This window comes from Salvelinus alpinus, chromosome 7 (genome assembly GCF_045679555.1).
Source record: "Salvelinus alpinus chromosome 7, SLU_Salpinus.1, whole genome shotgun sequence".
NCBI lineage: Eukaryota > Metazoa > Chordata > Actinopteri > Salmoniformes > Salmonidae > Salvelinus > Salvelinus alpinus.
In genome coordinates, this window is record NC_092092.1 from 37,779,437 (window position 1) to 37,887,426 (window position 107,990).

Sequence of the window (107,990 nt, forward strand, 5' to 3'; positions counted from 1 at the left end):
GACATCATCCTCTATGAGGAAATAGCAAGCATTTTTTTTAACGTTCTGTTTGAGCTAAAAGTTCGAGGTAGGGTTTTTAAAGTGTTTTTTTCCTTCAATTTATGCTTTGGCCACAAAAACAAGAATAGGATGAGTCAACATTATTTGGGTGTGAGTTAACGGAATATTAACTTTAAAAGTGAAATTTTCACTGCACAGTTACTTTAAAAACTCAGGTCTGCAACTTTAGCCTGGATAGAACTCCTGAACCACCACGGGAAACAGACCGAGTAGGAGATTTTGATTTCCATGATCTTGGTGAGAGTCACGTTCAGAACCCTGTCCCAAATGACTTTACCACTTCAATTCACCAAACCCCCTTGGAATCCTATAGCTTTTTTATGACCATGCAACACTCATTATTAAATTGCCTTTCACTGGCAGTGGCTGTGGATGATGAGGCCTGAATGGAGGACAGTGCAGAGGATTCATCTAACCACAGAGAACACCCAAAAACTCACTGATTGCCTTCTCCTCTGCTCTGGCTCAATGTCAGTGAAAATGGAGGAGAACATCAGTGTCCCAGGTTACCTCTGCTTGAGAGACAGTGAGAAACAGAGTGTGAAAGAGAGATGTAGAGAAAGAGGGGGATATGGGAGAAACGAGTGTCCACTCCACTGACAGTCAGACATCACGGAGAACCAGTGACCTGATCGAGGAGTGTAACACGACTACACTGGGACAGTTATATTGTTCAGGAGAGAGAACAGCGGGCACTCTGTCGAGCAGGCCTGCGTGCCGCCATTGGACGGCTGTAATTAGAAACATTTGGGATCATTTGCAAGGGAACACGAGTCCAAATGGGAACCAGATGGATCAACCGATGGCGGGTTTCACCTGAAATACAGGAACCCTTATTTAGGAGGGGAGGTGAAGGGTTCCTGGTCGGGGGGAGAGGAGTTCATCTCCACCCCCACCCCTATCCAGACCCCCAAAAGTGTATGGCCCTTTGGCTTGTATCGACTCGGCTCTAAGGGGGGTACACACCGTTCAGTCTACTCTGGAGGTCAAAGCCAGTCTGAAGACTGACTGGTGGTGAAGAACATCATACATCATCTTGAAGACACTGTATTTCCAAACACACCTTTGTAGATGTTAAACACATTCATGTACAGTGCCTTGCAAAAGTATTCATCCCCCTTGGCGTTTTTCCTATTTTGTTGCATTACAACCTGTAATTTAAATAGATTTTTATTTGGATTTCATGTAATGGACATACACAAAATAGTCCAAATTGGTGAAGAGAAATTTTAAAAATAACTTGTTTGAAAAACGTCCCAAAAATTCAAATAGGTAAAGTGGTGCGTGCATATGTATCCTTTTGCTATGAAGACCCTAAATAAGATCTGGTGCAACCAATTACCTTCAGAAGTCACATAATTAGTTAAATAAAGTCCACCTGTGTGCAATCTAAGTGTCACATGATATGTCACATGATCTCAGTATATACACACACCTGTTTTGAAAGGCCCCAGAGTCTGCAACACCACAAAGCAAGGGGTACCACCAAGCAAGTAGCATCATGAAGACCAAGGAGCTCTCCAAACAAGTTGTGAAGAAGTACAGATCAGGGTTGGGTTATAAAAAAATATCAGAAACTTTTAACATCCCGCGGAGCACCATTAAATCCATTATTCAAAAATGGAAAGAATATGGCACCACAACAAACCTGCCAAGAGAGGTCCGCCCACCAAAACTCACGAACCAGCCAAGGAGGGCATTAATCAGAGAGGCAACACAGAGACCAAAGATAAGCCTGAAGGAGCTGAAAAGCTCCACAGCGGAGATTGGAGTATCTGTCTACAGGACCACTTAAGCCATATACTCCACAGACCTGGGCTTTACGGAAGAGTGGCCAGAAAATAGCCATTGCTTAAAGAAAAAAATTAGCAAACGCGTTTGGTGTTCGCCAAAAGGCATGTGGGAGACTCCCCAAACATATGGAAGAAGGTTCTCTGGTCAGATGAGACTAAAATTGAGCTTTTTGGCCATCAAGGAAAACGTTATGTCTGGCGCAAACCCACCACCTCTCAGAACCCCGAGAACACCATCCCCACAGTGAAGCATGGTGGTGGCAGCATCATGCTGTGAGGATGTTTTTCGTCGGCAGGGACTGAAAACTGGTCAGAATTGAAGGAATGATGGATGGCGTTAAATCCAGGGAAATTCTTGAGGGAAACCTGTTTCAGTCTTCCAGAGATTTGAGACTGGGACGGAGGTTCACCTTCCAGCAGGACAATGACCCTTAGCATACTGTTAAAGCAACAATCGAGTGGTTTAAGGGGAAACATTTAAATGTCTTGGAATGGCCTAGTTAAAGCCCAGATCTCAATCCAATTGAGAATCTGTGGTATGACTTAAAGAATGCTGTACACCAGCGGAACCCATCCGACTTGAAGGAGCTGGAGTAGTATTGCCTTGAAGAATGGGCAAAAATCCCAGTGGCTAGATATGCCAAGCTTATAGAGATATACCCCAAGAGACTTGCAGCTGTAATTGCTGCAAAAGGTGGCTCTACAAACTATTGACTTTGGGGGGGGTGAATAGTTATGCACGCTCAAGTTCAGTTTTTTTGTCTTATTTCTTTGTTTGTTTCACAAGAAAAAATATTTTGCATCTTCAAAGTGGTAGGCATAGTGTAAATCAAATGATACAAACCCTCCAAAAATCAACTTTAATTCCAGGTTGTAAGGCAACAAAATAGGAAAAATGCCAAGGGGGTTAATACTTTTGCAAGCCACTGTATCTCCTGGTGGGTTAACTTGGGGGTTCTCCAGTTACGAAAACACACTCACAAAGGCAAGACCACTGATGATATTTAGAAGAGTTTAAGACTGTAGAATTCAGAAACAAGAACAGAATCGAATGTCACTATTTCTTGCCCCATTGACAGGTGTGTTCATTCCGCTTGTGTCACAGCAAAACCTCCACATGGTTGAGTTGCTACTAATTTAGGGGGATGTCACTGAGTAGCCTTCACATCATGTAGTGTGGCTATAAGGCCCCATGTCAGAATCAGTGTGATCCTACAGTAGGTTTATGACTAAACAGAGGTAGGAGTTCATTAAAACGACGAATGTATCATCAGTCAGATGTAAAGTTTATTACAGATGTTTTCATGTGCTTTCCGGGGGTGTCGTCACTTTGCACCAGATTACATTCGGTAGCTCCGTCTGTAAAGAGAGAGGCAAAGATCAATCACAAACCAAAACTCTATATTTGATATCAAGTATCCCCTAACCATCACGTATAGGCAAAACTACTTCTTAGTGAGAAATATTTGGAAGACTTTCTCCAACCAACCTGGCTTTGAGGCACAGGAGGGATGATATAGGGACAGCGACTGTGGAAGGGGATTCTTTTTAGCCCTATGCTGCCTCCCAGTGGACAATACCTTCATGGGTTAAATAATAAGTACATTTCTTACCTTTTTCTTTGATTATGCACTGCATTTGTGGCGCCTTCTGTATGAGATCATCCTACAGGCTATATTCTATACTGTTAATATATAATGTTAAATTGTCCAGAAGGATAAGAGGGCAACAGTATAGGTCCTGCAGCCCTGTGCATATGTTAAAATCTCAGATCCATTTAACGAGTACGCTTTAACTGCACGTGTGAATTGGTAGTTGTACTACCAGGCAGAGAAAGACTGAGATCACTCTGTAAGAGCTCGGTTCTGTTTGACCTGAAATGAATGTGATGCATTGCCCTAAGTACAGGACTTCACCTGATCTCCACTCACAAACACTATTAGGGGATATACTGAACTGTACAGGACAGAACATTGAGGTGTTATTTAAAGCAGGACTGTGGTTAAGTACTGTTTCTTTAATCAGGTCTCCCTATGTGACCATAGCGCTTCAACCGTGTACCCTTTCTATCTTTGTACGCGTTACATCCTGTCTGTCTTTCTGTGCCACTGACACAGAAGTGAAACCAAATCCGCATCAGGCAAAAACATACAGTTCACAAAACTGTGGTTAATAAATTCCCTTGAGCTTGTGTAATAGTGCTCTCCTTGTTGTCAGTGGTTAACACTGTAGAACTCCACTGCCCCAGTGCAACCACATCTTCCCTTACGGAAAAACCACATTCATTTAACGTGAACACAAAGTGTTCCAAAAACACATTTTCATCTTTTGGGAAGCTAATGTGATAACATGTGACAACAAGTAAAGCAACATATGATATCATGAAACTACACGTGGGTTTTCTGTAAGGGTTTCGCCTCTCCTGGTACTCAAAATAATCGAGGAAAAGAGAAAAGGCCATTGACTTGATTTGAATATACAGTACCAGTCAAAAGTTTGGACACACCTACTCATTCAAGGTTTTTTCTTTATTTTTTAAACTATTTTCTACATTGTAGAATAATAGTGAAGACATCAAAACTATGAAATAACATATGGAATCATGTAGTAACCAAAAAAAGTGCTAAACAAAAAAATGTTTTTTATATTTGAGAATCCTCAAAGTAGCCACCCTTTGCCTTGATGACAAGCTTTGCACACTCTTGGCGTTCTCTCAACCAGCTTCATGAACAAATGTAAAAGAATAGGTGTGCCTTTTTAAAAGTTAATTTAAATGCATTTGAGCCAATCAGTTGTGTTGTGACAAGGTAGGGGTGGTATACAGAAGACAGCCCTATTTGGTAAAAGACCAAGTCCATATTATGGCAAGAGCAGCTTAAATAAGCAAAGAGAAATGACAGTCCATTGTTACTTTAAGATATGAAGGTCAGTCAATGCGGAATATTTCAAGAACTTTGAACGTTTCTTCAAGTGCAGTCGCAAAAACCATCAGGCGCTATGATGAAACTGGCTGTCATGAGGACCGCCACAGGAAAGGAAGACCCAGAGTTACCTCTGCTGCAGAGGATAAGTTCATTAGAGTTAACTGCACCTCAGATTGCAGCCCAAATAAATGCTTCACAGAGTTCAAGTAACAGGCACATCTCAACATCAACTGTCCAGAGGAGACTGCGTGAATCAGGCCTTCGTGGTTGAATTGCTACAAAGAAACCACTACTAAATGACACCAATAATAACAAGAAACTTGCTTGGGCCAAGAAACACAAGCAATGGACATTAGACCGATGGAAATCTGCCCTTTGGTCTGATGAGTCCAAATTTTAAATGTTTGGTTCCAACCGCCGTGTCTTTGTGAGACACAGAGTAAGTGAATGGATTATCTCTGCATGTGTAGTTGCCACATGGAGGAGGAGGTGTGATGGTGTGGGGGTGTTTTGCTGGTGACACTGTCAGTGATTTATTTAGAGTTCAAGGCACACTTAACCAGCATGGCTACCACAGCATTCTGTAGCGATACACCATCTGGTTTGCGCTAAGTGGGACGATCATTTGTTTTTCAACAGGACAATGACCCAACACACCCCCAGGCTGTGTAAGGCCTATTGACCAAGAAGGAGAGTGATGGAGTGACCTCAACCCAATTGAGATGGTTTGGGATGAGTTGGACAGCAGAGTGAAGGAAAAGCAGCCAACAAGTGCTCAGCATATGTGGGAACTCCTTCAAGACTGTTGGAAAAGCATTCTAGGTAAAACTGCTTGAGAGAATGCCAAGAGTGTGCAAAGCTGTCATCAACGGGTGGCTACTTCACAGAATCAAAAAAATGTAATCTATTTTGATTTTTTAAACACTTTTTTGGTTACTACATGATTCCATATGTGTTATTTCATAGTTGTGATGTCTTCACTATTATTCTACAATGTAAAACATAGTAAAAATAAAGAAAAACCCTTGAATGAATAGGTGTCCCCAAACTTTTGACTGGTACTGTATATATACACAGGTACCCCCTGTATATAGCCTCACTACTGTTGTTTTACTGTTGCTCTTTAACTACTTGTTATTTTTCTATTTTCTTAAAACTGCATTGTTGATTAAGGGCTTGTAAGTAAGCATTTCACTGTAAGGTCTACACATGTTGTATTCGGCGCATGTGACAAATAAAATTTGATTTTGATAGGAACTAACTACTACTTACCTAAATAAAAAGAGATTTCCATCATTATCATTTTCATCACTTCACGAGTTGCCCTAAGCAGCGCCTCCTGCTTAACACAGTTGGTTCTTGTCTGCCGGGGGACTCACGCAACACCTCTGACTCATAGAATGCAGTGATGCTGAAAATGCAAATTTCACAATTATTCAGGTCATATTTTTGCAGTCTTTAAACGGACTCTGACATTATGAGGTATCTTGAGATATGTCTTGCAGTGCTGGTACTGACCGTCTCCACCTGTCCTGCTCTTTTCTCTGGACAGATCTCCACGTGTCCTGCTGATCTCCTGTCTGTCTCTCAAGAAGTATAACCCTTGTATAACTTCCTTTGGTGCTCACGTACTGTGATGTTACATCACTCAGGTGCTAAGCAATGTTTCAATGGGAGGCAGAATTCCTTGGAAGAGATACAAATGGAAGGAAAAGGAAGAAAAAATACATGCAGTTTGATATTATAGCCAAGGAATAAAAAGGCAACTTTATTAAAGAGGCAGCGCAGTCAAAAACAGGGGTTTCCAGTGTTTTCCTGTATACAATGCCTTCGGAAAGTATTCAGACCCCTTGACTTTTTCCACATTTTGTTACCTTACAGCCTTATTCCAAATTTGATTAAATTGTTGTTTCCCCCCTCATCAATCTTCACCCAAAACCCCATAATGAAAAAGCAAAAACAGGTTTAGAATTCTTTGCTAATTTATAAAAAACATAAATATCACATTTACATAAGTATTCAGACCCTTTACTCAGTACTTTGTTGAAGCACCTTTGGCAGCGATTACAGCATCGAGTCTTCTTGGGTATGACACTACAAGCTTGGCACATCTGTATTTGGGGAGTTTCTCCCATTTTTCTCTGCAGATCCTCTCAAGCTCTATCGGGTTGGATGGGGAGCGTTGTTGCACAGCTATTTTCAGGTCTCTCCTGAGATGTTCGATCGGGTTCAAGTCCCGGTTTTGGCTGGGACACTCAAGGACATTCAGAGACTTATCCAGAAGCCACTCCTGCATTGTCTTGACTGTGTGCTTAGGGTCGTTGATGGAAGGTGAACCTTCACCCCAGTCTGAGGTCCAGAGCGCTCTGGAGCAGGTTTTCATCAAGGATCTCTCTGTACTTTGCACCGTTCATCTTTGCCTCGATCCTGACTAGTCTCCCAGTCCCCGCTGCTGAAAAACATTCCCACAGCATGATGCTGCAACCACCATGCTTCACCGTAGTGATAGTGCCAGGTTTCCTGCAGACGTGACGCTTGACATTCAGGCCAAAGAGTTCTATCTTGGTTTCATCAGACCAGAGAATCTTGTTTCTCATGGTTTGAGAGTCCTTTAGGTGCCTTTTGGCAAACTCCAAGCGGGCTGTCATGTGCCTTTTACTGAGGAGTGGCTTCCGTCTGGCCACTCTACCATAAAGGCGTGATTGGTGGATTGCTGCAGAGATGGTTGTCCTTCCGGAAGGTTCTCCCATTTCCACAGAGGAAGTCTAGAGCTCTGTCAGAGTGACCATCAGTTCTTGGTCATCTCCCTGACCAAGGCCCTTCTCCCCCGTTTGCTCAGTTTGGCAGGGCGGCCAGCTCTAGGAAGTCTTGGTGGTTCCAAACTTCTTCCATTTAAGAATGATGGAGGCCACTGTGTTCTTGGATATTCAATGCTGTAGATATTTTTGGGTACCCTTCCCCAGATCTGTGCCTCGACACAATCCTGTATCGGAGCTCTACGGAAAATTCCTTCGACCTCATGGCTTGGTTCTTGCTCTGACATGCACTGTCAACTATGGGACCTTATATAGACAGGTGTGTGCCTTTCAGAATAATGTCCAATATATTGAATTTACCACAGGTGGACTCCAATCAAGTTGTAGAAATGTCTTAAGCATAATCAATGGAAACAGGATACACCTGAGCTCAATTTCGAGTCTCATAGAAAATGGTTTGAATACTTATGTGAAAAAGTATAATATTGTCGTTATGGGGGTATTGTGGGTAGATTGCAGAGGATTTGTTTTTGTTTAATCCATTTTAGAATAAGGCTGTAACTGAATAAAATGTGTAAAAAGTCAACGGGTCTGAATATTTTCTGAAGGCACTGTATACAGGTAACTGGCAACATAATGGAAACAATTACTTTTTGTAATACAAAGTTTATTGAAAGCAGGTGCTTCCACACAGGTGTGGTTCCTGAGTTAATTAAGCAATTAACATCCCATCATGCTTAGGGTCATGTATACTGAACAGAAATATAAACACAACATGCAAAGTGCTACTCCCATTTTTCATGAGCTGAAATAAAAGATCCCAGAAATGTTCCCTAAACACAAAAAGCTTATTTCTCTCAAATTGTAGGCACAAATGTATGCATATCCCTGTTAGTGAGCATTTTTTCCAAGATCCTCTTTTCACCTGACAGGTGTGGCATATCAAGAAGCTGATTAAACAGCATGATCATTACACAGGTGCAACTTGTGCTGGGGGAAACAAAATGCCACTAAAATGTGCAGTTTTGTCACACAACACAATGCCACAGATGTCTCAAGTTTTGAGGGAGCGTGCAATTGGCATGCTGACTGCAGGAATGCACAACAGAGCTGTTGCCAGATAATTGAATGTTCATTTATCTACCATAAGCCACCTCCAACGTCGTTTTTAGAGAATTTGGCAGTACGCCCAACCAGCCTCACAACCGCAGACCCCGTGCTACCACGCCAGCCCAGGACCTCCACATCCAGATTTTTCACTTGTAGGATCGTCTGAGGAGAGGGGGGGGGGGGGGGGGGGGCTGGGAAGTATTTCTGTCTGTAATAAGCCCTTTTGTGGGAAAAAAAACGTATTCTGATTGGCTCTGGGTGGACCTGGCTCCCAAGTGGGTGGGCCTATGCTCTCCATAGCCCACCCATGGCTGTGCCGATACCCAGTCATGTGAAATCCATAGGTTAGGGCTTAATGAATTTACTTCAATTGACTGATTTCCTTCTATGAACTGTAACTCAGTAAAATCCTTGAAATTGTTGCATGTTGCGTTTATATTTTTGTTCAGTATATAAAAATGCTGGTGCGGCCATTATTTTGGCTACCATGGCTAAGCCCCCATAGGATGACAATGCCCCCATCCACACGGCACAAGTGGTCCCTGAATGGTTTGATGAGCATGAAAACGATGTAAACCATATGCTATGGCCGTCTTAATCACCAGATCTAAACCCAATTGAACACTTATGGGAGATTCTGGAGCAGTGCCCGAGACAGCGTTTTCCAACACCATCAACAAAACACCAAACTATGGAATGTTGTCACGTCCTTCCAGTAGAGTTCCCTACACTTTTAGATTCTATGCCAAGGTGCATTGACGCTGTGTTGGCTCATGGTGGCCTAACGCCCTATTAAGACACTTCATGTTGGTGTTTCCTTTATTTTGGCAGTTACCTGTATATTCCCACACTATGAGTTTGGAATAATACTGTGAAATTGTGAAAATGATGACAATACCCATTTTAGGTAAGAGCTGTTTGCAAAGACTGCCTGACATTTCAGCTTTTTTTGCATGGGTGGCGTTTTGTAAAAGTTAGACCAATCACAAAGAATTCTTGCTTGAGAACGAGCTTTTTGCAACAAAAATCAATTTCTGTTTGTTATTGACCATTTTAATTAAAAACAGTCACAGTAAGCTAAATTGTTACCCAGAAATGATTTGATAATGCGATAAAAACTGCATTGAAAGATAAAAATGTTCTTATGAACGCAAAAAATTGCAGAAACATATTAATTGGATTATGTTGTCTGCCCTGTCCGGATGTGTATTTACCTGGAGCAGGACGGCACAGAGACAACCGGACTTCAGGAGGAGAGCCTCTCAGCAGCATTACCACCCTCTACAGGCCATAGAGAGAACAGTCACTCACTGTCATCTACAGCCAGGCAATTAAGTCATTATGGGAAAGATAGACCAGAGATGGACTAAAGAGCTGGCCACTGTACACTGCACGTTCTTAGATCTTCACTTATTAATCCCATCCGTGTGTTAATGAGGTACACTGAATCTAAGTACTCTTGGATTCACCACAATACGATTGAATGTTATTAACCAAGTTATTGTCTCCCAATTGGCTTGATGTAACACATATATATTTTCATCAGAAGATAAATGGTCATAATGCAAGATAATGATCAGAGATAATGGTGATAAAGAGCTATTGAATAAACCAATCACATTGAGTGAAACAAAACCCCTCTATCTCACACTAAATTGTCACAATTATCAGTCTTCCTATGCTCAGATTAATACAAACCCACCCACAGTATTCTAACTCACAGTTGTAGCTACAATTGTAATGTCGTATTATGACACACCGGTCTACGTCAATATTTACCTGGTAGGACAATCCCTTCAGCGGTTCTCCATTGACTGCCAGGATGACGTCTCCCTCCTGGATCCGCCCACTCTCCTCCGCTGGCTGGCCAAGGAAAAGCTTCTTGATCCGGACAAGACTACTGCTTGAGTCTCCTTTTGAGGGGTTGAGCTCAGGGACCAGGAAGCTGAAGCCCAAGCCATTCTGGCTCTTCTTCAAGGTCACCTCCAGAGTGTTATCTGTAGGGTGGAGGGGTTAGGGCATTGAAGTGTGTCAGAGTTCACCTTGGAGGCTTGGACGGTGGATCCAGGACTGAGTTTGGGAAACCCTGCTCTAAAGGACGGATTAGAAATCATGCAACGTCACCCAGTGTAAACTCATGGACAATGATAACCTTGCTTCAGAGGTCAATCCCTCGAAGCACCAGTGTTATCCTTACACTAAAGCTTCCTCGTCAATGATATTTCCCTTACTGTCAGACACAAAACTGTAGTCCTTGGGCCTGACGAAGAAGGGGGTGATGATGGCGGGGCAGCTGTTGTTCCTCATCTGGGTGATGTCCAAGTGGGCACTCCGAGGGGACAGGCTGCGCCCCAGGAGACTGCGCCCTGTGTCTGGGCTCGGAGACACCCTGGGCAGGGCCATGTTCTCCCTCTCCAAGACCATGGTCACCACCTAGGACAGGAAAGGGTTAAATGAAGACAAACAATGTGACACGCCAGCCCAACGGGGGCTGATGAACTTTCATGTGCCTTCATTTCAAACGTATATGTGGTAAGTAAATATGAATACAAATGTTAAATTATGAGCCTAGTTAAGCCAAGGAGAAAGCACTGAGCTATACAGGGATAAAGACAGGATCCTTCCTGGCTAGCCATGATTGACCATGCTAACTGCTTGCTATGCATTTAAATGTGAATTCTTAAAGAGATGGGTGGGTCTATGGCTTAAGAGGGTGTGAACGATGCTGAATGGGTGTAAACAAAGAATAGCTCTCTCGCACTCAACAAAATTTTTCAAAGTCATTCTCTCCTACTTGTCTCCTAACTGGGAAAACAAGTTTATAAATGTTTAAAGCAGCATAATTTCCCCATGCTTCTTCCAATCACAGATATACCATTTGAGTCCGATTTTTCCGACATAAGCCCCCGTTGGGATGGGCTGTCACAAATGCTTCTTATTCGTCTTGACCTTGTAGAGACCTTAACTAGGGTAGGGGGCAGCATTCGGAATTTTGGATGAAAAGCGTGCCCAAATTAAACTGCCTGCTACTCAGGCCCAGAAGCTAGGATATGCATATAATTAGTAGATTTGGATAGAAAACACTAAAGTTTCCAAAACCGTTAAAATTATGTATGTGAGTATAACAGAACTGATATGGCAGGCGAAAACCTGAGGAAAATCCAACCAGGAAGTACAATTATTTGAAAGGCCGTTTTCCCATTGAAAGCCTATCCACCATACAAAGACTTAGGACCCAGTTCACAATCTCTATGGCTTCCTCTACATATGGCCAGTCTTTAGGCATTGTTTCAGGCTTTTACTCTGAAAAATTTGGGAGATACAGCACTTTCAATGAGTGGACAGTGTGAAATTTCCAGACAAGAGTCATGCGCGTGATCTTGTTTCTCCTTTTCTATTGACGAAGCTTTTGTCCGGTTGAAATATTATTGATTATTAATGACAGAAACAACCTGAGAATTGATTTTAAACATCGTTTGACATGTTTCTACTAACTTTTATTGTACTTTTTTGACTTTTCGTCTTGATGTTGAGAGCGCGCATTGTGCCTTTGGATTTCTGAACTAAACGCACCAACAAAACGGAGGTTTTTGGACATAAAGAGGGACATTATCAAACAAAACAAACATTTATTGTCTAACATGGAGACCTGGGAGTGCCACCAGATGAAGATCATCAAAGGTAAGTGATTCATTTTAAAGCTATTTCTGACTTTTGTGACACCTCTCCTTGGTTGGAAAATGGCTGTATGGTTTTTGTGGCTAGGCGCTGACCTAACATAATCGCGTGCTGTGCTTTCGCCGAAAAGCCTTTTTGAAATCTGACACAGCGGTTGCATTAAGGAGAAGTTTATCTTTAATCGTATGTTAAACACTTGTATCTTTCATCAATGTTTATGATGAGTATTTCTGTAATTTGATGTGGCTCTCTGCATTTTCACCGGATGTTTGTTTGAGACAATGATTACTGTACATAACGCGCCAATTTCAACTGAGGTTTTTGGACATAAAGATTAACTTTATCGAACAAAACACACATTTATTGTGTAACATGAAGTCCAGTGAGTGCCATCTGATAAAGATCATCAAAGGTTAGTGATTCATTTAATTGCTATTTCTGACTTTTGTGAGCCCTCTCCTTGGCTGGAAAATGGCTGTATGGTTTTCTGTGACTAGGCGCTGACCTAACATAATCGCATGGTGTGCTTTCTCCGTAAAGCCTTTTTGAAATCGGACACTGTGGTTGGATTTACAAGAGGTTTATCTTTAAAATGGTGTACGAAACTTGTATGTTTGAGGAATTTTAATTATGGGATTTCTGTTGTTTTGAATTTGGCGCCCTGCAATTTCACTGGCTGTTGTCGAGGTGGGATGCTACCGTCCCACTTATACCAGAGAGGTTAACACCTAGCGACCTCGTCAGGAGGTTCGAACCTCTTGGCGTAACAGTTAAGATGTTGGCTTGACAGCTGCTGTACCTGGGTTCGAGTACCGGTCGGGGCTACTGCATTTGTTACATTGGTGTCAGAAGTGGGATTGCTATACACCCAAGCCTTGACAAGATGGATGACACAGTGAAGCAGCTGGCGAAGACGACTGGGCAAGAAGAAGAGGAGAAGCTGAGCACTCTGCTCAAGGAGCTGAGCCTCAGCGGGAAGTGTCCCCCCCGCACCCCACCCACATGGAAGGAGGATGAGCGGAGCCTGGGAGGAACAGACAAGTTGCCCACGGATCCTACACCGGAGGGCTCATACCTGGACAGCCTGCTCCAAGCCAGTGGAGGTTTTCTGCTTCACCACACCCCATAGTGCCACCTGGAGGAAGGTGCGGTGTCTCGTTGTCCTGCACAGTGACATGGAGACAGACGTGGACCAGATGGTGGTGGTCCAAGGAATGGAGATGCCCACCCGGACACTGAAGGTGGCCCGCTACAGGGGAGTGGAGTTTTGGGAACCCTAACTAGCCCAGTTTCAGCTAGCTGCGTGGCAAAATGGTTGGGCTGAAGAGGAAATGGCTGTGCAGCTTTTCCCAGGCCTTACAGGCCCTACTAGACCTCAGCTCTACAGATATTCGTTATTACGCCAGACAAGGCTACCCCCAGTTTGCCACTGCTGATCAGAAGAAACAGGCCTTACATGCCTTCCTCTGGAAGGCTCCAACAGCATGTTCGCCTGGCTCCCCCTGCCACACTGTCTAAGGCCACAGGAAGAAGCAGAAAGAGTGGAAAACATCTTGAGCACAAAGAGTTGGGTTATCCCAAGGACACTGTGGGTAGAAACTGAGGTGGAGACCAAGAGTGACTCAGATGAGGTGGTCTGCAAAGCCAATGAGGCGCACCGGCAGTGGACTCTACGACGGTCCACTTAGAGAGGTCAACGCCAGCCTGAGATGATCTGTTTCCGCTGTGGACAGAAAGGCCACATCGCTCGCCACCCCACCTCATCCCTTGCCCGCCCCTGAGTCGACGGAAAACGCCAGGGGGGGTGATGAAATGAGGGGAGCATCATCCCAGTCCCCTGACCCCTTGTTGAGCGGAACATCAAGTTGGTTGTTTGGGTCAGACGCAGGGCCTCTACTTTCCATGCAGCATCAGCAGTGAGGCCTGCCAGGTGTTGATTGACACCGGTTCCACTATATACCTTATTCCGCCTGTTGTTCTTCCAGACACAGTGGCCCCTTCATCAAGCTATCCAACAGCCCCTGTAGTCCTTGTCAAGAAGGATGGCTCATAGCGCTTTGGTGCAGACTACAGGCAGCTGAACTATGTGACCAGGAAGGATTCCTATCCCCTCCCCATCACAGGGTCACTGTGGTTCAGTTCCCTTGATCTCCGCAGCAGTTATTGGCAAGTGGAGCTTGTCCTTGAAGCCAGGCCAAAGACCGCCTTCTCGATTGGACAAGGACTGTGGCAGTTTACCGTGATACCCTTTGGGCTCTGCAATGCTCCGCCAACCTTCAAGCGTCTTATGGAGCAAATGCTGGCCACAATCCCCCGCAACAAGTGTGTGGTCTACCAGACTCTGGCGAATCTGCGTGAGGTTCCACTTGCCATCCGGCAGGCAGGATTCGAGCTCCACCCCAAGAAGTGTCACCTTCAGCGGTAGGTCAAGTTCCTAAGCCAAGTCATTGGGGCAGACTGAGTCGCAACTGACCCAGCCAAGGTGGTGTCGGTTCAGCACTGGAGTTGAGAAGCTTTGTTGGCCTAGCTTATTACTACCAGAGGTTCATCAATGACTTTACAACAGTAGCCAGCCCTCTACACCGCCTTACAAACAAGGACCAGCGGTTCAACTGGGATGAGAACTGCGCTGCTGCATTCGCTGAACTGCGGGAGGCCCTTACCAAGGCTCCAGTCCTGGGATACCCCAACGTCCAGCACCCATTCATCATGGACAAAGATGCAAGGTATGTGGGCATTGAGGCTGTTCTTTTGTAGGAGGGGCTGGATGGGTAACAGGTGGTGGCCTTCTACAGTCGGAACCTCAACCGTGCCGAGCTTAACTACTGTGTCACCCGGTGAGAGTTGTTGGCTGTGGTCAACTCTACCTCTACGGGACCCAGTTCCTCCTTTGTACTGACCAAGCCTCAATCACCGGGCTCATCAACTTCCAAGAGCCACAGGTCTAGGTGACTCATTGGACCGAAGAGCTACAGGAGTGAGAATACCAGATGCAGCACCGGGCTGGTCGTCTCCACACAAACGCTGATGCATTGTCTTTCCGGCCGTGTGAAGAGGAAGACTGCATGCACTGCCCACACTTGAAACAAAAAGATGGTCTCCTGCCCACAGTGGTGGAAATTCAGGCAGCAGACAGGATCCCAGTACCCTGGAGACCTGGAATGACCAAGACCTGAAGAGGGAGCAGGAAGGTGACCCGATATTGGCAACTGTTCAGGGCTGGTTGGAGACAGAGTCTCACCTCTGTGCTCCAAAGCCAAGGCCTACTATTCACAGTCAGACAACCTTGCCATTCATATGGGTTGCTGTTTCGAAGATGGAGGGAACCAACACACAACTCTGTGGTGTGGCAGCGGCTGAAGCCTTGTTCTATGCGTGCCCATGCCCTCAGAGCTGTCCATGGGTTGGTGGGGGACGTCCACTTCAGGCTTACAAAGACCTTCCAACGCCTCCGAGGGAAACTCTACTGAGCTGGCTGCCGTCAAGACACGGAACAGTATGTGCATGCCTGGACCAACTGGACAGTCACCATTTTGTTACAATATACATACACATTGCGTAAGACAAAATGGCACATAATCAGAACACATGTTAAAATGTTAGTGTTTACAGTTCAGTTGAAGGCCAATGCAGAAGCAAAGCTTTGATGGTGTTGCCCTGTCTTGGTTGCAGCTGAGATATTGATGTTCCTTTACCTCTCCTGTTTTCGCCAGACATTCCACAGCCTGCTGATGTGTGAACCCTTGAAACCTGATGCCATCCACTTCCAGCAGTCTGTCACCTGTTAGATGTGCACAAACACATGCACACACACTTGTGATTCATCCTCTTGCTCTAATCTATACTGAACAAAAATATAAACGCAACATGCAACAATTTCAAAGATTTTACTGAGTTACAGTTAATTTGAGGAAATCAGTCAATTGAAATAAATTAACTAGGCCATAATCTATGGATTTCACATGACTGGGAATACAGATATGTTACTGTTGGTCAATGATACCTTACAAAAAATGGGCCTCTGGATCTTGTCACGGTATCTCTGTGCATTCAAATTGCCATCGATAAAATGCAATTGTGTTCTTTGTCCGTAGCTTATGCCTGCCCATACCATAACCCCACCGCCACCATAGGGAACTCTGTTCACAACATTGACATCAGCAAACCACTCGCCCACTCGATGCCATACATGTGGTCTGCAGTTGTGAGGCCGGTTGGACGCACTGCCAAATTCTCTAAAACGACGTTGGAGGTGGCTTATGGTAGAGAAATTAACATTAAATTCTCTGGCAACAGCTCTGGTGGACATTCCTGCAGTCAGCATACCAATTGCACTCTCCCTCAATACTTGAGACATCTGTGGCATTGTGTTGTGAGAAAAACTTGCACATTTTAGAGTGTCTTTTTAGTGTCCCCAGCACAAGGTGCACCTGTGTAATGATCGTGATGTTTAATCAACTTCTTGATATGCCACACCTGTCAGGTGGATAGATTATTTTGGCAAAGGAGAAATGCTCACGAACAGGGATGTAAACAAATTGGTGCACAAAATTGGAGAGAAATACCCTTTTTGTGCGTATGTATTTAAAAAAAAAGATCAGCTCATGAAACAGGTGACCAACACTTTACATTTTGTGTTTATATTTTTGTTCAGTGTAAATTCAATTTGTGCAGCAATAATCCAGTGTAATGCTCTCCTAGTGTCATTATTATTCCAGGTGCTTCACTGTAACATAATATAGCTTGTTCAGGATTATACTGCACCTGACTGGATGCGGCCATCTTGCTCAGCAGCCCCTCCACAGACTAGGCTTTTGATGAAGACACCGCCATGACGCAGGCCTGTGGTCACACCACCCTGACAAACCAGAAACACAAGGTTATTTTCCAACAACATAACAGTCTCGGTGGAAATGTAAGTTTATCAATATATGCCATCCATAACATTTGCATGTCTGACTAATTGCTGAAGCAGTAATGTAATTTTTGTATTATATTTTTGTATTTTATTTTCCTACTTTGGTGATAACTACTTTATTGAGGAAAATGTACTTACTATGCCTGTGATATGTAGTTGTCCCACCTAGCTATCTTAAGATAAATGCACTAACTGTAAGTCGCTCTGGATAAGAGTGTCTGCTAAATGACTAAAATGTAATGACAATGTACCATAAAGGGTTAACTCCTCATATTTTTTTCATATCAATAGTCCCCACACTCAGGCTGCTACTGTAAGTGAGAGGGATGATTAAAAGGAATAATGTATGTTTATCAAGTTACAAGATCTTACACTCTGTTTCTCACACCAAGGAGGTAAAAAAAACAGAATGTCTGCCAACAGACACACCAGGCGTGTGGTGTGGTGTGCTCTCATCCCTGGTCCACCTTCACATCATCCGAATTCCGGCCAGGCATAATGAGAAGACACCAACAAAAAGTCAGTATCCTTGTTCACATAGCACAGATCAACCGCCAATCAGCGTCATTAAAATACTCCAGACCACAAATTGGCAGTTGATTTCTTAAGCTATGTTTGGCTTGTGCCTGCTGTAGATAGCTAATGTTAGCTTACCAGCAAGCTGCACTAATGTTGTTGCTAACTAGCCACAATTTGTAGTAAGCCCAGTAGCCATATGGCCACAACTAGATAACTAGCAACATTATGATTACATCACAATGCATTATGCAGCTTGGTGGATTACACCGGGAAAAGTGCCCTCTTATCCTTTTTCTTGTCACTCTTGTCGGCTCCCCCACGTGGAGGTTCGGGCTCTCTGACTGGCTCAAAGTCAAGTGTCTGCCACTGACCAACAGGGCGATTCCACTAGTAGAAACAGCAGGTTCGTCGGTACCAGGTCGGTAGGCAGTAGGTACATGTGCATCTTTTGTTCTAGCAAGAGAAAGAACGACCTCCTAAGCCTCTCTCTCAACAGCTTGCACCTGCCTTGTGAGTGGTGAGTAACTCACGTAGCCTGTTGAGGTTGACCTGTCACAGGCTGTTAGGTAACGGGTCGGGGTCTTACACACACACACACACCTGGGCTTTACTGTAGGCTACTGTAATGTCCAGTAGGCAGGCAGGTTCCAAGCTGCAGGCCCTCCCTCTCCAGGGTGATTAGCCCCAGGGGTCTGAAGGATTACCCAGAGACATAGAGGACAGCTAACTTCCTGTCCAGAGAGGTGTGGTCAACTCATCTGTACACCCCATAGACTTAAATACAGTAGGTCCATCCCTTTCCCGCCTACCAGGAAATACACCCTTTGCCTATAACTCTGGCGTTGTCCTAGGGAGTTAGGTGTGAAACAGCAGGGTTGGTGAGTTAACTCACAGCGATACTGATCCCTAACCCTCCTCCAGCATTCTTCTTTAGCTCCACAGAGATCTCATCACCCCTGAAGCAGTTCATGGAAGGAGCCCTGATGCAGCCATCCTGAAAAATGTATAGGGGATAAGAGTTAATGATTAATGGTGCAATTCACGAGAACGGCTGTATTGTATTGTATTTTTGTATTCTTTCATCAGATTTAAATGGACATTATGTAGAGTTGATTGCTAAATGTTCGTTGTCTTGTTTGTGTACAAAATCTAAAACGATCGTCGATCACACAAAAGGCTTCACTGTTCCTGAATCTAAGCACATGCGGTATGTACAGTATTGTCTGTAACATGGAGGAGATGATGGTCAGTAGCCATGGGTTACCTGAGCATTGAGGATGCGTACGTCAGGGAGTTGCAGCCTACTGCCAGTCTTTGGCGTCAACATGACAGACACGATCTCATCCAGGTCGTCCTCCCCAGAGTGTACATCAGTCATCAAAGTGGTCTGGGACTCGTAGTTCTTCAATAGCGGAGATCTCACGTTGTTGGGTGTCAAGGAAACTGTAAAGAAAAACGGAAGAAAAAAAAACGATTGAATTATCAACTAATATCGAAAGTCATTGAAACCTCTGGCCACGTACAGTATGTATCAGAGGAAGCTGGTGGGAAGAGCTGTAGGAGGATGGGCTAATTTTAATGGCTGGAATGGAATAAATGGAACGGAGTCAAACATGTGACGTGTTTGATACCGTTTCAGTTACTTCATTCCAGCCCGTCCTTCTATAGCTCCTTCCACCAGCATCCTCTGGTGGTATGTACTGTAGTGAAGTTCTACAGAGGACAAACAATTCAAATTCCAGTAGCTTAAGCATTTTGGGGGTCTAACTAGTGTCTAGCTGAAAAGCCAACAAGTTTCACATCTACTTCAAAAACACAGTTTATTACTAAACCAGCTGTGAACAGAGCAGAGACACACACACACACACAGTACCTTTGGGCTGGGACACAATGAGTGCGACCTCCCGTGGGCTGTTCTGCATGACCTCTGCAGCCTCACTGAAGGTCATGCCCTCCAGACTGGTGTGGTTCAGAGAGATCAGACGCCCACCTGAGGGAGAACATCACCGTAACATTTCATATATCAGGTTCCACTTATGGAACAAGATATGACTTATCTTGTTGTTGGTGTCCACTTAGTCCTGGCCCAGAATCAACCGTTAGCTCCTATCTAATTCATTCAGATTTGTAAACATCATTAAAGCAGGGGATAAGACAAGGGACTGGGGGTTGTCTCTAGACAAGGCCCCTAGTCTTTGTTAATTAACCAGCAGAGTGTCAACAGACAAAGCTCACATAAGAGCTTAGAAAGCCTATAAACCCGGCATTCAAGGCTATTATCCACAAGTTTTGTGTAGCCAGACCAGACGTCATAATCCGGTGTGAGTTTTGTGAGGAGAAGCCTGGGGGGAAAAAGCCTGATCACCGACCTGGTCTGATGCGGCCATCTTTATCCGCTGGTCCTCCCGGCACGATGGATGCTATGAAGATACCCAGGTCGTACTTCCCCACCGTGTCTTCTCCAACTATCACAATACCTGAACAAATAAAAAGGATTTCCTTTTAACGATGACTTTTCATTGTAGTGCTAATCTAAAACATGTCCTTTAATGTATATATATACACACACGACTCAATGCTGTTAACGGTGTACTCACCTACGCCGAGCTTTGGGTCTCTCTTTAAGGACACACAAATGACTTCTCTCTCTGGTATGACACTCTTTGTTGGGGTATCTATTGAACACAACAAAGAACATCTATTGACTGAAGTACCACAGCTACCTGCTATCAAAATACATCGACCACAGCGCCTCATTAGAAACCTGTACGCCATCTCTTTGGTTGATAATGATAGGCTACTATGGCGGTTGCTAGGATGTCTTCCTCGCGGTGCACGGCTTTGGAAGGCTTCCGGGAACGTCGACTCTTGATCCTGTCCCTGATTCAACAGTGTTATGAGGTTTTAATTTTCTTGGGAGCTGATAATCGAGCCATACCTCTGGCTGCTGAAGACATGGAGGGTGCCTCAGACCCACACTTCCCAGACCCACGAGACAGGGCTGGTGACAGGTTCCCAGACAATGGTCTCCCTATGCTGGAAATGATACAGGGAGAAATGACTTACAAACATTCGACGAAAGACATACAGTGGCAAGAAAAAGTATGTGAACCCTTTGGAATTACCTGGATTTCTGCATAAATTGGTCATAAAATTTGATCTGACCTTCATCTAAGTCACAACAATAGACAAACACAATGTGCTTAAACACACAAATTATTGTATTTTCTTCTCTATATTGAATACACGATTTAAACATTCACAGTGTAGGTTGGAAAATATGTGAACCCCTAGGCTAATGACTTCTCCAAAAGCTAATTGGAGTCAGGAGTCAGCTAACCTAGAGTCCAATCAATGAGACAAGATTGGAGATGTTGGATCAGAGCTGCCCTGCCCCAAAAAAAACCTCACAAAATTTGAGTTTGCTATTCACAAGAAGCATTGAACAATGCCTCAAACAAAAGAGATCTCAGAAGAACTAAGATTTCGAATTGTTGACTTGCATAAAGCTGGAAAGGGTTACAAAGGTATCTCTAAAAGCCTTGATGTTCATCAGTCCACGGTAAGACAAATTGTTTATAAATGGAGAAAGTTCAGCACTGTTGCTACTCTACCTAGGAGTGGCCGTTCTGCAATGATGACTGCAAGAGCACAGCGCAGAATGCTCATTGAGGTTAAGAAGAATCCCAGTGTCAGCTTGTGTGTTAAGACTTACAGAAATCTCTGGAACATGCTAACATCTCTGTTGACGAGTCTACGATACGTAAACCCTAAACAAGAAGCCCATGCTGTCCAAAAAAAACATTGCTGCACGTCCGAAGTTCGCAAAAGTGCACCTGAATGTTCCACAGTGCTACTGGCAAAAAATTCTGTGGACAGATTAAACTACAGTTGAGTTGTTTGGAAGGAACAGGCCTCAGGCCCTGGACAGCTTGCTATCAGATAGATATCCCAAGTTTATCAAGACATTTTGCAGGAGAATGTACGGCTATCTGTCCGCCAATTGAAGCTCAACAGGACATCACCCAGAAGTTGGGTGACGCAACAGGACAACAGCCTTCTGGAGTGGCCCAGTCAGAGTCCTGACCTCAACCCGATTGAGATGCTGTTGCATGACCTCAAGAGAGTAGTTCACACCAGACATCGCAAGAATATTGCTGAATTGAAACCGTTTTGTAAAGAGGAATGGTCCAAAAGTCCTCTTGACCATTGCGCAGGTCTGATCCGCAACTACAGAAAACATTTGGTTGAGGTTATTGCTGCCAAAGGAGGGTCAACCAGTTATTAAATCCAAGGGTTCACTTTTTCCACCCTGCACTGTGAATGTTTACACGGTGTGTTCAAAAAAGACATGAAAACGTATAATTGTTTGTGTGTTATTAGTTTAAAGCAGACAGTGTTTGTCTATTGTTATGATTTAAACGAAGATCAGATCAAATTTTATGACCAATTTATGCAGAAATCCAGCTAATTCCAAAGGGTTCACATACTTTTTCTTGCCACTGTATAAAGGTACTTAAAAGACGCAAGAAATTAAAGAAAAAGGTATGTACAGTATATAGAAAGAAATAATACAGGGAAGGGAACTTCATGCTCTCCATCACTCCTACCCCTGCTCGTGGAGGACACGCTGCTGTTTGATCCGCGCCTCGATCTTGGCGGCAATGTCATCACACAGTTTGGTCATGGAGTCGTCCTGCGGAGTGGTGGGACCGCTGTCTGTCCGTATGGTCTCAGAGACAGAGCGCCGGCTCATCTGGCTGTTCATCTGGCTATGGCTGTTCTGAGCCCGACACACTGCCGCATACTGCACTATGCTGTCCTCTGGAAAGAGAAAGGGCTCTTCAGTTCAAATCATGGGTGGTCAAAAGTGGCTACAGTGAAATCAAGATGGGTGTAAATGTAGATCTAATAAGTGTGCAAATTACTCTAATAACTGTACTATAATCACAAGATGTCCCTGTTTGGCCTATCAATGAGCCCACATGGTACAATAGCAGGATATACACTGAGTGGACAAAACATTAGGAACAGCTTACTAATATTGAGTTGCGCCCCTCTTTTTCCCTCAGAACAGCCTCAATTCGTCGGGGCATGCACTCTACGAGGTGTCGAAAGCGTTCCACAGGGATGCTGGCCCATGTTGACTCCAATGCTTCCCACAGTTGTGTCAAGTTGGCTGGATGTCCTTTGGGTGGTGGACCATTCTTGATACACACGGGAAACTGTTAAGCGTGTAAAACCCAGCAGCGCTGCGGTTCTAGATGACTCAAACTGTTGCGCATGGCGCCAACTACCATACATACTCCGTTCAAAAGGCACATAAATCTTTTGTCTTGCCAATTCACCCTCTGAATGGCACACTTACACAATCCATCTCTCAATTGTCTCAAGGCTTAAAAATCCTTCTTTAACCTGCCCCCTCCCCTTCATCTACACTGATTGAAGTGGATTTAACAAGTGAATCAATAATGGATCATAGTTTTTACCTGGATTCACCTGGTCAGTCTATGTCATGGAAAGAGTAGATGTCCCTAATGTTTTGTACACTCAGTGTATAGCTTGCTAGCTGTATGGCTGAAGAGTCTGGCAAAAAGTCAGGCTAAGATTCACCAAGAGCAGGACGCAAACTGTATAAAATCAGAACAAGCTGTCTCTGGCATAGTATTAACAGGAATGTAGTAGTAGTAGTGGTTATGGATGGGGCCAGGAGTTTTTCTTGACTGTTACCAAACCAGGAAAAACTTTTGACCCCAAGCCAGTTAGGATGGCATGAAAGGTTCTGACCTGAGGCCAGACTGTGACTGAGCTGGCGAGAGTTCATCTCATTGTGAAACTTGTGCTGGGCAGAGCAAAGGTTGCAGAGGTACGTGGCCGTCTTGGTTCTCTCTGTGACTAAGGTGTGCTTTTTCTTGCTCCCTCTGCTCTCGATGACAAATTTACGGTGCTGTGGTAGAACATAGAGGACGGGTTAAGGCATTTACAGACATAAGGCAACAAAACAACAGCGACAAAATCTTTATATTCAACTACACTGAACAAAAATAAACGCAAAGTGTTTCCTCTAAACTCCGCACCCGGCGTGCAGTAGCCCCTATACTGCCTCCCGGAAGAACTATCAGCCCAGGGAGAGAAGCATGAGATTGAACTCAACTTTCTAGAGTTTTCCCTGTTAACACTAGCAATTGCCACAGTAAAGAGAAACGTTGATATCGAATTAACGCAATATTAGCCACTTTCAATGCAACATACTGAAACAAAACCAACTATGCACGAGATTTTGTTGTTGGCAGAACGCATTGGAGTAGGATTCTATTGAGAACAACCCAGCCCTTACTCTACAAAGACCGGCAGCATAACCAATCAGAGTTGCTATATGTAAATAGACCATTACCATATATGGATCTGTGCCATTTACATTGAACTGGACTGTGTTTACAGCTGTGGTCGTGAGTAGATGCGCTTGTTTTGAGATCAAAGCAAGAGCTGCATGAAGCCACTTGTGCACATTTTCTTCATACAATCCATCCGGAAAGTATTCAGACCTCTTCCCTTTTTACACATTTTGTTACGTTACAGCCTTATTCTCAAATGGATTAAATAAAACAATTACTCATCAATCTACAGACAATACCCCACACTGACAAGTGAAGTACAGCTGAAGTCGAAAGTTTACATAGTGTCTCCTGACCCCTCCTGTCTCAGCCTCCAGTATTTATGCTACAGTAGTTTATGTCGGGGGGCTAGGGTCAGTCTGTTATATCTGGAGTATTTCTCCTGTCTTATCCGGTGTCCTGTGCGAATTTAAGTATGCTCTCTCTAATTCTCTCTTTCTTTTTTTTTTCTCTCTCGGAGCACCTGAGCCCTAGGGCCGTGCCTCAGGACTACCTGGCATGATGACTCCTTGTTGTCCCCAGTCCACCTGGCCGTGCTGCTGCTCCAGTTTCAACTGTTCTGCCTGCGGCTATGGAACCCTGACCTGTTCACTGTCATTACTATTATTTGACCATGCTGGTCATTCATGAACATTTGAACATCTTGGCCATGTTCTGTTATAATCTCCACCCGGCACAGCCAGAAGAGGACTGGTTCCTCTCTAGATTTCTTCCTAGGTTTTGGGCTTTCTAGGGAGTTTTTCCTAGCCACCGTGCTTCTACACCTGCATTGCTTGCTGTTTGGGGTTTAAGACTGGGTTTCTGTACAGCACTTTGATATATCAGCTGATGTAAGAAGGGCTATATAAATAAATTTGATTTGACATACACTTAGGTTGGAGTCATTAAAACTCGTTTTTCAACCACTCCACACATTTCTTGTTAACAAACTATAGTTTTGGCAAGTCGGTTAGTCATTTTTCCAACAATTGTTTACAGACAGATTATTTCACTTATAATTCACTGAATCACAATTCCAGTGGGTCAGAAGTGTACATACACTAAGTTGACTGTGCCTTTAAACAGCTTGGAAAATTCCAGAAAATTATGTCATGGCGTTAGAAGCTTTTGATAGGCTAATTGACATCATTTGAGTCAATTGGAGGTGTACCTGTGGATGTATTTCAAGGCCTACTTTCAAACTCTTTGCTTGACATCTTTGCTTGACATCATGGGAAAACCAAAAGAAATCAGCCAAGACCTCAGAAAAAAAATTGTAGACCTCCACAAGTCTGGTTCATCCTTGGGAGCAATTTCCAAATGCCTGAAGGTACCACGTTCATCTGTACAAACAATAGTACGCAAGTATAAACACCATGGGGACCACGCAGCCGTCATATCGCTCAGGAAGGAGACGAGTTCTGTCTCCTAGGGATGAACGTACTTTGGTGCGAAAAGTGCAAATCAATCCCAGAACAACAGCAAAAGACCGTGTGAAGATGCTGGAGGAAACAGGTACAAAAGTATCTATATCCACAGTAAAACGAGTCCTATATCGACATAGCCTGAAAGGCTGCTCAGCAAGGAAGAAGCCACTGCTCCAAAACCACCATAAAAAAGCCAGACTACAGTTTGCAACTGCACATGGGGACAAAGATCATACTTTTTGGAGAAATGTCCTCTTGTCTGATGAAACCAAAATAGAACTGTTTGGCCATAATGACCATCATTATATTTGGAGGAAAAGGGGGGAGGCTTGTAAGCCAAAGAATACCATCCCAACCGTAAAGCACGGGGGTGGCAGCATTATGTTGTGGGGGTGCTTTGCTGCAGGAGGGACTGGTGCACTTCACAAAATAAATGGCATCATGAGGGAGGAAAATTATGTGGATATATTGAAGCAACATCTCAAGACATCAGTCAGTAAGTTAAAGCTTGGTCGCAAATGGGTCTTCCAAATGAACAATGACCCCAAACATACTTCTGAAGTTGTGGCAAAATGGCTTAAGGACAACAAAGTCAAGGTATTGGAGTGGCCATCACAAAGCCCTGACCTCAATCCTACAGAAAATGTATGGGCAGACCTGAAAAAGCGTGTGCGAGCAAGGAGGCCGACAAACCTGACTCAGTTACACCAGCTCTGTCAGGAGGAATCGGCCAAAATTCACCCAACTTATTGTGGGAAGCTTGTGGAAGGCTACCTGAAATGTTTGACCCAAGTTAAACAACTTAAAAGCAATGCTACCAAATACTAATTGAGTGTATGTAAACTTCTGACCCACTGGGAAATAAATCATTCTCTCCTATTATTCTGACATTTCACATTCTTAAAATAAAGTGGTGATCCTAACTGACCTAAGACAGGGAATTTTTACCAGGATTAAATGTCAGGAATGGTGAAAAACTGAGTTTAAATGTATTTGGCTAAGGTGTATGTAAACTTCTGACTTCAACTATATTCAGACCCTTTGCTATGAGACTCGAAATTGAGGTACATCCTGTTTCCATTGATCATCCTTGAGATGTTTACACAACTTGATTGGCGTCCACCTGTAGTAAATTCAATTAATTTGACAGGCACACCCCTGTCTATATAAGGTGCCACTGTTGACAGTGCATGTCAGAGCCAAAACCAAGCCATGAGGTCGAAGGAATTGTCCGTAGAGAGCCGAGACAGTAGTGTTGAGGCACAGATCTGGGGAAGTGTACCAAAACATTTCTGCAGCATTGAAGGTCCACAAGAACACAGTGGCCTCCATCATTCTTAAATGGAAGAACTTTGGAACAACCAAGACTCTATCTAGAGCTGGCCGCCCTGCCAAACTGAGCAATCGGGAGAGAAGGGCCTTGGTCAGGGAGGTGACCAAGAACCCGATAGTCACTCTGACAGAGCTCCAGAGTTCCTCTGTGGAGGTGGGAGAAACTTCCATAAGGATAACCATCTCTACAGCGCTCCACCAATCAGGCCTTTCTGGTAGAGTGGCCAGACGAAAGCCACTCCTCAGTAAAAGGCACACGACAGCCCGCTTGGAGTTGAAAAGTGAGTCAGGTAAAGAGGAATTTTTTCTTAAAGGGGTATTGTTGTATTTTGAGACAGGCTTGAATTAGCTAAGTAGCTAATAGGCAGAGGGTAGCATCATTTGTCTGATTCACTGTAATAATGGTATGGGAATAATAATGCATTTGATTTTGTAAAGTGGTTTCTTGCATCAAACAACACAAAAACATTTTAGGTAACCTCCTTGTCTGAAGGACAAGTGGATACACAGGTTAATGTCAAGTCATGCATGTCTCATGGAATGTTGGCCTACATTGAACACCACACATTGGCTGCTACTGTTGGCTGAATGATAGAACAGCTATTTTCTACATTGTTTTTGATGGCAGGCCACTCTGGTAGACCTACATTATGATCAAATAGCCACAGTAGGCTACTTTGCCACTGTTAAAAGTGTAACTTAAAGCGGGTACAGCATCAGCGTTCACAGTAAACTTTCTCTGGAAGTTGCACAGAATTTTCACAATGTTAAAATTTCAGCAGACCTGAAATATGCTCAATCCGGAAAAAAAATGTGTTTATATCCCTGTTAGTGAGCATTTCTCCTTTGCCAAGATAATCCATCCACCTGACAGGTGTGGCATATCAAGAAGCTAAACAGCAGGATCATTACACAGGTGCACCTTGTGCTGGGGACAATAAAAGGCCACTAAAATGTGCAGTTTTGTCACACAACACAATGCCACAGATTTTAATATATATATATTTTTTCATTTCACCTTTATTTAACCAGGTAGGCCAGTTGAGAACAAGTTCTCATTTACAACCTGGCCAAGATAAAGCAAAGTAGTGCGACACAAACACAGAGTTATACATGGGATAAACAAACATACAGTCAATAACACAATAGAAAGTCTATATACAGTGTGTGCAAATGTAGTAAGATTAGGGAGGTAAGGCAATAAATAGACCATAGTGACGAAATAATTACAATTTCGCAATTAAACACGAGTGATAGATGTGCAGAAGATGAATGTGCAAGTAGAGATACTGGGGTGCAAAGGAGTAAAAAATAAATAACAATATGGGGATGAGGTAGTTGAGTGGGCTATTTACAGATGGGCTGTGTACAGGTGCAATGACGGGTAAGCTGCTCTGACAGCTGATGCTTAAAGTTATTGAGGGAGATATAAGACTCCAGCTTCAGTGTTTTTTGCAATTCGTTCCAGTCATTGGCAGCAGAGAACTGGAAGGAAAGGCGGCCAAAGGGGGAGTTGACTTTGGGGATGAACAGTGAAATATACCTGCTGGAGCGCGTGCTACGGGTGGGTGCTGCTATGGTGACCAGTGAGCTGAGATAAGGCGAGGATTTACCTAGCAAAGACTTATAGATGACCTGGAGCCAGTGGGTTTGGCGACGAATATGAAGCGAGGGCTAGCCAACAAGAGCATACATGTCACAGTGGTGGGTAGTATATGTGGCTTTGATGACAAAACGGATGGCACTGTGATAGACTAGACTACATCCAAATTGCTGAGTAGAGTGTTAGAGGCTATTTTGTAAATGACATCAGTTTTAGTCAGTTTTACTAGGGTATGTTTGGCAGCATGAGTGAAGGATGATTTGTTGCGAAATAGGAAGCCAATTCTAGATTTAATTTTGGATTGGAGATGCTTAATGTGAGTCTGGAAGGAGAGTTTACAGTCTAACCAGACACCTAGGTATTTGTAGTTGTCCACATATTCTAAGTCAGAACCGTCCAGAGTAGTGATGCTAGACGGGCGGGCGGGTGCGGGCAGCGAACGGCTGAAGAGAATGCATTTAGTTTTACTAGCATTTAAGAGCAGTTGGAAGTCACGGAAGGAGTGTTGTATGGAATTGAAGCTCGTCTGGAGGTTTGTTAACAGTGTCCAAAGAAGGGCTAGAAGTATACAGAATGGTATCATCTGCATAGAGGTGGATCAGAGAATCACCAGCAGCAAGAGCGACATCATTGATATATACAGAGAAAAGAGTCGGCCCGAGAATTGAACCCTGTGGCACCCCCATGGAGACTGCCAGAGGTCCGGACAACAGGCCCTCCGATTTGACACACTGAACTCTATCAGAGAAGTAGTTGGTGAACCAGGCGAGGCAGTCATTTGAGAAACCAAGGCTGTTGAGTCTGCCGATAAGAGTGCGGTGATTGACAGAGTCAAAAGCCTTGGCCAGGTCGATGAAAATGGCTGCACAGTATTGTCTTTTATCGATGGCGGTTATGACATCGTTTAGGACCTTGAGAGTAGCTGAGGTGCACCCTTTACCAGCTCAGAAACCAGATTTCATAGCGGAGAAGGTACGTTGGGATTCGAAATGGTCGGTGATCTGTATGTATGTTGGGATTCGAAATGGTCGGTGATCTGCTTGTTAACTTGGCTTTCGAAAACTTTAGAAAGGCAGGGTAGGATAGATATAGGTCTGTAACAGTTTTGGGCTCCCCCTTTGAAGAGGGGGATGACTGCGGCAGCTTTCCAATCTTTAGGGATCTCAGACGATACGATTATGGTATGGGCAGGCAGGCATAAGCTACGGACAACGAACACAATTGCATTTTATTGACGGCAATTTGAATGCACAGAGATACCGTGAGGCCTATTGTCGTGCCATTCATCCACCGCTATCACCTAATGTTTCAGCATGATAATGCACAGCCCCGTATCGCAAGGATCTGTACACAATTCCTGGAAGTTGAAAATGTCCCAGTTCTTCCATGTCTTGCATACTCACCAGATATGTCAACCATTGAGCATGTTTGGGATGCTCTGGATCGACGTGTATGAAATTGTGTTCCAGTTCCCGCTAATATACAGCAACTTCGCACAGCCATTGAAGAGGAGTAGGACAACATTCCATAGACCACAATCAACAGCCTGATCAACCTTACGAAGGAGATGTGTTTTCTGATCCACGCCCCTACCTTTTTTTAAGTATATGTGATCAACAGATGCATATCTTTATTCCCAGTCATGTGAAATCTATAGATTAGGGCCTAATTAATTAATTTAAATTGACTGATTTCCTTATGTGAACTGTAGCTCAGTAAAACGTTTCAAATTGCTGCGTTTATATTTTTGCTCAGTATATTCAGTAAACGTTCACTTTCAACATTCCTCATTTCCCTTCAATAAAGTGCAACACCAACGGGAAAAAAAACTGTGTTTGCTATATTTTTGCTCAGTATATTCAGTAAACATTCACTTTCAACATTCCTCTATTCCCTTCAATAAAGTGCAACATCTACGGGAAAAAAAACTGTGTTTGCATTAATTTAAAAATGCATGATACTCACAGAGGAGGAAATACTGGCCGTTTCCCGCCAGTGGAATGTCTGACTCGTGGAGCGGGAGCCATCTTTAACCTCATACACTATGACTCCTTTGGCACACACTCCTAAGATCAGCTCTCCTATGACTGGCTTCTTCTCGCGACCCACGCGGTAGAACAGAACGCCATACTCAGGAAGCTGCTGGGTGGCCTGGGAGGAAGTAAGATGTTAGACGTGCAAGCTTCCCGCACGGGCTAAGAATACGAGCCAGATGTGTATGTAATATACAGTATTACCATATCTTTGCCTTTAATGCACTGTGCAGGTGCCAGAGTCTTTTAGTGTAATGATTCAAATATTAGTCCACATATTAGTAGTATGGAATTAATGAGACTGACATAACTGTTTTATATATAGATATATATGCACACGACCGTTCAAAAGGTTTGGGGTCACCTAGAAATGTCCTTTTTGAATGAAAAGCACATTTTGTCCATTAAAATAACATCAAATTGATCAGAAATACAGTGTAGACATTGTTAATGTTGTAAATGACTATTGTAGCTGGAAACGGCTGATTTTTTAAATGGAATATCTACATAGGCGTACAGAGGCCCATTATCAGCAACCATCACTCCTGTGTTCCAATGGCACGTTGTGTTAGCTAATCCAAGTTTATCATTTTAAAAGGCTAAATGATCATTAGAAAACCCCTTTGAAATTATGTTAGCACAGCTGAAAACGGTTGTTCTGATTAAAGAAGCAATAAAGCTGGCCTTTTTTAGACTATTTGAGTATCTGGAGCATCGGCATTTGTGGGTTCGATTACAGGCTCAAAATGACCAGAAACAAAGACCTTTCTTCTGGAACTCGTCAGTCTATTCTTGTTCTGAGAAATGACAGCTATTCCATGTGAGAAATTGCCAGGAAACTGAAGATCTCGTACAACGCTGTGTACTACTCCCTTAATAGAACAGCGCAAACTACCTCTAACCAGAATAGAAAGAGGAGTGGGAGGCCCCGGTGCACAACTGAGCAAGAGGACAAGTACATTAGTGTCTAGTTTGAGAAACAGATGGCTCACAAGTCCTTAACTGGCAGCTTCATTAAATAGTACCCATTGGACACTGCTCCAGAGTCGAATGGCGGTGAGCTTTACACCACTCCAGCCTACGCTTGGTATTGTGCATGGTGATCTTAGGCTTGTGCGCAGCTGCTCAGCCATGGAAACCCATTTCACGGAGCTCCTTAACAGTTATTGTGCTGACGTTGCTTCCAGAGGCAGTTTGGAACTAGGTAGTGAGTGTAGTGAGTGTTGCAACTGAGGACAGGCGATATTCATGCGATATTCATGTGCAACACACATCAGCGGTTTGACCGCTGGCTACGTCCCTTCCGTCTTCAAGAGAGCGAGAGTTGCACCCCTTCTGAAAAAACCTACACTCGATCCCTCCGATGTCAACAACTACAGACCAGTATCCCTTCTTTCTTTTCTCTCCAAAACTCTTGAACGTGCCGTCCTTGGCCAGCTCTCCTGCTATCTCTCTCAGAATGACCTTCTTGATCCAAATCAGTCAGGTTTCAAGACTAGTCATTCAACTGAGACTGCTCTTCTCTGTGTCACGGAGGCGCTCCGCACTGCTAAAGCTAACGCTCTCTCCTCTGCTCTCATCCTTCTAGACCTATCGGCTGCCTTTGATACTGTGAACCATCAGATCCTCCTCTCCACCCTCTCCGAGCTGGGCATCTCCGGCGCGGCCCACGCTTGGATTGCGTCCTACCTGACAGGTCGCTCCTACCAGGTGGCGTGGCGAGAATCTGTCTCCGCACCACGTGCTCTCACCACTGGTGTCCCCCAGGGCTCTGTTCTAGGCCCTCTCCTATTCTCGCTATACACCAAGTCACTTGGCTCTGTCATATCCTCACATGGTCTCTCCTATCATTGCTATGCAGACGACACACAATTAATCTTCTCCTTTCCCCCCTCTGATAACCAGGTGGTGAATCGCATCTCTGCATGTCTGGCAGACATATCAGTGTGGATGACGGATCACCACCTCAAGCTGAACCTCGGCAAGACGGAGCTGCTCTTCCTCCCGGGGAAGGACTGCCCGTTCCATGATCTCGCCATCACGGTTGACAACTCCATTGTGTCCTCCTCCCAGAGTGCTAAGAACCTTGGCGTGATCCTGGACAACACCCTGTCGTTCTCAACTAACATCAAGGCGGTGACCCGTTCCTGTAGGTTCATGCTCTACAACATTCGCAGAGTACGACCCTGCCTCACGCAGGAAGCGGCGCAGGTCCTAATCCAGGCACTTGTCATCTCCCGTCTGGATTACTGCAACTCGCTGTTGGCTGGGCTCCCTGCCTGTGCCATTAAACCCCTACAACTCATCCAGAACGCCGCAGCCCGTCTGGTGTTCAACTTTCCCAAGTTCTCTCACGTCACCCCGCTCCTCCGCTCTCTCCACTGGCTTCCAGTTGAAGCTCGCATCCGCTACAAGACCATGGTGCTTGCCTACGGAGCTGTGAGGGGAACGGCACCTCCGTACCTTCAGGCTCTGATCAGGCCCTACACCCAAACAAGGGCACTGCGTTCATCCACCTCTGGCCTGCTCGCCTCCCTACCTCTGAGGAAGTACAGTTCCCGCTCAGCCCAGTCAAAACTGTTCGCTGCTCTGGCACCCCAATGGTGGAACAAACTCCCTCACGACGCCAGGTCAGCGGAGTCAATCACCACCTTCCGGAGACACCTGAAACCCCACCTCTTTAAGGAATACCTAGGATAGGATAAAGTAATCCTTCTAACCCCCCCCCCCCCCTTAAAAGAGTTAGATGCACTATTGTAAAGTGGTTGTTCCACTGGATATCATAAGGTGAATGCACCAATTTGTAAGTCGCTCTGGATAAGAGCGTCTGCTAAATGACTTAAATGTAAAATGTAATGTAAATGTCTGGTTCTGAGAGCTTGTGTGGCCTACCACTTTGTGGCTGAGCCATTGTTGCTTCGAGATGTTTCCACTTCATAATAACAGCACTTACAATTTACTGGAGCATCGCTAGCAGGGTATATATTTGACGAACTGACATGTTGGAAAGGTGGCATCCTTTGACGGTGCCACGCTGAAAGTCACTGAGCTATTAAGTAAGGCCATTCTCCTGCCTGTTTTTGTCTATGGAGATTGCAAGGCCGTGTGCTCGATTTTATACAATTGTCAGCAACGGGTGTGCCTGAAATAGCAGAATCCACTAATTTGAAGGTGTGTCAACGTTCTTTTGTATATATAGTGTATGTATACAGTGCATTCAGAAAGTATTCAGTCCCCTTGACCTTTTCCACATTTTAAGTTACAGCCTTATTCTAAAATTGATTCAATTGTTTTTTTCTATCAATCTACACACAATACCCCATAATGACAAAGCAATTTTTTTTTTTGAAATATCACATTTACATAAGTATTCAGACCCTTAACTCAGTACTTTGTTGAAGCACCTTTGGCAGCAATTACAGCCTCTAGTCTTCTTGGGTATGACGCTACAAGCTTGACACACATGTATTTGAGTTTCTCCCATTCTTCTCTTCTCTCTCAAGCTCTGTCAGGTTGGATGGGGAGCGTCACTGCACAGCTCTTTTCAGGTCTCTCCAGATATGTTAGATCGGATTCAAGTCCGGGCTCTGGCTGGGCCACTCAAGGACATTCAGAGACTTGTCCTGAAGCCACTCCTGCATTGTCTTGGCTGAGTGCTTAGGGTCGTTGTCCTTTTGGAAGGTGAACCAGTTTGAGGCCCTGAGTGCTTTGGAGCAAGTTTTCATCAACAATCTCTCTGTACTTTGCTACGTTCATCTTTCCATTGATCCTGACTAGTCTCCCAGTCCTTGCCACAGAAAAACATCTCCACAGCATAATGCTGCCACCACCATGCTTCACCATAGGGATGGTGCCAGGTTTCCTCCAGACGAGACGTTTGGCATTCAGGCCAAAGAGTTCAATCTTGGTTGTAACATAACAAAATGTGGAAAAAGTCAAAGGGTCTGAATACTTGCCGAATGCACTGTATATACTTGTTATATATATACACTCTTAAGGATTAAGGATTAAAATAGGGCAAAAAAAATGTGGCTCCATAACTCTATGGAGTGTTTTCATTGGCTCATGTTACCTTTAGGAACTCAAGTTCGGACTCGTCGGTACTCATCGTAGAGTTATTGGCATGTAACCGTAGCAACTCCTCCTTTAGGTAAGGCAAGGCTCTTTTTTCCATGACGCTCTTGGCAACGTACTGGTCTGGTCGATAGTAGTTCCTCCCATAAACCTTTTGGAAATATCAGATAAAAGTTAGTCATCACTCAACTATAACATTTCTAGAGCTAATATTACAAAATATTTGCCATGGATGGGCATTTAAAATTATTTTACAATTCAAATAATATGACATTTTTATGACAGTCAAAATTTGTAATAATAATATGGTTTTTTTTTGCTCTCGACTCTCGACCAATCAGAATGACGCAAATGCACATGGCAGAGGTAAACAGCGAACATTCTGCTTTTCTCCGGTAGTTTGACTAAAAGCAACAGCGAAAGAGAAGTCCGATTTCCCATGATTCGCTTACAAAAGGGTTTTCTGGAGTGTTTTGCATTGATCCGTGTCATACCGATCATGTCAGGGCAGCCTGGAGGTGTAAATGTGCAGAAGTAGCATAGGAGTAGCTCAAAACACCCTTACAAAAAGCATTCAAAAGTTTGTTTTATTAAATTCAGAATTTTAAATATCATGGTATATCCTTTAGGTAAAAATGGCACAAATAAATGTTTTTATTTTTATTTAGACAGCTTTTTCATTGCTAACCTCTGAAAGTCTAAGTATTTGGGGGGGGGGGGGGGTTCTCCTAAGCTAACATATGGAATTGTTTTAGGTTGGTCATATTATGGATTTTAATTGTTTGATAAAATATTGAATTAGGCCTTTATTACTATAGCCCATATAAACAAATTGAATAACACATTCATAAATGGCAAAAGAAAACAGTAAAAAAAATAATACATTATAAGGAGAAAAAAAAACAAGGTTTTGAAGTGTCATTCTTTTATCTAGGAAATATAAGAAAGCTCAGGGACAAAAATTGCGGGGACACCTCTTTTTTTAATTGGCACAAAACTACCTCCATTCATTTGTATGGGTTAATAACAGACGAGTCCCATGATACTTGTGGGGGTCGTAGAGCAGAACAGAGAACACCATCATGCCTGCAAGAGTCTCCCCTTTCCACAATGGGGTCATATTAGTTTGTAGCCCAAACGGTTTGGACGGTACGGACAAAAGTTGGCACATCGGTGATACCGAATACAGACACTTGTGCGGGTCGTAGAGCAAAACGGGGAACACCATTGTGATCGTGAAAGTCTACTCTTTCCATATAGTGGTTATTAGGCACATTCTGATGCTACAGACGTTTTCCTGAGAAGACAGATTGTCTGGATGTGTCCTGGGCTGATAAACAGCACTGTAGCCTGCCACTTTCCACCGCAGATGCGGAAGGCCGAAATAGGCGGATGTGGTGAATTGAGACGGGGCCCATCCTGCAGCTATCGCTAGCTTAAACTGAAGGATTTTGATGGGGATTTTTTTTATTATACTCATTAATTTGACACCCGGGTGCGTCAATAAACTCTTAAGGATTAAAATAGGGCAAAATAAATGTGGCTCCAAAAATGAAAACTCATTCAAGTAATTTAATACTAAAATCCGTTTGGATATCCGGATATTCAGTTAACTGTGCACAATTCTGCCCATCCGTAATATTTACAAGGTAATATCTATTTACAGTACCAGTCAAAAGTTTGGACACACCTACTCATTCAAGGGTTTTTCTTTATTTTTACTATTTTCGACATTGTAGCATAATAGTGAAGACATCAAAACGATGAAAAAAAATGTATGGAATTATGTAGTAACCAAAAAAAAGTGTTTAACAAATCAAAATATATTTTACATTTGAGATTCTTCAAAGTAGCCACCATTTGCCTTGACAGCTTTGCATACTCTTGGCATTCTCTCAACCAGCTTCATGAGGAATGCTTTTCCAACAGTTTTGAAGGAGTTCTCACATATGCTGAGCACTTGTTGGCTGCTTTTCCTTCACTCTGCAGTCCAACTCATCCCAAACCATCTCAATTGGGTTGAGGTCGGTTGATTGTGGAGGCCAGGTCATCTGAGGCAGCACTCCATCACTCTCCTTGGTAAAATAGCCCTTACACAGTCTGGAGGTGTGTTTTTGGTCATTGTCCTGTTGAAAAACAAATTACAGTCCCACTAAGCGCAAACCAGATGGGATGGCGTATCACTGCAGAATGCTGTGGCAGCCATGCTGGTTAAGTGTACCTTGAATTCTGAATAAATCACTGACAGTGTCACAAGCAAAGCACCCCCACACATCACACCTCCTCCTCCATGCTTCACGGTGGGAACCACACAGTATCTGTTCACCTACTCCACGTCTCACAAAGACACGGCAGTTGGAACCAAAAATCTCAAACTTGGACTCATCAGACCAAAGGACATATCCACCAGTCTAATGTCCATTGCTCGTGTTTCTTGGCCCAAGCAAGTCTCTTCTTCTTATTGCTGTCCTTTAGTAGTGGTTTCTTTGCAGCAATTCAACCACGAAGGCCTGATTCACACAGTCTCCTCTGAACAGTTGATGTTGATGTGTCTGTTACGTGAACTCTGTGAAGCATTTATTTGGGCTGCAATCTGAGGTGCAGTTAACTCTACTGAACTTAGCTTCTGCAGCAGAGGTAACTCTGGGTCTTCCTTTCGTGTGGCGGTCCTCATGAGAGCCAGTTCCATCATAGCGCTTGATGGTTTTGCGACAGCACTTCAAGAAACTTTAAAAGTTCTTGACATAATATGGACTCTTTTACCAAATAGGGCTGTCTTCTGTATACCACCCCTACCTTGTCACAACACAACTGATTGGCTCAAACGCAAAAAGGATAGAAATTCCACAAATTAACAAGACACACCTGTTAATTGAAATTCATTCCAGGTGACTACCTCATGAAGCTGGTTGAGAAGATGCCAAGAGTGTGCAAAGCTGTCATCAAAGCAAAGGGTGGCTACTTTGAAGAATCTCAAATATAAAATATATTTTGATTTAACACTTTGTTTACTGCATGATTCCATATGTGTTATTTCATAGTCTTGATGTCTTCACTATTATTCTACAATGTAGAAAATAGTAAAAATAAAGAAAAACCCTTGAATGAGTAGGTGTGTCCAAACTTTTGACTGGTACTGTAAGTATGCAGTAAAATCCACCTAGACCTTGACAATCAGGTGACTATACAGGATATATAACTCAAATAAAATGTATAAAATACCTCAGGCATGCAGTCTCCATACTCTGCTTGGAGAGCCAAGGCACCCAGATATAGGCCTGTCTCTTCATGGCAGGCCAACCTGTCCTCCAGTATATCCTTCCTCAGCTGTAGGTAGTACTGGTGACGAGTCAGTTTGTGCCTGCCAAAAAACGCCAGTCACACACAATATGCTTCCATAGAGAAAGCAGTGGGCAATCTGCATTATTGCCTGACCTCTATGAATCCCATAGGTCGACCTTGAATACAATACACTGTAAGCATGAGCGGATGTGAGGTACTTACAAAAGGAGAGAGATGTCGTGGACAAAGAATTTCACCCTGAAGAAAAGGACAAACGTGGAGGTAGGCACTTTCTTCCAACTGTCGGGGGCGACCTTGGATATCTTTGTGTCATTTTCCAGGAAGAAAAACTCATGATCTAAAACCGAGAGATAAAAAGAAGAGTGACATTTTTAAACACGTGAACCATGTAAAGACAACTTTTAGCTTTTTCATTACTGTAGTTCGAGCACAGCCATACATGACCCAACAGAACACCTCAATGAACTGTTTCCAGTAAACGACATACAATATTTTTGCATTTACCATCAATGTAAGCAAGGCCAAAGTAGAAGTGTTCCACCAGATTGGAGTGGGCGACAATCATATCAAAGACATCCCCTCCTCCTGACTTGACGTCACACTTGACCAGGATGCTCTGTCCGTTTGGCATGACCACACTCAGTTCCCTCATAGTGGAGGGAGACTTCCCTTTCTTTGACTGGATTAAGAGACAGAAAGATAGTGATTCATGTAAAGACCGACTGATGACAGTTGGGGTGATGATAAAAGGCATTTAATGAAGCTCTTGATTTTTATTTTGTTTAACCTTTATTTAACTAGGTAAGTCAGTTAAGTACAAAATTCTTATTTACAATGACGGCCCACCCCGGCCAAACCCGGACGATGCTGGGCCAATTGTGCACCGCCCTATGGGACTCCAGATCACAGCCGGATGTGATGCAGCCTGGATAAGAAGAGGTGGTGAGGCCTGACCTGAGCAGGCCAGACTACTGGTCGATGATAAAGTCATAATTACCACAATGGATCCGGGCAGCTCCAAGACAACCAGAGGCGCGTCTAACTTCCTAATGAACTCAGGACCCATATCCTGCAGAAATAAAGAGGGAAACATTACGAACTACTAAAAATGTCAACCCAATATGTCACATGACTCACTATGATATCATACCTTGGCTTTCTTTTCATTAAGACTGACCGTGGACTCGTTTAGATATGTGTAAAGTACAGGTTTGACGCTGCCACGGCGAAAGCCATCCAGGTAAGTGCTACAGGGGCTACGTGACTGATAGCTGCAGTAACTCTCTCGGTGACGTGACCCTTGGGGAATTCTGGGAGAAAATAAAAAGACAAGATTACAGGGATGAAATTCTTTAACTTATTGTCCATAGACAGTTGGGTGAACTATCCCTTTAAAAAAAAAACTATACTTTTAAAGCTGATAATATGTGTATTCCCGGGTCAAAATGTGCCTTTTTGTTGTTTGAAAGGCGACAGCTAGGTTCTTACCCTCTGCTGAGCTCAGCTTGGAATGTTGGGGTGCTTCTGTTTCTCAGTGCCCAGGTGGAGTTGTGGTACGAGGCACTTCCTGAGAGACTGTGAAGCCTCTCTCTGACCATCTGACTCCGGTCAGTAAGTTGAGGACCAATCTCAGCCATGGACACATGATCAACCTAGAAAACACAATTGAATGACAGCTGCTGAATTAGATAAGTTGCACTGACCTATCCTTAAAAATAACCATTGTCTCAAATCAATATGATCTCAATTGAAACCCAGCTGTAGATTGTAGCCAAGATAGAGTTGCAACCAGCCAGTATTGTCACAATATGGAATAGAGGCCAATTTATTTCTAGGTAATTTGACCCTATAATGTCAGTGTGCTGGTCAGCACATGGAGTGTAGAGTGACAGCTATACTGACTACAGGTGCATTGCCTAAACCAAAAAGGGAATGTGGGTGACTCACAGAGTCCCTGAAGACATCTTGTACTAGCTGTCTGATGAGCTTCTCTGGTGGGGGCAGTTGAGCAGCCTTGATGTGCTGTTCACAGGTCTCCAGCACGGTCACAAGATCTGCTCGTCTGTGGACCGTGTCCTCACACATACTCAGCAAGAGGTTGTTCAGGTCGTCACTCAGCTGAATGGGCTGGTTTTGAGGTAGTTGATAATCAACGGACCAGAAGAGGGTCATTCCTAGGGAATATACAATCATCTGAAGAAAACAAAGAGAGAAACAAGGCAACAGTAAACATGTCGGTCATTCGGTGCTGGAGGAGTAGCGTTTTAAGTGTTTTTCACAAAATTCTAAATCCATCATGGCGGACCTCTTCGGTCCGTGAGGCAAATGTGTTCCTTGTAAGGAGAGGGACCTATGTACCGAATTGCATGATTTTAGGTCAAACGGGGTGTGGGCGTGACCTTTCAAAGTTTGCATTTTCAATCGCATGTTATCTGGTCAATCAGTGTAATTTTGTAAACCGTAAGACGCATCATTCACCCAAGGTTCGTCAAAATCGGGCTCGTGCTGTCTGAGACACTGCGTGTGACGAACGTACAAACTAACTGACAGAGACAGATCCACAGGACGAATGAGTAAAATCTTTCCTGAGGAATTCATGCAAAACCGAAACTCGAGAACCAAAACAGTGGTGAGATATCAAGCCAACGGAGACCATAGGAGTTGGCCGTATAGTACAGACGGATATGAAATCAGATTAGCAGTGTGATGCGATGACATTGAGATCAGGGGTTTATTGAGCACCTTCTCCGAGGCCGTCCTGTTGGAGGCAGCGTGCCCCTCCTGTACCTCTGGAGCAGTGAAGGAACCAAGGTTCTCTGACCGGGGACAGCTCTTAAAAGCTAGGTTCCCAGTGGCTGACAGCAGCATTGAGCCAGGGCTCAGTACACTGCACATGTTACCAGGACCTGTCGAGAGGACAAAATACAAACTATTAGAAGTAGAGCACGATATTGTGTTGCCTATCCTTCCCATTCATCTCGGGTTTGAGGCCTATTTCTTCTAATGCATAAAGATGCATATACAAAAACAAGTCATGGGGTATGAAGTCAGCTCAGCATAATACCACTTATGGAGGTCTGCAAACATCTGACACATGTTTTGACAGGGTGTGAGCAATCTCTTTTAAGGTCAAAAGATCCTGCCGGTGTGTATTATCATGGGTGAAAAAAAGCATATAAATATGTCCAGGTACCTTTGTGAGAGATTTCCATTAAGGCCTCGGCGGTGCCCAGTAGCAGACACCATACCTCATCCTCCTCCAGAGGTGACCCCCGGGCCTCCAGCACCTCCGCCAGGGTCACGAACGTGCCCATCCTGGGGGGGGACACAGCCATGTGTAGATACAGTCATATTATCTAAATCATTTTTGGAATATCTGCCTCAAAACGCTGTAATAGCGAAACATAAGCAATACATGTTGTTTTATCATAGACTCTGTGGCAAAAATATGCGAAGCCGTTATTTGGATTACAATGAAAACTGTTGAACCCAAGAAACTTGATTGTTTCCATAAATCATTGAAAAGTGTCCACACAACCATATTATCTAATTGCTTAAATCATTACCGCAAAGTGATATTTTTCTTTGACAAGATAGAGATATTAGGAGAACAGTAAATTTGGTCCATTTAGACAAGTAGCTATAGATGATTATCTACAATGAGTGAGGTGATTGATTGGACTAAAGGGCTCATGCAAAGAAATACAGACCCCCCCCGACCCCCCCCCCCCCTTCAATAGCCACCTGTCCATTTCCCCCTCTCCCTCTCTCACACATGCACACCGGGCTGTCACACGATGAGCTTCCAGTTTGCCATGTAATAGGCTTTCGCAGAGCCTGGAGGATTTGCTCTGATATGGCTACTCTCTGTGCCTTTCATTTTTCTGCCTCTCGTCACCAAGGTGACTGTGAAGCGTTACAATGAGACGTGACAGTGGTAGCATCCGGCTGAGGTTCTGTGACATATCAAATGACACTGAACAAAAATATAAAATGCAACAATGTCAACGATTCTTTCGACATGGGGCCGTGATTTATCACGCTGCCGCATATGATGGCTGCGGATGAATGGCACGACAATGGGCCTCAGGATCTTGTCACGGTATCTCTGTGCATTCAAATTGCCATCGATAAAATTAAGTTATGTTCGTTGTCCGTAGCTTATGCCTGCCCATACCATAACCCCACCGCCACCATGGGGCACTCTGTTCCCAACGTTGACATCAGCAAACCGCTCGCCCACATGACGCCAGACACGTAGTCTGCGGTTGTGAGGCCGGTTGGACGTACTGCCAAGTTCTCTAAAAAGGACGTTGGAAGCGGCCTATGGTAAAGAAATGAACATTAAATTAACTGGCAACTGCTCTGGTGGACATTCCTGCAGTCAGCATGCCAATTGCACGCTCCCTCAAAACTTGAGACATCTGTGGCATTGTGTTGTGTTACAAAACTGCACATTAAAAGAGTGGCCTTTTATTGTCCCCAGCACAAGATGCACCTGTGTAATGATCATGCTGTTTAATCAGCCTCTTGATATGCCACACCTGTCAGGTGGATAGATTATTTTAGAAAATGAGAAATGCTCACTAACGGATGTAAAGAAATTTGCGCACAGAATTTGAGAGAAATAAGCTTTTTGTGCGTATAGAACATTTCTGGAAACTTTTATTTCAGCTCATGAAACACGGGACCAACACTTTACATGTTGAGTTCATATTTTTGTTCAGTATAAAACCTAATGTTAGAGGGATACTGGTTCACTTTTCTTTCATTCAAAACCTCAAAGTTGTGAAGTTATACACTGACTGTGTGATGAGTGTAGCTACATGAATGTAGCTATATGTCATCTCTGAAAATCAAAGGATATATAGTACTATGATCAAATAAACGTCAGTGCTTTAATTGGTAGTGTAGCAACACTGGTTCCTGCAGGTGCAGACATGTCTACAAAATATGTAGGAAGTGATTTGTGGTGACGTCCTCATTACAGTTACACCATAAATTGTACAGCCTTGTTGGTGTTGTGAGTCAGGGATAACAAAATAGGTATTCATACTAAAATACTGAGCTGAAGCCTTCAGAAAGTATTCATACCCCTCGACTTATTCCACATCTTGTTGTACTACAGCCTAAATTCAAAATGCATCAAATACAAAACACTTACCCATCTACACACAATACTCCATCATGACAAAGTGAAAACATGTTTGCAGAAATGTTTGCAAATGTATTGAAAAAATAAAATAAATAAATACTAAATCTAATTGACATAACCCTTCACATCCCTGAGTCAATACTTTGTAGAAGCACCTTTGGCAGTGATGACAGCTGTGAGTCATTCTGGGTAAGTCTGGAAGAGCTTTCCACACCTGGATTGTGCAACATTTGCCCATTTATTCTTTTAAAAGAATTCTTCAAGCTCTGTCCAATTGGTGTTAATCATTGCTAGACAACCATTTTCAGGTCTTGCCATAGATTTTCAATTACATTTAAGTCAAAACTGTAACTCGGTCAGTCAGGAACATTCACGTTCTTCTTGGTAAGCAAATATAACACTTTGTAGTCCGGACAAAAAGTAAATTTCTTTGCCACATTTTTTTTCGCAGTACTACTTTAGTGCCTTGTTGCAAACAGGATGCATGTTTTGGAATATTTTTATTCTGTACAGGCTTCCTATTTTTACCTCTGTCAATTAGGTTAGTATTGTGGAGTAACAGTGTTGTTTTTCCATCCTCAGTTTCCTCCTATCACAGCCATTAATTGACTATCGCACCATAGCACTCAACTGTCATCGTGAAGTACTTTGAGAGACTAGTCAAGGATCATATCACCTCCACCTTACCTGCCATCCTAGACCCACTTCAATTTGCCCAATAGATCCACAGACGACGCAATCGCCACCACACTGCCCTGTCCAATCTGGACAAGAGGCATACCTATGTAAGAATGCTGTTCATTGACTATAGATCAACATTCAACACCATAGTACCCTCCAAGCTCATCATCAAGCTTGAGGCCTTGGGTCTGAACACCGCGCTGTGCAACTGGGTCCTGGACTTCCTGATGGGTCGCCCAAAGGTGGTGGGAGGAAACAAGACCTCCTCTTTGCTGATCCTCAACACTGGGGCCCCACAAGGGTGCGTGCTCAGCCCCCTCCTGTACTCCCTGTTCACCCATGACTGCGTGGCCAAGCACGCCTCCAACTCAATCATCAAGTTTGCAGACGACACAACAGTAGCAGGCTTGATTACCAACAACGAGACAGCCTACAGGGAGGAGGTGAGGGCTCTGGGAGTGTGTTGCCAAGACATTAACCTCTCACGCAACGTCTACAAAACTAAGGAGATGATTGTGGACTTCAGGAAACAGCAGAGGGACCACCCCCCTATCCACATTGATGGGACCGCAGTGGAGAAGGTGGAAATTGAGAAGCATCCTGTCGGGCTGCATCATCGCCTGGTACGGAAACTGCACCGCCCACAACCGCAATGCTCTCCAGCGGGAGGTGCGGTCTGCCCAACGCATTACTGGGGGCAATCTTCCTGCCCTCCTGGACACCTACAGCACTCGATGCCATAGGAAGGCCAAAAAGATCATAAAAGACATCAACCATCCCAGCCACTGCCTGTTCACCCCGCTATCATCCAGAAGGCCAAGTCAGTACAGGTGCATCAAAGCTGGGACCGAGAGACTGAAAAACCGCTTCCATCAAGGCCATCAGACTGCTAAACAGCCATCACTAGCACATCAGAGACGGCTACCTATAGACATAGATTAGGAATCACTGGCCACTAAGGAAATAGATCCCTAGCCACTTTAATAATGTCTCCATATCTTGCATTACTCATCTCATATGTATAAACTGCACTCTATACTATCTTAGTCACTTCAATTGTGTGTAAATATTGCATCCCCCATCTCATATGTACATACTGAATTCTATACTATGCCACTGTATCTTAGTCCAATGCCACTCTGACATATATGTATATATTCTTAATCCATTCCTTACTTAGATTTACGTGTATTTTGGGTAACTGATACCTATTACTTGTTAGATATTACTGCACTGTCGGAGCTTGAAGAACAAGCATTTCGCTACACCCGCAATAACATCTGATAATCACATATACAGTGGGGAGAACAAGTATTTGATACACTGCCGATTTTGCAGGTTTTCCTACTTACAAAGCATGTAGAGGTCTGTAATTTCTATCATAGGTACACTTCAACTGTGAGAGACGGAATCTAAAACAAAAATCGAGAAAATCACATTGTATGATTTTTAAGTAATTCATTTGCATTTTATTGCATGACATAAGTATTTGATCACCTACTAACCAGTAAGAATTCCGGGTCTCACAGACCTGTTAGTTTTTCTTTAAGAAGCCCTCCTGTTCGCACTCATTACCTGTATTAACTGCACCTGTTTGAACTCGTTACCTGTATAAAAGACACCTGTCCACACACTCAATCAAACAGACTCCAACCTCTCCACAATGGCCAAGACCAGAGAGCTGTGTAAGGACATCAGGGATAAAATTGTAGACCTGCACAAGGCTGGGATGGGCTACAGGACAATAGGCAAGCAGCTTGGTGAGAAGGCAACAACTGTTGGCGCAATTATTAGAAAATGGAAGAAGTTCAAGATGACGATCAATCACCCTCGGTCTGGGGCTCCATGCAAGATCTCACCTCGTGGGGCATCAATGATCATGAGGAAGGTGAGGGATCAGCCCAGAACTACACGGCAGGACCTGGTCAATGACCTGAAGAGAGCTGGGACCACAGTCTCAAAGAAAACCATTAGTAACACACTACGCCGTCATGGATTAAAATCCTGCAGCGCACGCAAGGTCCCCCTGCTCAAGCCAGCGCATGTCCAGGCCCGTTTGAAGTTTGCCAATGACCATCTGGATGATCCAGAGGAGGAATGGGAGGTCATGTGGTTTGATGAGACAAAAATAGAGCTTTTTGGTCTAAACTCCACTCGCCGTGTTTGGAAGAAGAAGAAGGATGAGTACAACCCCAAGAACACCATCCCAACCGTGAAGCATGGAGGTGGAAACATCATTCTTTGGGGATGCTTTTCTGCAAAGGGGACAGGACGACTGCACCGTATTGAGGGGAGGATGGATGGGGCCATGTATCGCGAGATCTTGGCCAACAACCTCCTTCCCTCAGTAAGAGCATTGAAGATGGGTCGTGGCTGGGTCTTCTAGCATGACAACGACCTGAAACACACAGCCAGGGCAACTAAGGAGTGGCTCCGTAACAAGCATCTCAAGGTCCTGGAGTGGCCTAGCCAGTCTCCAGACCTGAACCCAATAAAAAATCTTTGGAAGGAGCTAAAAGTCCGTATTGCCCAGCGACAGCCCCGAAACCTGAAGGATCTGGAGAAGGTCTGTATGGAGGAGTGGGCCAAAATCCCTGCTGCAGTGTGTGCAAACCTGGTCAAGAACTACAGGAAACGTATGATCTCTGTAATTGCAAACAAAGGTTTCTGTACCAAATATTAAGTTCTGCTTTTCTGATGTATCAAATACTTATGTCATGCAATAAAATGCTAATTAATTACTTAAAAATCATACAATGTGATTTTCTGGATTTTTGTTTTAGATTCCGTCTCTCACAGTTGAAGTGTACCTATGATAAAAATTACAGACCTCTACATGCTTTGTAAGTAGGAAAACCTGCAAAATTGGCAGTGTATCAAATACTTGTTCTCCCCACTGTATATGACCAATACATTTGATTTGATTTTGATTTGAACTCTAACTGTTTTAAAGTTGGCTTCATGGTGAAATCCCTGTGGTTTCCTTCCTCTCCGGCAACTGAGTTAAAATATGCCTGTATTTTTGTAGTGACTGGGTGTATTGATACACCATTCAAAGTGTAATTAATAACTTTACCATGCTCAAAGGGATATTCAATGCCTGAAGAAAAAAGAATATATAAACTTACCCATCAACCAATCAGTGCCCTTCTTTGAGAGGTATTGGAAAACCTCTCTAGTCTTTGTGGTTGAATCTGTGTTTGAAATTACCGAACAGATAATTGGATGTGTGGGGTACAGAGATGAGGAAGTCAGTAACAAATCATGTTAAACACGATTATTGAGCACAGAGTGAGTTCATGCAAATTATTATGTGACTTGTTAAGCTCATTTTCCCTCCTGAACTTATTTAGGCTTGACATAACAAAGGGATTGAATACTTATTGACTCAAAACATCCCCGCTTTTCATTTTTTTTTTTTTTGAAAAAAAATAATTCCACTTTGACATTACGGGATATTGTGTGGAGGCAAGTGACAAAAAAAATCTAAATTTAAATCAATTTTAAAGTCATACTTTAACACAACAAAATGTGGAAAAGTCAAGAGATGTGAATACTTTCTGAAGGCACTGTACCACCATTGGATCCAAGTCGTTAGAGTATTCACAGCAAATATCACACTGTGGAAGGTGCGAAGAAAATATTGTATGTTTACCACAGATTGTGTTACACAGCAAAATGAGACTTGAATGAATCATGAATTCCATCTCTATGTGAAGTATGTAGTTCAGAGAAAGGTTTTTGCATACAAAAACCCCCACATATGCTAAAAAATAGAGTAGCAGTACAAAAACATAGAACAGGAGGTTTAGAGAACATTTAATTGGATGCCAAATAAGGATTAGAACAAAGCAATCCCATATCTGAAGAGCACATACAGTGGCAAGAAAAAGTATGTGAACCCTTTGGAATTACTTGGATTTCTGCATAAATTAGTCATATAATTTGATCTTATCTTCATCTAAGTCACAACAATAGACAAACACAGTGTGCTTAAACTAATAACACACAAATAATTGCATTTTTCTTGTCTATATAGAATACATCATTTACACATTCACAGTGTAGGTTGGAAAATATGTGAACCCCTAGACTAATGACTTTTCCAAAAGCTAATTGGAGTCAGGAGTCAGCTAACCTAGAGTCCAATCAATGAGACGAGATTGAAGATGTTGGTTAGAGCTGCTCTGCCCCATAAAAAAACACTTACAAAATGTGAGAAGCAGTGCCTGATGTGAAACAAGCCTCGAACAAAAGAGATCTCAGAAGAACTAAGATTAAGAATTATTGACTTGCATAAAGCTGGAAAGGGTTACAAATGTATCTCTAAAAGCCTTGATGTTCATCAGTCCACGGTAAGACAAATTGAGAAGGTTCAGTGCTGTTGCTACTCTCCGCAGGAGTGGTCGTCCTGCAAAGATGACTGCAAGAGCACAGTGCAGAATGCTCAATGAGGTTAAGAAGAATCCTAGAATGTCAGCTAAAGCCTTACAAAAATCGCTGGAACATGCTAACATCTCTGTTGACGAGTCTACGATACGTGAAAAACACTAAACAAGAATGGTGTTCATGAGATGACACCACAGAAGAAGCCACTGCTGTCCAAAAAAAAACATTGCTGCACATCCGAAGTTCGCAAAAGTGCACCTGGATGTTCCACAGCACCACTGGCAAAACATTCTGTGGACAGATGAAACTACAGTTGAGTTGTTTGGAAGGAACACACAACTCTGTGTGGAGAAAAAATGTCACAGCACACCAACATCAAAACCTCCTCCCATCTGTAAAGTATGGTGGAGGGAGCATCATGGTTTGGGGCTGCTTTGCTGCCAACAGCAACAGGATAACAACCCAAAACACAGAAGTAAATCAACCACAGAATGGCTTCAACAGAAGAAAATATGCCTTCTGGAGTGGCCCAGTCAGAGTCCTGACCTCAACCTGATTTAAACTGCTGTGGCATGACCTTGAGAGCGGTTCACACCAGACATCCTAAGAATATTGCTGAACTGAAACAGTTTTGTAAAGATGAATGGTCCAAAATTCCTCCTGACCGTTGTGCAGGTCTGCTCCGCAACTACAGAAAACGTTTGGTTGAGTTTATTGCTGCCAAAGGAGGGTCAACCAGTTATTAAATGCAAGGGTTGACATACTTTTTTCACCCTACACTGTGAATGTTTACACAGTGTGTTCAATAAAGACATGAAAACGTATAACGGTTTGTGTGTTATTTGTTTAAGCAGACTGTGTTTGTCTATTGTTGTGATTTAGATAAAGATTAGATCTACTTCCTAATAATATGGTCTATTTCCACCAATGCGGTATTGTAAACACATCATTCGTGGCCGGTGTGTGCTTGTTTGCCCATAACCTGTTTTAGAGAAATGTAATCATTGAATATTGTAAGAGCTTTCATTGTCTGTTTACATGCCCCCTTTATTCATCCTATGGTTCTGACTTGTTGTACAGGGAGAACACTGTAAGAACGGCCCACGTTCTGAATTCTGTCGCTGTACATTTTATTATTTTATTATTGCCTACGTCCGTCGTTGCTCACTCATTAATGTCTTAATCGAAATTACGGATTGCCTCTTATCCGCTTGTTGTCCCCTTATGCCATAGTTTGTACATCTCAATTGTTAGTAGAAACCACAGTTGTTTAAGCAAGTCAGCCATATCAGCTATGTTCTTTAAAAGGCAGTAAATGAGGCTTAATGAACGGTGAATGAGTTTCTGTGCACCGTTTGTCACCGTTGTAGTGCAATTAAATGGATTGTTTAGTGTTGTTGCGTAGTGGCTTTGCTGGCATGCATCACACATTTATTTTATTTGCCCCACCAAGATTTACATGCTAAAAACGCCACTGCTAGCAAGCTAGCCAACATTAGCCAGTTAGCTAAGTCAGTTAACCCACTGTTCCCCGGACGCCGAAGACGTGGATGTCGATTATGGCAGCCCCCTGCACCTCTCTGGTTCAGAGGGGTTTGGTTAAATGCGGAAGATACATTTCAGTTGAATACATTCAGTTGGACAACTGACTAGGTATCCTCCTTTCCCCTAGCTTGGGTGCTTGACTGCTGTTAGATCAGAACACTCGGATCAACCCTACTCTTCCGCCAGAGCGTCCAGTGCGTTCTGAGCGCACACTGGATTTACGAACGGACAATCTGACAACGCTAGGAGTTTGCGAGCGCACTCTGAGCACACTCTGGCACTCCAGATTGAATTTACGAACACACCCGTAGTATAAACCAGCCTTTAGTCTTGAAATCTTTGGTTGTTTAGTACATGGCCTCACACCTGAATCCTTAATAAAGAGCTGGGTGGGACTAAAGCTTAAGAGGGTGTGAACGATGCTGAATGGGTGTAGACAAAAAAAGAGCTCTCCAGTAGGTGTACCAAAACATTCACTGGCCATTTTCTCAAAAGTGAGGTTACAAGTTTATCAACTTTCAAAGCAGAATTACTTTCCCATTGTTCCTCAACTGTAGTGTATGATATACCAATTTTTAGCTCTGAGTCTCTACTTTTATCCAATGTAAAAAACACAATTTTAAATGTTGTTATATAAGACCCGAATCGAGCCGGTCGGTCACATTTGTTAACTTGTCGACACGTTAATAGGTTATTTATTGTATTTCAAACGTGATATTGAATTCTGCTTGGTTATCAATGGAACCAAATATCAACATTATCTTACGCTTGGATATTTCCATCTGTGCCACTGACTTAGTCTGGCTTTAATTCCAGTTTGTTTTTCAAATTAATCAGTCATGTTGGATTCACATCTCCAACTCAACCAAAAATCTAAGTTAAAGAATAGGATTAGGCCTAAATCAAACTTAAGTTTAATTTGATTTAACTGAGATTTTGGTTGAGGTGGAAACGTGAATCGAACATATAAATTATTAATTTGTCGACAAACTGGAATTAAATAATTTTTTCAATTTGGACATAAAGGCATGATAACTGGCTATATTTATCCTGTCATTGCATTTAAAACACAAAATATATTGCCCAATAATTTAATTGATGGGCTAAAATGACACCGTAACATATCTGCTTCCCTAAAGATAACATATCTTTAGGTTGAGATCATGCCTACCAGGCTATTGTCAAGAAACTGTTGTAATTCAACCGTTAACTACCTAATGGAAAGCTAAACCCACAGTTAACTCCTAAGGACATATCGGGATTCACTCATTGGCTGTGGTACGCAACTTTTACGCATTCATAGAATACCACATTTGTGTAGAATAGATGTAGGTCTATATTTTTGCGGAATTATATCCAATTAAACCCAAAACTTTACCTTAATTAATTCGATATCGGAAGTCCCTCTTAATTTCTTCAGAATACCTGCAGCTCGAATGTAATCCTCTCAAGCATCACATGGCATTCCACCTGTGGCTGTGCTCTCCGTCGGCAAATTTGTCTAGCCTATCAGGGGACTTTCATCTATCCATCTATAATTCCATCACACGACAGCGCGGAAATAACACATTTCTCCATCGCATATAACGTTCTGGACTCACACGTAGTTACCTGTCTATACTGTGGTTCTGTTAATTTGGACTATTTTTAGACTCCAGCTATAAGAACTCAATTGGATTACGCAGGAGCAGTGTGACAAGTGGCGAGGCAGTGCGCAACCAATTGGTGTGGCCAAGTACTCTGAGCAGCATATACTGTAGCTAATGGTCGTGCTCCCTTGCGCAGACCTTGCATGCATCAACCAATGGTTGCGTGCGACGTCATCAACTGTGTAATCGACTGACAGATTGCTATAATATATGATGTGGTTAGCTGATACTTTACCTGATAAATACCTTTATAGGCGTTGTAAAATCTGGCAGGAGTCAGCAACGCCTGGGCAGAGGAACGCGCCCAATCTGTCAGTTGAACAGTGAGGTGAAAGGAGACAAGTATGTTCCGCTCAGTTCCACTAACCCAAAGTATGTTAAAAAATAGGCATATTTCTTTTTTAATGCGAACTTCAAAAATCACGTGTGATTGTTGTTTGGCTAAAGACGCCAACTCTCCCTCTCTCTTTTCTCTCTTTCTCGCTCTTCTGTCTCTCTCTCTCTTTTTTCTCTCCTTTTCTCTCTCTTTTTCTCCCCCCCCCCCCCTCTCTCTCTCTCTCTCTCTCTCTCTCTCTCTCTCTCTCTCTCTCTCACACACACACACACACAAAATCTCTCTCAATTACAATTTAAGGGGCTTTATTGGCATGATAAACATATGTTGACATTGTCAAAGCAAGTAAATTAGATAATAAACAAAAGTGAAATAAACAATACAAAATTTACAGTAAACATTACACTTACAAAAGTTCCAAAATAATAAAGACATTTCAAATGTCATATTATCAAATCAAATCAAATGTATTTATATAGCCCTTCTTACATCAGCTGATATCTCAAAGTGCTGTACAGAAACCCAGGCTAAAACCCCAAACAGCAAGCAATGCAGGTGTAGAAGCACATATTATGTCTATATGATGTGCAAATAGTTAAAATAAATAAACATAAATATAGGTTGTATTTACAATGGTGTTTGTTCTTCACTGGTCACCCTTTTCTTGTGGCAACAGGTCACAAATCTTGCTGCTGTGATTGCGCACTGTGGTATTTTACCCAATAGATATGCGAGTTTATCAAAATTGGATTTGTTCTCGAATTCTTTGTGGGTCTGTGTAATCTGAAGGAAATATGTGTCTATAATATGGTCATACATTTTGCAGGATGTTAGGAAGTGCAGCTAATTTTCCACCTCATTTTGTGGGCAGTGTGCATATAGCCTGTCTTCTCTTGAGAGCCAGTTCTGCCTTCGGCGGCCTTTCTCAATAGCAAGGCTGTGCTCACTGAGTCTGTACATAGACAAATATTTCCTTAATTTTGTGTCAGTCACGGTGGTCAGGTATTCTGCCACTGTGTACTCTCTGTTTATGGCCAAGTAGCATTCTAGTTTGCACTGTTTTTTTGTAAATTCTTTCCAATGTATAAAGCAATTATCTTTTTGTTTTCTCATGATTTGGTTGGGTCTTATTGTGTTGCTGTCCTGGGGCTCTGTGGGGTCTGTTTGTGTTTCTGAACAGAACCCCAGGAGCAGCTTGCTTAGGGGGCACTTCTCCAGGTTAATATTCTGTAGGTGATGGCTTTGATATGGAAGGTTTCTCCCTCTCTCTCTCAATTCAATGGCTTTATTGGCATGGGAAACATATTCCTCTATCTCTCTCTCACACACACACTATATCTCTCTCTCCTTTCTCTCTCTCTCTCGCTCTCAGTGGGTGTGTTTATTATGGCGAGATGAGAAGTAGAATGCCTAAATGCCTCTAATTTGTCATGCATAATGTTGCATACACTACAAACAGAGAATACCCGCGGGAGGTAGGCTATACAACACTGCAGGGCGTTGCGCTCTTGAATATCACCCAGTTCTCATCCGCAACCGGAAAACATCGCAAGGTTTCGACGACGTCGGTATGAAATAGCAGAAACTGTTTGTGTCACGGAAGCGCAAAGATTAGGCTACGTAGTACACATGTATTTTGCAGATCCAGGCCTGCCAGTGGAAGGAAACGCAGCGGATTCAGAGGTTGTCTTACTAACGAGAAAATATTATAAGATATTCAAACATTCTGCTGCATATTTAAACGGAAGACCAGAAACCGCGGTTTGACAGTTTTGGAATTACGAACGCGTTCTTTTGGAGTGAGGTGAGTTCCATATGAAACCTTTATAAGACATGTTATTGTTAGCAGTGGGGGAGGGGGAGGGTATTGTCACTGATGGGTCGCAAGGAACACAGAAATTACAATAAATAGCTGCAACCAGCTTGCTGGAACATATTGTCGAGTTTCGGCCTATAGGCCTATTGCAATTTTAAAGACGTGCACCGCCTTAAAAAATCTGTCTATTGGATACTTCTCAATGCGCGATGAATTTAAATGCACACGAGACTCTATAAAATACGCTACATTGTAACAAGACTGTAACTACCTGCTGTGTTACATTGTAACAACTACCTATCTTCCCAGCAGATACTGACAACATAAACGACTTGGTTACATTTGACGTGCTACATTTCTCAAATATGAAACACATGCCCGCCATTCGGTAAAGAAATGGGCAATTGACAATTTGCCTACCACCAATTGAGTAGTATAAACTTGTGTTCGCAGGCTTACCTATTCTGCTAGTGCGTCAAGTCGATGTCTATTTAGCAAGTGAGAGGAATAGCAGCAGCTTGTGCAAAATTGTAACTCTTTTGATGGATGAAGTCGTCAGCATATCTGGATCGAATACATTTCATCCAATATACCTAAAACATTGCAGAATAATTAATCGACGGTGTTATGTTCAGGCAGCTGTCACATCGACATAATACCCGTCTATCTACAATAAGAACGCTATTAATATAATTACAATGATGGTAAATATGGTTCAATCATATCTTCCTTTGACTGTCTATTCATTCGATTAACAACACTTGGCTAAAGATTACTGTCGCATTTCGTTTTGAAAGATGTCGGACACCTTCGTTGGCCATTCCAGCCTAAGGTGTGTCATAGAAGAATGACCTCCGTAACAGATGCAGCCAGAGGCATTTGACAAATTGCTTCTAATTCTGACGTTGCTCGTTCTTGCGGTCAGTGGTGATGGGCTACAGTGTCTTCATTAGCTGGAAAAGTAGGCTGGTGAAAACCACCGATCTTTTAAGAAGTCATATTAATTTAGGTTAGATGTAGACACCAGCTGGGCATTAATGGCATGGTCGAGAGACATGGATGATCATTTCCTTCACAGTTATTGCTGTGAATGAAATGGCCCCCATTTTTACTGAAATGTCCCAGACACCACGAACTTGTGATTTTAGAGCGAGAAACAGCAACAGAAACAGCAACAGACATGTAGCCTTCACCTGTGGGTGGGCGATGTTGTCCGCGACATGCTTCATGGCTACAATTCTCTGCCTCCCTCTAATCGCATATTCTCTCAGCTTCTCTCAGAGTCTCTGTGAGAGAAGCTCTCTCTCTCTCTACCACTCATCTATCCGAGTGCCACATCTAAAGACCAAATGTCGTTGTTACACCTTCTTCTGCTCCATGGCTCCTGCTGTTAGTAAACCTTGTTGCACACAGTAGGTGTTAGTGTTTTTATCCTGTCTGTTAGCTTTTCACAAACGAACTATGATGCAAAATGCTCACATTTCCATTGATCATGTGAATCAAAATAGTGTCATTTATGTTGTTTTAATACAATGACACGCATATCATTCAATTCAGTCCCTCTGTATAGGGCATAGTCATTCAGTTGTTTGCACCGCCATTCATCCTGCTCCAGAGTGCACAATTGCACGGAGCGATTGCACGGAGTGATTTCACTTCCCTTTTGTGTCGGTAAAGCATTTTGTTCAAGCTCCTCCAAACCTTTTTTTTTAGTCCCTCCATCTCATAGCACGGCTTCGGGCCGTTGACATGCCTTTCATCCGTGATGACCCCCCCCCCCCCCCCACACACTGAATGCCCCTTCGTGTGAAGAGGAGGGGAAGGTGGCTGTGTAGGCGTATGGAGGTCAAGTAATGGTCTGTCGACTGTGCAGCCATCAGCCAGTGGAAATGGGCCTACATTTGAGTAATGATTTATCAAATCCAGCGCTCCCTCCCTCTCGTTTTTTCTCTCTCTCTCTGCCTCACTCCTTCCTTCTATTTGCCTGAGCAATGAGTCTTAAATAAACATTTCTGCAGGCTCAAATGGGCATCAGACAGTGGTGCTAGTCACTCTCGATGTGATAGCTGTGCGATTTCTCTATTGGCTTGTGAGAAACGTTCCTAGCGCTGCCCCATATCTCAGCCAAGCAAGCAACTAAAGTGTTTGTTTTTAAGCTGCTATATTTGCTATAATGCTAGCAAAGAACTTCCACAAACCTCAGGAAAGGCCTTTTTTAAAGCTGTAGAGAAATGATGTACAGTGCCTTCGAACAGTATTCAGACCCCTTTACTTTTTCCACATTTTGTTAAGTTACAGTTGATTAAATGTTTTTTTTTCCTCATCAATTTACACACATGAACCATAATGATAAAGCAAAAACAGTTTAATTTTTTATTTTTCTTCTATATTACATTTAAATAAGTATTGAGACCCTTTACTCAGTACTTTGTTGAAGCACCTTTAGCAGCGATTACAGCATTGATTCTTCTTGGGAATGACACTACAAGCGTGGCACACCTGTATCTGGGGAGTTTCTACAGATCCTCTCAAGCTCTGTCGGGTTGGATGGGGAGCGTTGCCACACAGCTATTTTCAGGTCTCTCCAGAGATGTTCAATCGGGTTCAAGTCCGCTCTGGCTGGGACACTCAAGGACATTCAGAGACTTTTCCCAAAGCCTCTCCTGCGTTGTCTTGGCTGTGTGCTTAGTGTCATTATCCTGATGGATGGTGAACCTTCACCCCAGTCTGAGGACCTGAGCGCTCTGGAGGTAGGTTTTCATCATGTACTTTGCTCCGTTCATCTTTGCCTCGATCCTGACTAGTCTCCCAGTCCCTGCCGCTGAAAAACATCCCCACAGGATGTTGCTGCCACCACCAATCTTCACCATAGGGATGGTGTCAGGTTTACTCCAGACGTGATGCTTGGCATTCAGGCCAAAGAGTTCAATCTTGGTTTAAATCAGACCAGAGAATATTGATTCTCATGGTCTGAGAGTCTTTAGGTGCCTTTTGGCAAACTCCAAGCGGGCTGTCATGTGCCTTTTAGTGAGGAGTGGCTTCCGTCTGGCCACTCTACCATAAAAGCCTGATTGGTGGATTGCTGCAGAGATGGTTGTCCTTCTGGAAGGTTCTCCCATCTTCACAGAGGAACTCTGGAGCTCTGTCAGAGTGACCGTCGGGTTCTTGGTCAACTCCCTGACCAAGGCCCTTGTCCCCCGATTGCTCAGTTTGGCCAGCTCTAGGAAGAGTCTTGGTGGTTCCAAACTTCTCCCATTTAAGATTGATGGATGCCATTGTGTTCTTGGGGACCTTCAATGCTGCAAAAATGTTTTGGTACCCTTTCCCAGATCTGTGCCTCAACATAATCCTGTCTGGGAGCTCTACGGACAATTCCTTCGACCTCATGGCTTAATTTTTGCTCTGACATGCACTGTCAACTGTGGGACATTTATATAGTCAGGTGTGTGCCTTTCCAAATCATGTCCAATCAATTGCATTTACCACAGGTGGACTCCAATCAAGTTGTAGAAACATCTCAAGGATGATCAATGGAAACTGTCACGCCCTGACCTTAGCGAGCCGTTTTATTTCTCTATTTGGTTAGGTCAGGGTGTGATGTGGGGTGGGCATTCTATGTGTTGTATTTCTTTGTGTTTGGCCGAGTGTGGTTCCCAATCAGAGGCAGCTGTCGATCGTTGTCTCTGATTGGGAATCATACTTAGGCAGCCTGTTTTGCCACCTTAGTTGTGGGTAGTTGTCTTTGTTAGTTGCCTGTATAGCCCTAGTAAGCTTCACATTCGTTTTTGTTGTTTCTTGTTTTGTTGGCGACATTTAAAATAAAGAAAAATTAACGCTCACCACGCTGCACCTTGGTCCGGTCATTTCCCTGACGACGTTCGTGACAGAACTACCTACCACTACCAAAAGGAAAAAGAGGCGTGGCCGGGAGGAGCAGCGTTTTCTGGAGGAATGGACATGGGAGGAGATCTTGGAAGGCAAGGGACCCTGGGCAAAGGCTGGAGAGTATTGGCGTCCAAGGGAGGAGATAGAGGCGGCGAAAGCAGAGCGGCGACAGTACGAGGAGTTGGCACAGCGGAGCAGGCACGAGAGGCAGCCCCCCCCATTTTATTTGGGGGGGGGGGGGGGGGGCACATGAGGAGATTGGCTGAATCAGGTTGGAGACCTGAGCCAATTCCCCGTGCTTACCGTGGGGAGTGTGTGACTGGCACCATGTTATGCAGTGATGCGCACGGTGTCTCCAGTGCGCACTCATAGCCCGGTGCGCTATATTCCAGCTCCCCGCATGGTGCCGGCTCAGTGCATCTGGCCTCCAGTGCGTCTCTACGGCCCAGGATATCCTGCGCCGGCTCTGCGCACTGTGTCTCCGGTGTGCCTGCACAGCCCAGTGCGTCCTGTGCTAGCGCCCCGCATTTGCCGGGCGAAAGTAACCATCCAGCCAGGACGGGTTGTGCCAGCTCTACGCTTGAGACCTCCAGTGCGCCTCCACGGCCCAGCGTATCCGGTTCCTGCTCCAGTGCATCTCCCCAGTTCAGTAAGACCTGTTCTGATTCCACGTACCAGGCCCCCAGTAGGTCTCCCCAGCCTGGTGAGCCCTGTGGCAGCTCCACGCACCAGGCTTCCTGTACGCCTCCACAGTCCAGTACGTCCTGTGCCTCCTCTCCGCACTCGCCCTGAGGTGCGTGTCATCAGCCCGGTGCCACCGGTGCCGGTCCCACGCATCAAGCCTCCAGTGCACCTACACACACCAGAGCTTCCGGCAACAGTTCCCAGTCCAGAGCTTCCGGCGACAGTTCCCAGTCCAGAGCTTCCGGTGACAGTTCCCAGTCCAGAGCTTCCGGCGACAGTTCCCAGTCCAGAGCTTCCGGCGACGTTTCACAGTTCGGAACCTCCAGCGACGTTTCACAGTCCGGAACCTCCAACGACGGGCCACAGTCCGGAACCTCCAACGACGGTCTACAGTCCGGAACCTCCAACGACGGTCTACAGTCCGAAACCTCCAACGACGGTCTACAGTCCGGAGCCTCCAACGACAGTCCACAGTCCGGAGCCTCCAACGACGGTCCACAGTCCGGAACCTCCAACGACAGTCCACAGTCCGGAGCCTCCAACGACGGTCCACAGTCCGGAGCCTCCAGCGACGGTCCCCAGTCCGGGGCCTGCAGCGAGGGTCCCCAGTCCGGGGCCTGCAGCGAGGGTCCCCAGGCCGGGGCCTGCAACGAGGGTCCCCAGGCCGGGGCCTGCAACGAGGGTCCCCAGTCCGGGGCCTGCGGAGAAGGTCCCCAGTACGGAGTTGGCGGCGAGGGTCCCCAGTCCGGGGCCTGCGGAGAAGGTCCCCAGTCCGGGGTCGGCGACGAGGGTCCCCGCACCAGAGGCGCCACCTTTAGTGGGGTGAGCCAGAGGTGGAGCGGGGTCTGCGTCCAGCACCGGAGCCGCCACCGAAGTAGATGCCCACCCGGACCCTCCCCTATAGGTTCAGGTTTGCGGCCGGGAGTCCGCACCTTTGGGGGGGTACTGTCACGCCCTGACCTTAGAGAGCCGTTTTATTTCTCTATTTGGTTAGGTCAGGGTGTGATGTGGGGTGGGCATTCTATGTGTTGTATTTCTTTGTGTTTGGCCTGAGTGTGGACATTTAAAATAAAGAAAAATGTACGCTGCACCTTGGTCCGGTCATTTCCCTGACGACGTTCGTGACAGAAACGGGATGCACCTGAGCTCAATTTTGAGTCTTATAGCAAAGGGTCTGAATAATTATGTAAATAAGGTATTTTTTTAATGTATTTTTTAATGCATTTGCAAATATTTCTAAAAACCTGTTTTGGCTTTGTCATTATGGGGTATTGTGTGTAGATTTTTATTTTTTTATTTCACCTTTATTTAACCAGGTAGGCCAGTTGAGAACAAGTTCTCATTTACAACTGCGACCTGGCCAAGATAAAGCAAAGCAGTGCGACAAAAACAACAACACAGAGTTACATATAAACAAACGTACAGTCAATAACACAAAATAATAGAAAAATAGACAAATCTAGGTACAGTGTGTGCAAATGTAGGGAGGTAGGCAATAAATAGTCCCTAGAGGTGAAAATAATTACAATTTAGCATTAATACTGGAGTGATAGTAGAGATACTGGGGTGCAAGAGGGTAAGCAAGTAGAGATACTGGGGTGCAAGAGGGTAAGTAATAATATGAGGATGAGGTGTGGCTGTGTACAGGTACAGTGATCGGTAAGCTGCTCAGACAGCTGATGCTTAAAGTTAGAGAGGGAGATATAAGACTCCAGCTTCAGTGATTTTTTTGCAATTCGTTCCAGTCATTGGCAGCAGCAGAGAACTGGAAGGAAAGGCGGTGTTGGCTTTGGGGATGACCAGTGCAATATACCTGCTGGAGCGCGTGCTACGGATGGGTGTTGCTATTGTGACCAGTGAGCTGAGATAAGGCGGGGCTTTACCTAGCAAAGACTTATAGATGACCTGGAGCCAGTGGGTTTTGCGACGGATATGTAGTGAGGGCCAGCCAACGAGAGCATACAGGTCGCAGTGGTGGGTAGTATATGGGGCTTTGGTGATAAAACGGATGGCACTGTGATAGACTACATCCAGTTTGCTGAGTAGAGTGTTGGGGGCTATTTTGTAAATGACATCGCCTAAGTCAAGGATCGGTAGGATATTCCGTTTTACGAGGGTATGTTTGGCAGCATGATTGAAGGAGGCTTTGTTGCGAAATAGGAAGCCGATTCTAGATTTAATTTTGGATTGGAGATGCTTAATGTGAGTCTGGAAGGAGAGTTTACAGTCTAACCAGACACCTAGGTATTTGTAGTTGTCCACATATTCTAGGTCAGAACTGTCCAGAGTAGTGATGCTAGTCAGGTGGGAGGGTGCGGGCAGCAATCGGTTGAAGAGAATGCACTTAGTTTTAGGAGTGTTGTATGGCGTTGAAGCTCGTTTGGAGGTTTGTTAGCACAGTGTCCAAAGAAGGGCCAGATGTATACAAAATGGTATCGTCTGCATAGAGGTGGATCAGAGAATCACCAGCAGCTAGAGCGACATCATTGTTATATATATATATACAGAGAAAAGAGTCGGCCCGAGAATTGAACCCTGTGGCACCCCCATGGAGACTGCCAGAGGTCCGGACAACAGGCCCTCCAATTTGACACGCTGAACTCTATCTGAGAAGTAGGTGGTGAACAAGGCGAGGCAGTCATTTGAGAAGCCAAGGCAATTGAGTCTGCCGATAAGAATGAGATGATTGACAGAGTCGAAAGCCTTGACCAGGTCGATGAAGACGGCTGCTCTGTATTGTCTTTTATCGATAGCGGTTCTGATATCGTTTAGGACCTTGAGCGTGGCTGTGATTGAGGTGTACATTTAAAAAAACAAAAAACAAAAACATTTTAGAATAAGGATGTAACATAACAAAATGTGGAAAAAGGGACAAGGTCTAAATACTTTCAGAATGCACTGTAAATTATCCAAATGTCATTGCTTTTTACACTAAATGCAGCCTGTCAATCAAATTCTCAATGCAGCCTATGTCAATCAATCAAAAAAAACTATGGCTTGGAATGTTCAGGTAATAAGCTGATGAAATACCAGTACTTTAAAAAAATCTCCCTGCTGTCTTCTCCCTCTTTCTTAGGTCTTGAGGCAGAAGTTCCACTTGGATGCCCAAAATACACACTTTGTCCAGATTTCATCATGAATCGGAATAAGCGTGAAAAGGAGTTTTACAGTTTAGACGTCGGGGATTCCACTTTTACGGTGTTGAAGCGCTACCAGAATTTAAGACCCATAGGCTCCGGAGCACAAGGGATTGTCTGGTGAGTAGACGGAGCTGTGAATTAGACAGGAAAAGACATGCGTTGTAGCCCTGTACTTATTATCAAGTGCCTATGTTAGAACTGCGTGTGTTACGTTGGAAAATAACATTATCTAACATAACCATTTGATAGCTTTTTTTAAAATAGCATTGGAAGTCAATATGATATGTTATTAGCTGTTGCAGGTTGTTTGTATGCCATTGGTCCAGTATTAGACTTTGATCACTTGTACCTTGTTATTGATCTAGGATATGGGAAAGTGTGAACAACTCACACGCCTCCTAGTTTAAAAATAAAAAAAGATCATATTTTATTAAAAAAGGATTAAAGACATTGATGTTTGGCCATACTTGCCTTCTTCAGATTGCGTCATGCACTATGGACAAACCTGTTATATTTTGTGTTTCCCAGCTCAGCATATGACCACAACCTTGAACGCAACGTTGCAATTAAAAAGCTCAGCCGACCTTTCCAGAACCAGACCCATGCCAAAAGAGCTTACAGAGAACTGGTGCTCATGAAATGTGTCAACCATAAGAACGTAAGCTATTTTTCCCCTCTCTCTCTGAACCTGCGATAGCAAAAAGGGCGAGTGCACGTGGGAAAGGGAGTTGTAAAAATGTGTCTCGTTTTCACGACAGAGATCGTTCCAGAATGTTGCTATCCTCTTGTAGCTTTTACGCGAGCCCTTGGCGTTTCCATTTTTCAAATGTTCAATTGCCTGTTTCCTGTAGCGCTATCTGTTTTTTTAGCATAGAACCCTCCTGCTGTTTTTAGTGCACCCGTATGCAGCGTGTTGTCACCGCTGAATACAGTGTCCCTCCATATGCTGCTCATAGAACCATGATGCACTGATGCGTTTTGTAACTCCACAGATTATTGGCTTGTTAAATGTATTCACGCCACAGAAGACACTGGAGGAGTTCCAAGATGTGTAAGTAAAGTCGTCGTCGCCCTTGGTTTTACATAATATATGCTCAGTGTTCCCTGGTAGGCTGTAGTGCTGAAATGGCAGGAAGTATATACAGCAATTGTTTTGTGCAGTGTATGGTAGTTGGGGTCGGGGTCCATTGTGGGATAACGGATGGGTTAGTATGTTGCAGTGCATGGGACGAAATGTGATTTCATTCTCACAGCGGAGGGAGGAACTGTGAGAATCTCTGTCTGCCTGATTGGAGCTAAAAATACAAAATGAACAAATCATAGCCTGAGGGTATACGGACCGTTTTGCTATGACGGAGGAGGCAGCCTGTGTGTGTGTGTGTGTGAGAGAGACGTAATCGGTGTGTATTCTTGCATGTGCTTGGGTGTATCTCTGTGTGTTTGCCTGTGTATGCATATGTTTGTGAGTGTGTGCGTGTCATCTCACCCACCCTTCCTTCCCTCTCCTCTGTATCCGTCCCCAGTTATATTGTGATGGAGCTGATGGATGCCAACCTGTGCCAGGTGATCCAGATGGAGCTGGACCACGAGCGGCTGTCCTATCTGCTCTACCAGATGCTGTGTGGCATCAAGCACCTTCACGCCGCGGGCATCATACACAGGGTAGACACACAAACACGCATGCCTTGCCTAGCCTGACATTTCTAGAGAGTTATCCACCCATCCCATATCTCTAAACCACATCCCCTCCTGACCCCACCCTCAGGATCTGAAACCCAGCAACATTGTGGTAAAGTCGGACTGCACACTGAAGATCCTGGACTTCGGATTGGCCAGGACAGCGGCCACAGGCCTCCTGATGACCCCGTATGTGGTGACCCGCTACTACCGCGCCCCTGAAGTCATCTTGGGCATGGGTTACCAGGCCAACGGTGAGTGAGTGACCGATCATCAGAGCTGTGCGTGCTGCGGGAAACGCTGCCTGTCGCATGCTCCGCCCACAATGTCCTAACACCCACCCACCCTCACAGCCACACCCCCCTCCCGTGTCAGTGTCACAGTCTGAGGTGACGGTGGCATGCCTGGCTATGCATTGTGGGTTCCTTTCCTCCGGTGTAGAGAGCCAGTGCACAGCAGATGTAGCGCTTGTGTTTTCTAAGAGGCCGCCCAGAGACGGTGCAGCTGGACTAGGCGTCAGTGGGAATCCAGTCACGTGTGGATCCACTGGTTCACTTTAGTGCGCATGCCTTTAACAATTAACATTTTCCGCAAGAATGTCTTATGTGCAGATGTGATGGGGCTTGATATCGCCGAATCATTGGACTCGGGTTTGTTGTGCGATGAAATTCAGTGCTCAAATACGGGGGGAAAGGTTTATTTAACTTCTACTTCTACTGCCTGGAAATATGGGCATCCCTGTACTCTTGACCAAAAATGTCCCAAACTTTCCTGCTGACTTGTTGCTTTGCTTATTTTCTTCTCCTTCTTTCTATGCTACACATATCTAGTGGATATATGGGCTGTGGGCTGCATTATGGCAGAAATGGTTCGCCACAAAATCCTTTTTCCAGGAAGGGATTGTATCCTTGTGCTGCTTGCAGCAGCTCAGTTCAGCATTTGCACACACAAAAAAACGTCGCCGAGTTTCTTTTTGAAGCCGTGCTCATTACAATGGATCGCAGCGATCGTGTCAAAGAGCAACTGTCGAAATTCCATCTCTCTTCTGATATGCCTGACACCTCCTCGCCCACTTCTACCCCCCCCACACCTTCACTCTATCCCCCAAGCACCCATCACAGTAGCTGGAAGCACCTCTGACTCACACATCAAGCACCTGAAATAGAATGGTTTGCTCCTTTAATTTGTACCAAGAAATTGCAATTGCAAAAGATACCCTCTTATCTCATATTATTGTTTGACGGTCTTCTTCAAAGATAAACAGCCGTATATGGTGGACTGGTAGAGCTTTTATCAATGATCTAAAATTGGCTTTTGTCTATTAAATTGATGGTAGTCCACTGAGAGTCTTGAGGGTGGTATGTAGGCAGTTCTCTGGCCCTCTTCCACTTTGATTAATAATATGCCAGAGAGTGAACCAGCAAACCCATATCATGATGCACTGCTTAGTCGGACACTGACAGCGGTTTGACGTGAGAGTTTGCATGCGTTCATTTTCTTTGTTTGCACTCACACACATCACCTTGTCTGCATCGTTATTCGTTCCTCGTTTTGTTATTTTTCAGTTCTGCATGCTAATTTGATTGTCATTTCATTTTTCAGTTGATGTCTGGTCTATTGGCTGCATCATGGCAGAAATGGTCCGAGGTAGTGTGTTGTTCCCAGGCACAGATCGTATCCTTACCTGGACCCTCATCGTCCCTCCATTGTGTGTGTGAGTTTGTAGGTATGTGTGTGCAAATTTGTTTGTTATGTGTGTGTGTTGTGGTGCTGAGACCGTCCTACTACTGCATACAAATTCATTTCCGTTGGGTGTATGTGAATGGGTTTGTACCATAGAGAGAGATCGAGGACTCTAGTGCTCAAAAGCCCGTTTCAGTATTGGCAGCGACATTGAGGACTTCCACCATTTTGAAGTAGTCAACTGTGTGGGACTTCCTATGGGTTAAGGAAGGATCGCATAATTCCATCCAGGTCACCAGGGATCAGCCAATGAATTACACTTGTGAGGAAACATTCTATAACTTCAGATGGAAGTAAATCACCAACCTTGGCTTATACCGGTTCAAATAACTCACTCTAGGTGGCAGTATGCATCCTTTTAGTTTGTTTGCCAACTCATACAACTAGTAGAAGAAGAACATTCACTACTTCAAAATTGAGATGGCCTCAATGGTGCTGCCCGTATTCTCACAGACTCCATATTGGGACCGATACCATGATGCAATGTCTATGGTTGGTACCTGTCGGAGGCCGTTTCAACTGAAGGGAAAACTGTTCTGTTCACTTCACCTCATTATACAGTTCCACACCGAGGCTTTCGGTTCTGTTTTCAGTGTTTTGTGTGTCTGTCTCATGGGAGAACAGACGATCAAACAGCTTTCCCTTGATTACTCAGTCACAGTTGCTCAACAAAGGCAACAGTGAACGAAATTAGCCTCCTCCATGTGTCCAGTGTCCATAATTCTCCACGACAACCGATTTCTTTATACTAACTACAAACCCAAAACTTTGTCAATCGTCCCCCTTGTGAAAAGCCTCTGAAAAGCCCTGTGCAGCGTTTTTCTTACATGTTGGAATGTCAGATATTGATCAGTGGAACAAGGTGATCGAGCAGTTGGGGACTCCCAGTCAGGAGTTCCTGATGAAGCTCAACCAGTCGGTAAGGACCTACGTGGAGAACAGACCCCGCTACGCCGGGTTCACCTTTGAGAAGCTCTTCCCCGACGTCCTCTTCCCAGCCGACTCGGAGCACAACAAACTGAAAGGTAAGCGGGGAGAGCACCCCCCCCTGTGGGACACCCAAAGCATGAAAACTGCAGTATTGTGTGTCATTGAGAGGTGCCTGTTGTGAGAAGCAAAATGTCTCCTACATGTTTGTATGGCTAAAATATTCTAAATCTATAGACAGTTATTTGCTGAATATAAGTACATTACGTGCCTAACACTTTCTCTGATATACACTAACTAATAGAGTCCGACTTACTTATGTGATCAATTGTTAATTCAATTGTTAATTTTAGTCAAGTTAGATGATGATGATGATGATTAATGCAGTCTTTTATGTAGTGGTTTGAAGCCTTACTCTGCTTTGATTCTGATCATGTTTGACGAGGGGACTATTCTGGCACACTACACTAATTTATAAGCACAGTGAATGTCAGCCGAGTCGACTTTACCGATGCCATTCATTTCTCTATTTTTCTTAATTGCCTCGCAGCAAGTCAAGCCAGAGACCTATTATCAAAGATGCTGGTAATAGATGCATCCAAACGGATCTCTGTGAGCGAGGCTCTCCAGCACCCCTACATCAACGTGTGGTATGATCCAACTGAAGTGGAGGCGGTAAGCACTTACTTGCTCATTATGTGGGCGTGTAGGGGTGGCTCTTGTGTCGTCTACTCTTATGTTAGATAATAACATGACTCTTCAGGTCTACTCTGTGTGTGTCTTAATGTGTGTGCATGCTTCTAAAAAAAACACATTTAGTTGTGGTTCACAGTAAGAGGGACCATGAAAGCCCCGTGAGTTTGCCTGCCTGCCAAAGGCTTAGGCCACATCAGATGGTAAACGTCTCTGACTGTTTATCAGGCCGTCGCTGAAAGCAGGTGCTCTGGATTTGACTTCCATTGACAGGCAGGTTGTCAGCGCAGAGATTGCACTCGGATGTGTCAACCTGTTTTTCCCTCAGTCACGAAATCTCCACCTCGGCTAACGCGCAGTGTGTGGGTGAAGAATGAGATGTTGCACTCCCCTCAGTCATTCACCAGTCCTCAAAACGGACATAAAACGGCCTTGAGACGTGTAGATTTGGCAGCAGTGCAGCAGCGCCTTGCACATATTTGAATGTGACTCAGCCAAGTGAAGAGAAGGTCATCAGTCCCCGTGTCACCCCACTTACAGTATGCTCTGTCCTGTTCCTGTTGCAGCCCCCACCGTTGATCACTGACAAGCAGCTGGATGAGAGGGAACACACAGTGGAGGAGTGGAAAGGTACAGTAGAGAGAGCGAAGCCATTTTGCTTACCCATGCTTTGACGCATACACTGAGCACTTTTAAATGTTTGCACTATGTTACATTACAATTGCACATTACTCTACTAAGAATCTACATCTCACGGTATACTTGTGGGACATTTAATATTCATATTTGAGTGTTATGCAGGTTTTCCCCTTTGTGTGTGTATTTTTGTCCTAACAAATCCCTGTCTAAAGTGTGTGGTGTGTCCTTTGCCTGCCTCCCTGTCTAATCTAAACCTGGTCTGATGATTTTTGACAGAGCCCTGTTTATTGACTCTATTCTCAAGTGTCGACTCCGTGTCACGTCATGCTTGCTGTGTTGCGGTCTGTCATGCTCTTCTTAGGTTTATGTCTCCTGTCTAAGGTTGCAAAATTCCCCAACTTTCCCAAAATTCCCAGATTTTCCAAAATCCCGGTTGTAGGATTCCCAGATGTCCTCCTTATTCCCTCCTGATTCCAGGAATCTTCCAATCCGGAATTCTGGGAAACCTGAGCGTTTTGGTGAAGTTATCGGACGTTGCAACTGTACTCGCTCTCTTTACCAAATGTTGTGTTCCATCACAGATTTGATATACATGGAGGTCCAGGACTGGGAGGAGAGAACGAAGAATGGAGTGATCCGGGGACAGCCAGCGTCTTTAGGTTAGTTTAGAGCGTTGTCTCTATGGGGATTGAGCACTCCCGCTCTGATTATAGCTTATAACTATGGCCCAGCCTTTTTCCTGGCCTGGTCCTAGTGCGCTGTGGTAGGAACAAATTGAGACGGGCACGGTCTCTCTGCCCATAATCGGCTTCTGCTCCAGATCCGACTTGAAGGACCATGTTCATTTCTTTAAGAAACGTTCCTCTTTTTCTCTCTGCTGAAATGTCATAGCCTAACCAGAAGTCATTTGTGGTTCAAGTCTGACTTGATGCCCCTTCTATGTTTCTCCATACATGTAGCACAGGTGCAGCAGTGAGCAGCGGCTCCCAGCAGTACCCTTCTGTATCGTCCTCGTCCGTCAACGATGTGTCCACCGACCCCACCCTGGCTTCCGACACGGACAGCAGCCTGGAGACAGCCTCTAACACGGACCCACTGGGCTGCTGCAGATGACTATCACCCTGCCCTGGGCCCTGTCCCACCGGTCCCTCCGCTTGTCTTCAATGGTGTAGAGTTTAGGCCAGTTTCACCTTTTTTTAAATTATTTTTTAATCCTTTATAATTTTCCCCGAAAACTACTGCTACAGAGTTATTTGAGTTATTTTCTTTTTGAGTCCAGGCTGTAATTTATTGTGGCATATCAATATTTTTTTAACCTGAGAATGATTTCACTACGCTGTGGTTTCGACCGCTGGTGAGAATTTGAGAACATCTGTAAAAGCTTTATCAAAGCTTCTTTTTTTGTTTGTTTTTAGTTTCATCAACTTTTAATTCAAGATACTGCTATTTCAATTGGCCATATTGATGTTGAATGAGTTTGTACAGATTTTATGGTAAATATATTTTTTTCAATTTGAGTTTGCAGTAAGCCATTTCAACTATCATTTAATTGATGTCTAATTTTAGTACTCCCCTTCAGAATAGTAATATTACTTTGCCTATTTCATATGGGATTTTGTGTTTTAATGGATATATCCATTGGATTGAATTTCGAGAAACTTTAGAACTGTTTTCCTCTTGTGAGTCTACTTCCTTGTAAAGAAATCCAAGTTGATGAAACAGCTTTCTTTTTGGTTCTCTTTGTTCTTTGTTAGTTTAGTCTTAAAATATCTCAAAATGCTGTTTGATTCCTGAACCATTTTTCCTTTTGGTAAGAGAAGAAATGTTGTGTTTCTTTTTTTCAGTAAAAAGTTTTCCGGAATTTTCTTTTCATATTTCATGGGTATTCCAGTATATGATCAAAAGGATGCAGATAGGTCCAGAAAGGAAACAACTCAGAAGATGTGATCAGTGATCATTTTAATTTTGTCAGAGAGCTGTAGGCACTTCTTCCTCGGCTCTGGTCAGTTATTCTCCAGTGATTCTTTTCTCCAGGTGGCTTTTGCTTTGACAGTGGGGTTATGTTAAACACTAGGACAGAGAAATATGGCAGTGGCACTACTGTGCAGGTGTACGCTGAGAAGCTTTGTGAGAAATGGGATGTGACTAGTTGTGAGGAGGAGGAGTCCTATGAAGACTGCGCTACGGTTCAGTCCGAACATGGACGTAGAGAGGGCTTGTGTATGTGGTGATGTTGATTGTCTTTGGAGGGATGGAGATTTTGCAGGCTGCAAGCGCAGAAACAAACTATATACAAAAAAAAAAATCGGATCTAATTTTATTAACGTAATATAAATATACCTTAACGATTTTGTTTTTACGGTTGCCAACGTGCTGTATATTGAACATTTCTAATTGGGAAAATGATGAGTGTAATAAGCTGGATCTCAGAGAAGGTATTGGCTAAGCCCTTTGCAGAAGGTGTATGCATGTGTGTACTAAATCTATTTCGCACTAAGCTCAGTACAGTACTTCACAAAATAATTACTGAACCACCACGAAATCCAAGTTTATCAATGATTCTGAACTGTATGCAATAATAGTGTCCCTCCAGTGTATGTTTTGTTTATTATTTTGCTTTTAAAAGGGAAAAGTGCCTGTAGTTTGTCAATCGTTCATTCCTGAGGATCTAGGAAGAGGAGTAGTCGTCATGGTGTGCACACTGTAGGTTGTTAATGGTTTCTGATAAGGACTATAGTAGTTTCCACAAATAAGTCAATCACATTTTGAGGCCGTTATCAAAAAATGCATTGTATATTTTTCTACGGCATCGGTATGACCCTGAAGTTGGAGTCTACGTTCTGTCAATCGGATGATGTATGCTTTAGAATATTTTAGCACATAATATACGTTTGAAATAGTTTAAAAAAGGGGCAGTTTTAGGTAGGTCTTTCATCAAAGTTAAATACTTTTTAAAAATATATAACAATCACTGGTAGGCATGTGTGGTTTGCGGCTTTACTTTGCATAATGAGAATGTGCTTGATGATTTTAGAAGGGACGATTTCTTTTGCCTAATTTCCTCGGTTTTATATTAAACCAAATGTATTTGCGCCGAATGGTAACTGTGGCAGTGTAGATGTTATGTGGTGGTGTTGAATAATTCCTGTCCTAAATAGAGTCATTTCAGAATGTAAAATGTAACCTAATGGATTATTTGGCAACATGACGTGTCGTGGAAGGGGAAGCAGAATAACAGCCAATGAGATCTATCCACTATTATAGAAGCTGTGTTATAACACAAGAACATAATTAATCAAGACAAGATATTTTGTTATTTTGAAGTGGTCTTAATTTTGTTAGCCCAGCATTATTGGGGATATATTTGGAATTTGTAGACTTTCTTTTGATTTTGTATCACATCGCTCTCTCGAAAAAAAAGTATCATCATGATTTTAAGTAGGCTTTGATGAACTACCTCACTAAATTTCAATAAGTTCTTGGATACTTAGTTGCCCACATGATTAGCTATTGAAGACATGTGAATACAGATTCCGTTATTTATTTATTTGAAAGTGTACTATTGTCAATGTTAGGAAACTTCTAGTTTTGTACATTATGAATACTTCACCTAGAAGTAAAGATAATTGTTTATGTACATTTCCTTTAAAAAAAAAAAGGTTTTTTTTTTTTTTTTTTTTTTTTTACAGTTCATGTGCAATACCTTCCGCAAAATGTGCTAGGACTAAACTAAGTGATGGGTCTAGCCCATATTAGTTTGTATGTTTCTGAAGGTAGAGAAATGTTTGGTACTGTCAATCCATGTTTTCCTTTTTTTATGAATTAGGATGATTCTCTATGACTTTAATCTAGTCATGATGTTACGTAATCGGTCCTATACCAGTCCAATCTGTGGCCAGAGGGAGCAGAGAGAGGGGAGTACATCATGCGTGGCCAATAGATTTTGATCGGTAAGGCCAAATAATGATAAATAAAAGATAAGTAATGCCTAAAAACAAAGTCATATGTATGGTGCTGGTTTGTTATGTTTGCTAGTGAAGCCAGCCATGCAAGTAGTTAAGAATTCTTGGCTCTGTGCGTCTGGGATCACAGCCAATGAACAGTGCACTATTAGAATAAATGCATTGGGATCTGATGATACCCCCCCCCCAAAAAATAAAAATATGTACTGCAAATAAAAGAAACACAATTTGAGTCATGCATTTGTAGGTTGTTTTTGTACATGATCTTGAGATTTTGTATAATTTGGTGGTATAATGAGTACACACCAAGTGCTAAGTGTAAGATGAACTGAACACAAGCATGCTGACCCATATAGCATCACTCACAAAATGACACCGGTCATCTTTATTTACTCATATTGCCATAATGCCATTCATTACAAGTGTGTAGATTCATAATAAATAAGCACCTTCAAATCTTAATCAAAGACTATAAATATTGAACCTAAGTTTACGTTTGAGGAGAAAATAAACATTTCAACTGCTGTCAATTGACAGGGGCGACCACAATAGACACTTGTCTTAATCAGTCCAAGTCTTTCAAAACAGAACCTTGTAAACGTAAGCATCAGAACAGCATATGAAAGGGGTCATCAGAAAACATTAGTCATATGATTCTGTATAAAATGCAAAAAGAACACAAAAAAATACAGTCACATGGCCTTGAAACTAATACACATGGTCACAATATTAAACACGATTATAGGGGACTTCAGGAACCAGATCATGTTTCGTGTTCAGGCCTCCAGACATGTCTATACAGTAGCAGTAATCATTTGCTGAAAATGGGGATTCTAGCAACAGTTTCACCACATGCAACGCTCACATAAGAATTATCTGGGGGAATGTATAGAATTGTTATGCGTTCAAATCTATATCAATGTTTTGATAATTAATTCGCACTCAATTTACAGGGCTGGCTTGATCAACAACACATTACATTCACTGAAGTATACAGTACATTCTGTTTCAACATTTTCATTCAATGAACTATTGGCACCTTACTGCAAGTGACTCTGGGGATAGTAGTGATAAATTAAGGTTAAGCAATACATGAACCATTTGGACAAGCACACAACATTTTCTTTTTTTTAAATTCTAAAAGTCCCTGAAGGCACAGCCAGGAAACCTTTGAATTGTTTCTTTGAGGGCAGTGGTCAGCTTCATGTGCCCCAAACCGTCATGGCGGCTTCAACACTGGACCGTAAGCAAGAGTATTTGGTATTGTTGTATTTGCACATTGTGTACTGTAGGAGGCAGCATATGATTAACAAAGCAGTGATTATTGTACAGTCATAATGATAGTAGTTGACCCCTTTTGTTTTACATTAAAGGTATACTGACAGAGTTGACCAGAGTCAACCAAGGACCAAGGCTTTGTCACCAGATAGATACTCATGGTAGTCATAGGCACACTTAGAGGCCTGAGGAAAGATAGAGATGCAGCTGCCGTTGGACAACATACAGTATTATTAATTGAGTCTATGTAGTTCTTAGTCTCCCTTGCCAGACTCATGGCACTCGGCTGTGGGAAGAGACTATAGGAGTCTATGACCAGGGCTATTAAATGTTGCTAGTCCTTGCTCCCAGAGTCAGGTCTCCCAGAGTGGAGAAGAAGTCCTCCATTTCCCTCTCCAGGAGCCGGTTCCTGTTCTCTGCGTCGTGACGGCCTCGGTCTGAGTTGCGGAGCTTGATCTCCAGCATGCGCTGCTTCTTCCTCTCCTGCTCCATCTCCTGCTCCAGACGCTCCATCTGAGCGCACAGAGCAGCACTCGACTCCTCCAGCCTGCAGGGGGTACATACGTAGGTTGATTTACACAACTGTAGAGCCGGCACTCCTCAATACCTGCAAGTAACCTGAGTAAGATTATTGACTGATTTGCAGCCTGCAGACTTACTTTTTGATGATGGTCTCATAGGCCACCTTCTGCTGCCTCAGCTCATCCTTCAGACCCTCCACCAGGCTGGTAAGTGCTTTGGAGCCTCCGTCAAGGTCTTCCGGCGTCAAGATGGACGGCACCAACATATTGGCTATGGTGTTTCCATTGTCACTGCAGCCTGCGCTGCTAACACACAGCTCCATGGCTTCACTACTGTCATGTTCTTGCTCTGAGACCCTATCTCCAACTCTCTCCTCCTCCCGGCCTCCCATCTGGCCCTGGCGCTGGGGTGAGGCTAGCTCCTGCCACTGGCACTCCCCTGGACCCTTCCCGGTACCACAGTTAGGCCATGAGGGCTCGCTGCCTGAGTCAGGTGCGGCGATTTCACAGGAGGAGGTGGACCAAGGCGTGCTGGCTACGCTGGGGACACTGCCCATGCTGGAGGAAGAGGTGACGTTGTCATAGGTGGACAGTCTCTGGGAAGAGCTGGTGGAGTCCCTGACACGCTCCCCCGAGGCGGTGCGCCTGTGGCTCCTCAGAGAGGACAGCCCGTTCATCAGCCAATTTCCACTATAGGACGCGCTGACGTCAGCCGCGCAAACGGCCGGCTTGGCCTGAGGGGGCCGCGGCGTGGAGGAGCCCTTGAAGGAGTACTTCCAGGAGGGAACATTCTTGGTCTGCTTGCTGGGGCTGACCACCGTCTCACCCTTCCCTGAAGGAGCGAGTCTGAGCGGAGGGGCGGTGGCGGCGCAGAGTTTAGCATCCAGAGAAGAGGCGCCGCTGCAGGCGAGGTCCTCGTTGGGGTTGGCGGGACAGCTCTGGAGGTCCTCCTCAGAAATCCAGCCACCGATGCTGTGCTGCAGGAGCTGTTGGCCTTGGAGGGTCACTTCTGGCTGGGGAACAGGGACCTCCAGCTCCCCCCTCCCCGAATACAGACGTTTATGCTCACTGATCAGTACGGTCATGAGGCTCTGGACTAGGGAGGTCCCTTTACAGGAAACAATAAAAAGGTATAAGGAACCATACTGTACAATGCTGTTCTACTTTGGATTTGTATATGTTTTGTGAACTGGACATAGAGTAGATGAGTCATGAATAGATAGCATGCAATAGTAAAGTGTTTCGGTACTCTACTTTCCATAAGCAATGTACCGTATCTTCTCTGCATCATACTTCCCAGCCATTTGAAGTCTCAGATGATTAATACAGTGCCTATTAATATCAGTATGATATAAAATGAATGAGAGTTCGTTCATACCTTCCATAATTACCACTGGGTCCTCCATTTTGGGCCGGAGGATATTTGGTCCAAATACAGTGGCCAGGTTCTGTACACTCATCTTGTTTTTGATTGCGTGAGACTGGACCTCATCAAGAAACCTTTAAAGAAAGGCAAGGCACGGCGGGACAGAATTAGAAAGATATGAAAATGTGACTGTGATAAAATGAGATAATTGTGATCTTCTAAGGACGGGAGTTGGATGTTTGTGGACGTACTTGCATATGTACTTCAGGAGATTGTAGTTGGCTGGAGGAAGATTGCTCACTTGCTTCCCCAGCTCTTGTACACCCTAAGAAGATAAGATGAGAACCTGAGAATGACATACAGTATCACAACAGCTTTTGTTTCTTCACAAAGACATAATGTACGTGAACCCTGGTTTTTATCCAACGACAGAGCAGTTTGTCTCTTTGGCTTCAGTCATAGTGTGAGTACTAACATGACAAGAACTAGTGTAGAGAAGTGTTTCTTACCACCTCCGCGTCTTTGGCCAGCTGCTGAGCACAGGCGAGGAAGTCCTCATACTTGGAGAAAGGGACCACAGGCTCAGGCAGTTCACGGAGGTAGAGCTTCAGCAGGGACGCCACTGTGTGGACGTCAGTGTTACTGCAACGGGGCACGAAAGAGTTATCTAAAGTTGCCTACTAACTGTGAATCACAATATCCAAATGCTAAAGGCCTAGTGGCCTACGGTATTGTAGTGGAAGGATTTAAAGGTAGGCTATATAGTAGGTAGGCGTACAGTGTATACACTATCACAGCTATCGTGAAAAGTTGACCACCACTACCTGTACCACCACTTCTACTTCCAGCTAAACAAATCAGCATTTATTTTCTATTCAATAACAGGGAATGTAGATGACCTTTCATCTACCTGTCAAATAGAGGCTTATCCCCACAGTCAAAGGCTTCCTGTAGATCCTTTACCAGGTTAGCCTGCCCTGGCATCCGAAAAAGACCCTCCTCATCCAGACCTCGTTCCCTTATGAAGTCCACACACTGCTCCACCAGAAGAGGTGCCAGGCGATGGCCAAACTTCTTTTCATACTGGACTGTGTCCTCTAAACTCTGGCCAAATATCCCTGCAGGCAAGAAAAACGTATTGCATACTGTATTTCAGTATTAAATAATGGTTGTCATTCATTACCATAATAAAATGCCAAACCAATGGAAAGTTATGTTCAGGAATAGCAATATGCAGCATCTCAACATTCAGTAGTTGGATGAACAAGTAAACACAAAATGCAAATCAAAATATAGCTGCGAGCAGCAATGAATGGGGTTCACAGGATGACAGAAAGGAGATCAGTTGCATAACAAAGCAAGCACTCTATCACGTGGGAACTATGTTCCTTTATGTGCAATAAGTGAAAGCATTACCATGTTTATCTCTCAAAACCACAAAGATGACGCAAGTGAAGTTTAGTCGAGTGCTGTATCTTTGAATTCAGCAGGTAATCCTTCTTAATGTCATGACTTAATTTATTGAGTTTATAAACCAATTCTGGGGTTAATTTGACTAATGTTTTATGTTAAGATTTGGGAAATGTTTTCAACGTTCAACCTTTCAACGTTCAAAATGTTGTATCAAGACTGCCCAAATATGCCTAATTTGTTTATTAATAACTTTTCATGTTCAAAACTCTGCACTCTCCTCAAACAATAGCATGGTATTATTTCACTGTAATAGCTACTGTAAATTGGACAGTGCAGTTAGATTAAAAATAATTTAAGCTCTCTGCCAATATCATGTCCTGGTAAATTTTCTTGTTACTTACAACCTCATGCTAATCGCATTAGCCTAGGTTAGCTCAACAGTCCCCTGGAAGGGACACCAATCCCGAAGAAGATTTATTAAGTATCGACACATAGCGAATCGAAGGAGTTGGAGGTTAATTTCAAAAACTCTAGTCTGCGCTCATCTTCGTGGAGGAATTGAGGTACTTGGCATGGGCCAATACGGAAAATGTCCATAGGTCCAATGTCCATACGTAATCTTGTTGTTATCAGCAAATTCTTGTATATCCTCTCAATGTAGGCCCTCTTGACATTAAAATTAGATACGGGCTAAAGAAGTTCTCTTCATCATTGCATGCTCCTTCCAAAATGTAATATATGAAGCCACAAGTAGCCTACTGACTACACCAGAGGTTGGTGGCACCTTAATTGGGGAGGACGGGCTCGTGGTAAAGGCTGGAGCGGAATCCGTGGAAAGGTATAAATACATCAACACACATTCCATTCGCTCAGCCGTTCCAGACGTTATTGTGAGTTGTCCTTCCGTAAGCAGCCTTCACTGACTGACTGACTACAATAGTGTGCCTGCCTTCCAGTTCCAGTGTCGGATGGGTTTAAAGTTACGGCTACACTCTAAAAACAAAAGGTTCCTGGAGATTCCTTTAGGGGTTCTTCAAATTGAAACTGTGGGGGAACCCCTATAAGTTCTTCAAAGAACCCCTTTTAATGGATCCTCAAAGAACCTTTGGGGTTAATTTTTCAGCTACCCCCCTCCCAAGTTATTATGAATAATAGTAATACGCATAAAAATTACATCAATAACACAATATTTTAGTTCTCAGTGTTTATTATGATTTTAGTGGCAAAGCAGAATTTAAAAATCCAAATATGAGGTAAACTCCCAGCAGAACCCCAAGTCCAATGGGTATATGCTCTGGCGTGTTGATGTTCTGCGTATCCACAGGCAGAATAATTTAGCAGTGCAAAATTTTGCCGGCCATTTTCAATGCCAAGAACCCTAAGGTTCTTCAAAAAACATAGAGGATCTTAGAACAACCCTCATATTTAGAATGTATGATATGAAAGCATGGATGGCAGTTAGACATGCTGTGATCGTCCTATTTAGAACATCCTCTGTGTGACGTAATATCTGGATATCCAGCTGCCTTCACACACACTAGCCAAGTGCTTTGAGAGGCTGGTTATGGCACACATCAACTCCATCATCCCAGAAACCCTAGACCCACTCCAATTTGCATACCGCCCCAACAGATCCATAGACGACGCAATCTGAATTGCACTCCGCACTTCCCTCACACAACTAGATAAGAGGAACAACTATGTGAGAATGCTGTTCATTGACTAATGCTCAGCGTTCAACACCATTGTCCCCTCCATGCGGCTTGGGGCTGCAGTGTGGCTGCAATGGATCGGGTTGAAGGTTCAAGTTCCTCGGTGTCCAAAGGACTTACAATGGTACACACACACGCGCACAGTCGAGGAGAAGGCGCAACAACGCCTCTTCCCCTCAGGAGGTCGAAAAAGATTTGGCATGGGCCCTCAAATCCTCAAAAAGTTCTACAGCTGTACCATTGAGAGTATCTTGACTGGCTGCATCACTGCTTGGTATGGCAATAGCACCACCCTCGATTGCATGGCGCTACAGAAAGGGTGTGGACAGCACAGTATATCACTGGGGCTAAGCTCCTTGCCATCCAGGACCTCTATATCAGGCGATATGAAAGGAAGGCACGTAAAATCATTTAAGACTCCAGCCACGCAAGCCATAGACTGTTCTCTCTGCTTCTGCATGACAAGCGGTACCGGTGGATCAAGTCTGACACCAACAGGATCCTGAACAGCTTCTATCCCCAGGACTGCTAAATAGCTAACTAAATAGCTAACAAAATAGCTAACAAAATGGCTACACGGACTATCTGAGTAGACCGTTGTGTTTTATTTAATGAAAAATGTTGCACTGTCTCTATGCACACTCACAGGACCCTACACACTCACGTACACTGACACTCCAACACACACACAAACACTCACTCCATAATTTGCTCACACACACATAATATTACATTTATACTACATTTATAGTACATTTATACTGACTCTACACACACCCACTCAATCATCATATACGCTGCTACTACGTTGCTTATCATATATTCTGATACCTAGTCACCTTACCTCTTTACATGTCTACCTATACATGTCTACCTCTATCACTCCAGTATCCCTGCACATTGTAAATATGGTACTGAAACCGACCCTGTATATAGTATGCTTACTTACTTTCACGTGCTCTTCTTATTTCCTTATTTTTATTTATTGTGTGTATTTGTTCTACCTTATTGCTATTTGTAGTATTACATTGTTATTGATTACTGCATTGTTGGGTTTAGAGCTTGCCAGGAAGACATTTAACTGTACTTGTGCATGTGACATTAAAACTTGAAACTTCTGCATACACGTCAAGTACAGTAGACTAGCCTTTCAGTGCAATGTTCGAAACTGAACAGAGTGTAATGACACACTAGTCAGGAAATAAAGACTCTGAAAGGACTCGTTAGTCTGTTCTGAACATACTGTACGCCATGCAATGATTTTCTGTCTGTCAAACCTTCTGACCCCCTACAGCACATGTCAAAAATGTTTGAGTGACATAAAGAGAATAATGAGAGCCTTGACCAGAATATCCTTTCACTGAGCATTAGATCAGTTTTGTAAATAATTGCATCATGAATATAAGTCTGGGCGAAGCGGTTTTCCTTCTAGCCCTGGTAAAACCAGACTGAACACTGCGAAACAACAGTGAAACATAGCAAAATCACTTTGAATGCCAGCCTAGTTTACCTCCTCCAAAGGGTGCCCAGATGACCCGTCGTATGGCCTTGACCCAGTCATCCATGTCACTCTGGGAGTTGGCCAAGAGCAGAAAGGCCTCATGACTGAGAGCAGCGCGGTCCTTTTCTCCTCCTGTACCACCTGAGAGAGAGAACGAGAGAGAGAGAGAGAGATGAGTCGAATGCATCTTTGAACGTTAATAGGTTGGCAGACTAATCTGGGGGGAAAGTGGACTGAGGTTAATGAAAGGTTGATGAGTCCAGCTACTTCAATATCCTTTCATGTTTTTTTTTCATACCACAGCTCCACATCGGGAGATGTCCTTTAAGATGTCCTTTAAGAGCCCCATCCCTGTACAAGGCTACAATATAAGATATTGTGCACGGACAAGAAATCCAATCAGGTAGGCCCGACTCCTCAAAGATCAAGCTGTCTAAATAAAAAATTGGATTTTCAGCCAACAAGTTAGCCATCAACTACCCTCATATCAGACCTCTTGGTGAATAAAGTTGTAACCGGCACTATTACCACTAGATGGTGTAGTTGTTTTGTTTAGAATACAGTTACAGCTACTTCAAAGATAGTACACCATGAAGATAGGCGAAAACTGTAGGAACATGCCATTGAGTGTAACGGTCGCCCCCAAGCCAAACTGCACATGTGCAGGCGGTCAAATCAAAGGCACTCCTTCGACAAGTTGTTTTTGACGAAAATGAAAACGTGTCAGTCTGTCACTAGCACGAGGTTGGAGTAATAACATGTTCAACTACTAAAGAGACAGGCTCATATCTCGGTTGTGCCTTTAGATTTCGGGAAAATGAACAACCAAGGAAGAATGTCACTTCTCTCATTGACTTCTCAAACTCAAAACCCTGGCCTGGTCTGTTTGGTCTGCTTCGCGAGCGTTCCCAGAAAGCCTAGCGATATTGCGCCTCTGGGTTTAGAAACTCTGTGGATACATAACAGACCGACCGAACAACCAAATGTAGACTACATGTCTCAATTGATTGACCCTATAGGATCTGGCAACACAATGAATGTCTAGCATTTATCAGATATAGTAGTACACATGTAGAGAACAGGTCACTTTTAAGTGATTCATCAGATATCATTCTTCAGATGTGATTTTACTGGGGTCCAGTAATCCATGTAATGATATCTCTCGCCATGTTAGGACATGCCATTTAGCTTTGGGAAGGTAAACCAAATATAAACAGTGGTGCCATAAAGCTAAGTGCCTTTGTCACCCAGCTCAGCAAACTCACACCACTGTGATTATCACTTAGCAGCCCAGTCACATTGACTGCTTTGGGCTCTGTGTACTCATGTGACCCTTAGATACAGGTTTGCAGTCTATAGTCCAGGCTGAAATGCTTTAGTTATTACTTTTATCATTATTACCATATGCAGTCATCGTATTCAGTCAGTACTTCATATACCTAATATTATGTTGATAGAGTAGATATAATTCCTGTCTATGCACTCCTAGCATATTACTACTGTATATTCTCGGAATCAGTTGAAACCTCCCTATGCGAGTACAAAATAATGCTGAGAATTCTATTGCCTTCATAAAATATTAAATGATGATGTTATCATTTGACTGGTGGAATATTATCCGTCTTTCGGATGGGACGTTAAATGGGTGTCCTGACTCTCTGAGGTCATTAAAGATCCCATGGCACTTATCGTAAGAGTAGGGGTGTTAACCCTGGTGTCCTGGCTAAATTCCCAATCTGGCCCTCAAACCATCATGGTCACCTAATAATCCCCAGTTTACAATTGGCTCATTCATCCCCCTCCTCTCCCATGTAACTATTCCCCAGGTCGTTGCTGCAAATGAGAATGTGTTCTCAGTCAACTTACCTGGTAAAATAATGGATAAATAAAATAAATATTGGCTCTGTCAAGATATACTGTATTTCCCACTTGTCTTCTGCTTCAAAACATCTTACTCATATACCAGACGCGCAGAAAGCAATAGCGCTTAGCTGCTGCCGTCTGATATGAACTTGAAAACAAACAAAAAAAGACTAAAGGGACTCCCATTGTAGGAGAGAATCATATCATTCACAAAAAAAGAACACCTTCTACTATCTTGTACCAAACATCTATATTGGATACTTTTGGTTCCAAACATAGCACTTTCCATTAACTTGAGAGATGAACGTGTTAATATTGTTACAGCTTCAAAAGCACTTGTTCAAAAAGCTGTTCCTTTATGTGGTCTGATAGGAAAGACAAAGCTCTTCAGTCCTAGTTCCTGTCATCAATAACAGTGTAAAACAGATGGATGCCTTCCCGCCAGGTCACCCACATAAGTGATCTATCCAGCCACCGGAAAAGAGAGAAATCAAGCGAGTGATAAAGATGCCCCGCTGACGCAGACATAAAGGAGCCTGAACACAGTCAATGCTTCCTCTTCCAGCCCACCGCCAGCAGACTGTAAGAAAATAGAGTTAAGAAAAGATTTACTAAATACGCGAAAGTAAAAATAAATAAATATATATATATATATATATATTACACAGGGGGTACCGGTCTTGAGTCAATATGATTTGGAAGCAATTAAGATAATCCAGAGCTCTGGGATTTAATGCAAGTCTCACTCCTACTGAGCACATAAAAGGGCTGATATTTTGATTAGGACTCTTCATGTTCCACAGAAAACTGCAGTGAAGGTCATTCTTGGTGATAGTGATTCCCTCTGGTCGGTAAATGTCAGACTGCCCACTGTGCTTGTGGATGGATGGATCCTTAGTGGAAGGGAGGGGAGATAACGGATGAGTTTTACTGTGAAAAATAGGTTTCTTCTTACCTGGGTGCCTTGGTATAAAGTACATACGTAAAAAATACTTTGAAGTACTACTTAAGTATTTTTGGGGGGGTATCTGTACTTTACTTTAATATTTATGTTTTAGTTTTACTCCACTACATTCCTAAAGAAAATATGTACTTTGTACTCCATTACATTTTCCCTGACACCCAAAAGTACTTGTTACATTTAGAATGCTCAGGCAGGACAGCACACCTCCACCACACCTATCAATATAACGCATTGTCATCAGTGGAGGCTGCTGCGGAGAGGACGGTTTCCATGTGGTTGATACCATACAATCGACTCCATTCCAGCCATTATTATGAGCCGTCCTCTCCTCAGCAGCCTCCACTGGTTGTCATCCCTACCGTGTCTGATCTGGCGGATACACTAAACACAAATACGGAATTTGTAAATGGTGTCTGTGTTGGAATGAGCCCCTGCAGTATGACACTTGAGTGCTTTTTACATCACTGTACTTAAGTACATTTCAAAACAGATCATTTAGACTTTTGCTCAAGTAGTATTTCACTGGGTGACTTTCTCTTTTACTTGAGTCATTTTCTATTAAGGTATCTATTTTACTCAAGTATGACAATTGAGTTCTTGCTCCACCACTGACTGTGTGAACATAGTTGACTGACTGGGAGGTGCGGACACCTGCAGTTAGTGATAAGCAGCGGTGTTGTGTGTCTCTGTGTGTGTGGCCACTGTCAGTGTGAATAATGGTCCAGATGATTTTTCTGAGGATTGGGAATTGATTAACTCCTGCTGACCTTTGTGCCGGAGTGTTTAGGAAGTGCAGCACACGTGTTGTGTATAATGTTTCCCAAATAGCTGTGTGTAGGGTCACCATGGAGAGGGAACATCATGATAATTCTGGCATATACTACGTTTCTTTTTCTAATTTATTATAGTATGTACATTTGGTGATAAAACATGTCCTCTGGAGCAGCTATGATTGGTTGTAGAACATGCCCTATATTGTTTTCTACCAACCTTTGTTGGATAACCAGAAAAGCTTGCCCTTCAAATGAAAGAAAGGACTTCAGAAAACCTGAATGCAGTACGTCATACAACAACAGAACACCACGACCAACAAAATAAAACCCTTTTTTTGAGCTACTCTAGCTCCCCTACAAAGTAAACCTTTGTTGTGGTATGGCATACTGCATTATGGACAAAACAAGTGAAATCCACAACAGACAGATGGACATCATTAGCCCATAGCTGTTCAATATAATTACAGTACATTACATGTACTCAAATGACATTAATTGACATTTACAATATAACTCTAAAAAGGTAGCTAGCTTTACCTTGCAGGTGTTCCTGTTTGAGCCTGGTGGGCTTACAGCAGGCCAGCCCCATTCCCATGATTCACTGAGGGGAGCTGGCAGTGCTACAGCTGGGGCATGAATAGGGTACGTGCTGCCCTCCTGGAGGTTGTGTATCCTTATCCACACGCAGGTACTACTGGGCAGGCGGGGCCAGTGAGGCATGCTCAATGTCAGGAAAAACAAGCCCCGAAAAACAAGTCCCACTTCTTCCTGTTCTTCATTTATAGATTCTCTCATTCACTAACATGGGCAGCAGTAGTTATCTCTATCCCCTGGGTTCCCTCGGGAGAGGCAGATACCAGAGGAGGAGTGTACGCTAATCTCTCCTTGTGTGCCCTGGCCTTGCTCTCCCTCTCCCTCCCTGGCAGTGTGCTGTGTGTGGAGTGATTAGATGGGCTCCTCTCCCCTTCCTTACCAAACAAACCTCCCCAGTCCACACACACACTCTCTGGAAAACGCACAGACGTTGCGAGTCAATTGGGAACCCTCTGACTGGCCAGATTTGTCATGGTGATCTGTAGTACACTCGTAGAAAAGAAGGGTTCCAAAAGGGTTATTCGGCTGTCCCCATAGGATAACCCTTTTTGGTTCCAGGTAGAACTCTTTTGAGGTCTACATGGAACCCATTATGGTTCTACCTGGAACAAAAAAGGGTTCATCAAAGGGTTATCCTATGGGGGCAGCCAAAGAACCCTTTTAGGTTGTAGATAGCACCTTTCTTTCTAATAGTGTATGAGTCTAAACTGCAATGACCAGTATAGGGACAAAGTGGAGTCGCAATTCAACGGCTCAGACACGAGACGTATGTGGCAGGGTCTACAAGCAATTGCGGACTACAAAAAGAAAACTAGCCACGTCACGTACACCGACGTCTTGCTTCCAGACAAACTAAACACTTTCTTTGCCCGCTTTGAGGATAATACAGTGCCACCGACGTGGCCCACTACCAAGGACTGCGGGCCCTCCCTCTCCTTCTCCGTGGCTGACGTGAGTAAGTCAATTAAATGTGTTAACCCTCACAAGGCTGCTGGCCCAGACGGCATCCTCAGAGCATGCGCAGAGCAGCTGGCTGGTGTGTTTACGGACATATTCAATCGCTCCCTATCCCAGTCTGCTGTCCCCACATGCTTCAAGATGGCCACCATTGTTCCTGTACCCAAGAAGGCAAAGATAACTGAACTAAATGACTATTCTGTCATCATGAAGTGCTTTGAGAGACTAGTCAAGGATCAAATCACCTCCACCTTATCTGCCACACTAGACCCACGTCGGTTTGCATACCACGCCAACAGGTCCACAGACGATGCATTCGCCATCACACTGCACTCTGCCCTATCCCATCTGGACGAGGAATACCTATGTAAGAATGCTGTTCATTGACTACAGCTAAAATAATCTTTACATATCTTACATTACTCATCTCATATGTATATACTGTACCTTATACCATCTGTTGCATCTTGCCTATGCCGCTCGGCTATCGCTCATCCATATATTTATATGTACGTATTCTTATTCCATCCCTTTAGATTTGTGTATTAGGTAGTTGTTGTGGAATTGTTAGATTACTTGTTAGATATTACTGCACTTTCAGAACTATTAGCATCAAGCATTTCGCTACACTTGCATTAACATCTGCTAACCATGTGTATGTGACCAATAACATTTGATTTGATTTGATCGTTGTAATCATGTTGTTGGATCACACTCTGCTGTTGGCTAGCTTGTCCTACTAACCCATTTTTACAGTAGGCCTTGGTGTTTTCCCTTCACTTCAAGTGACCAGAAAGAGTGATGTGTGTAGGTTTGTTGCTAGCCTAAGGGTCACAGTCACGTCACCACAAGACCCATCTATAGATCCATGGAAATCCTCCATCACAAATTCCAGCATGCTGTCCATAGACTTAAAACCAACAAAACAGCGCCTAGCTACTTTCCATTGCTTTCTTTTGCAACACTGTCTGGGGTCATGAAGTGAGCCATTGTTGTAGTTACTGACAGTTTATGCATATCAGGTAAGGAGAGCCCACAATGAAGCTCAGATGAAAGGGAGGCACGCGTGAATATTGTTGACTTTTTCAACCTGGCTCACATTACTCAGGTAAACAAGATCACACGCTTTTCTACTGCTAGTGCCACAGGGTAATATGCAAATGTCAGAGGGCACTAAGAAAATAGTTTCATACTGTATACAAAGATCGTGTTAGTACCCTCATTCAATGTTCTGAGCCAGCGGGGTGCTCTATAAGCAATGAGCTGACAACTAGCTAATCAGAAGTCGTGCAGGCCTAGAAAGACAGGACCACTGTTCTTTGTCTAAAGCTGTATTCCCTTCTAGCAAACAGCTCTTCTTTATAAGGCTGAGCTTTTCTGCAAGGCTTGGACTGGTGCTGGGGGTAGGGGACAGGCTCCAAGTGTGTGTGTGTCTGTGTGTGTGTGTGTGTGTATGTGTGTGTGTGTGTGTGTGTGTGTGTGTGTGTGTGTGTGTGTGTGTGTGTGTGTGTGTGTGTGTGTGTGTGTGTGTGTGTGTGTGTGTGTGTGTGTGTGTGTGTGTGTGTGTGTGTTTGCACTGGCTAAACAAGTAGCCTGCAATAATTAATTAGCTGAAATTGTCTTGTTTACCCAGGCTTGTGTGTGTGTGTGTGTGTGTGTGTGTGTGTGTGTGTGTGTGTGTGTGTGTGTGTGTGTGTGTGTGTGTGTGTGTGTGTGTGTGTCCACCATCCTTTACAGGCTGTTGTTTCCCAGCTGGTTTTATGGCTAGAGACCAACACAAAAGGAAGCTTAGCCTTGAGTAAACCCTTAAGCACAGAGTGCATTTATAAACCACAGATTATAATACCTGTTTCCTTTCTCTGATAGGCTTTCAGTAATAGCCACATAGCTACTTCAGTTTAAAGGATATTGAAAAGGGTTGTTGGATTTGGCTACATTGTGGTTCATTGCTTTCTTGCTCCCAAGGATATTAGAGGGAAAAGAAGCAGGATATTATACCTTTAAAATGTGTGAGGGCTCCCTAACCAGTTTAATTGTAGCCTTGGATATGAGGATATAAGAGGTGCTATCAGATAGGTTCATTTGGTCATACAGGATGTCTATCACCGTAGATGTTCCTGAGGAAATGAGTGGAGATGTATCATGTATCAATGCATCATATCTTGCCAAATTCTGGAGGGGGAAAAAATCAAGCTATGCATATTTGTACCCTTGATGAGTTAGTGTCAATTTGCAGGGGCCTTCGCTTCTCTTTCATTTGGACAGTGCAAGGACCTTAAAGTGTCCACATCAAACACAACCTGCAAGGACGTTTATTGGCAGAGGTCATGCATGGAGAGAGTCAGTGAACTGAGACCGAGGAACACCCTAGTGCCTAGCCTTGCTCTGAAATAGGGCTGCACGATACGGGCCCAAAAATCAAATAGCATTTTTTTAACCAAATATTGTGATTGCGATTTCACCTGCGATATAGATCTAAAGACTTGGGCAAACTGTTGGAATCATAGAAATAGAATGATTAAATAAAAAACGAAGTGGAAAGCAGTATTGTTCTTGTTTGTTACAATCTCTTGACTGCATTTGACTTAACAGAACCGCATGCAAACTTATAGTGGATCTAACAGCTAGGACGATGAACTGCACCACTTGAGTGACAGGGGGCGGCGTTTAGTGTGTGTAGGAAACAGCCATAAGAGGGCAAAACAACTGAGTAAACTATAAAAGTGGATGTCAATGTTGCAATTTCGATGTGAATTAGAAGAATTGCGCAGCCCTACTCTGAAAGGATGACGTGATGTGGTAACAGAAGACAAAAGACGCTCAGAGGGATTTCTCACAAGTGCTAGGAGAATTATACAGACAGTAACCTCAGAGGTCATGGGTTCTCTAACACCCTAGATGGCACAGTCAAAAGCCAAATTGGCCAATGAATTGCAGGCACTGCTCTTTGCCGAAACCCGATTCTGAAATGGATAGTATGAATGAGGACAGGACCATCCATATGGAGACATTTTGGGTGCTGTGGGTGAATGTGGTGGTCCCTCTTGACCTATTGTAAGAAGTACACAAAAAGCTTCCCCGACGCCTCTGTTGAAGCCTTACAGTAACATTTGTTTACCACGATCCCTTGTTTCCCAACCCCATTACCAGAGTGGATCGTTATCGTAATGCCAGAGTCAATCTGAGCACTCAGTGGTTGTTTATTTCAAGGCTGAGAAGTGAAAAGCTTTCATTCAAGCTGAGTGAGAGAGAAAGCAAGAGGGAGAAAAAACACCCCGTTTCTCTCAAGGGCCTGAGAATTGAATCTCTTCTAATGAGCATGTAGGGGGCTGAGTTGGGTTTGAGAGTGGGAGACTTCTAAAGTGCACACCTCCGATTGAAATGCAGTCCCCTTTCCATTATGTTCTTGCTGTCCCACTGTTGAAATGGTCTTCAGAAATGGCCTTGACAGCCTGTGTGCTGCCTGCCTAGCTCATCCACACGTAGCCAGTAAAGGCTGATTGGGGTTACACTCTGCTGCAATATTTACTCGCCATAAATAGAAAACACAGAGACCCACTGGCCCGTCAGCAACAATACACAGTGGGGGAAAAAATCACAGTGCAAATAACTTTTAACTGAGTGATATACAGTAGCTACCTAGTACCGCAGAATTAGGAATTAGAATTGAATACGATCTCTTTGCCTAGCTCACTCTGAGTGACTTTAATTGAAAATGACCATTCGGGCTGTATTGAGCGTGAAGAGTTGACTGCGTAGGGTCTTTCCAGCACACTCGCCCCCAGGCAAAGCTGCGTATTATCCGTGTACATGTAACAGTATTGCTTCCGTCCCTCTCCTTCGCCCCAACCTGGGCTCAAACCAGGGAACCTCTGAACACTTCGACGACAGTCACACACAGAGCATCATTACCTATCGCTCTGCAAAATATGCGGTCCTTGCAGAGCGAGGGAAACAACTAATTCATGGTCTCGGAGTGAGTGACGTCACCTATTTAAATGCTACTAGTGCGCACCGCTAACAAGCTAGTCCTTTCACACCGGTTACTTTAACATAGATGTCAACCTTAAAAGACTCCTGATAGTCCTGAGAACCAGCTATTGGGGTCAGTATGCCTGGGCAAGATGAGAATGAGACTATTCTCTTTTCTCTCTTCCCTTTATTAAAATGTCATTCGCCAAGGAGGTGGAATCCATACTGATGCGTCAATGTGTTCTTAGTGATTAGTTCTGATTCTGAAGTCTTGGTTTGGAGATTCTGTCACGAAAGAGATTATTAACATCCACAGGGATGCAATTCTTAGGGGGTGATATACTGCTGTTTCCATGACATAGACTGACCAGGTGAATCCAGGTGAACGCTATGATCCCCTATTGATTTCACCTGCTAAATTCACTTCAGTCAGTGTAGATGAAGGGGAGGAGACAGATTAATGAAGGATTTTAAGCCTTGAGACAATTGAGACATGGATTGTGTATGTGTGCCATTCAGGGGGTGAATGGGCAAGAAAAAAATATTTCAGTGCCTTTGAACGGGGTATGGTAGTAGGTACCAGGCGCAACGGTTTGAGTGAGTCAAGAATTGCAACACTGCTGGGTTTTTCACACTCAACAGTTTCCCGTGTGTGTGAATTATGATCCACCATCCAAAGGACATAGCGCCAACTTTACACAACTGCGGGAAGCATAGAAGTCAACATTGGCCAGCATCCCTGTGGAACGCTTCCGATATCTTGTAGAGTCCATGCCTCGACAAATTGTTCTGAGGGAAAAAGGGGGTACAACTTAATACTAGGAAGGTGTTCCTAATGTTTTGTACACTCAGTGTAATTGCAGTGTTTTGAGTGCAAGCTTATCTACCAGTCAGTATGGCGTCTGTGTCCTGCATCTCCAGTCTCCATTGTGAAACATCAGCATTGCCCCCTGCTGGCTCAGTGTGGAAACTGCAATACTCTAAATATCCTCCTCTTGAGAACACATGTATTTTCTGCTAAAGGAGGAGAGGGTTTGGTGTTGATGGATTATCTCACCTGGAACGATTTCAAAAAGATGTCTCCCTGGTTCTTCTGGGTTGGCGGTGAGCTCGTTCACCTGACAGCCCTGCAGAGGTATGCAGCCCTGGAATAAACAAAGACAGAATCCATTCAAAACCAAATATTAACAATAACTCAGTGAGATTAAACTCTAATCGGTTAAATCACAAATATTGATCAAATCCTTATGAGAATATTAGGGTAGAAAATAGAAAGATATCTATCTCTTTCATCTCTTTCAGGATGAAGATGTACAGATTATTGAATGGAGATCAATAATAATTAAACAACGTAATCAAGGCCTGTTAATTTAGAGACTACTCAGAAGGAAAGCCGGGTCTCATTCTACCAGTCTGGCAGCATCCCTCATCATCCCTCATCAAACAGGATGGGATCTGCCAAACCAGAGATCAAGCTGTCCACAGTAGTTGCCATGGCAACAAATTGGTAGAATGTTGGGGCAGGGCTAACAGCCCAGCAGAGCTCCCAGGGGTACAATGAGCCTTGAATATGGGGACAAATGACTGAGGAAAATTAAGACGGAACTCAAGATCTGAGATTATTCTCCCTTCAGAAGATGTCTTGTAGCAACCTTTGTGGCTCTAAACACCAAGTCATTCCTTAATGGCCTGCTCTACATGATAAAAAATGGCTGTAGATTGCCTACATGCAAATTCCCTTCCTTCAGTTATCATTTCCTTTCATCTCAGTGGGAGACTTTGCTGTGTGAATTGCTTACACAGCCCCCTGCTCCAATTTCTATTGATTAGATGGGAAAAAAGCGGACAGATTGACACTTTCACACACATCCTGGTTACCGCGCAGGAAGGGGCGTGTGCGCGCGTGTGTGTGTGTGTGTTTGTGTGTGTGTGTGTGTGTGTGTGGAGAAATCAATACTGGCTGGATGACTATTGACAGCCTGTGATTAAAAGGTGCCTATCAAACCCTTCAGTCATTCAGCCAGGCCTTAATGCAGAGCTTCTCCAACCTGAAAGGCCTCGATGGTGTGTGTGTGTGTGTGTGTGTGTGTGTGTGTGTGTGTGTGTGTGTGTGTGTGTGTGTGTGTGTGTGTGTGTGTGTGTGTGTGTGTGTGTGTGTGTGTGTGTGTGTGTGTTGGGGAGACAGGTCTGCATTTAAAAGGGCAGCAGTCAAGTGGGAACGCCTTTGGAAATCAATGGAGGTGCTTGGATATCAGGCCGGGAATGTAAGAAGATGATCACTGAACACTGGAAGCATTGGGCCACCGACTACCGCCTGCTGTCTTTTGTTGGATCACTTCATTACCCTTTCCTGGCTTGATGTTGTGTGGTGGTCCTGAAACAACTGTCTGCCTGATTACTGCACAGCTCTTTCATGACCATGCCAAAACGTCATGCCCAAAATTGAGCAACGGTATCAAAACTATGTTTCATCCTGATTTTCCTTCTAGGCAGATGGCAGTGCTATCTATCCATGCTAGGTGGTGATATAGACAATTCCTTTGGCCTGTTTTTCTGAGCAACGGATGAAAAACCACAGACAAGTATTATTGGAGAGGATCTGAACCTGCGACAGTAGCTACTATAGCGAAAGTCCCACATTAAACCAAATAAAGGACTTCAGCGAACCTCTGCAATGAACTGAAGAAGAGCTTAGGTGTGAATGTTCAGTACCTGTGGCTTGGTCTCCTCCTCGTCTTTGTAGAAGTAGAGCTGGTCGGAGCGCAGGACAAACCATTTTAGCTGCCAGTTCTTCATGATGCTCCTCTGTTTCTTCAGCCAGCCAGCCTTCAGAGCCCCCTCCTGGAGACTGGGGGAGGACGGGCGGCATGGGCCCCGGGACACATCCCCCATCACCATGCTCTTGGACCGGGCTGGAGAGTCGAGACACACACACATACACACATGAATACAAATACACACATAAGCAGGGAGGGAGACAGGCAGAGAGGGAGACAGGCAGAGAGGGAGACAGACAGTGAGGGAGACAGTCATATACACATAGTGTGTGTCAGCTCCAGGGTTGCCATGGTGAGGCAGACACCACACACACCACGTCCTGCCCTGGAGCTGAGGCTGAGGCCCCCCTTCCTCCCCTGGGTAGAGGTGGCTGGAGACCCACCCGGCGCAGGGAAGAGAGGAAAGGCCTCAGGTGATCTAAGCAATTCATTTAAAGCCACTGGAAGAGAGTTATTGTCCGTTCTGGCAGACCAACAGAACCAGGAACCAGTTTGAACTGTGATAATAAGACCTCCTGGGATTGACTCTGGGTTTTAGTGTAACGTGAGCTCAGTCAAGGACTGTTTCAGATGCAGTTTATAGGCTCCCTATGTCTGGAGGCTCTGAACTCACACTGACCCTGGATCAGTGTCAGTCTGTCCTTTATGCAACGTACTTCATGAAATTAGCTTGATACAGGACACAGACAAGATTACTTAATACAGTACAGCATGTGCAGAAAGTAAAATCGGGTCTTTACTAGTCCATGCATTAATCATGACATTTGACAAAATAAACAAAAACCTGATTTCAGCTTCTAGAGACCTGACCATCCTGAGCGAATAGCCACTCAGCAACACCTCCCACAGAGCCAAACAGCAGCAAAGGCAAACAAGACAAGCAATTTGATGATCATGTATAATTTATAGGAATCAATCCTGCAGACGTCCTCTCTGCTGGACCTCCTGTGTGACACACTCAGGATCATTGCTCAGCTTAGAGGGGGAAGGGAGGATGAAAATCAATGTTTATTCTTCCCTTTTCTTCTCTCTTATTCTCCCTTTCTTCTCCTTCTTGCGATGTGGGACGGGTATGGACGGCCAGGAGTTTCTCGCGTGGTCAGGGAAAGCTCCCGACCCTAAGGATGCGGAACGCTATAGTATAGGTATGATGCAGACACCCTGGAAAGACAGTTCCCAACATGTCCCTGGCATCACCCACCATGTTTTATTGGAAGTACAGTTCCCAACATCCCATGTTTTATTGGAATTAATTCATAGTTCTAACTGTCCATTCATTTCAAATCAAATCAAATTTCAAATCAAACCTACATTTACAGTCATTGTTTATTATACTCTGTGGTTATGGGTTGGGCTGTGGCTCCTTTGCCCCCCAGCACCAGACACAACATTGCATGGCCACCGTAGCCTAGCCGTCATTGTCCCCCTCCACTCCTACTGCCATGGCTGCCTGCCTGGCTCCCTTCCTAATGGGTTACACTCATCATAGGAGCAGCGGCCATATATCACATGAACCATTTCTCTCTCTCTCTCTCTCTCTCTCCGTCTACAACTGTCCGTCCATCTCTCTCTACCTCCATCCCTGTTTCTGGGTGCTCTGCCGGCCCCACTCAATCACAGCCCTGTGTGCTTGTCTGGAAGCCTTATTAGAGCACATACTGTACACACACTAGTGTTGAATATTTTCCCGACTATTTTTACAAATGTTCCCGAGAATAAATCCCTTTTCTCAACGGCTAACCTAGTTCTTCCCGCCAAAACCGAAAGTGTCATTCAAAAGCATCATAACGCTTATAAAGCTTTGATCGATACATTCAAGCGTGATGCTACCTGAGCCTGATGAACCATACACAAAATACATTTTGTGAGCCTAGATTGTGCCGTTCTCCAATATATGATAGGCCTATAGGCTACTGCACATTTTGCACGACAGAAAAACGTCAAAGCCCGTAGATGTAGCTAGCTCTATGCTCTCCTGGCGAAATAAATGAAATTAGCTCCAGTAGGCTGATCTTTTTGAGTGTGAGCTGTATTACTGTACTGCATTGTGTTATACTGTATTATATTGACTGGAATGACGCACATCGTTCAAACCATGACAAAGCAGGGAGTGAACATGCAATTCTGGTGCAGCACATGAGACCTACAGAGTTACAAATATTGGCTAGCGAATTTGACTTTAATTTTGAAATATAATAGGGCCTATTCGTATAATTAGTAGGCTGACGCGTAAATACCTTTCATAAAATTGTATTTCCCCGAATGCTATTGGCACACCTCCTCTTTCTCACTTTGTTGTTCATTCCTTCCTTGGGTTCAACAGTTAAATGAAATACGTTTTGTTGTCCTTAACTGCATCGTTCTAATGACGTCCTTGAATAATATAGGACTAGAATTAGATGCAGAAGGCTGTCACTTCCCTTCAGGAAGATTGAAAGGTCATGGGTCTGAAGAAATAGCTGCTATAGCCTACTGCCGTCTCACGTTCGTTCTTCTCTCAAACTACCCGAGTCCTAAAGGCGGCTGTATTTAACATTCAGCAAACAAGCGCTTGCATCCCTTTTCAAATAGTGTGTTGGTATAAAAAATGCCAAAAAAAACATTATGTCCATTAAGCTATTCTAGTCTAGCTTTTCCTTCATGGGACTCCAATTATTTTTTTAAGGAAAAAAGCCAACGGAGCACAGGTGCATATTGCGCAAGAGACAGAGGCTCTAAGTCAGAAGCTTATTATGCTTAACCCATTGAATGTATCACCTGAAAGAGGTAGGCTAGGACATCTATATATTGGGCTATATATAAATCGAGAACAGGTTTATCAATTTTGGATGCAATTTGAATGGAGTGACCCCCGAAAGGAATACCTATGTAAGAATGCTGTTCATTGACTACAGCTCAGCATTTAACACCATAGTACCCTCCAAACTCGTCATTAACCTCGAGACCCTGGGTCTCGACCCCGCCCTGTGCAACTGAGTCCTGGACTTTCTGACGGGCCGCCACCAGGTGGTGAGTGTAGGAAACAACATCTCCACCCCGCTGATCCTCAACACTGGGGCCCCAAGGGTGCCTTCTCAGCCCTCTCCTGTACTCCCTGTTCACCCACGACTGCGTGGCCATGCACACCTCCAACTCAATCATCAAGTTTCCAGACGACACTACAGTGGTAGGCTTGATTACCAACAATGACGAGACGGCCTACAGGGAGGAGGTGAGGGCCCTCGGAGTGTGTTGTCAGGAAAACAACCTTTCACTCAACATCAACAAAACAAAGGAGATTGTGGACTTCAGGAGACAGCAGAGGGAGCAACCCCCCCATCCACATCGAGGGGACAATAGTGGAGAAGATGATAACCTCAGGAGGCTGAAGAAATTTGGCTTGTCACCTAAAACACTCACAAATTTTTACAGATGCACAATTGAGAGCATCCTGTCGGGTTGTATCACCGCCTGGTATGGCAACTGTTCCGCCCACAACTGCAAGGCTCTCCAGAGGGTGGTCTGCACAACACATCACCGGGGGCAAACTACCTGCCCTCCATGACACCTACAACATCCGATGTCACAGGAAGGCCAAAAAGATCATCAAGAACAACAACCACTCGAGCCACTGCCTGTTCACCCTGCTATCATGCAGAATGCATGAGAAAAAAAAAAAAAAGGCATAGGTTAAATCCTGAGATTACAGACGAGTACTAAAACACTTGAAGTAGGCATTCTAGAGTTAAGTCAACAAGTTACTATATCATTGTGTTTACAGCTTCTATCTCAACAGCTTCTATCTCAAGGCCATCAGACTGTTAAACAGCCATCACTAACATAGAGTGGCTGCTGGCAACATACAGACTCAAATCTCTGGCCACTTTAATATATTTAATAAATGGATTTAATAAAGGTATCGCTAGTCACTTTAAATAACACCACTTTAAAATTGTCTACATATGTTACATTACTCATCCCATATGCATATACTGTATTCTATACTTGCCTATGCCGCACGGCCATCGCTCATCCATATATTTATATGTATATATTCTTATTCATCCCTTTACATTTGTGTGTATGAGGTAGTCGTTGTGAATTTGTTAGATTACTTGTCAGATATTACTACACTGTCGGAACTAGAAGCACAAGCATTCCGCTACACTCGCGTTAACATCTGCTAACCATGTGTATGTGACCAATACAATTTGATTTGATTTGACTTGATTTGGTTTGACCATAAGCATGGTCGGTAGAGACTCGTTTGAGCTCTTTTGTTTTAATGTCGCAATTGGTGTGTTGTGAGATCTCAAACATCGTCTCAGATATCGTCTTAAATGAAACTATAACTATATAACTATATAACTATAAAGTCTTTCAGTACTCTATTCATTATTCTGTCATTCCAGCCAGATGTAATTCCTCAGTGGTGTTTCAGACATTACACAGCGTGGCGTTGTGGGGTCTCTAAACAGACATTTGGAGGAAGACTCATGAGTCTTGTTTTCCAGTTTCCACACTGCCCTTTCAAATTCGACTCTACTCGAAGAAACCAAATAGGGCCAAGAGGAATGAAGGAATGATTTGTAAATGTTGCCTTAGTAGTGCACACTCTTAGAAAAAGGGGTTCCAAAAGGGTTCTTCGGCTGTTCCCATAGGACAGGTATTCCCAAACTGGGGGTACGCGCAATGCCGTCGGGGGTACGCCAAATAAGAATGTATAATAAAAATGTAAACATTTTTAAAAAACAACAATAATATGAATTGTTTTTATTTAAAAAAAATATAATAATTCCTTCACATTTTCAAACAGTCCATTTATATTTTCCAACGGGGCTATACATTTCGATTCGTTTTTTCTCTCGCCTGAGTATCCTCGTTTCACTGCCAAAAATAACATTAAACCATCGAGTGTTCAGCGAAATGACAACACAATGTCAAATACTGGTAGCCTCGTCAAATAATTAACATCCAATCACATTAACCGTTACTCTCTCGCGGGAATTCCACTAACGGTCCATATGTAGCAGCTGCTCATGTTGGTATCTGTACTGATGGCGCAAAAGCCATGACAGGGAGACATAGTGGTGGTAACGCGCGTGCAAGCAGTTGCTCCCAATGCCACTTTAGTTCACTGCAGCATCCACCAAGAGGCTCTTGCTGCCAAGGGAATGCCTGACAGCTTGAAATACGTTTTGGACACTACAGTGAAAATGGTTAACTTTGTTAAAGCAAGGCCCCTGAACTCTTGTGTATTTTCTGCACTATGCAATGATATGGGCAGCGACCATGTAACATACAGAAGTGTGCTGGTTATCAAGGGGCAAAGTGTTGACACGTTTTTTTAAATTGAGAGACAAGTTTAAAGTTTTCTTTACTGACCATAAATTTCACTTGTCTGATCGCTTGCATGATGACGAGTTTCTCACACGACTGGCCTCTCTGGGTGATGTTTTTTCTCGCCTGAATGATCTGAATCTAGGATTACAGGGACTCTCCACAACCATATTCATTGTGTTGGACAAAATTGAGGCTATGATTAAGAAGTTGGAGCTCTTCTCTGTCTGCATTAACAAGGACAACACACAGGTCTTTCCATCATTGTATGATTTTTTGTGTATAAATTAACTCAAGCTTACGGACAATGTCAAATGTGATATAGCGAAGCACCTGAGTGAGTTGGGTGCGCAATTACGAAGGTACTTTCCCGATACGGATGACACAAACAACTGGATTCGTTATCCCGTTCATGCCCTGCCTCCAGTCCACTTACCAATATCTGAACAAGAGAGCCTCGTAGAAATTGCAACAAGCGGTTCTGTGAAAATTTAATTTAATCAGAAGCCAGTGCCAGATTTCTGCGCTCAAAGTATCCTGCCTTGGCAAATCTCGCTATTAAGAGTTATGTGCATCCTTTCAAGCACACCCTTCTCATTAACCTGTGGTGAGTTATTCATTGGGTTGGCAGGTATCCTAGTGGTTAGAGAATTGGACCAGTAACCGAAAGGTTGCTAGAACGAATCCCTGAGCTGGTAAGGTAAAAATCTGTTGCTCTACCCCCAAACAAGGCAGTTAACCCACTGTTCCTAGGCTGTCATTGTAAATAAGAATTTGTTCTTAACTGACTTGCCTAGTTAAATAAAAAAATCATAATTTTCAATGAACAAAAATGGTTTTATACGTAAGATGGTTAAATAAAGAGTAAAATTATTCATTATTATTTGTGCCCTGGTCCTATAAGAGCTCTTTGTCACTTCCCACGAGCCGGGTTGTGACAAAAACTCACACTCATTCTTATGTTTAATAAATGTATTGTATAGTGTGCAGGGTTACAATGATGGCAAAAAACAACATTTGAGAGTGCGCTGACCCTGGATGCTAGAGGGGGTACGCAGCTGGAGTTGGAATGTTTGAAGGGGTACGGGACTATAAAAAGTTTGGGAACCTCTGCCATAGGAGAACCCTTTTTGGTTCTAGGTAGAACCCTCTGTAGAAAGGGTTCTACATGGAACCCAAAAAAGTTCTACCTGGAACCAAAAAGGGTTCTTCAAAGGGTTCTCCTATGGGGAGCATCTAGATAGCACCATTTTCTTCTATAAGTGTAATGTAGTTTGCATCAGATGTTGCAATCCGTGGGCGCATTGGATCACACTGCCAAATTATTTGAGTCGTTGTGTGTGTGTGTGTGTGTGTGTGTGTGTGTGTGTGTGTGTGTGTGTGTGTGTGTGTGTGTGTGTGTGTGTGTGTGTGTGTGTGTGTGTGTGTGTGTGTGTGTGTGTGTGTGTATGTAAGTGTTTGTAGGCCAATGGTACACTGAGCCAGTTTGGAGATTTCTCCTCTCAGTGATTCATTTCACGTTAAAGTCTACACAAGTTGAATTCGGCGCATGTGACAAATAACATTTGATTTGATTCCCTGTGTTGTCATGGGTGTAGCTTAACATGTGGTCTCTTCCAGTCTGTAAGTAACAACATGGGACTGTTGTGTTTACACAAAATACCAGCAATTCATTTAGCTACGAAGTGCGCATTCAGAGTATTTCTTTGTATGTTTATAGTTAAGTAAATGGATGGTTCACCCTCACAGTCGCTCTGAGATTCTAACCCAAACATACTATTCTCCTCCATATGATTTATAGCGATCTTCAATGAAAGATGTAGTAGATTGGCGGTCCTCCTCCTTATTGTATATGGCATGTACTCCCTGACCCTAGAGAATAGTCTGCCAAGGATGTTCATCATGAGTAATGTATATTGTGTACCAGCTTTACTAATACCATCAATCAATGAGCTCACGTCTGAAAAAATGATCACGCCACCTAAGGAGATGTGCTCTATAATAACTTGTCTATTTAGCATGTTCCAATGTGCTGCTACTAGAATATGGCCCATATGTCTCTAATCCAGAGTATATTGTCTTGTTTCAAAGTGGGTGTAACCTCATCCAGAGATAGTCATTAGGACCATAGAGAAACAGCTACTGCATGATTGCATTGCACACACACATACTATAGCCCGGGGGTAAGCAACCCTGGACCGGGGGTAGGCAACCCTGGACCGGGGGTAGGCAACCCTGGACCGGGAGTGCCGCAGGCCCTTCATGTTTTGATTTAACCGACCTAGAAGACCAGGTGTGTTGAACAATCAGCCCAGTTGGTCAGGTGAGGTGCCAAGTCGGAACAAAATCCTGCAGTACCTGCGGCACACCAGGGACAGGGTTGCCTGCCCCTGCTATAGCCTATATCCAGTCGCCGTTGTTAATTAACTTTTGAGATGTGGATTCATCATCACATGGTATGGCTGTATAGTCCTCGAAAATCAGAGAATAGCTATCCATTAACCTGTCACAATGCGTAGACTTATCAGCCACAGGATAAATTACCTGGCTCTTTTCTCCAAGCACAGAATCCATTTGAGAAATTCCATTTAATTAATATGGTTGCTGTGTGATTTATGATGCATGGGAAGGGGGTGGTAGCCGGCTACAGGTGCATGACTGGATAATTCCCACTGACTCTATCTGCTGTTGATGAATGTATTAAACCATTGAGAATCCGTGGAGAGTTTGCCTAAGAAACTGTACATGCTCTCTCTTGTACAGTGAGCAATATGTTTGGAACATCAAATTGCAATAAAATTGCAGTATTGAATCGCAACCGTGAGAATCGCAACACATATCATATCGGCACCTAAGTGTTGTGATAACATTGTATGGTGAAGTCCCTGGCAGTTCCTAGCCCTAGTGCGTACTGTATCTATGCTGTATATTCTGTTGCATAGTATGTGTGTATGTGTGTCTACTACTGTGTCTGTAGCTCATCTGTCAGTAATACTACTGTCAATGCGGTGTAGTAATCAAATCAAATCAAATTTATTTATATAGCCTTTCTTACATCAGCTGATATCTCAAAGTGCTGTACAGAAACCCAGCTTATAACCCCAAACAGCAAGCAATGCAGGTGTAGAAGCACGGTGGCTAGGAAAAACTCCCTAGAAAGGCCAAAACCTAGGAAGAAACCTAGAGAGGAACCAGGCTATGTAGTAGTGTACTACAGTAGTGGGCTATCTCATCCCAAAACCATGGTAATGTACTTCAAAGGCATGATGATGGGGAGAGTGAAACAGCTGAGATGTGGGCTATTTAAAGAGATTACCATGGACCAGGAAATAGATTTAAATGGACCAGGACTCGAAAATTGAATTTCTTCATGTGTTTTGTTAAATTAATAAAAAGAAGCAAATTTACATACCAATTACAAAAGCTATGCAGAGAATGTGCCTATCTTAGAACCACAAACCTAATTGAATCTATTTTATTTCTTATATCTTTTAATGAATGAATTCATCCGTTTAGTTTCTTATACGCTCTCAATGTGATCTTATTTTAGAGAGAATATGAGAATACGGATTGCAAAGTGATCTCTCCCTATATCTAGCACTGTTCATAATTTCCCATTAAACTCCCATGAAATCTTCTCACACCTGCATCATTTTGTCATTCACGTTCTAGTGTCAATGCCGCGAACATCAGAAGCAGCAGCTGACAGACAAGCATCTGGCCGGCATCATCAAGACCAAACAGGAGATGATGATGTCATTGACCGCATCCTAGTAGAACGATCTACGTGTACCGCCCCATGTGCTCCATTCACATACAATGTGTAGCAGTAGTGTGGTTAGATAGTAGTGGTAGAGAAAAATAAACACCCGCTCTCGGCTCGCTCACCTCTCTTGGTCTGTCTGATCTTGGGACTCAGCATGGCTGTCATCGCTGGAGGACGACACATTCGTCCATCCGGCACCCCACCCCTCTCGTTTCTCTCGCTCGGTCCCTCGTTTTCAACACACCATCCTCTCCTGCCTATCCTCTATTCTCTTCTCTCTCCCACTGACCTTCTGTAGTAGGCAGCAGCTGCAGGCTAGGGGGCTGGGGCTGAAGGGGGAGGGATCCCTTCTCCTTGCACACGCTCAGTGGCCTCCACCCCTCCCTTCTACATTATTCATCGCCGGGGAGACCGCGCTGGTGGGTAGGGGGGAGGGAGGGTGGATCTCATCCCACTACTACTATACCACACCGACCGGTAAACGCCTGTTTGTGATTAGGATGCCCTTCCCATCGCAGGTTCAATGGGGCTGAAACACACAAGAAGGAGAGCTGCTATTTCCCTGTCACTTCCTCTCTCTATGGCTGGGAGCTACCCGCTTAATTGGTTAAAGCCGTGTGTTTCTCTCTTTTTCACTAATGTTCTGTCATTTTCTCTCTTTCTAGCTTTTTCTTCCTCTGTCTGTGTTCTTCCTTTTCCTTCTGTTTCTCTCACTGGTGTCTACCTCTTCCTCATTATGTCGTTTTTACGAAAGTTCAATCAGGAAGGCTGGTCTGAATGCTTGTTAACTTCATCAAGTAGCATAGCACGATTCACTCTTTCCTATTATACAAATCAAATCAAACTTTATTTGTCAAATGCGCTGAATACAACAAGTGTAGACCTTGCCGTGAAATGCTTACTTACAAGCCCTTAACCAACTGCGTAGTTCAAGAAGATTTAAGAAATGATTGACCAAATAAACGAAAGTAAAAAATACAAATAAAAAACTAGGCTATATACAGGGGGTACCGGTACCGAGTCAGTGTGCAGGGGTACACGTTAGTTGGGGCAATTTGTACATGTAGATATTGGTGAAGTGACTATGCATATATAATAAACAGTGAGTAGCAGCAGTGCACAAAACAAATGGGAGGGGGGTCAATGTAATAGTCCGGTGGCCATTTTATTAATTGTTCAGCAGTCTTATGGCTTGGGGGTAGTAGCTGTTAAGGAGCCTTTTGGTTCTAGACTTGGCGCTCTGGTACCGCTTGCCGTGCGATAAGCAGAGAAAACAGTCTATGACTTGGGTGACTGGAGTCTGACAATTTTATGGGCTTTCCTCTGACACCGCCTATTATATAGGTCCTGGATTGCAGAAGCTTGGCCTCAGTGATGTACTGGGCCATACGCACTACCCTCTGTAGTGCCTTACGGTCAGATGCTGAGCAGTTGCCATACCAGGCGGTGATGCAACCGGTCAGGATGCTCTCGATGGTGCAGCTGTAGAACTTTTTGAGGATCTGGGGACCCATGCCAAATATTTTCAGTCTCCTGAGGGGGAAAAGGTTTGTCGTGCCCTTTTCACAACTGTCTTGGTGTGTTTGGACCATGATAGTTCATTGGTGGTGAGGACACCAAGGAACTTGATACTCTCGATACGCTCCACTACAGCCTTGTTGATGTTAATGGGGCCTGTTCGGCCCGTCTTCTCCTGTAGTCCACAATCAGCTCCTTTGTCTTGCTCACATTGAGGGAGAGGTTGTTGTCCTGGCACCACACTGCCAGTTCTCTGACCTCCTCCCTTTTAGCTGTCTCATCGTTGTTGGGGATCAGGCCTACCACTGTTGTGTCATTAGCAAACTTAAGGATGGTGTTGGAGTCGTGTTTGGCCACGCAGTCGTGGGTGAACAGGGAGTACAGGAGGGGAATAAGTACACACCCCTGAGGGGCCCCAGTGTTGAGGATCAGCATGGCAGACGTGTTGTTGCCTACCCTTACCACCTGGGGGCGGCCAGTCAGGAAGTCCAGGATCCAGTTGAAGAAGGAGGTGTTTAGTCCCAGGGACCTTAGCATAGTGATGAGTTTTGTGGGCACTATTGTGTTGAACGCTGAGCTGTAGTCAATGAACAGCATTCTCACATAGGTGTTCCTTTTGTCCATGTGGGAAAGGGCAGTGTGGAGTGCGATAGAGATTGCATCATCTGTGGATCTGTTGGGGCGGTATGCGAATTGGAGTGGGTCTAGGGTATCCGGGAGGATGCTGTTAATGCGAGCCATGACCAGCCTTTCAAAGCACTTCATGGTTACCGACGTGAGTGCTACGGGCCAGTAATCATTTAGGCAGGTTACCTTCGCTTCCTTGGGCACAGGGACTATGGAAACATGTAGGTATTACAGACTCAGTCAGGGAGAGGTTGAAAATGTCAGTGAAGAAACTTGCAAGTTGGTCCGTGCATGCTTTGAGTACACGTCCTGGTAATCCATCTGGCCCCGCGGCTTTGTGAATGTTGACCTGTTTAAAGGTCTTGCTCACATCGGCTACCGAAAGCGTTATCACACAGTCATCCAGAACAGCTGGTGCTCTTGTGCATGCTTCAGTATTGCTTGCCTCGAAGCGAGCATAAAAGGCATTTAGTTCGTATGGTAGGCTAGCGTCACTGGGCAGCTCGTGTCTGGGTTTCCCTTTGTAGTCCGTAATAGCTTTAAAGCCCTGCCACATCCGATGAGCATCAGAGCCGGTGTAGTAGGATTCAATCTTAATCCTGTATTGTACAGGCAAAGTGGGAATGAATACAAATGTATCATCAACAGCATAGCGACACAATTATTATTTCAATAAAAAATCCTTATTTATAACCTTGTCAACGTCTTGACTTTATTTCCTATTCATTTTGCAACTAATTTCATGGAAAACAAGGACATTTCTAAGTGACCCCAAACTTTTGAACGGTAGCGTATATATGACTGATATACAGTACCAGTCAAAAGTTTGGACACACCTACTCATTCAAGGGTTGTTCTTTATTTTTACTATGTTTTACATTGTAGAATAATAGTGAAGACATCAAAACTATGAAGTAACACATACGGAATATTGTAGTAACCAAAAAATTTGTAATATTATTATTTCATGTTTTAGATTCTTCAATGTAGCCACCCTTTGCCTTGATGACAACTTTGCACACGCTTGGCATTATCTCAACCAGCTTCACCTGGAATGCTTTTCCAACAGTCACAAAGGAGTTCCCACATATTCTGAACACTTGTTGGCTGCTTTTCCTTCACTCTGCGGTCCAACTCATCCCAAACCATCTCAATTGGGTTGAGGTTGGGTGATTGTGGAGGCCAGGTCATCTGATTCCGCACTCCATCACTCTCCTTCTTGGTCAAATCACCCTTACACAGCCTGGAGGTGTGTTTTGGGTCATTGTCCTGTTGAAAATGAAATGATAGTCCCACTAAGCGCAAACCAGATGGGAAGGCGTATCGCTGCAGAATGCTGTGGTGGTCATGCTGGTTAAGTGTGCCTTGAATTCTAAATAAATCACAGACAGTGTCACCAGCAAAGCAACCTCACACCATCACACCTCCTCCTCCATGCTTCACGGTGGGAACCACACATGCAGAGATCATCCGTTCGCCTACTCTGCATCTCACAAAGAGACGGCATTTGGAACCAAAAATCTCACACTCGGACTCCACCGGTCCACCGATTTCCACCGGTCTAATGTCCATTGCTCATGTTTCTTGGACCAATCAAGTTTCTTCTTCTTATTGGTGTCCTTTAGTAGCGGTTTATTTGCAGCAAATCGACCACAAAGGCCTGATTCACGCAGTCACTGCTGAACAGTTGATGTTCAGATGTGTCTGTTACATGAACTCAGTGAAGCATTTATTTGGGCTGCAATCTGAGGTGCAGTTACCTCGATTTAACTTATCCTGCAGCAGAGGTAACTCTGGGTCTACCTTTCCTGTGGCTATTAGGAGAGCCAGTTTCATCATAGCGCTTGATGGCTTCTGCAACTGCACTTGAAGAAACTTTCAAAATTCTTGAAGTTTTCTGGATTGACTGACCTTCATGTCTTAAAGTAATGATGGACGGTCGTTTCTCTTTGCTTATTTGAGCTGTTCTTGCCATAATATGGACTTGGTCTTTTACCAAATAGGGCTATCTTCTGTATACTACCCCTACCTCGTCACAACACAACTGATTGTCTCAAACGCATTAAAAAGGAAAGAAATTCAACAAATTAACTTTTAACAAGACACCTGTTAAATGTAAAGCATTCCAGGTGAAGCTGGTTGAGAGAATGCTAAGAGTGTGCAAAGCTGTCATCAAGTCAAAGGGTGGCTACTTTGAAGAATCTCAAATATAAATAATATTTTGATTGGTTTAACACTTTTTTGGTTACTACATGATTCCATATGTGTTATTTCATAGTTTTGATGTCTTCACTATTATTCTACAATGTAGAAAATAGTAAAAATAAAGAAAAACCCTTGAATGAGTAGGTGTGTCTAAACTTTTGACTGTAACTGTATATATACAGTATATATATTTAAATGTATTTTTGTTTATGTTTTCCCCTAACCCTACCATCCCTCCCCTAACTTGAGTAAACTAATGAACAACAACACTTAGGCTTCTACTTCCCGCTTATACATACTATATACATTTTAAGGACACGGTATAGTTTACTATAGGTATATTTTGTTTGTTTTTAGTCCTTCAGCTCCACTCAACCCCTCCCATCTATCTCAGAACACCATTCTATTAGTCATATATTTTTCAACTGTACTGTGATGTTTCACAGAAGTTCTGATCCTTTCTATTCTCATAGATTCTACAGTACATATTGTAAATTAAAAATACAAATTTTGCTAAGAGAATTATGATATTATTAATCGATTTACGATGACTTCTTATATCACCTAGCTGTGGTTATACAAAATTGTTTTGTGTACCAGTTCATAAACCATGTGCCATGGAATTGGTACATCGAAAATCTTTTCTCAACTATTTTTCAATCTATATGGCACAGCTGTCAATTTGTTGGTCCGTAAATGAAACTGGTATACCTTTTTCTTTATCATATTTTTTTTTCTTTAATGCAGGGCCGACAGACAAGTTCTTGGTATGTATTTATGTCAACTTAACCATGTCCTCTCACTTGTTTTCAAATGACGGTCAGACCCCAAAATCTACCCTGAGGAAGAAGATACGTCTCTTGTTCCAGCAATAGAGCTCCACCCACTCCCAGGCGATACAGGTGATTCCTCCATGACTATTTTCCAGAGAATATGTTAAGCCATGTTCACACTGCAGGCCTTAACGCTCAAATCAGTTTTGTTTTTCAAATCCGTTTTGGAATACCGACTGTCCAAACTGCAAGTTACAAGTGACCAAATCGGATGTGTGTGTTCAGACAGCAGTCATTTGCTGACATGGCTACGTTAGTTGTCATAGTAATGACGGGTGTGTGCTTAGTGGTGTAGGCTGATTGGTGGTGGTGCTCGTGCTTCCTATTACTCAGCAGTTATGTAGCAAGCTAAGGTGACAACAATGCCTGACATGGACTTTTCCCCAGTTGCTTTGAATGTTCAGAACACTTTTAAAGACTCAAAGGATAAGATGATCCAACTTTCAAAACAAGTCCTTTTTGGCTAGCCACAGCAGTCAAACAGCTAGCTGTAGCTTTCTAGCACATTCACTCATTTTTTTGTAAACAATTATCAAGCTAGTTAACTACCACATGTTCTTGTCAAAACTGTCACCAGAGTAGATACTGTAGCTAGCAAAATGATACGCCAAATAACAGTCTGAGGTGGCATAGCCAGGAATCAGATTTGTATCTGATTTCAAACCACCTATGAAGCTAGTTGGAAGCGTGACTTGAAGTGTCTGATTCCGTTTGCTTAGACTGCAGGAGAAATAACAGATTTGAATCAGATATGGGGGAAAAAATTGGTAGCACTTTACTTGACACCTAGCATTATAACACGTTATGACATGGTCACACGCGCTGACATAACTTGTCATAACCTGTCATAATATGGTCATAACACTGTCATGGCACATATTTAGACCTGTTGTGACATATATTGCATTATTTTATGGCTGGTTATGACACCTACATAAGAGTGTCAAAACCCACAAAACTTACCACACAATATAACCTCTGACCTTCTCATCCAATGGGTTTTGAGAAGGGGACAAGGAGGGAGGATTTGACAAATCAAGGAAATTAAATTGAGATTCCCCCAAGGACAGAGGAAGAAAGTATTTGACAGTTATTAAAACCCCCATGCAGTCTTTGTCATTTTATTTTTAAATCATCACTGTATGTCTAATAAATCACTGTCTGTGTTTATTTAATGAAAATAACCCCTACATATATTTTTGATCATTTATTTCCCTGAGCCTCCTTTGGCCCTTTAAATGCTCAATCTGATTGTGTGGGCGATAGGAAAGATATTTACATACACAGCCCTGATCGGCTGATAGCATGGTCTAGAGCCCACCTCCTTACCCAGATGAACAGTCATTGGTCTGTTATAATCAAATCACATTGTGATGTCATGATGTGGACTAAAATGTCCATCTCACCTAAACAGGCTGAAATATCAAGCATTTTTTTCAAACAGCTCTTACACAAAAAGGGTATTATCATCATTTTCACTATTTCAGAGTGTTATTTCAACCTCGTAGTAGGGCCGGGATGATACCAGTATCGCAAATAACGTTTTTGACTGTACTGCCGCTTTAAACATTTTACACAGTGCCTGACTGATAATATCCATGGCCTGTCCAGAAACAACCCCTAGCCCCTACTGCCCAGAGTCTAGACACGTGGAGATCTGAGAGTGATTGATGAGTGGTGACAAGGTGAGACCTCCACAATATTGGTGGTATTGCTTACACTTGTCTAATCCTCTCAGTTCTCCACAAGTGTCTAGGGGCAGAGGATAGGGCTTTCCTTTGGACAGGACCCCACAACCCTCTGGGTGTGTTATGGACCTACAGCATGACTCGAGGAATCGGTTGGATGTTTCATTCCATTGCTATACACACATGGATTTGCACAGTTGTAAGCGGAACACACCCACGGCACCCTATCAGGCTGATCAGACAGTTCTGGGTAGCTGAAGACATGCTGTAAACAGTGAAAGGATATATCTGCATGCCTACTATTCACACCCTTGCTTCATTCCAACTAGTTAGATATGCAACAACTGACTAAGTATAGCAAGGGGTATATCTCTAGTCTAGCAATAGACTCTGTTGTTTTGGCTGTATGGCATCATTGAAAAGGTTACCAATGGTTAGTTAGGTAGCTGGATATATCAGTCAGCTAGCCATTTACAGTAACAGCAGTTCATTAATAAGTCAATACACACTAAATATTATGCAGAAATTGGGAAATGTAACTAGGAAAGTCAGTTAAGAACAAATTCTTATTTACAATGACGGCCTACTGGGGAACAGTGCCTTGTTCAGGAGCAGAACGACAGATTCTTACCGCGTCAGCTCGGGGATTCGATAAAGCAACCTTTCAGTTACTGGCCCAGCACTCTAACCACTAGGCTACTGTGGCATGGTATTGGCAGCTATTACTCAATTAACTAATAGATAATAGATTCATAGAATGGAGTTAAAAGGGTGAACTCCTACTTTGAAAAGACAGGAAGTGTTGGCTTTGCACTTAACCAATGACAGGCATTCCACATTTAACCCCACCCGCATGTGAAAATCAAAATCTGAAATAATTTTGAGGGGTTTTATATACAAAAACAAATAAACAAGCCATTTTCACATTCCTGATAACTTGGAAAACAAACGATATAAAAATATATGGACCATAATTTTACCTCAGGAATCTTGACATAATGTTGTCCATGACATACTGTAGGCCAATTATCTTGACGGCCCTAACAACACAGACACCTAAATGTTCCGTCAATTCTCCAGATCAACATTAATTCCCCCACTTTCGCTGTTGTTCAAACGAGTGCAGTATCACACAAGCTATTTATATCTCGACTGTCATTCAGAAAATCCTTTCCAGCTCAATAATTTCCCCATGTAACTAAACAGCTACTGTAAACATCACATGCGTATCAAACAACTATCATGCATAATTATTGAAGAACCCTGTTAATGACTATCGATTTTTGTCTGATTCATCTTGTTAAAGTGACTCTTTCCGTTAGAAGCATTGAATTCGTCATTGTTTTGGATATGTGTGCCCACTGTAACATAGGGAGATACGAAATGTTACAAAGTTATGGTGTACTTCCGAGATCTCCATACACAAAAAAGAGTCTGAGCAATATCCAGGAATTGTACAGGATCAAGTTCAATGTGTAATTCAATTGTTCAATTCTTAGTATATGATATAATGACAACGA

The 107,990-nt window shown here is 43.5% G+C and overlaps 3 protein-coding genes across 6 annotated transcripts; 1 reads left to right on the forward strand and 2 right to left on the reverse strand.

Annotated features, from left to right (window-relative positions):
- Positions 1-2,741: 2,741 nt before the first annotated feature.
- Positions 2,742-51,305, reverse strand: frmpd2 (FERM and PDZ domain containing 2). The gene is made up of 28 exons (XM_071410183.1): positions 51,053-51,305; positions 41,098-41,219; positions 40,647-40,810; positions 39,852-40,097; positions 39,393-39,556; positions 39,055-39,214; positions 38,902-38,973; positions 38,409-38,583; positions 38,106-38,241; positions 37,824-37,962; positions 34,600-34,752; positions 30,460-30,645; positions 23,546-23,705; positions 22,369-22,582; positions 20,697-20,794; positions 20,356-20,433; positions 20,128-20,235; positions 19,632-19,748; positions 19,023-19,201; positions 18,651-18,752; positions 17,086-17,179; positions 16,017-16,102; positions 10,875-11,076; positions 10,423-10,640; positions 9,858-9,924; positions 6,296-6,463; positions 6,050-6,188; positions 2,742-3,212 (listed from the first exon to the last, which is right to left on the reverse strand). The coding sequence occupies exons 2-26, from the start codon at positions 41,216-41,218 to the stop codon at positions 6,426-6,428; spliced, it is 3,477 nt and encodes a 1,158-aa protein (XP_071266284.1). The 5' UTR covers position 41,219; positions 51,053-51,305; the 3' UTR covers positions 2,742-3,212; positions 6,050-6,188; positions 6,296-6,425.
- A 1,849-nt stretch (positions 51,306-53,154) lies between these two features.
- On the forward strand, positions 53,155-71,055 carry LOC139580990 (mitogen-activated protein kinase 8-like). Of its 3 annotated transcripts, none has more exons than XM_071410262.1 (12): positions 53,155-53,461; positions 61,119-61,299; positions 61,711-61,840; positions 62,175-62,233; positions 62,706-62,844; positions 62,948-63,113; positions 63,690-63,761; positions 65,445-65,627; positions 66,080-66,204; positions 66,789-66,852; positions 67,443-67,520; positions 67,826-71,055. In XM_071410262.1, exons 2-12 carry the CDS (start codon positions 61,178-61,180, stop codon positions 67,972-67,974), a joined length of 1,287 nt encoding a protein of 428 aa, XP_071266363.1. In that variant the 5' UTR covers positions 53,155-53,461; positions 61,119-61,177; the 3' UTR covers positions 67,975-71,055. The 3 variants fall into 3 exon arrangements, with proteins under 3 accessions (XP_071266363.1, XP_071266362.1, XP_071266364.1); XM_071410261.1 differs by lacking the exon at positions 63,690-63,761 and adding an exon at positions 64,462-64,533 and having other exon boundaries at positions 53,159-53,461; XM_071410263.1 differs by lacking the exon at positions 63,690-63,761 and adding an exon at positions 64,462-64,533 and having other exon boundaries at positions 53,167-53,461; positions 67,821-71,055.
- Positions 71,056-71,181: 126 nt separating this feature from the next.
- On the reverse strand, positions 71,182-99,918 carry LOC139580988 (rho GTPase-activating protein 22-like). Of its 2 annotated transcripts, XM_071410259.1 has the most exons (10): positions 99,722-99,918; positions 90,450-90,649; positions 88,795-88,882; positions 78,624-78,755; positions 74,899-75,106; positions 74,498-74,630; positions 74,240-74,313; positions 74,001-74,122; positions 72,761-73,730; positions 71,182-72,648 (listed from the first exon to the last, which is right to left on the reverse strand). In XM_071410259.1, exons 1-10 carry the CDS (start codon positions 99,780-99,782, stop codon positions 72,426-72,428), a joined length of 2,211 nt encoding a protein of 736 aa, XP_071266360.1. In that variant the 5' UTR covers positions 99,783-99,918; the 3' UTR covers positions 71,182-72,425. The 2 variants fall into 2 exon arrangements, with proteins under 2 accessions (XP_071266360.1, XP_071266361.1); XM_071410260.1 differs by lacking the exons at positions 88,795-88,882; positions 90,450-90,649; positions 99,722-99,918 and adding an exon at positions 82,752-83,105.
- Positions 99,919-107,990: the final 8,072 nt, after the last annotated feature.

What these genes read in the sequence shown, in the direction of transcription:
- LOC139580988 (XM_071410259.1), bottom strand. Translation starts at nt 99,782, where the DNA reads ATGTGTCGTCCTCCAGCGATGACAGCCATGCTGAGTCCCAAGATCAGA. An exon ending in AGGAGGAGACCAAGCCACAG is followed by an intron (nt 88,883 to 90,449) that starts GTACTGAACATT and finishes TGTTTATTCCAG; the next exon opens with GGCTGCATACCTCTGCAGGG. An exon ending in GATAAGCCTCTATTTGACAG is followed by an intron (nt 74,631 to 74,898) that starts GTAGATGAAAGG and finishes GCCCCGTTGCAG; the next exon opens with TAACACTGACGTCCACACAG.
- frmpd2 (XM_071410183.1), bottom strand. Translation starts at nt 41,218, where the DNA reads ATGGGCACGTTCGTGACCCTGGCGGAGGTGCTGGAGGCCCGGGGGTCA. An exon ending in AGCTGCCCGGATCCATTGTG is followed by an intron (nt 38,584 to 38,901) that starts GTAATTATGACT and finishes CTCTTAATCCAG; the next exon opens with TCAAAGAAAGGGAAGTCTCC. An exon ending in GGTTAGGGATCAGTATCGCT is followed by an intron (nt 17,180 to 18,650) that starts GTGAGTTAACTC and finishes CTGGTTTGTCAG; the next exon opens with GGTGGTGTGACCACAGGCCT.
- LOC139580990 (XM_071410262.1), top strand. Translation starts at nt 61,178, where the DNA reads ATGAATCGGAATAAGCGTGAAAAGGAGTTTTACAGTTTAGACGTCGGG. An exon ending in GGAGCACAACAAACTGAAAG is followed by an intron (nt 65,628 to 66,079) that starts GTAAGCGGGGAG and finishes ATTGCCTCGCAG; the next exon opens with CAAGTCAAGCCAGAGACCTA. An exon ending in ATCCAACTGAAGTGGAGGCG is followed by an intron (nt 66,205 to 66,788) that starts GTAAGCACTTAC and finishes TTCCTGTTGCAG; the next exon opens with CCCCCACCGTTGATCACTGA.